The sequence below is a fragment of the Ascaphus truei genome, chromosome 1 (genome assembly GCF_040206685.1).
Source record: "Ascaphus truei isolate aAscTru1 chromosome 1, aAscTru1.hap1, whole genome shotgun sequence".
Classification (NCBI taxonomy): Eukaryota; Metazoa; Chordata; class Amphibia; order Anura; family Ascaphidae; genus Ascaphus; species Ascaphus truei.
This window is the reverse complement of record NC_134483.1, coordinates 309,696,791-309,840,969: the sequence shown is the minus strand read 5'-3', so window position 1 is coordinate 309,840,969 and position 144,179 is coordinate 309,696,791. Positions and strand designations below refer to the sequence as shown.

General features: G+C 43.2%; 2 protein-coding genes across 5 annotated transcripts; one reads left to right on the top strand and one right to left on the bottom strand.

Moving 5' to 3' along the window:
- Positions 1-30,239: 30,239 nt before the first annotated feature.
- LOC142497322 (uncharacterized) lies at positions 30,240-96,276 on the bottom strand. Of its 3 annotated transcripts, none has more exons than XM_075604988.1 (5): positions 51,234-51,555; positions 47,262-47,833; positions 46,776-46,889; positions 41,579-41,859; positions 30,240-32,248 (listed from the first exon to the last, which is right to left on the bottom strand). In XM_075604988.1, the coding sequence occupies exons 2-5, from the start codon at positions 47,678-47,680 to the stop codon at positions 32,244-32,246; spliced, it is 819 nt and encodes a 272-aa protein (XP_075461103.1). In that variant the 5' UTR covers positions 47,681-47,833; positions 51,234-51,555; the 3' UTR covers positions 30,240-32,243. The 3 variants fall into 3 exon arrangements, with proteins under 3 accessions (XP_075461103.1, XP_075461094.1, XP_075461085.1); XM_075604979.1 differs by lacking the exon at positions 51,234-51,555 and adding an exon at positions 95,377-96,276 and having other exon boundaries at positions 30,243-32,248; positions 41,579-41,871; XM_075604970.1 differs by having other exon boundaries at positions 30,243-32,248; positions 41,579-41,871; positions 51,234-51,550.
- A 439-nt stretch (positions 96,277-96,715) lies between these two features.
- On the top strand, positions 96,716-124,693 carry POFUT3 (protein O-fucosyltransferase 3). Of its 2 annotated transcripts, XM_075604946.1 has the most exons (5): positions 96,716-97,139; positions 100,688-100,872; positions 103,276-103,558; positions 119,943-120,778; positions 122,880-124,692. In XM_075604946.1, exons 2-5 carry the CDS (start codon positions 100,795-100,797, stop codon positions 123,102-123,104), a joined length of 1,422 nt encoding a protein of 473 aa, XP_075461061.1. In that variant the 5' UTR covers positions 96,716-97,139; positions 100,688-100,794; the 3' UTR covers positions 123,105-124,692. The 2 variants fall into 2 exon arrangements, with proteins under 2 accessions (XP_075461061.1, XP_075461071.1); XM_075604956.1 differs by lacking the exon at positions 100,688-100,872 and having other exon boundaries at positions 122,880-124,693.
- The last annotated feature ends 19,486 nt before the right edge of the window (positions 124,694-144,179 follow it).

The following is a 144,179-nucleotide window of genomic DNA, read 5'->3' as shown; positions in this document are numbered from 1 at the left end:
TCCCTCCTCTCCGTCCTCTCTCCCCCCTTTTCTCCTCTCTCCCCTTCCCTCCTCTCCCCCCCGCTCTCTCCCCCCTTCCTTCCTCTCTCCCCGCCACTCTCTCCCCCCTTCCCTCCACTCTCCCTACCGCTCTCTCCCCCCTTTCCCTTCCCCCGCTCTCTCCCCCCTTCTCTCCTCTCCCCTCCCCTTCCCTCCTCTTTGCCCCCTTCCCTCCTCTCCCCCTGCTCTCTCCCCCCTTTCCTCCTCTCCCCCCCCATTCCTCCTCTCTCTCCCCCCTTCCCTCAACTCTCTCCCCCTTTCCTCCTCTCTCTTCCCCTTCCCTCCTCTCTCCCCCCCACTCTCTCTCCCCCACTCTCTCCCCCCTTCCCTCCTCTGTCTCCCCCGCTCTCTCCCCCCTTCCCTTCTCTCTCCCCCGCGCTCTCCCCACATTGACTCCTCTCTCCCCGCCGCTCTCTCCCTCCTTCCCTCCTCTCTCCCCCTCGCTCTCTCACCCCTTCCCTCCTCTCTCTCCCCCATTTGCTCTCTCTTTCCCCTCCTTCTCCCCTTCCCTCCTCTCTCCCCCCTTCGCTCTCTCCCCCCACTTTCTCACCCCCTTCCCACCTCTCCCCTCTTTCACTCCTCTCTCCCCCCTGCTCTCTCTCTCCCCCTTCCCTCCTCTCCCCCCTTCGCTTTCTCACCCCCTTCCCACCTCTATCTCCCCCCTTCGCTCTCTCTCTTCCCCATCGCTCTCTCTCCCCCCCTTCGCTCTCTCTCTCCCCCTCTTTGCTCTCTCTCTCTCCCCATTGCTCTCTCTCCCCCTATTGCTCTCTCCACCCATTGCTCTCACTCCCCCCATTGCTCTCTCCCCCTTTGTTCTCCCTCTCCCCCCATTGCTCTCTCTCTCCCCCATTGCTCTATCTCTCCCCCTCATTGCTCTCTCCCTCCATTGCTCTCTCTCCCCCATTGCTCTCTATCTCTCCCCCATTGCTCTCTCTCTCCCCCCCATTGCTCTCTCTCCTGCCCCCCCTCCACACTCACTCCGATTGCCCCCTCACTCTGTTTGCCCCCCTCACTCTGTTTGCCCCCCTCAGTCCATTTGCCCCCCCTCTCAGTCTGTTTGCCCCCCTCTCAGTCCGTTTGCCCGCCCCCCCAGTCTGTTTGCCCCCCATCAGTCTGTTTCCCCCCCCTCAGTCTGTTTGCCCCCCCTCTCAGTCCATTTTCTCCCCCCTCAGTCCGTTTGCCCCCCCTCAGTCCGTTTGCCCCCCCTCTCAGGCCGTTTGCCCCCACTTTCTCAGTCCGTTTGCCCCCCCTTCTCAGTTCGTTTGCCCCACTCAGTCCATTTCCCCCCTCTCAGTCTGTTTGCCCCCCCTCTCAGTCTGTTTGCCCCCCCTCTCAGTCCATTTGCCCCCCCCTCTCAGTTAGTTTGCCCCCCCTCCCAGTCCATTTGCCCCCCCTCCCAATCCGTTTGTCCCCCTCCCAGTCCGTTTGCCCCCCCCTCTCAGTTCATTTGCCCCCCCTCTCATTCCGTTTGCGCCCCCTCTCACTCCGTTTGTCCCCCAGTCCGTTTGCCCCCTCTCAGTTCGTTTGCCCCCTCTCAGTCCGTTTGCCCCCTCTCAGTCCGTTTGCCCCCTCTCAGTCCGTTTACCACCCCTCTTAGTTGATTTCCCCCCTCACTCAGTCTGTTTGCCCCCCCCTCCCAGTCCGTTTGCCCCCCAACCCCTCAGTCCATTTGACACCCCCTCTCAGTCCATTTGCCACCCGCCCTTTCCACTTCTCTCTGCTAAATTCAGTGTTTGTGTTTGGTATATAGTGACAGGACACTAGAACACACCCTCTCTTCACATTGGTCAGAGCAGGGTCATGTGACCCTGCTCACCGCCCGAAAGTATATCTCCCTTGTCTCCCAAAGCACAACGCTTGTGATAGCGTGTGTGCACATTACATAAGGTAACCGAGCCAAGCGCAAAGTGCGGACCTCTCCTATAGAGACTCAGCCTTACTCCAAATCTCCTAGAACTCAAATCGGCATAAAATCCAAGCCACATCCGCTGCGATCGTTTCTGAGAACTTGGGCGCTAAAGTCGGGACTTAAACTCTGGCAGGTAGGCTTTTATGGCTTGAAATTGGAGTCGGTTGCTCTGCTATTCGCGCAGTAGCAGCTTTGAAAAGCCCGCCCGCGCTCTTACTACGGAGGACTACAATCTGGCTCACAGATTCTCACAGATTCTTATAGTATTCTGAGTTTCATTCACAAAACTCAGCAGCCAATCAACACGTGGGAAAATTCCAAAGCAACCAATCAGATCCAAGCCAGCTAGAAAAGCCGGGTCAACGGGAAATCTGAAATAGCCAAGGGACATGCGCAAGGTTGCCATCTTTCTCCCTGGCTAACTCAATGCCACCCGCTGGGACAGGCTCCACCAGGTCTGGCAGAGAAAGTGCAGCCTGGAGGACTGCCATTGATCTCCAGACCTGGTACTCCGCCTTTCCCCGCTGGCCAAATGCTATTCTCACCTGTAACATCCTCTGACTGCTTTGAACTCCAATGTCCAGCAGACTTACCGGCGCTTATGTGTTAGCTCGGGCAGACTGTTTGGATATTGGTTCCTAATGTAAAAACACATTACATTTGAATAAAGTATATTTTCACTATACTCTTGAGTCTTGGGGAACATGGGACAGAAAGGGAAATTTGTTGTAGTTTTATTTCTATCTGCCTTATTTCCCACACACTATCTTTTGGACTCAGTCTGGACTCTCAGAGTGCCCCCTCAACCTCATATATGGTTGGGTTACCCACAAACCCTATACTGGTTGTGGGTCACCTGGGCACTACCTGGGGTACCCCCCTTAACCTGGGGATTCCCTCAGCTACAGGAATAGATGTTTTTATCCCTGTGCCCCATTCACCTTTTTGGGCTGTGCTGAAGCAGGGTACCCTAGTGGTGAGTCGCACTTGCGTTTTCAGGGGAGATATTGCCGGGACAATGTGCCTACGTGTATCTGAGAATCAGACATGATTCCCGGGTACAATTATGGGGGAAACGGCAACTCACCCCAACCTCCTAGGTACATTCTGTCAACGGTTCCTCCGCAAAACCCCCCTTGAAACTCATACCCTGCTTGATAGCATACACTGGCGACACACTTTATTCGAGCTCGGCTAGTCCCACGAATTCGGGTATACTCGGGTGTATTGAGGTTTGTGACTGTTTTCTGCCCGAGTGCATTGCGTTATTTTCCAGGCAGGGATTGAAGCATTTTATTCCCGCTGGCTGCAATACTGCACAGTATATATATATATATATATATATATATATATATATATACTGCATTACAATTCATGAATTTATGCCATCTGGTAGACACGCGAAGCATTGCAGCCTATTAAATCCTAATCATTATCATTTAACAGATCAGCCGCCCGTCAGCCAGGCATGAACCATGGCTGGGAAGGCAAACGCAACGGGGCTTGTCTGAGGTGAGGAGCGGCGCATTCCAGGTATCTGCCAGGTACATACTGGGTATTTGCTCGAATAAAGTGTGGCGCAGCAGTACCCGGAAAGGGAAAAATACAAAAAATACTTTTATTGCATACAGTACAACAGAATGGTACAAGATTACTGAGTCAAAGAGCTAACTCTCTTGGACTCTTATACATGGATCAGTGGTAACCAAAATAGGCTTAACCCTTATTTGAGAGCGTGGTTACACCCCACCGTCACAATAACATGCTTATGTTTGGTTTTGAGATGATAGTTTATGCTAAGCCAAATCGCTAGCATCTAGAAGCTCATTAGAAAATGTAATAACCAAGTTACTTATCAAATATAAATGAATTTACCCTTTGTTGACAGACACCTAATGTTGGCATCCTGCAGCAATTTGATGTAACACTCCCAAGAAAAAATAATTAAATGTTTTATGTTAAATCGGTTCTGCTGAAACATATTTCTATACAAAGCAGCATCGCTGCTAAGCCAAGGACACCTAGCGCTGGTAAAACCTAAAGACAAAATAAAGATACGTGTAGATAAATAATAAAACTTTGGTCTTTTAGTTTCACTCTGCCGTATTAGGAGAGGATCAGACAGAAAGATACAAAGCACAAAAATATCGTGTCTGATTCTGGTTTGTTTTCATATAACACTGTACTGTATGCGCTATTAAATTGAGACAGCACTTAAACTAAGACATAACTCAAACCACAATCAGTGCATTTTGTGTTATGTCATTATAATAGGTATTTTGACTTGAAAAAAAAAAGCGAATTTTAATAGCATGTGGCTTCCAAATGAATCAATATTCTTGTTTTACAAGAGCAGGCTATGTCCCCACTAGCAACATGCAGCTGAAGTAGAATGCAGTAAATTGTTCATGGCTCCTCTACGTTAATCCTCTGTGGATCAATTGTTCTCAATTCATATTGGGATGTTGACAACTTTCTACAATGAGATGAACTGGATACGATTAACATTAGTAAAATGTATGTGCCTGTTAGGTAGCACTCCATGTCAGTGATAAATAAACAAGTAAAGTGAATTGGTGCATGGAAGCAGGGTGAAAATCTATCACCCCAAGGTGAATAAAGATATATACATAGGCCAGAGCACGCAACAATAGAAGCAATAGACAATAGTCAATTGGAATAAGTCAAAAGTGTATTTGAAAAATTATCTGAACAGCTATACATTGAACCCAATAGCAGGGGGCCCTCTATTAATGTATTACCCTCATCCATTACTGTATTGTACGTATATATTGTTTTCTCCCCTTCTGTGTTTTTTATTCTTTTCCCCTTGTCTTCCCCCTCCACCCCTCTCTCTCCTTATTGTGGTTGTCTCTACAGGAGAGGTTGGCTCCATACCCTGCTATTGGGTTCAATGTATAGCTGCTTAAATATTTTTCAAATACCAGTACACTTTTGACTTACTCTAATTGACTATTGTCTATTGTTGCGTGCTAGGGCCATATGTATAAATCAATACACTTGTAATATAAAAATAACTCACAACTGAGTAACTTGATAACAAGCACGGCTCTAATGTTCAACGAGACAATCTCAGCATTAATGCATAGAAAAATAAAAACATAGCACAGAACTGCTAATAACTAAAATGTAATAAAACACATGTAAAAACAAACAACTGGAATGCCACTCACAAACTCCTCGTCCTTTAAACGCCTTCCAACCCATTAAGCCTGGTTGTGGGGGCCCTTAAAGGTCTCCTCCTGCTGGATCTGTTTAGATCGCCGCTCTCACCTGCTGCGTGTGTTTCTCTTGCTCGGTCTCTCAGCCTCCACACTCGTGATCCTTCCAGGTGTTAATTCCCGGTCCTCCTCGACTACTACAATGACGTCACACGTTCTATCACGTGATGACATGACGACGTGATGACACAGCAGTACGACTCGTTCCGTGACTACGTCTTACATCCTCTAAGCTCCTATGTCTCACCGGTACTATGTCCTCCACTAAGACCAACTGGAGCTCCCATATGAAAATTGACATTGAAGGCAGGATATTCGTAGAGTGTAAGAAGTGGCTGACCTCACCCTACGCGTTTCGTGAGAATGTCTCACTTCATCAGGGGCATATTGACAACAAGAGGGAGCAAACCCCCTTATCTAGTCACTTCAATCCAATTCATCACAAACAATGAAGATACATTAACCCAGGGGCGAGCAAACATTTTATGACAAGACCCCTTTTTTATCCATAAAATTTCTCAGGCCCCCCCTGCCTGATGTAATCAAAATCACATGACTTCAGCGCACGTGAGCTGGTTCAGCCAATAAAGGCGAACCAGCTTTGTGATGTATCCGCCACGTGTCTACAATCTCCTGCAGCCAAGTTCACAAATCGCTTGGGCTGCGGGCGTGCTCGAAGGAAGTATACTAGTATTGGATCACTGTTTATTTTGTTGTTTGCTGGCATCTGGCAATATTTTTGTTCTGGTGCACAAAGGCAATCCATTTGAGGGGGCATTCATATACCTCTTTGCTACCTCCCTTCCCCCCTTTTTTTCCCAGTACCCCTACCTCTTTTCCTTCTCCCATTTGCTTTCCCCAGTGTCATCCACTCCTCCCTACCAGTTTTATGTATTATTTATTTATTCCCGTTTTAAATGTTGCCCAGGGATCCCTATAACCAAACTCAAAGGGGTACTGATGAATCTCCCCTGTTGATCAATACTCACAAGTGACCCCCCTTACCCAAAGAATAACCATCAGCCCCCCAAAACTCATCCTCCTCCCAAGTCACTCAATTCTGCCATCTCTGCCTGACCTTCATCCCTCCGTTTAGCTGGGGGGGTGGGGGGAGCGCTCAGTTGATCTCTTCCTGGTTCTGCTGGAGCTCCCTAGCGATTGGCGATCATGAGGCGGGGGCATGCTCCGGCTCCTCCAGGTGCTGGAAGGCCCTGCTACTAGTGGGTGTGCAGCTCATTGGTCTGAAAAGGGAACCACACACTCTAACACTCTCTCTCACCATTGTGTCTTTCTCTCTCACCTTCCCCCTGTGTCTCTCTCTCACTTTCCCCCAGTGTCTCTCTCACCTTCCCCAGTGTCTCTCTAACCTTCCCCCAGTGTCTCTCTCACCTTCCCCCCAGTGTCTCTCTGTTAACTTCCCCCCAGTGCCTCTCTCTCACCTTCCCCAGTGTCTCCCTCACCTTCCCCAGTGTCTCCCTCTCACCTTCCCCCAGTGTCTCTCTCTCACCTTCCTCCAGTGTCTCTTTCTCACCTTCCCCCAGTGTCTCTCTCTCACCTTCCCCCAGTGTCTCTTTCTCACCTTCCCCCAGTGTCTCTTTCTCAACTTCCCCCAGTGTCTCTCTCTCACCTTCCCCCAGTGTCACTCTCTCTCACCTTCCCCCAGTGTCTCTCTCTCACCTTCCCACAGTGTCTCTCTCTCACCTTCCCACAGTGTCTCTCTAACCTTCCCCAGTGTCTCTCTAACCTTCTCCCAGTGTCTCTCTCTCACCTTCCCCCCAGTATCTCTCACCTTCCTCCAGTGTCTCTCTCACCTTCCCCCCAGTGTCTTTCTCTCACCTTCCCCCCAGTGTCTCTCTCTCACCTTCCCCCAGTGTCTCTCTCACCTTCCCCAGTGTCTCTCTCGCCTTCCCCCAGTGTCTCTTTCTCACCTTCCCCCAGTGTCTCTCTCACCTTCCCCCAGTGTCTCTCTCTTTCTCTCTCTCACCTTCCCCCAGTGTCTCTCCCTCTCACCTACCCCCACTGTCTCTCTGTCTCACCTTCCCCAGTGTCTCTCTCCCCCTCCCCCAATATGTCTCCCACCTCTCCATATCTCTCTCTCCCCTCCCCCCAATATGTCTCCCACCTCTCCATGTCTCTATCCCCTCTCCCCCCAATATGTCTCCCACCTCTCCTTGTCTCTCTCCCCTCCTCCCCCTAATATGTCTCTCACCTCTGAGAATTCAAAGTAGTGTATTGCAACACAAAAAACAATGTTTCAGTTCCAATTTGGTTCAAAGTTCAATTGGCACAATTGTGGTCTCCCTGATGAGGAGACTCAGCTGACAGATGAACTGCTGCTGTCCCTCCTGAGCACGATTTGGCCAATCATCTCTCTGCTCTGCTCCCCAACACCGGCATCTGCTACTGCTATGCCAATCAGTTGCTCTTCTCCCCACCGGCATCCCCTGCTCTGTGAGACCCGGGACACTCAGCAAAAAACGGGACATTTCTGGGTATGTCAACCCGCCGGGACACATCACAAAAAAAACAGTACTGTCCCGGCTAAACCAGGACATCTGGTCACCCCATCTCGTCTTTAAATGAGGACAGTTTCTACTGGATTCGTTCCTGCTGGATTGAACTTTGAACCAAATTTGAACCGAAACATTGGTTTTTGTGTTGCAATACACTACTTTGAATTCTCATTCTGTGTGTGCTGTCTCTCCTTACTGGACCATCAGCTGGAAGTTTCATCTGATCATCCGATGATTGAGGAACTGAAAAATTACTCCTTTTCATCCCTACATTTGGGACTTCCAGGACAATCACTCATTTGGACTTTCAAGACGCCGGTATCTCTTTTGTTTTCATGTCCTATTCTGATTGTACTATCAGGTTCCACCAGGCAGCCTAGTACCCCATTAGTGGGTTTATCCTAATAGAGGGCACACTATTCACTTGTTCTTTTTAGCGCTATTTATACATCACCTTTTTTCTTTTCTCACCTCTCCATGTCTCTCTCGCTCCCTCCCCCCAATATGTCTCCCACCTTTCCATGACTCTGTGCCCAGGACATACTTGAAAACGAGAGGTAACTCTCAATGTATTACTTCCTGGTAAAATATTTTATAAATAAATAAATAAATAAATAAATAAATGTCTCTCCCCCTTCCCCCAATATGTCTCACACCTTTCCATGTCTCTTTCTCCCACCTCTCCATGTCTTTCATTGTCACACACACTCACACTCACACACACACTCTCACACACTCTCACACACTCTCTCACACACTCACCTCATCACGCGACATTCAGTAAGTCAAAGCCGGTGCTGCATGAGCTGTGCAGCACAGCGTCACCTAATAGCTGCAGGAGAAATTGCAACTACAGACTGCCTTTCTCTCTGCTTCTCTGCAAAATCGCCCCCGCTGCCTGCCCCCCTAAACAATCTTGCGCCCCCCCAGTAGGGGGCGCCCCCCTGTTTGCGCATCTCTTCTCTAAGGTATGCTGGCAATTTGGAGACATATTTATGTAGAAAATTATCAATGTACTGTGAGAGATTTGAAGTCAAGGACTTTAATCCCTGAGACTATGGGCCTGCCTGGGAGGTGAGTTACACTTTTGTGCACCCTGGGTATAAAATAAAACACAGGAATAATTTGATCCTTAGAATCCAGAAATCCATATTCTTTATCAGTAACTGTTTTATTATCAAGCCCCCCCCCCCCCCCTTCAATAGTTCTCTCAATTCTATCAAGAAATCTATTGTCGGATTTTTTCTCAATTTACGGTAAGTAGTTTTATCACCTAATGGTCTTGCAGCTTCAACTATATAGTAGGACCGATCCATTACAACGATCCCACCGCCCTTGTCTGCTGATTTAATTATGATGTCGTTATTAGACTCTAATTTCCTAATGCACTCTTTCTTGTTTTGAAAGATTATTGTTTTTGCTTGAAAAATTGGCAGCAGTAGATTCTAGATCCTCAATAACCATGTTTGAAAAGGTTTCTATGAAATTCCCTCTACAAAAACTGGGGTAGAAAGTTGAGGGTGTTCTGAATGGTGAGTGTGATGTTTGTACATTATGTTCATTCTGCTCATTATCTATCACAGTTATAGTTACAGGCGCTGTGGCTGAACTCCCTATGTCCAATACTGCTCTGCTTACCGAATCTTTCATGAAAAAAGTTTTTAAAGTAAGCTTCCTGACAAATTTATGAACATCAATATATTGATTGAATGAGTTGGGCCCTTTTGATGGAGCAAAAGAAAGACCTTTATTTAACACTCCCTATTCAGCCCCCGTTAATGTATATTTGCTAATATTAAAAATATTATTATTAGCTACACTTTGTGATGGTTCTCTAATGCTTGTTTTTTCCTTTCTTTCCCCACCTCTTTTTCCTCTGAGTCGTCTTTTCTTTTTCTTCTTGCTGTTGCACCCATATTCTCTGTTTTTCTTTAAATCCCTGTTGGCCTCTAATTTTCTGTCTTTTCTGCTGTCCACCCCCTCCTTCTCCCCTAAAAAAGGTGAATACCTTCTTCTAATAACGGGTTCTGGTGATCGATATCTATCCCTCCTCTATTGATTGGACGATTGATATCTATAATATTCTGGGGTGCAATATCTCTCTCTAATTTGTTCTCTTTCCCAAGGTCTATGATTCTCCTGGGTTTTGGTATTCTTCTCATAATGTACCCGAAATCTATCAACAGGACCTTTTTTATGGTAACGATCATCTCTCTGTTTCTTAAAATCTTGATTCATATGTTTTTTAGCACCCTTTTTGTGTCATTTGATATTTACCCTTTGCTGTCCCTACCAACAGTTCACACGGAGCCTATTTACTCCCTCCTTAATCGGTCCATCACTCTACCTATGATTACCATTCACTGCTGTTTCATTACACTGCCAGGACCACGCTATACCCACACTCAATGTTGCTGAGTTGCCTAATGGAGAAAAAGAATGGTGCAAATAGAGCTACAACTAAACAATATATATATATATATATATATATATATATATATATATATATATATATATATGGTGAAAACTAGTAATAAACACTCAAATGTACCCAGCACTTTCTGGGCAAGGCTGCCAGGGATAATTGACCCAAAACTAAGTCAAACAAGAATACAACAAAAACAATACAAACCGGCGCCTAAACAATTGTGTCCCAAATCAGTCTGATTAAAGTCCAAGTGAAGGAAAAACTTCAAAGATACGCTTGAACTTCTGTGTTTCCAAACTTGGATGAGTCCATTGCCAATTGACTCGTGATATGTGGAATAAAGAAAGAAATAATAGTGTAATACCGTAGATCAAACAGACATGTAACACAAACACAGGACAAACACCACTTACAACAATAGATGTGGATAAAGAAGTTATCCTATCAGGTGCATCAGAATGATAAAAGCAATCGCTGCAGATTGAATATCACAAGCATATGAATTGTAAGCATCAGATGGCAACTGGCCCAGCTCTAGGCACCAGTAGTTGCAAAAAACTCACGGTTAAGGAGAGCGGCAATGCCGTGTTGAATCCTCAGTAGTAGTGATGTAGTGTTGCACCGCCAACCCTATCGTGACTGTGACGTCACGTGGGGCGGTCAAGTGACCGGAGGTGATCTCCTCCGGTGTCGATGGGGTAGGGAAATACCCGGTGCCGTGCCTCAGGTAGGCAGCTTGAAATGATGTGGCACCGCTAACTCCAGCGTGATAGCAGCATCGCATGGGGCTGTCACCTGACCGGCGGTGTTCTCCTCCGTGTCTCCTCCGTGTGCAGCGGCTACTCGGTGTGCATATCAGCAGTATGTAATAGTGGAATTCCTCCAGCAGCAGCGGGAAGATAGCGAAGCACAGCCGTAAGAAAAACCAGTGTCTAACATAGGTGGTGACTAAAAAAGAATTTATTGCACAAACATGTGTAGCTGGTGGATCCTTTTTTAGTCACCACCTATGTTAGACCCTGGTTTTTCTTACGGCTGTGCTTCGCTATCTTCCCGCTGCTGCTGGAGGAATTCCACTTACAACAATAGACAATAAAAAGCAAGGCTGAAAAGGAAGAGCTAATTTAATACAAAATAAAACACATAATTGACAAATAAAAACAATAAGCAGGCAACTGGTCCAGTTGGTGTAAAGCTGGAATCCTACTCACAAGAAGCTGTGAGAAAAATCACAGTGAATTGCAGTCTTAGGAACAGCTTGTCCTCCGGTGGTGTCTGGCTGCTTTCTCAAACACTCCCAAGCTCTCCTGGATCCTAAAGTCCTTTACTGGAGGTGTGCCGGGGTCCTTGCTCCTACTGCTGCCAAACACTGCGCACTACTGCATCGCCTGCGACTGTTGTGGATAACAAACTCTTACACTCTGACCCTACACGTTTCGTGCGCATGCACACTTCATCAGGAATACGCCCAGGGGAACCCCAGGGGAATTCATCAGCAGCCCCCCCAGGCCATTCCATGTCAGCATCCCCCCCCCAAGTCAGCATCACCCCCCAAGTAATTTCAGCATCCCCCCAGCCCATTTCATTTCAGCAGCCCCCCAGCCCATTTCATTTCAGCAGCCCCCCAGCTCATCCCATGTGAGCAGCCCCCCCCCCAAGTCAGCATCACCCCCCCAGGTCAGCACCCCCCCAAGTCAGCACCCCCCCCAAGTCAGCATTCCCCCCCCCCAAGTCAGCATCCCCCTCCCAAGTCATTTCAGCAGCCCCCCCAGCCCATTCCATGTCAGCAGCCCCCCCAACCAAGTCAGCATCCCCCCCAAGTCATTTCAGCAGCCCCCCCAGCCCATTTCATTTCAGAAGCCCCCCCCCCATATATACGAATATACAGCCATAAAAATATATATTAAAAAATTTAATCATTTAAAGTGTATTTCCACAACAATAAACATGCAATATTAAGTGTACACCTTTGCAATAAAATATGTGGGTGTACAACATTAAAAACCTCATAATTAGAGAACAGCAAGAAAAATCAAAAATAGAAAAATAAGGCATCAATTTAACAATATTACATAATATACAAAACTTAATAACACAATCAATATATGTCCCAAGTGTAGTCTAACATGGCTAAACAATGCTAGACCACCATGGGGAGATACTAGTAGCTAATCTACGCTTTCTAATTTATTGCACAGCAAATTGTGTGTAAATCATTTCTAATTTATGGAGAGAGGGAGAAATAGAAACAAGGAATTATAATCAAACATGGTATGATATATTAATATCCATAGATTAAAGTGCTCACCACCACCAGTGTTGGTAGTCTATATATATTACATATTTATTGGTTAATGGTGGTTATTCGATAGAGACATTATCCAAATTAGTATATAGAATTATTTTCTCTAATTGCTGACATTTTTATGTATATGTCCTACTTAGACCTTGATTATTAAATCCTGGAGTGTAACGGATTTTCCACGTTGTGAATTTTTATATATGTTATATTACATCAGACCCTGTCCCATAAGTATCAAAACCCAGAGACTACCAATCTTTTTTAATAATAGATCTCTTGCGGTTAATAATTTCACTATTGTTGAATCTTAAAAAATACACATACTGTATAATGAATCCAATTATATCCGTAAAGGAGTCTAGAAATATAAAACAGGAATTTATAGCTTATAGCTATAGATGAAGGACAACATTAATATATAAGACAATTGGTCAATCTTATTATAGAACATCTACTTAAAGTGATATATGTAAGGGCGCCGCGTCTCCTACCTGCCCCAGCGTCCCGTCCCTCGGCTCCGACGCCCGCCTCCTCTACTGCCGGGGCGCGCAGGATCCGGCCCCGCGTCACCTCCTCCCTCTGCCCGTCACCTGCTGGATGTGCGCGCCGCCGGGGCAGACCCCCGTGCGCCGACGTCTCCCAACTGCCTTCGCGGCGTTGTCCCGCTCCCCCTTCCTCCACGGGTGTCGCGCGCGCGCGCACGCTCGCATGTATGTTCACCTCCATTGCTTCTTATGATTTTGATCCTCCCACACCTGCCCTACATCCAGCCACAGCCTACAAGCGCTCTACCTACGTCTGACCTTACTGCTGGTAGTTTCCTATTGGCTCCTCTCTGTATATAGAGCAACCAGCCCTCAGCTGGTTGCTGGGCATAGTCAGTCTTTGGTTGTGCTTGCTACAAGCCACTTCGCAGTCTGTTCCTGTCTCCTTGTTATAGATCCTGCTCTGTATCCGGACTCCTTGAACCCTGGCTCGCTTATCAAACTTCTACCTTCTCCTCTCCTCGTCCTCTGGCATTGGACTTTGACTACTCTTGACCTCTCAAACCCTGATTTCGGCAAATACCTCTACGATCCGACACTCTCCTACCCTGACCCAGGCTATCCACAACTTCTCTGCTTACCGGACCCGCCCTCGTGGCTGTAGGGCGGTGGCTTACCTGTATCCCCACCTCGGCCCCACGGTACAGTCTGGTTTGTGGTGAGCACCTGTGACATTCCTGTGACATTCCTGTGACAATATACTGGTGACATATTAAAACAGAAACAAGAGAAAGGGGGAGAGACCACAAAGGGTCTTAAAGAAGACTACGCTATTTGAACCAAAGACCTCTGGCGTTATGACAGAAATACCCCCAGCTTTAAACAAGTTATTAGGTGGCATGGGTGACCATCTAGTCACTCTTTTGTGTGTTTTTATACATCTGGTTAACATAAGGCGAAAAATTATGAGCCATAATGTTGCAAAACATTTTTCGATGTTTCATCAAGCCGACCCTAGTGGGTTAAAATTTACGGCTATGGAACATGTGATGCCCCACTGTAGAGGTGGTGACAGGGAGAATGACCTGACTAGGCGCAAATCTTTTTGGATCCACCAGATCAAAGCTTTAGTCCCAAATGGACACAATGTGGAACAAGTGCGCCGAGACGTGCGAAACAGCTATCGCGTAGAGTGACGTCAGTCCTCCTGACTGTCACGGTGACGAGTGGAGTGCTGTGAATGTAGTAGAGTATGGATACTTAGCACACAGATTACTTTTCTGAAACAGCACACTAGAAACACACCACGGTCTGCAGTGACTCTACATGTCAGGTTGTATTGCTCTATACTATTTGTGGCAGCAACTTATGAGGATCCCATTTATTCCTTTGTGATGTGTTTTCAATCTGCTATTGTGGCATTGAATGCAGTAACGGATCATTAGTGATTTCCCCTATGACAACTGAGTCTGGCAGCACTATGCTTCATACCTATAGTTGAGTACTTAACTATGACTTAAAGGGCAGTATCACTACTTGTTGGGATTGTGTGTGTGTTCAATCTGTTGCTGCATGGACATCTGTTCAATCTGTTGTGAGCATGGACATTGTTCTGTTTCTCCAGTGAATATCTACTTGGGGTATATATAGTTCTATCAGACCCTATATCAACAGGACCTGTTTAAGTGTGGTTACTATACCTTTCAACTATACTTCTCACTGGACCTGTAGCCCTTACATTTATTCACTAGCTGCTCTGTCTCATCCGTGGGGTGTTTTAACTACACTGTATATATTTTGTCATGTATTTTCGTCGTGTTTTACAGTTTGTTAAAGTTTATTATTTTGCGTTTTGTGTTCAATGGTGTTGCGATACCATTGGTGGTCTGTTCCCATTTTTTGGTAGTAGATTATTAAACTACTACTTGTAGTATACCTTGTTCACTACTTTCACATCATGAGTGCAATTATTAGGTGACATGGGTGACCATCTAGTCACTCTTTTGTGTTTTTCTGTATCCATTTCCCCTATACACCAGATATTTCATTGTCTGTTTGGTGAGTGTAGTGTCTCTGTGTGTCTGTGTTACCCAGATGTAGTAGGACTCTAACTTTTACAGGCCTACTTGTCTTGCCCACATATTGGAGGCCGCAAGGGCACTCCAGGAGATATACGACAAAGTCTGTATTACAATTTATGTATCTTTCAATATTGTAACTCTTTTTGGTGACAGAAGAGTAGTGAATTTAAATTTGTCTTCCTTTCTATACTTACATGCCTTGCATGATGCACAACAAAAAAAGCCTTTGACCTTAGCTAACCAGTTATTACTTGGTTCTTTGAATGTTTGTAACGCGCTTGGAGCTAGTCTTCTTTCAAGGTTATTCACCTTCCTAAAAATTACACTTGGTCTATCCGGAACTACATCTCTAAGTATAGGGTCATTCTTTACCACATGCCAGTACTTGTTAAGGATTCTCCTTATTTTGTCAGCATCCTTATTGTAGTTGGTCATAAAGGACATATTAAACCATATCCCCCTCCAGGTATTTGATTCTTCTCCTTCGTTTTTATTAATTCTTTTCTATCAAGGTTACGTACTTTCTCCAGTTCTTCTTCTACCTTGGTGGATTGATAGTCTCTTACCAAGAATCTATTTATTAGGAACTTAGATTGTTCTTCAAATTCTTGATTTCCAGTAAGTTACGTTTAACTTGCCTGAATTGACCGTACGGTACATTATTTATCCACATTGGGTGGTGACCGCTATTTTGTAAGTTGAAATTGTTGCTGTCTATTGGTTTGAAGTATGTTCTTGTTTAACTAGATTATCCTGAATGTATACAGTATGGTTAACAGGAAATTATTTTTTTCCTTACTGTACAGTACATCCACTAATCAATAACATTAACTTAGATGTCTAAAAAAAAAACAATCATCCACAATAGTTGCTATGTCTCCGTACTGCTCTCCAACAAAATGTCTTAATTAATATAAAACATAACATAAATATGGTGATAAAATGCAAATGGGATCTTAATGTCACATTGCTGTAGATCAGGAGTACGCACATTTTTCAGTCTGTGACCCCCTGCTCATGACCCCTTCCTTACCTTGTCTCAAGTGTCAAATGACACTGCGGGTCACATGACGTCATGTTACTATGGTGATGCATCGCCGAAGACAAGGTAAGGGAAGTTGCAGAGGCCTCACTCAATCCCCCAGCATTTCATTTATATGCCTTGAGGGACAACGCGGGGCCTCTGTAATCGCTGCGCCCACCCTGGTAAATCTTGCGCTCCCCAGTTTGTGCACCCCTGCTGTAGATAGTTCTATTAAATTGTATTTTTAGGAATAGTTTGAATTATAACCAAGGTCATATTTTAGTTGTATTTTATATGTAAAATAAATTAAGATACATATATCATGCAAATGGAACAGTGCATTCTTGTATTGTTGCCTTTTAATATAAATATATAATATAAATACCAAGAATAGCACCAACCTGCAGTTCAGCTATTTAACATACATGAAATGTGCCTGCTGCTTCTCTTTACTACTGAATATATAAAAGTAATGGATTAAATATTATTAAGTATACTATCATTAGCACAAGAAAAATTGCCGCAAAAGTCCATTTGTGCAAAACATTTTTGGTGAATAAGGCATACATTTTAAAATATACAACTGAATGATAACACAAGCTAAGGCAGTAAATCGAGCCTTTATTGTATTATACAGTATACAGTATTATAATGGTTGCAAGAAAGAAAGAAAACTAAGGTTCCAAGTAACTCATCATCTCATTGAGTAACTATTAATTGGTTTGGACTAAAGAAATCCCTGCATGCCTTCTTTATCAGCCTGTCCTTCTTTGCTAAGTACAGTAACTGGATTGTTAAGCAATCATCACACAACAGGAGTGATATAACAGTGCCAGAAATATCTTTGTGACCAATTATTGTGAAAACGCACAGTAAATTCCATCTGAATAGAGAAAGCCTTCCCTAGTGTTACAGCACCAGCTCGTGGTGAGTTGGGGAAGGTTTGTTAAACTATATGGTGCTGTTGATTTCACAGGCAATGAATAACACTTGCCTAAGCAAGTGGAAAAGACCCCTATGTGACTAGCACTCAAAGACGGGATAGTATAGTCAGATTAAAATGTAACCTTTATTGATATATGCAACAATGAGTGAACAACACTCTGTAATAAACACACAACACTAATAATTAATTAGTTAAAAAATGTATTAAATAAATTGAATAAAATAAACCACCTCCAATATGATACCAGGCTAATGGGGGTGGTAAATAGAGGGACTATAAGGCACTGGCACCATGCAATGAATGGTTCTAATACAGGTGGTGCCTCAGGGTGGTAGGTATGTATGAATCTCGGTCCAGGGTGGGAAGGGAGCGATATTCACAGGAACACACCGGAAAAAATAGAAAAACAATAATAGGGTAGTATATCAACACACTAAATGGTCAGGTGAAGTCTTGGCTCTCTAGAAGTGCCTACTTACAACAGATCAGAATAAAAACCGCAGTGGTCTATTAAGCCAATAGAAGGCGGACTGGATCCCCAGCAAAAATGAGTATTCAAAACGGGAGATGCAGCAGGAGAAAACTTCTCAGCCAGGTGTGGTGCAGAAGAGATATCAGGATCACTCCAATTCGTAATGAGACCATGAAAGACAGAGGCGGACTATAGTGTAGATCGTCATATAAAATTTATAAAAGAAGCAAGGTAAGAAATGTACTTACAGTAAGTACACCACGCATGTACACATAATGTTATCTTGAGACAGTAGAGTGCCGGGCCCGTGTGGAACAGCTTGCTGTGCCATCTCTGACTCCCGTCGTGCTGCCGAAGGATGGCGTCTGACGTCACGTCCGGTGAGGGAGTGAAAATGTCAGTTCGGGAACCAGGTAGGCAAACAGCGAGGAAAAAACCACAGCAGACTCTACCGTCTTCACTTCTGGAGCAGCTGCAGCAAACCAACGGATAGCTCTATGCGTTTCGCTGTATCAAGACAGCTTCCTCAGGAGCAAGTGACCACCCCTAATGGGTGCATGGTATATATAGGCTGTCTGATTGATAACAATTATTCAATCAATGAAACAGTGAATACAATTACACACAGGTTCTCCTATTCAAGGTATAAAACTCTGTGGTCAAATATACGACGCATTTATAAAACACAATTATACTAACAATCAATCTAACTTTAATATATATGATCTAATTTAAAACAATGTTTTTAAAACGAACTAATATTGATTTGTAAAATACATAAGAACTCACAGTCATAGTGGGGGAGAGAGAGAGATAGTCCGCCTCTGTCTTTCATGATCTCATTACGAATTGGAGTGATCCTGATATCTCTTCTGCACCACACCTGGCTGAGAAGTTTTCTCCTGCTGCATCTCCCGTTTTGAATACCCATTTCTGCTGGGGATCCAGTCCGCCTTCTATTGGCTTAATAGACCACTGCTGTTTTTATTCTGATCTGTTGTAAGTAGGCACTTCTACAGAGCCAAGACTTCACCTGACAATTTAGTGTGTTGATATACTACCCTATTATTGCTTTTCTATTTTTTCCGGTGTGTTCCTGTGAATATCGCTCCCTTCCCACCCTGGACCGAGATACTGCTGTAAGGAACCTTACAAATTCCTTGGAAGGTTGAGAATCTTTTCGGGTTCACTATCTAATACATTTTGTTTTTTGTTTTTTGCTTTTATTCACTTGTATTCACATTATATGCACAACTATCACATTGTGGTGTTTTAGCGCCGTTTCAAATCACTTTGGTTTACAGGTATGTATGAATAAAATTATCCACGGAAGGTGTGGTGTGTGAAGATATGGTAGGTATATACAGTCCTCACACCTCCCAACTGCCCCTGATAAAAATGGTCACTCAAAGGTGTATAAACCAGGCTGCAAAGATCAACAGCAAGGGAAAAGGTTGGAAATGCCCTTTGCTGATAGGTAATGATGTAAAAACCATAAGTAAAGCAAATATGCTGATTCTAGCCTGATAAAGTGGATACTATGAGCTAATACTAGCTAGGCTCACAGTAATTCCACTAAATAGGGAGTGACACAGGCCAAATGATCCTGGTAAGCAACGAAAGTAAAATACAGATAGTTTACAAAAACTAGACTACTATGTAGCTGGATGAAGTAACTGGTGATTGGGGACCCTGGATACATTATATAAATTTATCACAAACCAGAGTGTCCAGTCAAACAGAGTGACAATGGTACTGCACCGACACACTTTATTCGAGCAAATGCCCAGTTTGTACCTGGCAGATACCTGGAATGCGCCGCTCCTCACCTCTGACAAACCCCGTTGCGTTTGCCTTCCCAGCCTGGGTTCATGCCTGGCTGATGGGCGGCTGATCTGTTAAATGATAATGATTAGAATTTAATAGGCTGCAATGCTTCGCGTGTCTACCAGATGGCATAAATTCATGAATTGTAATGCAGTATATATATATATACTGTGCAGTATTGCAGCCAGCGGGAATAAAATGCTACAATCCCTGCCTGGAAAATACCTCAATGCACTCGGGCAGAAAACAGTCACAAACCTCAATACACCCGGGTATACCCGAATTCGTGGGACTAGCCGAGCTCGAATAAAATGTGTCGCCAGTGTATACGTTAGTATCTAAATACCAGAGTCAAATGAGCGCAGTGTGTAATACAAGGCACTGCTGCTCGGTTACTCTGTAGAGGCAGCGGTAACATAGTAATGGTAACTATTTCGTTATTGTATAGTATATAAGATCAATGTACACTAAATATAATACAAACGAAAAACGTGTGCAGGTTTACAAACTTATGTTAATATTGTGTAGTTGGTAGCTGGTCTGTTATAGGGCTAAAAATCGTATGCAGCAGTTATATCTTGTAACAGAGGTCTGTGATGTAGCCTGCATAAATAGCTGCTGCAAAGTATAAACAGATAATGGCTCCGATATACACTACAGACCCCCACCCGGCGTGGTGTATTCATGAACACCACAGACCGTGAACTGCCGGATGGGGTAGACTAACCAGATGCTAAACATATGAGAACGGCAGTTCTCCTCACTGAAAGGACTGAGGGAGACTGCCGAGATCGTGTCTGCACACCGCCACGCTGACAGGTGACGTCACAGAGTAGCGCCCACCACCACCAAACTATATGGTGCTGTTGATTTCACAGGCAATAAACAATACAGTAGGTATCTGTACAAAGGAATTCTGAAGATGCACATACAGATGTGTGAAAAATTCGCCCAAGTAAAGGCAACATTTTTCCTTTGTCATCCATGTAAAAATCTTGATCGTGTCAGAGTTTGCAAGCAATGTGCCTAGTTTTTGTAATCCAGACCCTCAAATAAAGTAAGACTTTTGCTGTTGAGGTGAGATACCTATGAATGCAGCTAATATGAGTATGCAAATTAGCTGGTTTCAATATGCAACATGCATCGCTGCATATCTCTCTCTCTCGCCTTATTTCAGGGTCTGTCCTTCTCTGAAAATTTTGGGTTTTTGGCAACATTTTTGCGAAATTGAAAGCGACATCACTGGCTATTTGCTACACCAAGATATCTAACTTTGCCGGTTTACTATAAACCTTATACATCTAACTTTTATTCCAATTGTCACCACATTTTAAATGTCCAGCTCTATTTAATATTGTCTTATCTTTCCTTATAAAAATAATTATTCTAGATTTGCAGGACGTTGTAAGTGCAGAATGATAAAATGATACAGAAGGTAATGCATGTAATTGCAACTCCAGCACCGTACTGTATGTCTCACTGAGCTTTATGATATTTTAAAAATGTTGTATTGTGTACAGGCATACCCCGGTTTTAGGACACTCACTTTAAGTACACTCGCGAGTAAGGACATATCGCCCAATAGGCAAACAGCAGCTCACGCATGCGCCTGTCAGCACGTCCTGAACAGCAATACCGGCTCCCTACCTGTACCGAAGCTGTGCGCAAGCGGGGAGACTATAGATCCTGTTACACATGTGTTATTTACATCAGTTATGCACGTATAGGATGATTGCAGTACAGTACATGCATCGATAAGTGGGGAAAAGGTAGTGCTTCACTTTAAGTACATTTTCGCTTTACATACATGCTCCGGTCCCTTTGCGTACGTTAGTGCGGGGTATGCCTGTACTGTATTTCCACAGCTAACTCTGAGAGAAAGCTACTCTGTTATTCTTTCTACATAATACTCAGAATTCAGCATCTTTTAAAAGGCCTTAAAATCACAGCACTGAATATTCAATATTTGACATACAGAACGTTATTGATAAATTAATGGATTGATTAATCATTAAAACAGAGTTGCCAGTCAAATGTAAGTAACACAATAACCGAGTAGAGTATGGCCAAATTTATGTCAATTGAGTTTGACCTTTGTTAATTTCTCATTGGGAAAGATGCTCATACCATATTTTATGTTGAATCCATGAATCCATAGGAAGGCAAATAAAACAAACCATTGAATTATTTCTCATAGGGAAATGTTTATGGCTGAGTCCAGATTTCTCACTGAATCAATGCTTTTCATAAATATTTACGTATATCCCCATGCAATGTTTAAATGTCCCGCATCACTTGACTGACATTTAAACGCATAGGAGATACCGACACCCCATACCGGGGCCTGTATCTCGGGAAGCAAGGGATCCCCAGACTTGAAATCAATGCAGTTCTGCGTCAGAGAACCCCTGCTCCCATACACTAGTATTCAAATTTGACTAAAAACTGCGTTCGCCTGCAAGAGCTGTGCAGGAAGAGGTGGCTCTCTCTGCAGATCATACGGGGGAGAACTTAGAAAAAGCTGAGGTGAATTTTCTGCTATGCCGAGCAGTTTTGGCATTTTATTACCTCATGGTTTGAGGGTTTCAGATGGTTTCTGAATACCGTGATAACACAAATGACAACCTGTTTGGCGAGAACATGCTGAACCTTGCGATGTAGCAGCAAAGTTATCGAAGCTACTAGAATAGGTCCCCATGTCTTTTGAAACATAATGATGCATGAATTAGACAAACAATGAGTAATTAAGAGTCAGGGTATGTGTAAAAGTAAGTGAAACCATGGTTTTATTAGCTAAATTAAAGGGGATAATTAGAATCAGGTGTTTAAATAATTAAGTAGATCTTCAGGTGCGAGTTTGGGAGGCCCCACCCTATATAAAGATCAGAAACTTTGTGAGTTTGGTCTTCACCATATAGGTAGGTGTGTGGAAACACGTCATGCCATGTTAAAAAAGAAATCTCTTAGGAACTCAGAAAAGCGGTTATTGATGCTCGTCAGTCTAGAAAGGGTTACAAAACCATGTCTAAGAATGTGGGTCTCCACCAATCCACAGTCTACAAATGGAGAAAGTTCAAGACCACAGTCACTCTACCCATGAGAGTCATCCTACCAAAATCTCTCTAAGAACAAACAAGCAAATCATGAGGAAGACACAAAGAACTCCAGATGTTAGGATGGAAGGGTTCATGTGAGGGTTCATGACTCAACTATCAGAAAATAGAAAAAGCACCAAAGAGCACATAAACGATTCGCAAGACTTCTGGAACACTGTTCTTTGGACAGACGGGCCAAAGATAGAACTTTTTGGCCTCAATGAGAAACAATTATGTTTGGCGAAAATCAAACACTTAATTTGAACAGAAGAACCTCATCCCAACCGTCAAGGATGGTGGTGAGAGTGCAATGGGTTGAGGCTGCTTTGCTGCCTCGGGACCTTGATGGCTTGCCATCATTGACACAACCATACATTCTGCATTGTATCAGAAGATTCTAGAAGAGAATGTCAGGCCATCTGTCTGTGAGTGGAAGCTGAAGCGAAAGTGGGTCATGCAGCAAGACAATGATCCTAAACATACAACCTGATCTACAAAAGAATGGCTGCAGAAGAAGAAATTCCATGTTTTCGAATGGCCTAGTCAAATGTTGTGTCCATGCAAAGAAGCCCTCAAATGTCACTGAATTGAAGCAGTTCTGTAAGGAGGAATGTAGAAGGCAAAGAAGAGAGAAAAAACGGAGCACTAATCCACACCTGGCAATGCCAGAAGAAGTTCAAGGATGCGTTCCCGTCAATAAAAGCTTACTTTAATGGATCATATACCAGAAAAAACCACACCAACGCTTTTCAGACTATCTCTAGTCCTTCTTCAGGGCTCTTCTTCAGGGCACGAAACGCGTTAGGCAGTTTGAGAGAGAGTTTGCAGTGAGCAGAGCAGATTAATACAAGAGCGCTACGGAATACAGGAATAGGAGAAGGGAGTTCCGGTGACTTGTCCCGCCCTCAGTGACGTGTTTCCGGTCACAGAGCAACAGACGGCATCAGGAGAACGAGCCCACGGTGACGCACAGTATGATGCAGAACTAAGGAAGTGTTTGCAGTCTCCCCCGATCGCCACGTGTCTATCAGCAGCCGCCGCCGGATTACACACACTGTTTATCCCTGCCTGTACCTTTTGGACGTCTTTTAAGTAGGATTCCGGTTTTACACACCGGATCCGACATCTGCTCTAGGCATATTCATTGCATTTTATTGTGTTCTATTAAATACTCCTTAACTATTTGTCAGCCTATCTGTCATTGTCATATGCCTGTCTTGTCTTATGTGTTAAATGTTTAGTCCATACTTTGTTGCACTATGATTTTTCCTCTTGTCTCCCTTGCATTGCATATGATTTTTGTTGCTGTGGAGCCTGCTGTCTAAAGATTGGATCATCTTCCATTGGACACTGTCGCTATTCTTTGGACTATACCATTGTTCCCCCAATCGGACTTTGAGGTGCCGGTCTGTATTGTTCATTTGTTTTTCTTTTCCAATTTACCCACAGTTTGTCATGGACTTTCATAGTGTTTTCCATTTTAAAAGTTGCTTATACTACTGGTCACCGGAAGGTGTATTGCTATAATTATATCCTTACTGCTTTGCCTTGTGGGATTATAGTGTATCAGTTTGCAGCTCTTGGAAACATCACACACATGTCTTTATTTGGTTAATTCCACTCTACAGGACTTTATTCATACCCAACACTGTTGTTTTATTTAGAGCATCATACAACACTTTTTTCTTCTCTAAGGAGGAATGGGCTAAAATTCCTCAAAACAGATGTGAGAGCCTGCAGGAAACGCTGCTCAAGGGGGTGCCACCAGGTACTGAATCTAAGGATTCAAATACTTTTTCACACATGGATATTGAATGTTGAATCATTTGTAGATAAATAAATATGGAAAAAGTATAATGTTTTGCTGTAATTTTTTGATCGGGTTATCTTTATCTATTGTTAGGACTTAGATTACAATCTAATAACATTTTAGATTTGAAATATGTGAAAATCGTCGTCTCCAGCCGGACAGTTTGGATTAAAAAATAATGGTTGAAGAAGGGGGGGAGACCATGTCAGCCCTACCTTAATGGTCGATTTATCCCAATAGAACATGGAGTGATGCGTAAAAAGGAACATCGCAGGCCTCCCTGGGGTGTACAGATTTGGGATCTAAAGTAAGTTAGCAAGAGGAAGTTGGCGTTTAGGGTCGGTAGTTGTATGCCAGTGACTGAGGGTGGTGATCTGAGCCTCTACTAGACATAGTGTAAAGTTGGGAAGGATTAGGCCTCCCCTGCTTGTAGGCCTTTGCAAAATAGATGTGGCTGTTCTAGTTTTGTTACCGAGCCAAATTAAATTATTTATTTTTGACTGAAGGATGTTCAGATCCCTTTGGGGAATTGTAATCGGAGGGGCCTGGAACATATATAGCAACCTTGATAGTATATTCATTTTAACTGTAGAAATTCTGCCCAACCAAGATATCTCTGATCTATCCAAAAAGTTTAAATCTCTTGCAAGTGTTTTAAACAAAGGGGGTAGTTTTCCTGAAAAGGTCAGATGGGTCCTTAGTAATATGGATACCCAGATATTTTATGGAATGTTTATCCAGTGGAAGGAAAATTAAGAATCCAATGCCTCCACCAATTTTTGCTGCACCCCAATTGAAAAGGCCTCACACTTATTTTCATTAATTTTATAATCTGAGATTTTGCTAAAGTTAGGGAATACTTTTTGTAAAATTGGTAGAGAAATAATTGGTTCTTTAATGTTAATAAAATCTAATCTGCATATAAACTCAGTTTATATTAATTGTGGCCTAAGGTGTATCCTGAGGTGTCTGGGCTATTCCTTATACTAATAGCTAAAGGCTTAATAGCCAATGCAACAATCATTGAGGAGAGAGGGCACCCCTGGCATGCACCTCGCAGATTGGGATCCATAGAGAGCCGAAATAGCTCCCAAAAAGCTCCCATCAATACCAAATACCCTTAATATTTTGAACATGTACTACCAATTTAACCAGTTGAAGGCCTTCTCTGCATCCAAATAAAGAAGAACTAAGGGAATTTTCTTAGACTGCACATAATGTATAAGATCTAGATTTCTTCTAGTATTGTCTGTGGATTGGGATGTACAGTATCAGAGGAGGGGGAACTGTTCCCAATCGATTTGCAAGAATGTTAGCGTATAGTTTTGTTTCAGTATTAAGTAAAGATATGTGTCAATAGTTTGAGCAAATATTAGGAGCTTTACCTTCCTTAGGGATAGTGACTATGGTCACCTACAGCATCTCAGAGAGAAGCTTACAAATAGAAATACATTTATTAAACACACTTGCAAGCTGAGAGGATAATATATCTACAAAAGTCTTATAATATTTATTGGAGAAATCGTCGGGACTTAGAGATTTTGAGATTTTAAGATCATTAATGGCAGACTTGAGTTCTTCCTGCACTATAGAAGAATATAATGTTGCCAATTTTATGCCTGTTTATTTGCCATTAATTCATTCTCAAAAGGTAGGGGAGCGCAGATATCAGTGTTGTATAGGAAAAATAATGATAAAGAGAAACATAGTGCAAATAAAGTTTGTAAATCAAGTAAAATGTGCTGGAAGAAGCTCTCTCAAATGGAGAATCACATCAGAAATAAAAAGGCATCTCCAAAACTGTGGCAAATGCAGGACTCCGTGTAAATGGATGCAGTTCTCCACTTGAATGCGATTCTAGTTTGGCGTAGTCTCACTCAGATGGCAACATCAGTGGCAGTATTGGTATAGGTAAACAAGAAAGCCAACAATAGTGTAATACAGTAAGATATAAAACAACCTTTTAAATGAGTAAAATCAACACATAGTGTCATGATTTATAGGGCGCATAAAACTTTGGTGTGCGTTCAGCTCAGGTACTCTCCGCTGCCTCCGTCTCTGACCTCTCGATCGCGTCGTGTCACTTCCAGTCTGTGACACGTATCGGACTCCGGGTATTCCTGGATGTAGGAGGGTCTCAGCTGAAAGCTCTGCTCAGATGGGGCAGATAGGAGTCCTCTGGGTACGTCACGATAACGACTCGGTGTTTCGCTTGTAAAAAGCTTTGTCAGGAGCCTGTCTGCTTTATTCCCTTTAGTATAGAATTTTTGCTTTGTCCACTTTAGTGATTTTACCACTCTCTCCAGAAGAAGAGAAGTTTAGTTTAAGAGAACCTTATAGAGGTTATTGAATTTACTAATATCCTTGCAGCAGTACACGTATTTAATGATGCTAGTCTGGTAAACTCCTTTTGTAAATTGCAGATTTCTGCCTCCCATTTTGTCTTAAGAAAAGAGGCAAGGCAAATTATATGTCCACACATAACAGATTTATGTGCAAACCAAAGGGAAGATGCGCTAATCTCTTCAAAAAGTCTCAGGGTGCCTGACTGAAGTACGTAAGGGCTTGTTACCACTCTGCGGGGACTTTCACCTAATATTGAAGCCATCCCTAGACAAATCTAGCAACCTATCCAAAAATGGCAATAAATTAGACAAATCTACAATATATCAAAAGATTTCGAGAATATCATTTAAAAACTTGTCTGTAATAGATGCCTGGAGGTACCTAAATTCCAACTTGAAAGATTACACTTTCTATTCTGCCCCCACTTGTCCTATTCTAGGATTGAGCACATTTTTAGTGACATTAGGTTAATTCATTCTATAATATCCTCTAAAATTGGTATAATCTCATGGTCGGACCATGCCCCATATAATTTACCTTACAAGATCCTGTTAACAGACTTCTTTGGAAATTAAACGACTCCATTCTAGACTTTCCTGGCAATGTAAAACATTTGAAAAAATGTTCAGGAGACTCATTAAGTGAGGTCTCTTTTTAAGAGCATTGAGGTTCCTTTCCTTGGACTCGAAATAGTGCATCCGCACCATTGCATCCCTTGGTGTCTCCCAAGGGGCGCTGTGACAAGACCTTAACCTGTGTCTGAAAGGGCTTCAATAGAAAGCCTGTATTGGTCTTTTGCAATGCTGCAGGAAATTGGTTAATTGCAGCTACAGACAATTAACCTGTCCCCACCTGGCTCATCAGAAAGGTAGAAAGCCGTCTGCATTAACTGCAGGTGATTTCTTGAGCACAGAGGGACTGTGGTGCCAGAAAGAAACTCACAGGAACCATTGTCTTGAGCACAGAAGAACTGCGCTGCCAGCATAGATTGCTGTCAAAGGTTGGCAAGAGGCCTATCCTCCCAGGCCTGCGATTAGGGACTGGGAAAGTGAGTTAGTCCTCACAAAAATGATAGACTGTTTATTTGTATGCTTCCTTAAACTGTATTGCTTAAAGATACAGGTTGAAAAAAAGCCATGGTTTATTTTCCCCAAATATGGTGGCACTCTGCACATGTCTCCTATAGGTGGTTCTGGGTTTAGGAAGGTGATGAGCCCGGTCTATCCGAAATTATTCTTCAGTCATATCAAGAAGCAAGAGTAAGAAAAAATTGGAGAGATAGATTTTCACGACAATATATGTCTTCTGGAACAAGTTTAATTTGCATTTATTGCGACAGGACCTGTTTTTGAGGTATTTTTTTTTTTAACCTTGTAGTGATTCGTATGAGGCCTCCAGGTGAAGTTCTTTCTGTTCCAGATCTGTGTGAGCAGTAGCAAGGTCATCAGTTCTATGTTCCAGAATCTCCGTCCGTTCTAGCTGTAATATCCTGCCTCAGTTCTGCACTACTTTATTTAGCTCTGCTTGGAAAGTAAGTGTGAATTCTTTAAATAGAGATTTTAACTCTTTAATGGATGCTGATACTGGGAGCTCTGGTTTAGGTTCAGATTAAGTGGATCCTTCTTTAATGGGGCCAGCAGCAGCTTGTCGTGAGCTGCCACGCAGTGGATTTCCCCTTCTAGCAAACAATTGGGAGACCGGCATAGAGTCGTTACTTTTTTGCTTTGTTTTCATTCTTATGATTTAGTGTGCTTTTGAGTTGCTGGTACAGTAGGTAGGGAAAAGGTGAGAAATGATGATGTTCATGTGTTAGTCCTATTAGATATGCTTTGTCGTGGAATAAAACGTTAAATATTAAATAGTCATTCTGCTCCGTCTTGTGTGTTTCCCTTTCATTTATATTTTAATTTGCATTGTTAGGTCATTCAGGAATAAGGGTCTACAGGAATGCACATTCCACATCTGGGAAAGACATAGAGTGATAGAGATAAAACATGGGAGAGGAGATGAGAGAGTTCAGGGGAGAGGGGTGAGAGAGAAGGGGGGGGAGAGAGCAGGGGTGAGAGAGAGCGGGGTTGAGACGGCTGTGAGAGAGCAGGGGAGGGGTGAGAGGGGAGGGGTGATAGCAGGGAGGTGAGCAAGAGCGGGGGTGAGAGAGAGCAGGGAGAAAGAGAAAGTAGGGGGGAATGATAGAGCGAGCAGGAGAGTAGAGAGGAAGGGAGAGAGAGCTAGAGGAAGGGAAATGTGGTGATGGGAACAAGAGGGGATGACTGAGATCACCAGCCACATTTTTCCTGCTCCCTCAGTGCAGGGACTTGAACGTCAGAAGGCCACATGCACAGCACTAGTCCCTGCAATGCCATGGAGCAATCCTCCCTGTCTCTCAGTCCCACTCCGAGTCTGCCAAACAAGGGTTTGCTGCCTCCCTCTCGAGTACACTCACACAGCCCCTCTGCAGCTATGACCTCTACAACATTAAGACTTAAACTTGACCACGATCTTGGTGTAAAAAAGGCTGGGAGAGTGGAGGTCCAGGAGGCCATGACCACACGATCAGCCCAGAGTTCATCTGCACTACTGGAGCAGGAACCCACGACAGCCGCCATACTTGCTGATCCTCCGTCTGCAGCTCCAACAGTCACTACACTTCGCTGGGACCACTCGATCCAGAATATCTCCTTACCACAGGGCAGGACCATCTGTCTCACCCACAACGCAAGCCGACACATCCATAGATGGCTCACTTACGCTACATCGCCCATCGGTTAAGGGTCTACAGGAATGCACAAACCTGTATAAATTTTGTAGGCAGAAGGGGAGGGTGACGGCCCAAGGCTCAAATATCCAACATGGCCTGTGTGCCGAATTCATCCAAGATGATCCTAAGTCTAGGCCTCAGATCTTTAAACTACTACAGATTTATTAAATATTGTTTTTTTTCCAAAATGTGGTATTGGTGTTTTGCTTATATAATATATTTTTTACAGCGTTTTGTTGCAAAATAATGTGGATGGCACTAGATTAAGAGATACTGTATACCTGGTGGAGCACTAGCTTTGCGCGGCCATCTTGTAGAGCTCCTACTGCTATTGGCTTTTCCTATTTTTTAACTAGTTTGGCACATTCCTGTATACAGTACAGTACCATTCTTGTATACGTTTCCTTTCTAAAAAAGATGTTTTACCTTTTCTTAAAGATATCTACTATCTTCCATCACAGTCTCCATGGGTAGATTATCATTTTTATTACTCTTGTTAGAAAGCCAAATTTCCTTTCCTGCTTGTAATATCCTCTTTCATTTCCTTATCTCAATGGATGACCCCTTGAGATTAAAGATCTCTTAAAATATCCCGTCTCGGAGACCTCTGTTCCTCATAAATCTGACCTTCCATCTTCTTTGTCAAGTTGGTGGCTCTTCTCTGAACTTTTCATAATGTCTTCATTATGGTAAGGTGCCAAAAACTGTACCCACATGCAAAGTGTAGTTAAAAAAACTAAAATGTACATTAGGCTGTTTAGTGCATTTATACAACGTGTTCCAGTATGCATGATAATATCCTGGCAGCCTTTGCAGCTACTGACTGACATTGGCCACTATCTTCTGTCTAAATAAACTCCTGAATTCAGCCTTCTGCCTAAATAAACTCCTGAATTCTAAAACCTACATCAAGGAGTTTTGCCCCATTTAGTTTGTAAGGAGTAATACTGCTGCTTCCCAAATGCATAAATTACATTTATTTATATTGAGTTTATCTGCCTAAACTCCAAGTTTATCCAAGTACTTCTGCAGAGAAATTACAACATGCACTGATTTGACTATGTTACATAATTAAGTTCAATCAGCAAAGATTGAAACTTTGATCTCTATGCCTACCTCTAGATCATTAATAAACAAGTTAAAAAGCAGTGGCCCTAATACTGATCGTTAGGGCACACAACTCTGAACATATTCAATGTATGATAGCTTTCTGCTGTCTATTCTTTAACCAGTTTTCAATCCAGGTGAAAATATTTGTGTGGCACCATATCAAAAGTCTTTGCAAAATCTATGTACCCCATATCAACTGCATTGTCTTTGACTACATTCTTACTTACCTCCTCAAAGAAATTAAAAAGCTTTGTTTGGCATAAACTATGCCTCATAAATCCACTCTGATTATTCCGAATTATTTTGTTATCCAAAAGGTATTTTTGAATGTTATCACTTATAAACTTATAAATAAACCTTCAAGTAGCTTACGCACTATTGGCTTCAGGCTTGCAGGTTTAAAATTCCCTGATTGTGAATTAGCTACACTTTTAAATAAAGACACCACATCTGTTTATGCCAACCTTGTGGTGCTTATCCTGTGAAAATGGAGTCCTTCAATATTACATATAATAGTCTGGTTTATACTAAATTTAGCTCTGTTAGAACCCTGCGGTATATACCATGGCGCCAGATGCCACCATTGCACTTCTTCATGTGGTATCGTAAGATTGAGAATTCTTTTGTGGCAATATTTTTTTCAATGGGCTCCTCTTTAATATAGACAGAGGCAAAACATGTTATTAATTCTTCTGCCTTCTCCTAATCACCAATAATTTGCTTCCCCACTGCACAGTGAAAAAGTCCTAAATCCTACAGTATGATGGATGTTTTCTATTACCCAAGGCTATACACTGACAAGTGTACTAATCTATCAATGATTTAAAAACTGTCCTGTCCTTCTATCTTCTCTATATATTGTATTTTCTTTAAAAAATCACCCAAATGTAAAATTTGCCTTGGTTGACTCAAATCTTTGTTGTCCCCATATAGTCCTAATTTGAATAGTCTTTCCTCACAAGTCAGACCTTCCATTCCCTTTATTAATTTAATGGCTCTTCTCTGTAGTTTTTTCATTTACATAATTGTTACGCTTATGCTCCTACACACAAGCCGAGAGAGGGGAAAGGACCCAATAGCGAGGTAGGGAAGCCGCAGGAGACACGATATACAGTAGGAAAAGTTGCCGCGCAGCTGGGGATCGGCGCACGTAGCCACGTGAGCACGCCGCACACACAGAGTATTTTCATCAAAGTCTCCCAACTGCAAAATGAGAAAAATTTGTGGGAAAAAAGATTTATCAATGAAAAATATTTCAATTAAAAGCAATGACATTTATTGCTTTGATAAATCTGATGCCATTTTTTACACTGGTTATGCTTATGTTTTGCAGCTTGGAGACTTAATACAAATACATACTGCAAACCTCCATATTTCTTCTAAAATTTTCTCCATCTTTCTTTCTCTTCGCACTACTGTACTTACCCTTTGTTCTTGATTTACTAGACACATAAAAAGAGGATAACCATTAGTGATGAACAAAAACGGATGATCAAAAAAGGATACCCATCTGTTTTGTATGTAGCAACTGCTGCAAAAGTCATTTACTGTATAGGAAAATGAATCCCAGTCCCACTACATATCATGAGATAATGGAACCCAATTATTAGAATGAAATTTCACAGTAGCTTCAGGGTGGGATATAAGAAACTAGAATAGTATAGTACATTATATATAGTACGTTATATCTGTAGCTTTGAAGAGTCAGCTTTTGGCTTTATTTTTAGGTTTGTCAACTTTAGCTTCCATTTCAATTTTCCTTATCAGAATGTCAATTCTTCAGAACTTTTCATTTTTTTGTAGACTATCTTCACCGTATTAGTCACTAGGGCCATTCAACACACTCCAGTCAAGGATTATTCTGCAAAGCAGAGAATAGAAAGGATTATTTAGCATTATTTTTATACACACCTCAGTGCCTTCAGTGTTAGCACAAATAACCTGCAACTCAGGGAATTAATAAAAGCTATAAAGTGCTGTTTACATTTTTTTTTTAAACAAATTTAAGTAGCAGTATTAACAATTTCAATTTAGTTACAAATTCCCCCAACTGCAAAATGAATAAGAACTTAAATAATAGGTGATTTCATAGTTTGTGTTGACAGAGAGATACAGTATAGGATTTTATTCTCTCGTTTTCTGAACATACAGTACTTGTGAACAAGAGAGAAGACAGAGCATCTTCAAACAACAAACGATCAAAATAAAGAACACGGCAGTGTCAGGTGAGTATTCTAACTTAATGGGGACACTGCAAGAATGGATTTTTCAAGCAGTAAAGTGTGATATTGCTCAGTAAAACATTTTGTTGTATTCATTAACCTCTTCTCACATGTCTTGGATGTGTGTTAGGTAGGTTGCTATTTAATAATATAGTAGGTAGAACCGGAGCACAGCCAGCAATGGAGGAAAAAATGAAAAATCCTGGGCAACTCCAAAATAGAGATGAATTTATTGTAAAGTCACAAAGAATGACAGATGGAATGCACCTACACGTTTCGTGCACAAACACTTTATCAAGGTGTAAGGTATAGTGGTATAGCACACATTTAAATACATACCATTTTGCGCCATTCATTGCCGGGTATGACGTCATCAGTCCGCGACTCAAAATAGAGTCGCACTGATGCAACGTCTATCCCCATTGGCCATGAATGTCAGCTGACTGAATACACAAGAAACTTTACTCAGCTCCAAAAAGGATAATCACAATCTGATATCAGTAATAACATACAAAACAACAACAAAAATGTATTACAAATATATGCAAATCCCTGCCAGATGCCTTAGTGAATTCCATAAAGTATATCCACTGTGAATGAATCCATATAAGATATTTTAAATGCATGTGGCTAATATCATATGAATTTGGCCAAATGCATTGTGACAGGGTGAATGAACGTCACCAGCCATATACCTGGAAAACCTATGTTTAGGCTTGCAGTGCAGCAGTGACGAGGTTAAGTTGAGAAGGGCTGCTTAATTAGTCTGATCCTAGCTGCATAATCAAGGTGTTAAAACCCCAGGCTGTACACTCATGCAAGAGAGCTGGTCAGGAGAGAAGTTTTGAAAGTACTGAGGAGATTGCTGCTATAAGGTCTGTTTGCAAAGTACATGTTTTATGAACTATTGTGTCCTGCATGCTGAAGAGAAGCTGCTTTGTTTGCCATGCTCAAGAGAAGCTGCTGTAGTTGCTATGCTGAAGAGAAGCTATTTTGTTTTGTCTGCTGAAGAGAAGCTATTTTGTTTTGTGTGCTATATGTTTTTTTAAGGCTAAATAAATAAGCCTTGTCAAGAGACCCCACGTGTGTAGTTGTATGTACCCTGCAACATATGGTGTCAGAAGTGCTGGGATTTTGAAAGGCCCCTGCAGTAAAAGGGCCACACACAAGAATGAGAAAAATGGAAGAATTCTTAAAAGAGTTTCTGTGCCAGCAGGCCCAACTACAAGCAGAGAGAGATGAAAGACTATTGCAGCAGTAGACAGCACAGGATGAGCGAATGGCCAGGCTGCTGACCCAATTCCAGGGGTGTGCCAGTCCAGAACCTGCAAACAAACCCCCGGTTCTCATGAGGAAAATGGCTCCGAACGAGGATCCAGAGGCTTTTCTACTGACATTTGAAAGGGTTGCCGAAACACAGGGCTGGGCTGCAGATCGCTGGGCAACTGCTTTGGCCCCACTCCTCATAGGAGAAGCCCAGGCCTCATATCAGGGCCTCCCAGCAGATCAGGCAATGGACTACCGACAAGTAAAAGCCGCCATACTGGATCGCTTAGGTCTGACCCCAGAGACCTACCGGCAGCAGTTCCGAAGTACACCGGTAAGATGAGACCCCGGGTCCTCGCTCAGCGGTTATTGGACTTGTGCACTCGCTGGATACAATCCGAGGAGCGCACTAAGGAGGAAATTCTGGAGCAAGTTTTTTTGGAACAATTCCTACAGGTAATACCCCCTTCCGCACTCTCTTGGGTAAAACGCCATGCTGCTGAAACCCTAGCTTTGGCTGTCCGACTCTTTGAGGACTTCCTTGGGGCTGAGGAGCAGGCGAGTGTCCTTGACCCGACGGATCTGACTCCACCAGCACTTGCGGACGCCAAAAGAGGGAGGTCGGATCAACGGGGAACCTATGGCCCATCCATACGCAACCGCCAAGTCCAACGGAAGGAGCAGTCGTTCCAGCAAGGGCGGAGATCAAATGCTGGTCCCCGCAGAAGACCCTCATCTACTTTCTGATGTCGGCTCGTCGCCAAATGAGAGGAACTTCCGAGGACCCACCAGATGCCTGGTCTCCAGTATCCGGTCCAGCGGAGTGCTATCCACGGCCCCCTCCATCGAAGGAACCCTCTCCATGTTCTGCCTGCGGAGAACAAGGCCATCGGCATGTGAACTGTCCACAGATGGATTGTTCATTCAGAAGGACCGTTGCCTCCGCCTTCACTGGAGAAAATTACAAGCCCTGGCTATTTCAAGCCCAGGTTGGGGGAAAAGCCATCCAGGCCCTTGTAGATTCGGGCTCTGGGAAAACTCTGGTCTTCCAAGAACTGTTACCGCATAACATGTGTTCTTTTGACTCTCCTTGAAGTATAGAATGTATACATGGCGATTTAAAACGGTGTCCGAAGGCCAAAATCCGGCTACAGGTAAAAGGTCAGGAGGCCTACCTCGAAGTAGGAGTCGCTCCTTGGCTCCTGCCCCCGTTGTGCTCGGCCGGGACTGGCCTTTCTTTTCTGACCTAATGGCTCCAGTCTCTCACGAGGAGCCTTATTCTATGGCTCAGGAGAACCCTGGCAAACTGTTCCCCTTCTCGACAGACCTTTTTCCAAGTAGAAACCGGGTTCCAAAGACTCGGAAGCAAAGACGCTCTGACAAACAAGACTGGTTGCAAAAATCTGGGTCTCAAGGTGACCATTCTAGTAGCGAGAGGTCACAAGTGATGGCTGGGGATGGCCAGAGGGAGGGGGATATGGGCCCTGGAGATTTACCAGACCTATTCCTCCCTGATTTTCGTCAGAGGAAAAGGGAAGACCCAGTCCTTGCTAGACAGTATGATAAGGCGGTAAAAATTGATGAGCAGATATTGAATGCACAGGGGGTGATAGTATTCCACCATTTTGAATGATCAAATGATATCCTGTATAGGGTGAATAGGCAGACACAAACAGGGGAGGTCACCAGACAGATATTGGTTCCCAAGGTGTTTGTTAAATCTGTGTTCACTCTAGCCCATACTGTCCCTTGGGGTGGTCACTTTGGCAGAGATAAAACATTGGACCGTATTTCGTCCCGATTCTATTGGCCAGGGATGCATCGTGATATTGCTAAGTTATGTGTGGCATGTCCTGAGTGTCAGCTAACTAGTCCGAAGGGACAAAAACCAGCCCCTTTGGCTCCTCTACCCTTGGTGTCAGTTCCCTTTGAGAGGATTTGGGTAGACTTGGTAGGACCTCTAGAACCTTCTGCGAAAGGACACAGGTTAATTCTTGTAATAGTTGACTATGCAACAAGATATCCCGAGGCGTTCCCCCTGAGAACAGCAACGGCGAAGCAAGTAGCCAACAAATTGTTAGAGCTGTTCTCACGGGTTGGACTTCCCCAGGTTATGTTGACAGACCAAGGTACAAATTTTATGGCTAAACTGATGCAGGATGTCTTAAAATTACTAGAGGTCAAGTCTGTTCGGACATCGGTCTACCATCCACAGACTGACGGATTGGTGGAAAGATTTAACCGAACTCTAAAAGGGATGCTGAGGAAATTTGTAGATTCTGAGAAGAGAGCCTGGGATGAACTTCTCCCTTTTCTGCTGTTTGCAGTGCGGGAAGTTCCCCAGGCCTCCATGGGATTCTCTCCATTTGAACTGCTGTATGGCCGCCAACCCCGGGGTATCCTAGACCTCCTAAAGGAGTCCTGGGAGGAACAGCGGTCCCTTTCTAAGAATACCCTGCAATATGTATTGGACCTTAGGAAGCGCCTTGATGTGGTCGGGCATTTTGCTAGGGAGAATCTTATATCAGGCCAGGACTCCACCACCCCCCTGAAGAAGCGTGGTGTACACGTGAAACGATCGTCGGGCAATGCGATACGTCACTAGTGACGTCATCTGAAGTGGCGACATCTCCGATACTGTACAATAGATGGATGCTCAGTCAGGCTTGTATCCACTGCTGTATTTGCTGCGGCACAATAGACCCGCTGTGGTCAAGGTTAATTACTTACCCTACGATGGTTATGCCTTGCCTTTCGGTGTATGAGCACTGACTCTGAATAGCAATGTTGTTTAATAAACCCTTACTGTTATATGTGCTCATAGGTGTTTATTATCACCCACAGCTATTCCATATCAAGATACGATTGCAGGAACATTTATACTGGCTATATTATACATCCTGACTTTTGAGCATTACGTGTTTATCTTTGGTTATCAATTGAATGATATGTATATTTATATACTATGATATACATCTAAAGTGACCAACCAGTTATTATTTCGCCGGGACCACACTATAGATCCGATTACAATGATGTTTAAATTGGAGTAGATGTTTATGGATAGTAGCCACCTATCTAGCCACTTCTATACGGGGTCATTTTAATGTATGAATGTATTTATGTGTTTTTAACACATATTTGAATGAATAAAACTTTATTATTTTCTGGTCTTCCCGGGTACTATGGGTCTAAAGACCCACACAGTAATTATCTGTTGGATCAATGTTATCCGTCTACTTAAACCCAGCATTGAGTGCTATATATAGAGGAAACCTTTTTGATCCCCTTTGGATCAACCCTGTCATTATTATTCTCTTTTTCCTCTGAGCACCTGCTCATAATCACCTTAATATACACATATGGGATGAGCGGTTTCATCTCCTATATTTTTTGATCAGGCCAGGACAATCAGGAGAGACATTACAATCAAAATGCTCGTATGAGAGTGTTTCACCCGGGAGATCAGGTGATGTTGTTGTTACCCAGTTGTGAGAGCAAACTCCTAGCCAAATGGCAGGGCCCATTCGAAGTACTCCGTCGCACGGGTGATGTGGATTACGAGATCGCTCAACCAGGGTCCAGGAGGGGTAAACAAATTTACCATGTGAACTTGCTGAAACCCTGGAAGATGCAGCGGTCTCTATTCATCCACCCGGTGGAGTAGGAAATGGATTTGGGTCCTCAACCCCCACAGGAGAACATCGTGGGTGACGATAAAATCCCAATGGGTAGACAGTTGTCCTCTGAACAAAAAGGGGACTTGTTAGAAATAATTACACAATTCCATGATTTTTTTCTGATTTGCCAGGGAAAACTAATTTAATTTCACATGTGATCGAGACAGCACCTGGGGTAAAAGTACGTTCCCATCCTTATAGGTTGCCTGAGAGTCGTAGGGCCCTGGTAGAGAAGGAGGTACAAGAAATGTTACACTTAGGAGTGATTGAGGAATCATGCAGTGAGTGGTGTAGTCCACTAGTTATGGTCCCTAAACCCGATGGGAAGGTAAGATTTTGTGTGGACCTCCGAAAGGTCAATGCGGTATCCAAGTTTGATGCATATCCGATGCCAAGGGTAGACGAGTTAATTGATGCCCTTGGTAATGCGGAATATATATCCACACTGGACTTAACAAAAGTATACTGGCAAATACCTTTAGAGGAAAAGTCCAAGTGCAAAACAGCCTTTGCCACTCCCATGGGTTTATACAAGTTTGTGACAATGCCATTTGGACTGCATGGAGCCCCAGCCACATTTCAGAGACTCATGGATAAAGTGCTGAGACCCCATATGCCTTATGCCGCAGCCTACCTTGATGACATTGTCATTTAAAGTAAACACTGGCGGGCCCATCTAAATAGTCTGAAAGCAGCCCTCAAATCTCTAAGGCTGAGTCCATAGAAGGCACGTCCGTGCTGAGCCGTGCGGACGCTCCGCGCTGAGCCCCTGCATCCTCCATGAGGATGTCTTTAGAGGGGGCTCACACGAGCGTCCGCCGGCATGCTAAGGCGCTGGATTTTTCAGCCGACAGCCAAACTGTTTTTCAGAGCGCTGTCGGCTGAAAACATCCAATCAGCGCGGAGCAGCGTCAACGTCACGGCGCCGTGACATCGGCGCTGTGACGTTGACGTCAGCGCGTCACGGGCGATTGGCTCAGCGACGTCACTGCCCCGTCTCCCTCAGTCTCCCCCCGCCTCACGATCGCGCCCGCTGGCTCGCCTGCATGGGTATGAAATCGCGCAGATTTCAGCAGGCGAGCCTCAGCGTCAGCGCGCCTTAGCCTTGCTACCCCCTCTATGGCCCCAGCCTTAGAGAGGCAGGGCACACAGCCAACCCTAAGAAATGTGCTTTAGGTAAGGCGGAAACCAAATACTTAGGGTATGCAGTGAGAGGTGGAAAAGTAAGGCCACTAGCCGACAAGGTAGTTGCCCTGAAAGAAGTTCTGACCCCCCCAAACAAAAATGCAGGTACGCTCTCTGCTGGGTTTAGCAGGGTACTATAGGCGGTTCATCCCCAACTACTTGGAAGTTGCAGCCCCATTAAAGGACCTCACAAAAAAGTGTGCCCCTACACAAGTGGTATGGTCAAGGGAGTGTAAGAGAGCCTTTGAGGACATAAAAAGGTGTCTATCAGAGGGTCCCGTCCTTAGAAGCCCAGACATCAACAGGCCTTTTGTAGTGCAAACCGATGCATCAGAGATAGGGCTAGGGGCAGTGTTGTCACAACAGTTTGAGGGAGTGGAACATCCAATCCTTTTTCTGAGTAGGAAATTGTTCCCGAGGGAAATAAACTACTCAGTGATTGAGAAGGAGTGACTCGCAGTAAAGTGGGCAATCGAGGCTTTGAGGCATTACCTGGCAGGAGTCCATTTTACTCTGGTGACGGACCATGCTAAAGTGGTTAAATAGTATGAAGGACTCCAATGCTAGATTGACCAGTTGGTATATGGCTCTCCAACCCTTCTCATTTGAGATTCAGCACAGGCCTGGAAAAGAAAATGCTAATGCTGACTTCTTTTCTAGAGAAGGGGTGGATGATCGGGCTTCAGCCGTGCGTGGCCCCCGCCACACACTAACAGGGGAGGAATGTGACAGGGTGAATGAACGTCACCAGCCATATACCTGGAAAACCTATGTTTAGGCTTGCAGTGCAGCAGTGGTGAGGTTAAGTTGAGAAGGGCTGCTTAATTAGTCTGATCCCAGCTGCATTATCAAGGTGTTAAAACCCCAGGCTGTACACACATGCAAGAGAGCTGGTCAGAAGACAGGTTTTGAAAGTACTGAGGAGATTGCTGCTATAAGGTCTGTTTGCAAAGTACATGTTTTATGAACTGTTGTGTCCTGCATGCTGAAGAGAAGCTGCTTTGTTTGCCATGCTGAAGAGAAACTGCTTTGGTTGCTATGCTGAAGAGAAGCTATTTTATTTTGTCTGCTGAAGAGAAGCTATTTTGTGTGCTGTAGGTTTTTTTTTAAGGCTAAACAAATAAGCCTTGTCAAGAGTCCCCGCGTGTGTAGTTGCATGTACCCTGCAACATGCATAAATGAACATTCAGTACTCTTTCACCAGATGTATGAAAATAGTCATAACAATCTGGCCGGGAAAAAATGAACCTTAATTGCATCTGTAATGGATATCAGTATAAAGGCCAAGAAGTCCAATACATATGGAACAAATATAGCAATATGGAAAATTTGTAGCAGTATAGAAAAAGTTATATCAACACCTGATAATTATATTGTATTGTATTGTATGTCTTTATTTATATAGCGCCATTAATGTACATAGCGCTTCACAGTAGTAATACATGTGGTAATCAAATAAATAACAGAGCATGGGAATAAGTGCTTTAGACATAAAAGTAACATTAAGGAAGAGGAGTCCCTGCCCCGAGGAGCTTACAGTCTAATTGGTAGGAAGAGAGAACGTACAGAGACAGTAGGAGGGAGTTCTGGTAAGTGCGTCTGCAGGGGGCCAAGCTTTATGTATCATGTGTTCAGAATATCCACAGTGCTATTCATATGCTTCTTTAAGCAAGTGTGTCTTAAGGTGGGTCTTAAAGGTGGATAGAGAGGGTGCAAGTCGGGTACTGAGGGGAAGGGCATTCCAGAGGTATGGGGCAGTCAGTTAAAAGGGTTTAAGTCGGGGGAGGGCTTTAGATACAAAAGTGGTAGAAAGAAGACATCCTTGAGAAGAACGCAAGAGTCTGGATGGTGCATAACGAGAAATTAGGACTGAGATGTAAGGAGGGGCAGAAGAGTGTAAAGCTTTAAAAGTGAGGAGAAGAATGGAGTGTGAGATGCGGGATTTGATCGGAAGCCGGGAGAGGGATTTCATGAGGGGAGATATATATATAGTGACCATATACTGATATAAAATAAAATAAGAATGGACAAGATCATTAGCTACAAAAATGCAATGGCGAAATAAATGCATGTTGGCCTGTCGGCATGTCAGTCACAAATATATGAATATATATCACACAAGTATATTGTAGACCATATTTAATAATGGATTGTTAGTCCCGTGAAAATGTAATATGTGAATTAGCAAAATTATGTATTCACAGGCTATATAATAATAAATTGCAAAAACAGAATTGACAGCTAAATTAATGCAATTTTTTTTCTCGGATACATCAGGCTGGCGAGATTGATAACTGTAAATATCATTAATATATTTAAATATTTTTATGCGCACAAGTGTACTATCGCACATCAGGAAACTGGTTGTTGACAAGAAAAATCAGAAAAAGTAAGAAATGGAAAGGATTCGAGTTGGGTGCTAGAAAAGTCCAATGTATACTTTAAGGCATCAACATATGGCAGCCCTACTTTTGATATCTTACATGTTGCATAGGTAATTGGATACGTTATCACACCATTTTTCTAAATGCTGCATATTTTATCTGAGGAAAAGATCTAACAAAACGCCATTGATTAAATCTCATTCAGTAGTTATTTTACTTACAACATGATGATAACTAAATGTGCTCACTGTACACTGGCAAGACTCAAAAAAAAATCTTAGAAACAATTCAAACAACTCCAATGCAGTGTATCGCACAAGGCTCAGCTTTAACTGCCATTGACTTGAATGGTAGTTACTGCTGGATTGTGTACGATACTCCACGTTGGAACTTAATGAATTTGACACTTAATTGCATATGACAAAATAAAGAATTATATGATTGACATACATACCTACAGTACTTTTTTCATCATTGTTCACTTGTGGGCCTTCAGGTGTTTCGCATATTGGACTTTCGGATGTCTTTGACTTTGGACTTTCAGGTCTCTTTGACTTTGGACTTTCAGGTCTCTTTGACGTTGAACTTTCAGATTTTTTTGACTTTGGACTTTCAGGTCTCTTTGAATTTGGACTTTCAGGTCTCTTTGGCCTTTGAGTTACATATCTCTTTATCTTGGGACTTTTAAGCCTCTTAGTGTCAGAATCCGCTGCCTTCATTTGCTCCTCACTCTCACTAAAACGAACACTTCCACACATTCGTGGAAAAAAGTAGATATTTTATATGTCCCCTTTGTTGGACTGACATTGACAATAATCAAAGGCACATATCAGTATTGTAAGAAACAATTTATACATACAGTGTAATGGTTGTAAAAAAACTTGAAACAAACCCAAGATTATTCAAAATAAAGAAAAACTGAGCTAATGTTTAGTCTAATAATGTTTTATAGTAAGTACAGTATGCAGAAAGGACTATGGAGTGAAAATATCCCTTCTATGACCTGCTTTTCTATAGTACAATAGTATTAATGTATTTAGGAGTAAGACTATATAAGGTGTGTAGCCAATATCACTTATTTACGCTCACCTTAGTGAATCTATTTGTAATTATCTCTGTCAAGACATACATTAGTTTTCCCTTATTTTAAATGTCACACATTGTATGAGGGTACAGTATCTGATAAATATACTGATAATAGACACCTGTTTAGAGTAGGAAGTCGCTTTGTTTAATTGCATGTAAACTGTTACAGTGATTTGCTAAATATTGCTATGTTAATAATGCCACCATAAGAAAGATCTGCAGAAAATTGCTCTGCTCATCAAAAATGATTTTATTATTATATTCCAGAGCAGGGGAGCGCAAACTGGGAGGCGCAACATTTTCTGGGGGGAGGGGCGCACAGAGTGGCCCGCTCACTTCCTCACAACATTTAAATAAAATGCCGAGGGGACGCCCAAGGCCTCTGTATGTCTCTTACCTTCTCTCCGACTGCTTCTGGCAACGCATCGCCATGACAACGCAGAGTCAAATGATGCCGCAAGGTCAAATGACGCCACCAATGCCGGAGAAAAGGTGGCGGGGGGAGGGGTGGGGAGAGGGGTTGGGAAAGGAAGGGGGGTCACGAGCAGGGGGGTAGAGCAGGCAGGGGAACACAAAGAAAAAAGTTTGCGCACCCCTGTTCTAGAGCACATTATTTTAATTGGAACACATCAGTACAGTTTAAAGTGCTGTTACATATGATATGCTATTAAATGCTGTTGAGTTTATTTAATCCTCTTTAAGGCTCTGTTAGAGTGTTGTTGCTACATACTGGTGCAATAGTGATAATGCCAACAAGCCCTTGCAGAAACATTAAATTGAAAATACACTATAGAAAAATACTGGATTTCTCTCTGTTAGCAGAACAAGAAATCATAGTTAGCTATACACAAAAAGAGATCATAAAGGCAGCCATATTTTCCTGGGGTGTATTATTTATTGGAATGATCTTCACAGTTTTGTCCTTTTCTACCCCCAAAACGTGTTTCCCTAAGCTATTATTAGTGAAAGCATAACTATTGATATATAATGTAGAGGAATCTGATGAGTGTATAGCAAACAACATATATTGGAAACTACATAGTGAAAAGACATCAAGTATCACTGGTGTTTACTTATGTCTTGGAACTTGAACTTTAAACATACACTAACTCTAATTTCATACAAAAAAGCTTAAAGTATTACATTTACAACACCAGACATCACAATTTAAATGCAAAAGGCTACTAATACATAGTCGTTTCTGATACTGTAAATATGTGATCGTGCTAGAAATTGGATTTAAGTGTAATGTAACAAAACAAATGTAGTTGAAGGCATTGATATACTGTATCATACGGATTTTTTTGGGTTGAGGCAGAATTTCTCTAGTTTAATCCTGAACCTTGAACTAGCAAAGGCTCTTACCTGGTTTAGGTTTAGTCTAGAATTTACAACGTTATGTACATGTAAACATTTTCCATTTTAGAGCATTTTCCTACAGCATTTCTCCATTTACATTTACAGCATCTTATCCTATGCATTAGTTGTTCTCAGTCATTTAGTTGTTCTCCAACTTTTTCACAACTGGCACAATGGCCAGGAGTTACTCTTCTCAGGGTTTATCAATGATCTAACTACAGCTTGTAAGGGAGCTTCAATACACATGTATGCAGATTATACAATCATATATGCACACAACCATAGCCACTCTGACCTTGAACACATACTTCAATTTGACTTTTTGAGACTTGAAAATTGGATTTCACAAAACAAACTGTTTTTAAACACTGACAAGACTGTAACAATGGTATTTATGACCAAGGCTAAATTTGTAAAGCTTCCAATGACTGAGCTCCAGATCAGAACCAACGCTAACACCACTCTAACTCCTGTTACTAGTTTTAAATACTTGGGCATATGGTTTGACTCCCATTTAACATTCGGGATGCACATTGATACCTTGACATCCAAAACCTATGCTGAACATGGGGTACTTTACAGGAACATATCCTCCCTAAGTCTGCTGGTCAGAAAGCATATCGCACAGCAGATGCTAATGTCAATTATCGACTATGGGGACATAGTATACGGCTCGGCACCCCAAACCCACCTTAGCAAACTTGATACCCTCTACAATTCAATATGCCATTTTGTTCTCCAATGCAACTACAACACACATCACTGCATAATGCTCAAAGAACTAGATTGGTCATCACTTGAGTCTAGGTGCAAGGTTCATCTTTCCTGTCTTGCCTTCAAATTCTTTCTGGGCAAGCTACCCATGTATCTGAACAAGCTCCTCACCCCTACCACATGCAGCACTTATCATCAGAGATCTGACTCCAAATGACTGTTCATGGTCCCAAAGTTCAGCAAATTATCTGGACGCTCCTCCTTCTCTTACCGTGCTCCCCAAAACTGGAACAACCTACTGGAGACTCTCACAGCCACCACCAGGCTAAGTTCTATCAAAACTAGAGCTGTTTCACATTTTAATCTGGTCTGTAACTGTTACATACACCTATATTATATATTATCTCAAACTGTGCATGCTATGTCTTGTATATCATGTATATCGTGTTCACTTACTTAACTGTAATTGTAACCATGTACTATTTGTCATCTTAACTCTATGCCAGGACATACTTGAAAACGAGAAGTAACTCTCAATGTATTACTTTCTAGTAAAATATTTTATAAATAAATAAATTATCGAAGCGTGATCCACGCTATCATGCCGGATACGGTGAAGTCTGAAATTAACGTCAATGGCAGATTTCGCCGATTAGGGCGCAATAGTGTGGATTGCACTTTGATGACTCCTGGCCATTGTACATTCAGGATAGTTTTGAATTCACACATTGGGGCCGATTCACTAAGCTCTGTTAAGAGCGCAAAGTACCCTTTAAGCCCGATAAGGCTGCAGTGAGATTCACTAACCAATAATAACTGCGCTTTATCGGTCTTAAAAGGTATTTTTATTGCCCTGTATACATACAGGTATAATAAAAACTTGTTGGCTTGCCCTGTTTGGATGTTTTTTGGAATGACAATTTGCTGCTTTGTGTTAAAATGTGTTTATAATGTACATGTCATTTTTGCAAATGTTTAGTTAAAGGCTGATTGCTATAGATTAGTTTATTGGCTTATTTTTGGAAGATAGATTTATTTTGATGGTTACTTTGACATAGATTATTTTTCACAATGGTTTGTTTGTTGGATTTGAAGTGTGTAATTGATTTGTATTGTAATTGATTGGTGATTGGATTAATTGATGGTAAATTAATTGTGTTGATGCTTTGTTTTTCTTTAATGATTGTATTTGTATCTTGTTTGGATTAGTGTATTTGATTTGGAGCATTGTTTGACATAGTATATATGATGAAAAGATTAATTGTATCATGTACACATTGTCAAATGTATTAGAATATATATAGATATATTAGAATATATATATATATATATATATATATATATATATATATATATATATTCTAATATATCTATATATATATATATAGATATATTATAATATATATATATATATTATAATATATACATATATATATATATATATATATATATATATATATATATATATATACATGATGAAGCCACTGTACAAATAAATGGGTGAAGGGTGGGTATCAGGTCAGGGTGGGCTAACCCCTTAATGACTGTAGCGGTTAATAACCGCTAAGGTCATTAAGGGGTTAGGGGACATTAGTTTGGCACTTTTTCTTTTTGTGTATATTTTTCAGCACCACAGTGTATGGACGGGGAGGAAGATGCGGGTGGCCTTCATCGTGGGTGCCAGACAAGGGTAAGTACAAAATGTATTTATTGTGATTAATGTATATTTAATGGGCAAATGCATTATTATCCATATGTGGATAATAGTAATTTTGCCCATTAATGTATAGTATGTTTTAGGGGGGGGGGGATGTGTGTAATATATTGCTATGTTTATTGGGGGCAATTGTCCCCAATAAACATGCTATTATGCCTTAAACCCTTCATTGCCTTAGCGGATAGCAGCTAAGGTAATGAAGCTGCTTTAATGTATTTTTATTAATAGTGTGCTGTAGCACACACTATTATTAAAATGTACATTAATGCAGCTTCATTACCATAGAGGATAGCCGCTATGGTAATGAATTATTATTTATTGTTATCTGTTATTTAATACTAGTGTAGATGTGCAGGGGGTCTCCTGAGCTGAACCCCATTGGTCTCAAGTCTGAGGTCCCCCTACTTCAGGAGTTACAGGCCCCTGCTCATGTACACTACTATTAAAAATCATATTTGGCCAGCACGATCGCCTGTAAGAGCCGTGCATTGAGACGCAGCGCTGCTTTGTTTATAATAGTTATCGTGCTAAATAACCTTTAGCACGATAACAGGGGGGAAAAAAGGTGATCGTGCGCTATGGCCCTTTTGGCCAAGGCCGGCCGTAAACGCGCCAAACAGCCTTAGTGAATAGCGCTTATGGCTTCAGCCTTTTGCGGCCGAGCGATATAACACATTTTAGCGCTAGTGAACATAGCTTAGTGAATCGGCCCCATTGTGTTTTGTGCTGCTTTTTCCCACTACTCACATAACTTCACGAAACTCCTCCAGCTTACCTTTTTGGGGCAGTACTAGCTTGTTTCTTGTCGAAAACTGTTTTTTTACTTTTGTTCTTTGTTTCGTCCTTGTCAGTCCAAACCAGTGATTGTGCACTGTGGTATACCGGTAATCTATCAGCCATAAGAACATTAAGCCAGTATTAACTGCTATTTTCAATCTACAAAACATCTGGGAAAAATTCATTTTAGTCTTTAAAAGTGCACACCAGAAAAGCTACTGTTATTAGACAAGAGTGAGAATATGTGGCCTTTTAACAGGGATTACATTTTCATAATAAATAAATACCATATAGTTCAGAATTGAGCCTCTCCAGAAAGGGCAGTAGATGAGTGTATCAATAAAAATGCCATAGATGCAATTTGTGTGGTGTCACTGAATGAAAACTAAGGCTAAACATTAATGGAAAACCTATCTTAAAAAACACTGAACCCTGATAACTGACAAACATTAAAAAAAGAATTACGTTAAATAGGTATAATTACTTGTCAAAGCGTGCGCGCAAACTAAACGAGCGCATATACCACTTATTTCTAGTGGTGGTATTATTCAGTGACTTGGATGTCCCAGGGACATTTTCAGCTTTACTATCTGCTTCTGTTGCCATCTTCTCCTTAGCCTTTTTCTCCCTTTCTTCTTTTTTCTCCCTTTTCTCTTTTTCTTTCTCCTCTTTTTCTTTGGTCTTCTGAGCCTCTTTCGCCTTTTTCTCCCTCTCTTTTGCCTCTTTTTCTCTTGCTTTTTTTACCTCCTTCTCTTGTTTTAATTTTTCCTTGCTTCCTGTTACCTTCATTTCAGCAGCATGAGATGTGGAATCTTCATTCATTGGTGGATCACTTATTGGGTCACTCATTGGTTGATCATTTATTGGGTCAGTCATTGGTGAATCACTTATTGGGGAAGACATTTTTTACGTTTTAGCAGAGATTCCCCTTTTTTGCGTCTTTCCTTTTTATGAACAGTTTGTCAGTTACAATTAAATTCCTCTCAAAGGATCTGGAATAACAGGCTGTAAGATGTTGCTGTGGTAAAGGAGTGCCATTGAATTGGCTTAATGTCCCTACAAAAATGAATAATTTTGTTTATAAGAAAATACTATTGTTATAGTTATGATATCATTCTAAGATACATTGAAAATAATTCATAAACAGAAAACATTCCCAAAATAAAGTTTTTTTTAAATGAAAATCATACGCAGAAAGTTCCAAAATAACACAATAGATACGTTGAAAAAAACATTCTGTATGTCCATCCAGTTCAACCATTGTTATATTCTAACTGAAATAAATACTCATCCTATATTTATAGCTACATTGATCCAGAGGAGGCAAAGAAAAAGCCCCAGGGAACCATTTGTACATATGTTTTGGGAACAAAATCCTTCATAACTCCAGTAATAGCAAATTAGAGAAATGTACTACTTCTCAGATGTGGCAGACTTTTCTGACACTAGCATATGGATAACAGTGACAGACCTACAGTAGATACAGAAATGGATACAGTATGTGCATCACATACAGTATATAATATAATATACTGTACTATAATATTGTATAATATAAAATATATTATAATAAATATGTATAATATTATACAATCTGGTATAATATAATACTATAAAATACAGTTAGATATGTGTGTACGTTTTCCTTAACGCTTTACAGTGACACACATTTCAAGCTGATGCTTGATGGGATTCTAAAGCAGTCAAGTGCGAGAGAAAGTACTGTACATAAGGAGCGATCACATAGCCGCGACGTGCTGAAGGGGCTGTGGCACCAGAGAGTTAAGGGTTAAAAATAAGAGTTATTGGAAAATTATTAATATTATGTTTTCTGCAGTTTAAGAGATAATATGGGGGGGGGGGAATCTTGACTTCCTTCTTCTCTGTGACGTTTTAATCTTTAATCCAATGTTCCTTATGAAATTATGAAAATATCTCAGTACATGATACAGTATTTGCATCATTCAGAAGAGCTGTAGTTCTTCTCAGTCTGACTTGTAAACTAATCCCTCCACTAGACCCCTACATCCTCTAGACTCAAATAAAAGGTCCTACTGTACTCGTCACCTTCTCTTTGAAAATTTCCTTCCAGATCTCAACTAGGGGTGTGTCTTCTCCAAAAATATTAGAGACAATGATGAAAAGTGTGAGGCACACACACACTCAACACACACACGCTTTTCTCTCCTCTACAAGCGGTTTACGCCTGCCCTTGGTCCCACCCCCAGGCTCCTGACACCACCTCCTGATTGACTGATGCTGGATAATGCAGCCAATCAGGATGTAGGAAGCTGCCCAGCCCCCTAGCAACAGCCCTGCTCTCTCCCTGCTCAGGGAAATCCCACGGCCGGTTAGGTCACTACATCCAGAGAGGTAATACCGGACACATACATGTCTAGTATTACATCTATTTTTTTACTGGACAGTGTCCAAATACAGAACAGTCCGGTTCAATACTGGACACCAGGCAACCCTAATCTCAACCCAAAGATTACTTTCTCTGCTCTGACCAAGATGTACAACTCTGCAATCCCTACACTACCCACACACACATTAGTATACTATTTTGATACAAAAGACGTCACTCTTCTTTCACTTTCTCTGAAGGTTCACATGCTCTACGTGCTTCAACTCAAGTTTTCTTTCAATGTCACTAAAGTTCTTTGTGTGGCAACTTTGCTATCTCTGGTATCCAAATGAATACCATTTCTGAGGCCGCCTGGCTCAATGGTTAAAAGCCTATCAGTAGCAACATTGAAAGCATAGGTAGAATACTGCTGCTATGCCCTTGTACTGGCCATAGATTAATGCTGTAATAATATATTTGAAGAAATGCTGATGTTTTGTAAATCATGCACTTAAAAATATTTATAATTAAGGCATACTTGATGGTGCATTCTATAATTTCACAATTAAATTACAGATAAATTAAATTACACCAAAATATTTTGAAGACTATGTACCGTATAAATATGTGTATATATATATATATACACAAAATACACAAAATATACACAAATACAAATATACACAATATATACACAAAATAAAAAATATATACACAAAATACAGCATGCTGCTACTGATTTTAGAAGAGATAATAATCTTTTAAAGCAATACACTCTTTCAATTAATAATATATATATATATATATATATATATATATATATATATTTTATTAATTGAAAGAGTGTATTGCTTTAAAAGATTATTATCTCTTCTAAAATCAGTAGCAGCATGCTGTATTTTGTTTTATCATTATTCATGTTCGGAGACTTGGAGCACATTTCTTATTCTTTATATGGTGTCCATCATGGTCATACATATGAATAGAAATCAGCAAACTTTTCGTGGAGATTTGAATCTGCTGCAAATTTGCAAGTTCCTTTCTCCATTGGATTTTCGCAGATCAGTCTCAAAAAAAAATAAATGTAAACATCAAAATTGACAAACGTATTTCAATGTATAAAAATCCCACCCTGAAGGTCCCCACCTGCCTACCCACACACTAACCCAGCCACCAGCCCTGTACCACACACACTCTCTTTTCCCTCACAATCACAAAAGGAACAACAACAGTAAGGAAGAGGGGTGCTTAGCGTCTGCACACTGATTCAAATGTTGTAAAATCCGTGATCGGATTTAATATAATATCCGATTGTCAATTTTACAAATGTCCATGCCGAAGAGAACCGATGGTAGATTGAGGAGCATTCGCCTGGATTTGCTACTGCCCAATCCACCTATGGATATCCACACGCAGATCGGATTTTGATTAAAAATTCATGGAAAATCTGTAGATCAGATTTTTACTAATTCGCCCCTCTCTGCATGTGAATGAATGCATTAAAAATGGTTTGCATCTACTTGCATTTATATTATACACCAAGAAAAACTTGACTGTCAATTCTGACACACTTATGGCTGCAGAGGTGTGGCATGCTTGTAATTTATTATTCATATAATTTGCACCTGTACGTGCGTCATTTTTTTCTTTGTGAAAAAAAAGTTTATACACATTTATTAATACACAGTGTATTAAAGTGAATACGTTAAAAAAAAATTGGTTGTTTCCTTTGGCATACAAATGCTATTCATCTTTGCATTAGTTTTTTTTTTTTTTACAAAATGACACTTTATATATACAGTAGGCCCTTTCAAGTATAACACATAAGTTGAAGTAAAATAAATGCAGATCTTTTCTGTTCACTTTTATTCCAAGTACACACAGTTCATACATACCCCTCAAGTGAAATTGTCTAATATAACCATATTCTTTCCATACTTCTTTCCATACAAGAAGGAAAGCATGGTCAGAAAAGTTTTGGTTTGTTAAAAAGACCTTTAAAAAAAAAAAAAAGGATTCAATATAAAACCTGTCCCCTTTCTTACTGTATGCTCATTCATATACAAGTATACTGTAGCAAGTTACAAAAGCAGTGTTCATAATAGTCACCTGATATGCAGTTGGATATCTAGTGCCTCTGGTTCTGATTTTATTCACTCTTCCCTTGTTCTTTTCTTGATTGTTATGTTAAAACATTATATTTAGCTTTTACACTAATGTCTGTATCTTACCAGGTCAACATTAATTATGTAGCAACCAAAATTCCCTAGTGACAAATTGCTGAAGTCATCTGTTACATCACAATAAACTGTGATGCAGTGAGAGTTGCAGCAGCATCAGCAGCTTTTTTCATAAAGCTGTAAAAAAACACAACGTTTTGTTGACTTTCAACAAAATGTATGAATATATTTTAAGGTAATTCCTTATAGTCAATTTCTGAGAGCCAAACGGATTATCAGTACCCCAGGCATTGTCACTGACGGGCTTGATGATGTGCAGAAGAGGTTCACTGACAGGGATTATCCACGCCCATTATTACACGAGCAGAGAGAGAAAGCGAATTCTACCATAAAATCCACATTACTACATAAGGGACCACGTCTAGCCAATACCACAAGGGCATTCTCTGTTCCCTTTGTGTCCACATTTAGCACCTGGAGTGGACACATTAAAAATATCATCCTTAGGCATTGGCATATACTTTGCTCTGACGAACTGAGATCAATCTTTAATTTTAAACCTCTTTTCTCCTATAAAAGAGGAAACAATCTTAAAGATCACCTCATTAGAGCTGACATAGGTGGCAAGAGTCAATCTCAGACTTTTCTAGGGGTCCCCAGATTAGGGCGTTTTCGTTGCTATAGCTGCAGTCAATCTGCAAGTATGCAGGAAAGGAATTTGTTTTTCCATCCCCTATCATTGAAGAGATTTTTTATAAAAAAAAAATGCTACACATGCCTTTCTAAGAACTTGATCTATCTCATATATGAATTTATTTTACATATCTAGAAGGTTTCATCTGTAGAACAAGAGGTTGTGTCAGTAGAATACTATAGTAGTTGTTTCCCTTCTATAAGCAATCAGAACACAGATAACGCTTTCTCCTATTTTAATCTCTGGAGCAAAGGGCATTTTACAGTATTGAGGATAAGGTGTTTTTTTTAATTAATTCATATTTTTGGATTGCTATTGATAATTAAGGCGACAATTCTGTATACTTTTTTTTTTTTTTTTATAACTCCTATTTTATTGAAATAATTGTGCATGAAATACAATAAGACATACATTGCATAGTTGTTTTGTGCATCACAATAAATTAAATACAATCATTAGGACATATTGTATTGTATAAATCGGGGGTCTCACGACTTTTCGCGCCCTACCGAGCCGTGTAGATCGGGGTAAAACCGGGATTGGGGATAACGGGGGGGGAAAAAAAGGGGGGGGGGATGGGGTAGCGGAAGGAGGATTAGGGGTTGGGAAAGGGGATGGGGTGGGATGGTATCTATTAATAAATTTTGGTACCACTGAGTCAAAGTAGATTATTCCAACTGTCGGCAGCAATACGTGGGCACGAGCTCATGACAGATGTGAGAGATGGAATATTTTGGGATCTTTGTAGTCACCCACTCCTAGGGGAGAATTCATCTATCGCTATCATTGCCAAATTGTGTTACGCTCAACCCCGGGTATGTGTGTCTGTACCAACCATGGCAACCAGACTTTTAGATAATTGTCACCAGTGTCGTTAACTAGACTCGTTAACTTTTCCATCTGGCAAATAAACCATATGCTATTCTGAATCTTTGGGATGTTTGGTATGTCGGGGCGTTTCCATAATGCTGCGATCTCACACCTCGTTGCAATTGCAAAATGAGCAATTAATTTATTATGTGATTTTGATAGATCTTTTAGAGGTCTGTTCAGAAGGAACAGCCATGGATCTGGGGGAATAGTAAGGTCAAATATCCTCTGTATCCAATTCCTGATCTCATCCCATATTTGGGCTATTCGTGGGCAAGACCACAGCATATGTAACAAGTCGGCCGTTCCCCCGCATTGCTTGGGGCACAATGGGGAGGAACCAGGCACGAACTTAGATAATTTGAGTGGGGTGAGGTACCATCTCATAAGAACCTTATATGCGTTCTCCTTTAGTGTGGTGCATATAGAGCTTTTTGCCGTAGCTAAGAATATGGTGTTCCATTCTTCATCCTCTAGGGTCTCTCCTAGGTCTATCTCCCATTGGTTTCTAAATGCTGGGGTGTGTTGGTGTGCGACTAAAGAATAGACTACCTCTCCGTATATCGTTGATATAAGTCCCTTAGTGTCGGTTTCTGCCCGACAGAGCTTTTCAAATTTCATCAAAGGGGGGTACGGGGTGAATTTGTTATAGAATGTTCTTATCTGGAGGTATCTAAAGACTTCTGCATGGGGTATATTTTGTTCTGATCTGATATGATCGAATGTTTTAATTTTTAGATTATAACCCTCCAGGTCTTTGATCCTATTGTATCCTTTAGACTCAGTCTATTGGCCAGAAGTTTAGCATATAGTTTGATATCAGTATTAATTAAGGATATAGGCCTGTAACATTTACAATTCAGCGGATTCTTACCAGGCTTATGTATTAGTGATATTGACGCTCGCAGCATGTCTCCAGGGATTGGAGCTCCCGCTAAAATCACGTTGAACATGTGGAGCAGCCTTGGGGCAAGTAATTTCGAGAATTTCTTATAGTAAAGCCCCAAGAAACCATCCGGACCAGGTGCCTTTGATGATTTGAGTTCTTTGATAGCTTGTGACACTTCTTCTAAAGTGAAGTCAGTGTCAATCTTTTCTCTATCGCTCTCTGTTAATCTCTCTAGCTTTGAGCTGGCTAAGAAATCTCTTAGAGCCTTGCTCGTTTTGCTGTTATGTGCCACTTTCTTCCCATCATATAAGGAACCATAAAAAGAACCAAATTCTTCTACTATCTTTTGGGGGTTGGCTGTGTGGATGCCAGATTTTAAGCGTAAAGCTTGGATATTAAACTTAGATTGTCTCTCTTTTAGAGCTCGGACTAGCATCATATCCGGCCTGTTCGCTTTTTCATAAAACTTTCTCTTTGACCAACTTAATGAGTTATCGGCCCTGGAAGTTAATAACATATTCAATTCAATTTTGGTATCTTTTAATGCCTGAAAAGTTTGTTTGTCCGGGCGAGTTTTGTGAGATATTAGGAGAGAGTGGAGTTTGTCTGTGAGAATAATAATTTTAGCATCTCTCCCCTGTTTTCTTTTAGCGGTGATGCTGATTAATAGGCCCCTTAGTGTTGCTTTGTGAGCTTCCCATAGAGTAATATGAGATTCCACAGAGCCAGCGTTTAGTTTAAAGAATTGTTCAATATCTTGACCTATAGCATCGTAAATTTCGGGTATCTTTAAGATTGACTCGTTGAGTTTCCAGTTCGCCCCCGGTCTAAAAGCCTGAATTTTGTTGCACCATAGCTCCATTGGTGCATGGTCGGACCATGTAATATCGTGGATCTCGGAGCGAGCGACCATAGGAACCAATTGACCCGAAACGAAGAAGTAATCGATTCTGCTATATGATGTGTGTGGGTGGGAGTACAAAGTATAATCTTTACTCGTCGGGTGTGTCTCTCTCCATATATCCACTAATTGGTTATCCTTTATGTTTTTGAGGAGGGAAGAATGTGCTTTTTTGTTGTCTGGGTCTTTTCCTCCCGATCTATCTAGAGATGCTTGCATTACGATATTGAAATCACCTGCAAGGATGATGCTACCTTGAGATACTGAGCTTAGGGTTCGGAAGAATTTATTAAAGAACGCGGCGTCCTGTATACAAGGGGCGTATAGGGATGCTAAATTGATATATTGTTCATGTATAGTGTCTACAAGTATGAGAAATCGACCTTTCGTACCCTTTTTAATTGTATGGACTACAAATGGGATTTTGTTACTGAAGAGTATGGCTACTCCGCTCTTTTTGGTAGACGCTGAAGCTGTGTAAAACTGGGAGAAGCCCTTGTCTAAGAATTGGGGTGTGTTGTTTTTATTAAAGTGAGTCTCTTGGAGGAGTAACACCTCAGCTTGTTTTCTCCTATAGTCGGAAAAGGCTAGCCTTCTTTTTATTGGGCTATTAAAGCCCTTAACGTTGTGTGATATTAAGGTTAATGCCATCTTTTATTAAAGAGGAGGTGCGATGTGTTACAAGGTAAATACTCACTGCTGGTGTTGAATCTTATATTTCCCGTTGGAATTCTTTCTTTACCTTTTTATGCTTGAATCCGTGGGACGACTCTTGGTACCCAGTATCCTGATGGTATGGGTGGGGGGGGGGGGGTGGTGGGGAGGGATTGGACGGACTGGGAAAGCTACATGAAGGGTAAAATAAAATAAATGAATTAATATACAAAATAAGAAAAATGAAAACGAGGATGGAGAAAAAAGAAAAACAAGAGCTCGCCTCGGGGGCCCCCGAGGACGGCTCCTGCGCCCAGAGGGAGGGTCTTCTGGCATCATCACTTGGATGAGCCAGCCTCCAAAATTGGAGTCAGACCTCCCTGGGTCTTGGGACTGGTCCCTTGTTTTTGGGGACCACACTGGAGAACACATATGCTACGCCGAGGCTGGGCCCGTCGGCATTCTTCTGATAATTAAACTAAACTGCGACAGACAGATTAAACATATTAAACAACTTAAACTTTAAATAATGAAGTATAATGCTTTCTACTAGAAAGCGTAAAACCCTCTATGGAACAGACCAATACCCGCTAGTGTTATTTAACGTTAACTCTGCATAACAACAATTTATATAATTTGGGAATATTATCAAACTATATGTAATAATCTATTAAGGTTCCAACCAACCGTATACTATGTGTATGATTCGGCTATCCTGTACCGCAAATGCTTACAACGATGCATACAGATATATATAAAAGCGAACATAGGGGGATATCTGCAAACATTAAGTAGTGTTATCTACTATATGTGAATAAAGCCTATTTAACAATAATCTCTATGGAAGGTAAATCATTTACTTTTTAAGTTTTGGGTTGAGACTTGGAGTTATAAATATTGAAACCCTTGAAAATATGGTAAACTCTTGATAATAAACAATTACAAACTATGGAACAGACAGATAATTAGTGGGCCCCCCCGCCCTTCCCCCTGCGAGGCAAAAGCTGAATGCCCCATTCTTATATTGGAGCCAGATCAGAGTCAGAGTCAATATAGAGATTCAGCAAACCACAGTTCGAGCTAAATAAAGAGATGTTAGCGAGCATGTTGTAGAGATATACTGGCTATTCTTAAAGTACTTTAATGGGTGGTATTGTTTAGTGTTGCCATGTGTTAATAGCCCATAGATATAGGAGATCTCCCTACACCAAATTCCATTAGGACCAGCACAAATGGAGAGTGACCGAGTTTGTTTCTTTTCATTCAAGCCTTGGAGATAATACGGCTGTGTGTCAGTGGTACGGGACCACAATGGCATTCTATGTCTGTAGACGTGTTGGTGAGTGTTAGGATGGCAGCAGGTGTTACAGGATGCTGTAAACCGACATAGACAGGACATATACGGAATACATACCCACACATAAATTATATGTATATATAGTGGATACAGACAGATACAATGTGTGAGTATTGTATGATTAATACATCAATGGGGTTAAGATGATAGCCATATTTAGGCCCCCCAGGTAGTAGACTAAGTATAAACATAGGATACAGTATGAATAAATAAATCATACTTAGATAGGAAAAAGATAGTTAGTAAAATAATACGTAATAAAGTGACATGTAACCATGTAATTAAGCCAATGATTTAAAAATAAGAATTTAGTTAATTTAAAGGCTTTAATTTAACTCCTCTCTGCATATATAACTTATATAACTCTTACATATATTCTCTCTATATACTTCTATATACTTCCCACTGTGTATCGTAGTATCTATATATATTCCGTACATACCCCATCGTATACAACACTATAGTGTACTATGTCACCCCACACCATACCATCCATGCCTATATACATGTAAATGTACAACACGTGTACAACCCATGTATATATATATATATATATATATATATATATATATATATATACATGGGTATATATATGTGCACAAAGTACTGCATCATGTTATACAATATATCACACTCTATCATTCTATGCATATATTATATGACATATACCCCAGCATATACATACACACATACTTTCACACATACAGGTATATACAGGTATACACAGGCACGTACATGTAGATACACACATACACTACCGACACGTTTAATTCGAGCACGGCTAGCACCGCAAGCCGGGGGATGCCCCGGCGTGCTAGCCGCACTCCCTCAGCGTGCCGCGCATCACCGATGCGCGGTCACGCGTCATCGGGTGCCTGCGCCCCCTGCACGCGCGTCCAGGGCTCCCGAGGGAGGGAGGGAGGGAGAGCGCCCCGATCGGAGCCAGGTTACTGCTGCGGCCGAGAACGAGCAAATGCTCGAATAAACTCGGCCGCAGCAGTATATACATACATACATATGTATCCATTCGAACCTGTGAATTGTGTTAGTTTATTAGTTTATTAGTGTGTGTAGTGTAGTGCATTAGTGGGGTGGTTACTGGGGAGAATGTCACTGTGTTTTGGCTCTCTGTTGTGGTGTGTCACGGAGGGCTGGTGTGCCTCCGGTCAGCTCCTCCGACTTCGACTTCCTCCTTCCATCTCGGGCTCTTCCTGCATCCGGGACTTTGACGACGTCATCGGTGGCCATCTTGGTGGTGGCGCCGGTTAGCTAGGATCGAGAGAGGGGGAAGTGTTATGACGACGTCATATCCAGATCCGCATCATTGCAGCTCCCACTCTGCTCCAGGAAGGGTCGAGGTAAGATGGCTGCCGTTCTGAGGTGGTGTGCGGATCAGCTCCAGGCAGGGATCTGGATTCTGAGGTCAGGGTAAGTCCAGATACTAGCGGGGATTGGTATGTGAGTAGGGATACGTTGCAGCTCCTTCTGAGCTTAGGGAAAGCTCAGATACATGAGGACCGGGTTCATTCAGAGCCTGATGTCTCAAGCGCCGTGTTGTTTTTTGCTTTGTTGGCTCCCACTTTGTTCCACGAGGGGCCAGGGGTGCTGTTAGAGGCAGACGGTTGGCTTGTTGGTGGGGAACCTGGCATGCTTCGGGTGGCTCCGGTGATACCCAGTTTAGTCAGGAAGCCCTCACCGTCTTCAGGTTTCCTTAGTGTATGAGCAACTCCATTTTTGATGGAGAGAAGGGCACACGGGAACAGTCAACGATATTTAATGTTATTGTCTCGGAGCACTCATGTGGTAGGGGCCAGGGCTCTCCTTTTCATAAGGGTGGCCGGGGCCAGGTCTTGGAATACTTGGAGCTTAATCCCTTCAAACTCCAATGACCTGGCTTCCCAGGCAATTCTGCATACTTCTTCCTTGGTGCGGAACTGATGGAATCTGGAGACAATGTCCCTCGGGGGGTCCCCAGTCTGTGGTTTCCCCCGGAGTGCTCTATGGCACCGGTCCAACCTTATCTCTGCCTCCGGTTTGTCCGGAAGGAGGTGCTCCAACCATCTGAGAGTGAAATCCTGTAAGGAATCCGCTCCACGGTTTACTGGTTGCCTCACCTTGCAGAACTGTGCAGTCCTGGAACATTTCTCCTGTTATTTACTGCAGCCTGGATTCTCTCACCAAAGCAATACTGTCACACACTCCCTCTGATATTTACTGCAGCCTGGATTCACTCACCAAAGCTATACTGCCACACACTCCCTCTGGTATCTACTACAGCTGTGCAGTCTATCACTGCAACCTAGATTTGCATTTACTCATTGGAGCAGTACCTTCACACCCCCCGCCAGGGATTGGCCCGCTGGCCTTTAAGTACTGTGTTCCCACAATGCTCCCTGCCGAGCATAGTCCTTACCGAATGTCACTACCTGTTCTGCCACAAGATCTCGCTTGTTCTCCTGTGCTGAAGCGGAGGTTTCGCCCTGCATTCTTCAGCTCCTGTTCTCCTGTGCTGAAGCGGAGGTTTCGCCCTGCGTTCTTCAGCTTTCTGTCCTCCTGTGCTGAAGCGGAGGTTTCGCCCTGCGTTCTTCAGCTTCCTGTTCTCCGGTGCTGAAGCGGAGGTTTCGCTCTGCGTTCATCAGCTTCCTGCTTCCCTGTACTGAAGCAAAGGTATCCCCTACGTCTTCAGCTTCCTGCTTTCCTGCACTGAAGCAAAGGTTTCCCCTGCATCTTCAGCTTCCTGGTTCCTGGGGCCTACTCTTTCCCTAATCTAGAGAGGCCGTGTCCTGGTTCCTGCGCTGAAACAGAGGATTCCCCAGCCCGCTCAGGAATCTTGCGCTGTGCACTGGTTTACCCGTGCAGCCAGGCGGTGTGCTACTCTGGTCTGCCTACCACCTCCTGAGACCAGTACCATGGGCCATGGTCGCCGCACGCGCAGAGGCCAACCCCGCGCTCCTAAGCTGAAGCGGGGTCTTCCTGACTATCTGTTGCCGAACTCTTGCTTGAACAATGTTTATCCTGATGTCTCCTGTCCTGACCCTGGCTTGTACAACGACGATGCTGTCTTCTCCTATCTTGATCCTGCTACGTATGACTACGAACTGCGCAATCCGGATCAGCCTGCGCGGTCTAAGGTCGGTGCTTTTACAACCCTACCTCAGCCACGCGGTCCGACCCAGGTTTGTGGCGAGCACAACCGTGACAGTATGCTCGGCCCCACAAACTCGGACCGCCCTGTGGTGAGGGTTGGTAAGTTTCTGTCTGAAAGCCTGTCCCGGCCTGAAAACCAGTCCCAGTTTGAATACCAGTTTCTATGTGAGATACTACCCCTGATTGAAGATCTGATTGTGTTTGAAGGTTTAACCCCTTTGCAAAGTAAATGCCGTAATGATCTCATGATGAAGGTTTACTGCCTCCGGGACTTAAAACAGTCGCTGGCCGCTTGTATTTGCTTTCCTGGTTACCCTTTAACCTGGGAAAACGTGTACCCTTTGGAACTGGACGACGCCCAAAAGGAACTCTCTTCCCTGGCCTTGTCTTTAGACATTTATATAGCACAAGAGGACCCTCTCCTCATGTTGTCTCACGCCCAAAACACACTCCATGTCCTTTCCATGACATTGGACATTTGCATAAAGGAACAGGATCCTCCCCTCGCCAGCTTCGCTGCCGCTTGGCTGTATCCCTGGTCTACCACGGATCCTTGCCCTGATTGTATGGCCGGGTTCCCTGACACTAATGATATGTCTACGTTAACCCCTGCCGATCAGTCCTGTGAGGTCCCCCTGGAGGATACATATGTTTCTCTACCCAACACTAAGGTTCTAGTATCAGAGAATAAGTTCCTTAGTTCCCCTATTTCTAACTCTGAATCTCTCACTCCAGGTCCTGAGGGTTTTCCAGCTTTAAACCCTGCTAGGCAGTTCTGTGTGCTTTCCCCGTCAGAGAAAGAATCCCTAAGTTCTGTTCCCAGGGTCATTTCTGTATTAACCCCTGTGGGGCAGCTCTCTGAGTCTCCTTTGATAATTCCCTGTTCTCTGCCAGCCATGGTCACGCCCCTAGCTCCAGAGGAGAGATTCCTTGTCTCTCCTAATACAGAGAGAAGATTACTTATGTTCTACTCTCAGGCACTGTCTGCATTAACCCCTGTAAAGTCTTGCTGCCTCCAAGTTAATGCCTTCGTTTTAGCCTCAGAGAATGAGTCCCCAAGTCAGACAGCAGAGGTTGCATTGAAGGATTCCCCTAACCTTACGGAGTCCTTAGAAATTCTTTGCTATAAATCCCTTGCTTCAGCTCAAGTTTCCGCAGTCTCACCTCCGGAGACTTCGGCTAAAGTTCTGGTTCCTGTAAAATGTATTCAGGAATCAGGTTTTCCCCTAAGCTTGCTCACAGAGTTCCTTCTCCCGGGTATTTCACTGAACCAGCCTGTCGCCCAGAGAGCGGTGATCCCTGCTTCAGCGCATAGTCCCCACATTGTGGAATCTGTAGTCATTTCTGGTTTCCCAGACAGTCCTTACCAAATACCTACTTCAGAGACCAGTACAGTTATGTTTAACCCCTGTGTACTGTCTGTGTTCTCCACTTCTCTAAGCTTAGGGTTAAAAACATACAGTAGTCTGTATGTTTCTCCTGGGGTTCATGTTATGTTCCCAGGAATGTTTGCTGACACACGACTTTCTCTCAAAAGTGACGCTTTCACACATATACCAGTAAGAAGCCTGCACACAGTTTCTCCTCTCACTGTATTGTGTCTTACTGGTCCTGAGTCCCTGAGAGGTGATAACCCTCCTTCGGTTTCTGAATCCTTTCCTACAATAGTTATCCTGGCTGGGGGTTCCCCTGTTTTCTCTGCCCGGGCCAATCCTCCAGGGATCAGCATATCTATGGTTACTTCATTAGTTCTGACTATGACTATTCTGCCTATATTACAAGTCCTGGGGTTTAAATCTGAGCTATTTAGTTTTCCTGCCCTTGCTAAAACTCAGTCCCTCAGTTCTGCGTCTAAATATGCTACAGCAACCATTGGGTTACTCTGGGTAGAAATTAAAGCTCCTGTCGTAAAGGGTATTTTTTCACACATGTCCAACAAATCTAGAACCTCAGTAATTGATTCTAAGTCATCTGTCAATACATCTGAGTTTTTCACTAGCCAAACCCAGACACCCTCACTACTGGCTAGGAGTCCTGCTTTCAGAATTTGTGCACCAGAAAACATGCCTATTCAGGTTTTTGTCAGGTTAAGTACCCCTGTGGTTAGGGCTCTTGCAGTTTCAGTTAAGGCTCCCTGTGCTCCTAAGGTGCCTGTCACTAAGAGTTTCCAGGGTTCCCACTTGCCGTTTGTTGTTTCTCAGGTCCCTGTCACTGAGGTACAGACTTCAGCTTCTGATGTTAGCTTCCCTCCCACCACTACCCTGGCTCTGCCTTTTTCTCAAGCTCCTGATAGGAAAATCCCAAGGCCTATTCCTGATTCCCTGACAATACTATCTCCCACTGAGGATTTCCCAGTATTTGAGAGCTCCACTATGGTTTGCTCCTCTGCCTCTGCTAAACCATGGTTTTTTCCCTCGGAACCTTCGGCTGTCCCTGTTATTTCCTCTCAGTTGGAAATACTCTGTATGTATCCCAAGATTTCGGTCTCGATGCCTGGTTTACTGCTTGCCTTGTTACCTTCCATACCAATACCGGGAGATGCTTGCACCCAGCCTATTTCTTCACTAACCATTACCTGGGAGACTTCTGGAGGGAGAGTCCCGCGCAAATTCCAACATGCAGTAGTCAGCCAAGACTTTTTCTGTCCCGAGATTCCTCCTGGGGTTTTCGATCAACTATCAAGGCCGCTTATCCTAGATTCTGGCTCCTTTACTAAAGTCTGGGTTTCCATTGGGGGTTCTTCTGCCGTTTCTGCTCTGGAACCCTCTGGTTCTTCACAGCCCTGGATTTCCAAGTCATTTTGTGGGGCGAGCCATGTACCAAGGATGTTTCTTCCACCACTCTCATATCCTAGAACTGTACTCGCCAAAGAACTGCTCGTTTACGGATCCCCTTTTCACCTAAAGAACTTTAGGAACAACTCGATGTCCCCGAGACCCATGGATGGTTCTGTCTGGCCGCAGTTCTCACCGGGGGGGTGGGGGTACACTAAGGACTAACCACGAGTCTCTGGACCACGACTCTACCCCCAATCCTAGACGGTTCAGCAACAATTCCCGGTCCTCCAACTCTATGAGTGCTCATGTTCGCCCGGAGGTCTCGCGTGAAGGGGGGGGGGTACTGTAAGGAATCCGCTCCGCGGTTTACTGGTTGCCTCACCTTGCAGCTTGTGCAGTCCTGGAACATTTCTCCTGTTATTTACTGCAGCCTGGATTCTCTCACCAAAGCAATACTGTCACACACTCCCTCTGATATTTACTGCAGCCTGGATTCACTCACCAAAGCTATACTGCCACACACTCCCTCTGGTATCTACTAGAGCTGTGCAGTCTATCACTGCAACCTAGATTTGCATTTACTCATTGGAGCAGTACCTTCACACCCCCCGCCAGGGATTGGCCCGCTGGCCTTTAAGTACTGTGTTCCCACAATGCTCCCTGCCGAGCATAGTCCTTACCGAATGTCACTACCTGTTCTGCCACAAGATCTCGCTTGTTCTCCTGTGCTGAAGCGGAGGTTTCGCCCTGCATTCTTCAGCTTCCTGTTCTCCTGTGCTGAAGCGGAGGTTTCGCCCTGCATTCTTCAGCTTTCTGTCCTCCTGTGCTGAAGCAGAGGTTTCGCTCTGCGTTCATCAGCTTCCTGCTTCCCTGTACTGAAGCAAAGGTATCCCCTACGTCTTCAGCTTCCTGCTTTCCTGCACTGAAGCAAAGGTTTCCCCTGCATCTTCAGCTTCCTGGTTCCTGGGGCCTACTCTTTCCCTAATCTAGAGAGGCCGTGTCCTGGTTCCTGCGCTGAAACAGAGGATTCCCCAGCCCGCTCAGGAATCTTGCGCTGTGCACTGGTTTACCCGTGCAGCCAGGCGGTGTGCTACTCTGGTCTGCCTACCACCTCCTGAGACCAGTACCATGGGCCATGGTCGCCACACGCGCAGAGGCCAACCCCGCGCTCCTAAGCTGAAGCGGGGTCTTCCTGACTATCTGTTGCCGAACTCTTGCTTGAACAATGTTTATCCTGATGTCTCCTGTCCTGACCCTGGCTTGTACAACGACGATGCTGTCTTCTCCTATCTTGATCCTGCTACGTATGACTACGAACTGCGCAATCCGGATCAGCCTGCGCGGTCTAAGGTCGGTGCTTTTACAACCCTACCTCAGCCACGCGGTCCGACCCAGGTTTGTGGCGAGCACAACCGTGACAGTATGCTCGGCCCCACAAACTCGGACCGCCCTGTGGTGAGGGTTGGTAAGTTTCTGTCTGAAAGCCTGTCCCGGCCTGAAAACCAGTCCCAGTTTGAATACCAGTTTCTATGTGAGATACTACCCCTGATTGAAGATCTGATTGTGTTTGAAGGTTTAACCCCTTTGCAAAGTAAATGCCGTAATGATCTCATGATGAAGGTTTACTGCCTCCGGGACTTAAAACAGTCGCTGGCCGCTTGTATTTGCTTTCCTGGTTACCCTTTAACCTGGGAAAACGTGTACCCTTTGGAACTGGACGACGCCCAAAAGGAACTCTCTTCCCTGGCCTTGTCTTTAGACATTTATATAGCACAAGAGGACCCTCTCCTCATGTTGTCTCACGCCCAAAACACACTCCATGTCCTTTCCATGACATTGGACATTTGCATAAAGGAACAGGATCCTCCCCTCGCCAGCTTCGCTGCCGCTTGGCTGTATCCCTGGTCTACCACGGATCCTTGCCCTGATTGTATGGCCGGGTTCCCTGACACTAATGATATGTCTACGTTAACCCCTGCCGATCAGTCCTGTGAGGTCCCCCTGGAGGATACATATGTTTCTCTACCCAACACTAAGGTTCTAGTATCAGAGAATAAGTTCCTTAGTTCCCCTATTTCTAACTCTGAATCTCTCACTCCAGGTCCTGAGGGTTTTCCAGCTTTAAACCCTGCTAGGCAGTTCTGTGTGCTTTCCCCGTCAGAGAAAGAATCCCTAAGTTCTGTTCCCAGGGTCATTTCTGTATTAACCCCTGTGGGGCAGCTCTCTGAGTCTCCTTTGATAATTCCCTGTTCTCTGCCAGCCATGGTCACGCCCCTAGCTCCAGAGGAGAGATTCCTTGTCTCTCCTAATACAGAGAGAAGATTACTTATGTTCTACTCTCAGGCACTGTCTGCATTAACCCCTGTAAAGTCTTGCTGCCTCCAAGTTAATGCCTTCGTTTTAGCCTCAGAGAATGAGTCCCCAAGTCAGACAGCAGAGGTTGCATTGAAGGATTCCCCTAACCTTACGGAGTCCTTAGAAATTCTTTGCTATAAATCCCTTGCTTCAGCTCAAGTTTCCGCAGTCTCGCCTCCGGAGACTTCGGCTAAAGTTCTGGTTCCTGTAAAATGTATTCAGGAATCAGGTTTTCCCCTAAGCTTGCTCACAGAGTTCCTTCTCCCGGGTATTTCACTGAACCAGCCTGTCGCCCAGAGAGCGGTGATCCCTGCTTCAGCGCATAGTCCCCACATTGTGGAATCTGTAGTCATTTCTGGTTTCCCAGACAGTCCTTACCAAATACCTACTTCAGAGACCAGTACAGTTATGTTTAACCCCTGTGTACTGTCTGTGTTCTCCACTTCTCTAAGCTTAGGGTTAAAAACATACAGTAGTCTGTATGTTTCTCCTGGGGTTCATGTTATGTTCCCAGGAATGTTTGCTGACACACGACTTTCTCTCAAAAGTGACGCTTTCACACATATACTAGTAAGAAGCCTGCACACAGTTTCTCCTCTCACTGTATTGTGTCTTACTGGTCCTGAGTCCCTGAGAGGTGATAACCCTCCTTCGGTTTCTGAATCCTTTCCTACAATAGTTATCCTGGCTGGGGGTTCCCCTGTTTTCTCTGCCCGGGCCAATCCTCCAGGGATCAGCATATCTATGGTTACTTCATTAGTTCTGACTATGACTATTCTGCCTATATTACAAGTCCTGGGGTTTAAATCTGAGCTATTTAGTTTTCCTGCCCTTGCTAAAACTCAGTCCCTCAGTTCTGCGTCTAAATATGCTACAGCAACCATTGGGTTACTCTGGGTAGAAATTAAAGCTCCTGTCGTAAAGGGTATTTTTTCACACATGTCCAACAAATCTAGAACCTCAGTAATTGATTCTAAGTCATCTGTCAATACATCTGAGTTTTTCACTAGCCAAACCCAGACACCCTCACTACTGGCTAGGAGTCCTGCTTTCAGAATTTGTGCACCAGAAAACATGCCTATTCAGGTTTTTGTCAGGTTAAGTACCCCTGTGGTTAGGGCTCTTGCAGTTTCAGTTAAGGCTCCCTGTGCTCCTAAGGTGCCTGTCACTAAGAGTTTCCAGGGTTCCCACTTGCCGTTTGTTGTCTCTCAGGTCCCTGTCACTGAGGTACAGACTTCAGCTTCTGATGTTAGCTTCCCTCCCACCACTACCCTGGCTCTGCCTTTTTCTCAAGCTCCTGATAGGAAAATCCCAAGGCCTATTCCTGATTCCCTGACAATACTATCTCCCACTGAGGATTTCCCAGTATTTGAGAGCTCCACTATGGTTTGCTCCTCTGCCTCTGCTAAACCATGGTTTTTTCCCTCGGAACCTTCGGCTGTCCCTGTTATTTCCTCTCAGTTGGAAATACTCTGTATGTATCCCAAGATTTCGGTCTCGATGCCTGGTTTACTGCTTGCCTTGTTACCTTCCATACCAATACCGGGAGATGCTTGCACCCAGCCTATTTCTTCACTAACCATTACCTGGGAGACTTCTGGAGGGAGAGTCCCGCGCAAATTCCAACATGCAGTAGTCAGCCAAGACTTTTTCTGTCCCGAGATTCCTCCTGGGGTTTTCGATCAACTATCAAGGCCGCTTATCCTAGATTCTGGCTCCTTTACTAAAGTCTGGGTTTCCATTGGGGGTTCTTCTGCCGTTTCTGCTCTGGAACCCTCTGGTTCTTCACAGCCCTGGATTTCCAAGTCATTTTGCGGGGCGAGCCATGTACCAAGGATGTTTCTTCCACCACTCTCATATCCTAGAACTGTACTCACCAAAGAACTGCTCGTTTACGGATCCCCTTTTCACCTAAAGAACTTTAGGAACAACTCGATGTCCCCGAGACCCATGGATGGTTCTGTCTGGCCGCAGTTCTCACCGGGGGGGTGGGGGTACACTAAGGACTAACCACGAGTCTCTGGACCACGACTCTACCCCCAATCCTAGACGGTTCAGCAACAATTCCCGGTCCTCCAACTCTATGAGTGCTCATGTTCGCCCGGAGGTCTCGCGTGAAGGGGGGGGGGGTACTGTAAGGAATCCGCTCCGCGGTTTACTGGTTGCCTCACCTTGCAGACTTGTGCAGTCCTGGAACATTTCTCCTGTTATTTACTGCAGCCTGGATTCTCTCACCAAAGCAATACTGTCACACACTCCCTCTGATATTTACTGCAGCCTGGATTCACTCACCAAAGCTATACTGCCACACACTCCCTCTGGTATCTACTACAGCTGTGCAGTCTATCACTGCAACCTAGATTTGCATTTACTCATTGGAGCAGTACCTTCACACCCCCCGCCAGGGATTGGCCCGCTGGCCTTTAAGTACTGTGTTCCCACAATGCTCCCTGCCGAGCATAGTCCTTACCGAATGTCACTACCTGTTCTGCCACAAGATCTCGCTTGTTCTCCTGTGCTGAAGCGGAGGTTTCGCCCTGCATTCTTCAGCTTCCTGTTCTCCTGTGCTGAAGCGGAGGTTTCGCCCTGCGTTCTTCAGCTTTCTGTCCTCCTGTGCTGAAGCAGAGGTTTCGCCCTGCGTTCTTCAGCTTCCTGTTCTCCGGTGCTGAAGCGGAGGTTTCGCTCTGCGTTCATCAGCTTCCTGCTTCCCTGTACTGAAGCAAAGGTATCCCCTACGTCTTCAGCTTCCTGCTTTCCTGCACTGAAGCAAAGGTTTCCCCTGCATCTTCAGCTTCCTGGTTCCTGGGGCCTACTCTTTCCCTAATCTAGAGAGGCCGTGTCCTGGTTCCTGCGCTGAAACAGAGGATTCCCCAGCCCGCTCAGGAATCTTGCGCTGTGCACTGGTTTACCCGTGCAGCCAGGCGGTGTGCTACTCTGGTCTGCCTACCACCTCCTGAGACCAGTACCATGGGCCATGGTCGCCACACGCGCAGAGGCCAACCCGCGCTCCTAAGCTGAAGCGGGGTCTTCCTGACTATCTGTTGCCGAACTCTTGCTTGAACAATGTTTATCCTGATGTCTCCTGTCCTGACCCTGGCTTGTACAACGACGATGCTGTCTTCTCCTATCTTGATCCTGCTACGTATGACTACGAACTGCGCAATCCGGATCAGCCTGCGCGGTCTAAGGTCGGTGCTTTTACAACCCTACCTCAGCCACGCGGTCCGACCCAGGTTTGTGGCGAGCACAACCGTGACAGTATGCTCGGCCCCACAAACTCGGACCGCCCTGTGGTGAGGGTTGGTAAGTTTCTGTCTGAAAGCCTGTCCCGGCCTGAAAACCAGTCCCAGTTTGAATACCAGTTTCTATGTGAGATACTACCCCTGATTGAAGATCTGATTGTGTTTGAAGGTTTAACCCCTTTGCAAAGTAAATGCCGTAATGATCTCATGATGAAGGTTTACTGCCTCCGGGACTTAAAACAGTCGCTGGCCGCTTGTATTTGCTTTCCTGGTTACCCTTTAACCTGGGAAAACGTGTACCCTTTGGAACTGGACGACGCCCAAAAGGAACTCTCTTCCCTGGCCTTGTCTTTAGACATTTATATAGCACAAGAGGACCCTCTCCTCATGTTGGCTCACGCCCAAAACACACTCCATGTCCTTTCCATGACATTGGACATTTGCATAAAGGAACAGGATCCTCCCCTCGCCAGCTTCGCTGCCGCTTGGCTGTATCCCTGGTCTACCACGGATCCTTGCCCTGATTGTATGGCCGGGTTCCCTGACACTAATGATATGTCTACGTTAACCCCTGCCGATCAGTCCTGTGAGGTCCCCCTGGAGGATACATATGTTTCTCTACCCAACACTAAGGTTCTAGTATCAGAGAATAAGTTCCTTAGTTCCCCTATTTCTAACTCTGAATCTCTCACTCCAGGTCCTGAGGGTTTTCCAGCTTTAAACCCTGCTAGGCAGTTCTGTGTGCTTTCCCCGTCAGAGAAAGAATCCCTAAGTTCTGTTCCCAGGGTCATTTCTGTATTAACCCCTGTGGGGCAGCTCTCTGAGTCTCCTTTGATAATTCCCTGTTCTCTGCCAGCCATGGTCATGCCCCTAGCTCCAGAGGAGAGATTCCTTGTCTCTCCTAATACAGAGAGAAGATTACTTATGTTCTACTCTCAGGCACTGTCTGCATTAACCCCTGTAAAGTCTTGCTGCCTCCAAGTTAATGCCTTCGTTTTAGCCTCAGAGAATGAGTCCCCAAGTCAGACAGCAGAGGTTGCATTGAAGGATTCCCCTAACCTTACGGAGTCCTTAGAAATTCTTTGCTATAAATCCCTTGCTTCAGCTCAAGTTTCCGCAGTCTCGCCTCCGGAGACTTCGGCTAAAGTTCTGGTTCCTGTAAAATGTATTCAGGAATCAGGTTTTCCCCTAAGCTTGCTCACAGAGTTCCTTCTCCCGGGTATTTCACTGAACCAGCCTGTCGCCCAGAGAGCGGTGATCCCTGCTTCAGCGCATAGTCCCCACATTGTGGAATCTGTAGTCATTTCTGGTTTCCCAGACAGTCCTTACCAAATACCTACTTCAGAGACCAGTACAGTTATGTTTAACCCCTGTGTACTGTCTGTGTTCTCCACTTCTCTAAGCTTAGGGTTAAAAACATACAGTAGTCTGTATGTTTCTCCTGGGGTTCATGTTATGTTCCCAGGAATGTTTGCTGACACACGACTTTCTCTCAAAAGTGACGCTTTCACACATATACCAGTAAGAAGCCTGCACACAGTTTCTCCTCTCACTGTATTGTGTCTTACTGGTCCTGAGTCCCTGAGAGGTGATAACCCTCCTTCGGTTTCTGAATCCTTTCCTACAATAGTTATCCTGGCTGGGGGTTCCCCTGTTTTCTCTGCCCGGGCCAATCCTCCAGGGATCAGCATATCTATGGTTACTTCATTAGTTCTGACTATGACTATTCTGCCTATATTACAAGTCCTGGGGTTTAAATCTGAGCTATTTAGTTTTCCTGCCCTTGCTAAAACTCAGTCCCTCAGTTCTGCGTCTAAATATGCTACAGCAACCATTGGGTTACTCTGGGTAGAAATTAAAGCTCCTGTCGTAAAGGGTATTTTTTCACACATGTCCAACAAATCTAGAACCTCAGTAATTGATTCTAAGTCATCTGTCAATACATCTGAGTTTTTCACTAGCCAAACCCAGACACCCTCACTACTGGCTAGGAGTCCTGCTTTCAGAATTTGTGCACCAGAAAACATGCCTATTCAGGTTTTTGTCAGGTTAAGTACCCCTGTGGTTAGGGCTCTTGCAGTTTCAGTTAAGGCTCCCTGTGCTCCTAAGGTGCCTGTCACTAAGAGTTTCCAGGGTTCCCACTTGCCGTTTGTTGTCTCTCAGGTCCCTGTCACTGAGGTACAGACTTCAGCTTCTGATGTTAGCTTCCCTCCCACCACTACCCTGGCTCTGCCTTTTTCTCAAGCTCCTGATAGGAAAATCCCAAGGCCTATTCCTGATTCCCTGACAATACTATCTCCCACTGAGGATTTCCCAGTATTTGAGAGCTCCACTATGGTTTGCTCCTCTGCCTCTGCTAAACCATGGTTTTTTCCCTCGGAACCTTCGGCTGTCCCTGTTATTTCCTCTCAGTTGGAAATACTCTGTATGTATCCCAAGATTTCGGTCTCGATGCCTGGTTTACTGCTTGCCTTGTTACCTTCCATACCAATACCGGGAGATGCTTGCACCCAGCCTATTTCTTCACTAACCATTACCTGGGAGACTTCTGGAGGGAGAGTCCCGCGCAAATTCCAACATGCAGTAGTCAGCCAAGACTTTTTCTGTCCCGAGATTCCTCCTGGGGTTTTCGATCAACTATCAAGGCCGCTTATCCTAGATTCTGGCTCCTTTACTAAAGTCTGGGTTTCCATTGGGGGTTCTTCTGCCGTTTCTGCTCTGGAACCCTCTGGTTCTTCACAGCCCTGGATTTCCAAGTCATTTTGCGGGGCGAGCCATGTACCAAGGATGTTTCTTCCACCACTCTCATATCCTAGAACTGTACTCACCAAAGAACTGCTCGTTTACGGATCCCCTTTTCACCTAAAGAACTTTAGGAACAACTCGATGTCCCCGAGACCCATGGATGGTTCTGTCTGGCCGCAGTTCTCACCGGGGGGGTGGGGGTACACTAAGGACTAACCACGAGTCTCTGGACCACGACTCTACCCCCAATCCTAGACGGTTCAGCAACAATTCCCGGTCCTCCAACTCTATGAGTGCTCATGTTCGCCCGGAGGTCTCGCGTGAAGGGGGGGGGGGTACTGTAAGGAATCCGCTCCGCGGTTTACTGGTTGCCTCACCTTGCAGAACTGTGCAGTCCTGGAACATTTCTCCTGTTATTTACTGCAGCCTGGATTCTCTCACCAAAGCAATACTGTCACACACTCCCTCTGATATTTACTGCAGCCTGGATTCACTCACCAAAGCTATACTGCCACACACTCCCTCTGGTATCTACTACAGCTGTGCAGTCTATCACTGCAACCTAGATTTGCATTTACTCATTGGAGCAGTACCTTCACACCCCCCGCCAGGGATTGGCCCGCTGGCCTTTAAGTACTGTGTTCCCACAATGCTCCCTGCCGAGCATAGTCCTTACCGAATGTCACTACCTGTTCTGCCACAAGATCTCGCTTGTTCTCCTGTGCTGAAGCGGAGGTTTCGCCCTGCATTCTTCAGCTTCCTGTTCTCCTGTGCTGAAGCGGAGGTTTCGCCCTGCGTTCTTCAGCTTTCTGTCCTCCTGTGCTGAAGCAGAGGTTTCGCCCTGCGTTCTTCAGCTTCCTGTTCTCCGGTGCTGAAGCGGAGGTTTCGCTCTGCGTTCATCAGCTTCCTGCTTCCCTGTACTGAAGCAAAGGTATCCCCTACGTCTTCAGCTTCCTGCTTTCCTGCACTGAAGCAAAGGTTTCCCCTGCATCTTCAGCTTCCTGGTTCCTGGGGCCTACTCTTTCCCTAATCTAGAGAGGCCGTGTCCTGGTTCCTGCGCTGAAACAGAGGATTCCCCAGCCCGCTCAGGAATCTTGCGCTGTGCACTGGTTTACCCGTGCAGCCAGGCGGTGTGCTACTCTGGTCTGCCTACCACCTCCTGAGACCAGTACCATGGGCCATGGTCGCCACACGCGCAGAGGCCAACCCCGCGCTCCTAAGCTGAAGCGGGGTCTTCCTGACTATCTGTTGCCGAACTCTTGCTTGAACAATGTTTATCCTGATGTCTCCTGTCCTGACCCTGGCTTGTACAACGACGATGCTGTCTTCTCCTATCTTGATCCTGCTACGTATGACTACGAACTGCGCAATCCGGATCAGCCTGCGCGGTCTAAGGTCGGTGCTTTTACAACCCTACCTCAGCCACGCGGTCCGACCCAGGTTTGTGGCGAGCACAACCGTGACAGTATGCTCGGCCCCACAAACTCGGACCGCCCTGTGGTGAGGGTTGGTAAGTTTCTGTCTGAAAGCCTGTCCCGGCCTGAAAACCAGTCCCAGTTTGAATACCAGTTTCTATGTGAGATACTACCCCTGATTGAAGATCTGATTGTGTTTGAAGGTTTAACCCCTTTGCAAAGTAAATGCCGTAATGATCTCATGATGAAGGTTTACTGCCTCCGGGACTTAAAACAGTCGCTGGCCGCTTGTATTTGCTTTCCTGGTTACCCTTTAACCTGGGAAAACGTGTACCCTTTGGAACTGGACGACGCCCAAAAGGAACTCTCTTCCCTGGCCTTGTCTTTAGACATTTATATAGCACAAGAGGACCCTCTCCTCATGTTGGCTCACGCCCAAAACACACTCCATGTCCTTTCCATGACATTGGACATTTGCATAAAGGAACAGGATCCTCCCCTCGCCAGCTTCGCTGCCGCTTGGCTGTATCCCTGGTCTACCACGGATCCTTGCCCTGATTGTATGGCCGGGTTCCCTGACACTAATGATATGTCTACGTTAACCCCTGCCGATCAGTCCTGTGAGGTCCCCCTGGAGGATACATATGTTTCTCTACCCAACACTAAGGTTCTAGTATCAGAGAATAAGTTCCTTAGTTCCCCTATTTCTAACTCTGAATCTCTCACTCCAGGTCCTGAGGGTTTTCCAGCTTTAAACCCTGCTAGGCAGTTCTGTGTGCTTTCCCCGTCAGAGAAAGAATCCCTAAGTTCTGTTCCCAGGGTCATTTCTGTATTAACCCCTGTGGGGCAGCTCTCTGAGTCTCCTTTGATAATTCCCTGTTCTCTGCCAGCCATGGTCATGCCCCTAGCTCCAGAGGAGAGATTCCTTGTCTCTCCTAATACAGAGAGAAGATTACTTATGTTCTACTCTCAGGCACTGTCTGCATTAACCCCTGTAAAGTCTTGCTGCCTCCAAGTTAATGCCTTCGTTTTAGCCTCAGAGAATGAGTCCCCAAGTCAGACAGCAGAGGTTGCATTGAAGGATTCCCCTAACCTTACGGAGTCCTTAGAAATTCTTTGCTATAAATCCCTTGCTTCAGCTCAAGTTTCCGCAGTCTCGCCTCCGGAGACTTCGGCTAAAGTTCTGGTTCCTGTAAAATGTATTCAGGAATCAGGTTTTCCCCTAAGCTTGCTCACAGAGTTCCTTCTCCCGGGTATTTCACTGAACCAGCCTGTCGCCCAGAGAGCGGTGATCCCTGCTTCAGCGCATAGTCCCCACATTGTGGAATCTGTAGTCATTTCTGGTTTCCCAGACAGTCCTTACCAAATACCTACTTCAGAGACCAGTACAGTTATGTTTAACCCCTGTGTACTGTCTGTGTTCTCCACTTCTCTAAGCTTAGGGTTAAAAACATACAGTAGTCTGTATGTTTCTCCTGGGGTTCATGTTATGTTCCCAGGAATGTTTGCTGACACACGACTTTCTCTCAAAAGTGACGCTTTCACACATATACTAGTAAGAAGCCTGCACACAGTTTCTCCTCTCACTGTATTGTGTCTTACTGGTCCTGAGTCCCTGAGAGGTGATAACCCTCCTTCGGTTTCTGAATCCTTTCCTACAATAGTTATCCTGGCTGGGGGTTCCCCTGTTTTCTCTGCCCGGGCCAATCCTCCAGGGATCAGCATATCTATGGTTACTTCATTAGTTCTGACTATGACTATTCTGCCTATATTACAAGTCCTGGGGTTTAAATCTGAGCTATTTAGTTTTCCTGCCCTTGCTAAAACTCAGTCCCTCAGTTCTGCGTCTAAATATGCTAAAGCAACCATTGGGTTACTCTGGGTAGAAATTAAAGCTCCTGTCGTAAAGGGTATTTTTTCACACATGTCCAACAAATCTAGAACCTCAGTAATTGATTCTAAGTCATCTGTCAATACATCTGAGTTTTTCACTAGCCAAACCCAGACACCCTCACTACTGGCTAGGAGTCCTGCTTTCAGAATTTGTGCACCAGAAAACATGCCTATTCAGGTTTTTGTCAGGTTAAGTACCCCTGTGGTTAGGGCTCTTGCAGTTTCAGTTAAGGCTCCCTGTGCTCCTAAGGTGCCTGTCACTAAGAGTTTCCAGGGTTCCCACTTGCCGTTTGTTGTCTCTCAGGTCCCTGTCACTGAGGTACAGACTTCAGCTTCTGATGTTAGCTTCCCTCCCACCACTACCCTGGCTCTGCCTTTTTCTCAAGCTCCTGATAGGAAAATCCCAAGGCCTATTCCTGATTCCCTGACAATACTATCTCCCACTGAGGATTTCCCAGTATTTGAGAGCTCCACTATGGTTTGCTCCTCTGCCTCTGCTAAACCATGGTTTTTTCCCTCGGAACCTTCGGCTGTCCCTGTTATTTCCTCTCAGTTGGAAATACTCTGTATGTATCCCAAGATTTCGGTCTCGATGCCTGGTTTACTGCTTGCCTTGTTACCTTCCATACCAATACCGGGAGATGCTTGCACCCAGCCTATTTCTTCACTAACCATTACCTGGGAGACTTCTGGAGGGAGAGTCCCGCGCAAATTCCAACATGCAGTAGTCAGCCAAGACTTTTTCTGTCCCGAGATTCCTCCTGGGGTTTTCGATCAACTATCAAGGCCGCTTATCCTAGATTCTGGCTCCTTTACTAAAGTCTGGGTTTCCATTGGGGGTTCTTCTGCCGTTTCTGCTCTGGAACCCTCTGGTTCTTCACAGCCCTGGATTTCCAAGTCATTTTGCGGGGCGAGCCATGTACCAAGGATGTTTCTTCCACCACTCTCATATCCTAGAACTGTACTCACCAAAGAACTGCTCGTTTACGGATCCCCTTTTCACCTAAAGAACTTTAGGAACAACTCGATGTCCCCGAGACCCATGGATGGTTCTGTCTGGCCGCAGTTCTCACCGGGGGGGTGGGGGTACACTAAGGACTAACCACGAGTCTCTGGACCACGACTCTACCCCCAATCCTAGACGGTTCAGCAACAATTCCCGGTCCTCCAACTCTATGAGTGCTCATGTTCGCCCGGAGGTCTCGCGTGAAGGGGGGGGGGGGTACTGTAAGGAATCCGCTCCGCGGTTTACTGGTAGCCTCACCTTGCAGACTTGTGCAGTCCTGGAACATTTCTCCTGTTATTTACTGCAGCCTGGATTCTCTCACCAAAGCAATACTGTCACACACTCCCTCTGATATTTACTGCAGCCTGGATTCACTCACCAAAGCTATACTGCCACACACTCCCTCTGGTATCTACTACAGCTGTGCAGCCTATCACTGCAACCTAGATTTGCATTTACTCATTGGAGGAGCAGTACCTTCACACCCCCCGCCGGGGATTGGCCCGCTGGCCTTTAAGTACTGTGTTCCCACAATGCTCCCTGCCGAGCATAGTCCTTAACGGATGTCACTACCTGTTCTGCCACAAGCTCTCGTTTGTTCTCCTGTGCTGAAGCGGAGGTTTCGCCCTGCGTTCTTCAGCTTCCTGTTCTCCTGTGCTGAAGCGGAGGTTTCGCCCTGCGTTCTTCAGCTTCCTGTCCTCCTGTGCTGAAGTGGAGGTTTCGCCCTGCGTTCTTCAGCTTCCTGTTCTCCGGTGCTGAAGCGGAGGTTTCGTCCTGCGTTCATCAGTTTCCTGCTTTCCTGCACTGAAGCAAAGGTATCCCCTACGTCTTCAGCTTCCTGCTTTCCTGCACTGAAGCAAAGGTTTCCCCTGCATCTTCAGCTTCCTGGTTCCTGGGGCCTACTCTTTCCCTAATCTAGAGAGGCCGTGTCCTGGTTCCTGCGCTGCAACGGAGGATTCCCCTGCATCTTCAGACTCCTGGTTTCCTGCTCTGAAGCGGAACTTTCCCTGTGTATCTTCAGCTTCTTGGTTCCTGGGGCCTACTCTTTCCCTAATCTAGAGAGGCCGTGACCTGGTTCCTGCGCTGAAACAGAGGATTCCCCAGCCCGCTCAGGACTCTTGCACTGTGCACTGGTTTACCTGTGCAGCTAGGCAGTGTGCTACTCGGGTCTGCCTACCACCTCCTGAGACCAGTACCATGGGCCATGGTCGCCGCACGAGCAGAGGCCAACCCCAGGCTCCTAAGCTGAAGCGGGGTCTTCCTGACTATCTGTTGCCGAACTCTTGCTTGAACAATGTTTATCCTGATGTCTCCTGTCCTGACCCTGGCTTGTACAACGACGATGCTGTCTTCTCCTATCCTGATCCTGCTACGTATGACTACGAACTGCGCAATCCGGATCAGCCTGCGCGGTCTAAGGTCGGTGCTTTTACAACCCTACCTCAGCCACGCGGTTCAACCCAGGTTTGTGGCGAGCACAACCGTGACAAATCCTCTGTGTCAGTGATACTCTCGGGGACACCACACAGTCTAATGTTGCATCTCCGGTCGCGGTTCTCTGCGTTTTCTGCTTTGTCCTCAAGGAACCTGACCCTGTCTGTTAGAGTGGAGATTTGATCTTGTATGTGGGTGATGGCAGCCATTGATTCATCTGCTTTTGTTTCAAGAGTGTCAGTTCTCTCTCCCAGGGCATCTACTGTCGCGGCCGAGTTTATTCTTACCTTTGCCTGGTCTCGGCCGCGACAGAAACCGGGCGCGCGCCGGGGTGTCCCATGCGCGCGCCGAAGCCTCGGAGGAGCGGTCCTCCGATCAGGGCTTCCCCCTCCCGTCTCTGGGTCCGCCGGGTCCCCCGGAACCCCCCACCGCCGTCCCCCACATCGCGGGACACCAGGGCTCCCTCGGGGAGCCCTGGGGACGCATGCATGGGGCGCAGGCACGCCGAGGGGATTTGGCTAGCAAGCCGGGACATCTCCCGGCTTGCGGAACTAGCCAATGAAGAATTAAACGTGTCGCCAGTGTAAGTCTTTTCTGAGGGCCCATAGCTCAGACTTAAAAAAAATCTTCATTTGTGAGCAGAAGTCTTTCAAGTCCTTTCTGCGCACCACTTCTTCATCTCCTTCGTCCTCTGTTAAAAGATCCGTTTCAGGGTCTTTGCTGGCTGGCTGAGCGGGAGACTACATCTTGTCCTGCTTATCAGATGGGGGCACCGCTCTCCTTCTAAAATAAGTAGAAACCGGCTGGCTCTTTGTGCGGGCAGCTTTGCCTGAAGCCATCTCTGCTGGTTTAGGAAGGTTGTGCAGTATAATAAGCCGGGGAGCGTTTGAATCTGCCGCTTATATTTAGCTTATGAATGCTGACGGGTGAGGAGCACTTGAATCAGGGCTCGATTCACATCAGCGTCGCGCATGTGCCTCCCTGTATACTTTTTAAGTCTGCTTTAATGTTTTTGTTTTTTAAATGTTGAGGAATTCTGCTTTTATGTCTTTAGTTAACTTCATTGTGACTAATTTTCTTATACTGTGTATGTATATATATATATACATATATATATATGTAACGGGTATTCCCCCACCCAATCGCAAATAGGGTCTCCTAGGGGAAATGCTACTCTGGTTACAAGGCATAATAGTGTGGCGCACCTGCTGGCTTACAGGACTCCTGAGTCTCCCGCTTGATGGTATTATGGGGAAGGTCAGGACAGGCTTCTGGGGACATACCCAGTACGTACACACGGTGACAGTGCCTCCATCTATTGCAGGCCCCAGGATATGGGGTGGAATCCCTGGAATAGAACGTCCCACTCAGGGATGAGAGATTCCAGTCTCACAACCGCTTCTTTATAATCAGAAACACTTTATTTCCTCTGCAGCATACTGTACAGCATACACAGTCACAGCAGTACTTCTCAGGAGTTCTCCCTCAGAATGACCCTGGCTTTTCACTCCCACTCAGGGCCCTGGAAGCAGGCCTAGCTCTTCCACTACCCCCTATCAGAGTAGTGGGAACAGTCTACCAGCCTCTCCCAGAGGGAGGGCCTCAAGCCTGCCAGGTCCCTGACAGCTCGGTTAGGTAAGACTCAGCTCCTCTCAGAGTAGGAGCAACTCACTCAATACAGGAAATGCAGATCATTAAGACAGATACAACAAGAGCCCGCCCCTGTCCCTTATTGGCCACAGGCCTGACTGCACTGCTTTCTCTGCCTCACTGATCTGCAGTGAGTGGGGAGAAACCATCTTAACTCCTGGCAAACCTGCCCTTACCAGGGATTATTGCACAGAAGGAGGACAGAATAATAGCCCAAACCTACCAGGGCTATTCCCTCTGGTGGAATCCAATGGTCCCCACTTGGACCTAAATTTGCGGGTCCATCCTACAGGTGAACAACCTATACAAAACAAAATAACATGACATATTATTCACCATAATACAGTGTTATTACATTTGCAGGTTATACACCCTCCTTAGATGGCGACACAAAAGAACTAAGATTACTCCCAACGTGGAGAATCCGCTACTAACAGTAATGCCTGGGGTCAGGTTCCTTTACTACCCTACCCTCAGGATATGTATTCACTTATACTAGCTATACCCTTTTTGGGTGGCCTGTGCACAGCATGGTCCACTGAGTTTGGAGCAGAAGTACCATAACACTCTGGGTGGCATACTGGACACCTACAATCATCCCATAATTTAGACATGGGTGCTATTGGTCGGATAGGATCATGCCCGTACACTTTCTCAAGGCATCTCCTGAAGATGTAAGGCACCCTTTCTTCATTGTAGCAATTGTCTAGGGAGCTATTAGAATCCCAATTTTCTTCGTCTGATCTTTCCTCATCATCAGAACTATATCCCCTGTCCTCATCAGTGGAACCCATTTCAAACTCAATCCCCCCCTCTACTGAGGGGTGAAAATAAAGTAATGACTTTTGGTGATTTCTGACAACTCTGTCAGACACTGGAGGCACATAGGGTTTTACCCGAGCAACAGGCACAATATGAACAACATCATTACCCAAATCCCCAGAGTCCTGAACCAAACCCACCCAGTCCTTGTAATCAGTGTATGGCTTGGGGACCCCCTGTTCACCCAGTGACCCATGGTGACTGTATCTGGAATCTGAACCAGATGAGACAGGGACAGGGGAAATGGCAGGGGTAATGGGGCCAGAGACTGGGGCATAGGAAGCAACAGTGTCCGGGGAAAAGTCCTTGGCTTCAGCTAGACCACGGCCTACCACAGGGGACGTTGGCTGCTTGGACGCAGCCTCGACAGGCCAGCGTTTCCCTTGGTCTACCACCCTGTAAATGTAGTGGTCCATTTCTCGCCTGGAGAGGGCACTACTCACCGGAGCGGTCGCAGCACAGTCCCAGTCCACTCCGGAGGTCGCCTTGTAAGTGACGTCATCCTCTCGCGAGGCCGCGTCATCTTGTGTCAGGTCCCACACAGCAAGTACGTCATCCGCAGGACGGGGTACTGGGAGCTCGACGCTGTCCTTCATGCGGAAGTAGGTGCTGGGATGGGCCTCGTCTCCGGACTCCTCCGACACACTGGGAGTCACCACAGCTGTGGGACTGCTACGCAGCTCAGGCCGCACCAGCGCCTGCTGTTGGGAGACATCTGGGCTCACCCGCTCCACATCACAGGTAAGTGGCTCTCTTCTTGCAGCACCGCTTTAGGGGTCCGTCGGTAGGCGCATCACCCCCGCTGAACTGCTATTACGCTTGTCGTCCGACGAGGCAGGTAGGGACATCTCCACAGGGGAATGACATTGGGGCCCCTCGCAGTCACTGGCGGCAATCGGCACGAAGTGGTCCCGCTTCTGCGCCACAAGCGATCCCCATCCTCCTTCGGCAGTCACTGTCTCTTCCTTGGGTTCCACCATCGTGAGTTCCGCTTCTGGAACCGGAGTGCACGGACCCCCTGAAACGTTTGTTGGGGCGCACGGGCCCTCCGCATGGGTAGCATCGACATGTCCCACATCGCATAGCACAACCGCTGGGTCATCAGGCTTTGCTGACACCAGAGGACCGTCTCTGGCCTCATCAGGTTCGATTACCTCACCCAGTAGCATTTGGGTTGCGGTCTCTGGAACCGGCTCGGGCCTTGTCTCAATCGTTGGGGCTTGGTACACCCCAATGGGCTAGACACAAGATGGCTTGCCCCATTCACAAAGAAAATAGCCCCCCAAACAAGGTCTTCTCCCAGGCATGCACAGTCAGGGCCCAAACACCGCAAGCTGGTGATCCCATCAGTGAGTACATCCAGGAAACCTTCTGGCAGCGAGTAATAGGCAAAGTCCATATCGTCTGCTCTTACTTTATGTATACACGGGTACAAAAGAAAGGGTAACTCACTCCTCTGGCCCTCCATGTTCCATCAGTCTGAGGTTGCGGCAGCTCGCATCCAGCTCCTCCTTCAGTTTGGGTAAAGCTCTGGGATTGTCTCTCATTGTGCCCCCTCCCTCTGGTGGAGATTAGAGGAGGGGCATTCGGTAGTAAGGTAGAAGGAGAAAGGCTTCCAGCGGTTCACTGCTCACCGTGGGGTAACAATAAAGGAAATCCAAACACAATCAGAAGTGCAGGCTGTTTATTCGGTGCATGTCAAAAAACCTTCTGCCACAAGGCAACTCTGACGCATTTCGTCCACCAATAGGACTTTGTCAAAGAGTAACTGGTCTAGCCTGTCAGTGTAACTTATATAGTGATGTCATAAATCTATTTGGAGGTATGCAAATGAACACACACCTGCTAAATAAATCACTCATCTCCTCCCTAAAAGGTATATTACCATGTTGTCCCTATATAGGGAAGCACACAATAAGGAACACAGAGGGCTATATACAAAATCCATTGTACAGAACAAGATTAAAAACATATAGACAAAATATTAGCATATTAAAAACAAATACAAGTATGTTACCCATCTACATAAATGGTAAACATCTCATATAGAAAACCAGTAGCAAAATAGCAAAAGGAGCAACAAAAACACATAAATTCATTAATAATTACATATGACTAAATATAAAGAAAAAAGAACATATATATATAGAACCATAATATATACAAAGAATAATAAAAACCTAAATAGTCAAATAATCAACTCCCAAAAGACATAGCTATAAGAAATATATAGAATTCATAATGAAATCTAAAACACATATTCATTATTTAATTATATAAAATATAAAGTATAAATATTAATAAATACTATCCAAAAGATTTAAATTTAAATTAAACATACGAGTCACCCAAATGTAATGATCCCCACAAATATTTAATAATATATAATATGTAAAAAATCAAAAAGTAATAGTTAGTAAAACAAAAATTAGTGATACAAAGATTATTAATTCTTAAACTACATATATCAAAAAATGGGTAATGAATAATGATAAACACCATATATATCTCACGTCAAAAAGTGTTTCAATTCCCACTCAACATTGATACCAGCCAGGCTCAAGGTATTCATAGTATAGATCCAAAACATTTCTCTCATGTTTAATTTATGCAATCTGTCACCTCCTCTAGGGTCAATCCAATATGTTCTAATCCTGAAAAAGTGAAACTAGCAATATTTCCATAGGGACATGATGAAAAATGACATGACACTGGATGTGAAACATCTTTTTTATTAATCAATCTTATAAGTTCTTGACTTCTAATCCTTAGTGGTCTAGTCGTTCGACCAATATAGGACATATTGCACCCGCATTGTAAATGATAAATTACATGACTGGTGTGACAATTAATAAAACTACCAATACGATATTTGTTATTACCACTTGAAACATATTTAATAGGTTTAGCATATTTACAAGTGGAACATCTCCCACAAGAAAAGAAACCTTTTGGAATATTACGTATAGAAGATCCACGAGGAATTGAAGTGAATAAACTGGGTGAGAGATGAGACCCTAAAGTTTTAGCTCTTTTATAAATGAACTTTGGACCTCCCTGTATAACAGAGGCAATATCTTTATCCAAACTTAATATACCCCAATGTTTTAGGAGAATGTTTCTTATTAAATGCGATTGTCTATTGTAGGTTGAAATAAACGACGGACAAGCAGATTTAACATCAGATTTAAATGTGAATCTCTTCTTTTTAGGATTTTTATATTTAATCATATCTGCTCTATCTAGAGATTTTGCATGATTCAAAGCAACAGAAATATCTTGTTCATTATAACCTTGCATACGAAAATTTTCAGCCATAGCATTAGATTGTACCATAAATTTTTCATCGTCTGAACACAATCGCTTCAATCTAATAAATTGTGCCTTGGGGATACTCTTAATGAGGGAACGAGGATGACAACTACTAGCACAAAGGAGAGAGTTCTTGGAATGAGCCTTCCTATAAATTTCAGTTTGAATCCTTTTTTCACTATCAATAAACAATGTGATATCAAGATAATCAATATGGTGAATATTATGTGTATAAGTGAAATGTAAATTCAAATTATTAATATGTAGAGTGTCAATGAAAGTGATAAGAGAATGTGCATCCCCATCCCACACCAAAATAAGATCATCTATAAAGCGTCTATAAAAAACTATGTGCTTACGAAATAAATTAGAACAATGAAAAATGTGTTGTGACTCCCAAAGACCCATAAATAAATTAGCATAAGACGGCGCAAAAGAAGAACCCATAGCAGTGCCCGATTTTTAAAAAATAATTGTGAGTTAATAAAAAAGTGATAGATTCAATTAAAAAAGTGCATAAAGTGGCAGAAAAATCTGATAAATTAAGAAAGTGTTGTATAGCAATAATACCCTGTTTATGTGCAATAATAGAATACAGGGAGGTCACATCCAGCGTGACCCACCTGTATTCACGTTTCCAATTCAAATCTTTTATAGAATTAATTAAATCCGATGTATCTTTAATGAAAGAAGGCAGTTGGCATACCAATAATTGCAAAAAGCTGTCCACATACCGAGAGAGACCATCTCCCAAAGATCCAATACTCGCCACTACGGGTCGACCAGGAGGGTCGACTAACGATTTATGGATCTTAGGGAGATGGTGAAAACTAGGTACCACAGGATGTGGACAGCTCAAGAACTCAAACTCCCTGTGATTGATTACCTCAAATATTTTACCCACATCCAGAAGTTCCATAAGTTGTCCTAAAAAAACCTAAGTAGGATCATTTTTAAGTATTTGATAAAGAGAAACATCATTTAATTGTCTATAAGCTTCTCTTTTATATTGATCTGCTGGCAGGACCACTAGGGCCCCTCATTTATCACCATTCTTAAAGATCAATCTATTATCCTTTTTAAGGATTTCAAGTTGTTGAACTTCTGAAATTGTAAGGTTATTAGATTTAACACATGAAAAGGAAAAACCATTCCCCAATAAACGAATGTCCCGCTCAACCAATTTTTCAAAAGTAGTGATATATGGGCCCCTGCTAGAACTGGGGCAAAAAAATCGATTTTTTTCTTAAACCTGAATCATGATTACCAAAAAACGGTTGAGATGACATATTGAGAGGTTCCCCCTGTTGTATAAGAATGTCCTCCATATCTGACACTAGGCACTGTTCCTGAAAATTGAATCTTGCAATATTCTCAATTGATGCATTGTCCGCTGATGTAGGTTCAATTTGTACATTATTTGTTGATGCCATCGATTTAGATGAAAAGAATTTCTTTAGTGATAATTTGCGAGTGAATTTCTGCAAGTCAATAATAGTTTGGAACAATTGAAAATTTTGTGTTGGTGCAAATCCCAAACCCCGGTTTAACAGGGATAATTGATCAATAGATAATTCAAATCCCGAAAGATTAATTACATTGTCCAATGACTCATCCAGGTGTATTTCTTCCTTTTTGTTCTTCCCCGTGCTTCCCCGTTTCCTCTTTGATCTTCGTGTTCTTTTATGTTTTTTGAATTAGTGTTGCAAATGCATTTGTATGGGTTTTAAGCGGTTTAGAAAAAAGGAGAACTGTTGATGTAGAAGGTCTGGGATCTGTTCTAGAAGTGTTAATATATTCCCTCCCATAATCATCTGAACGTTCAAAGGAAACTGAATGGGCCCTAGCCTCATTCTCTGATTGCTCAGAGTCAAAACTTGAAGTTTCAGTCCTCCTTGATTTTAATATGGACTTATTAGGTGTACGATGATCCCACCCCTTGGTATTATAATTTCGTGACATCCTATTTTGTGAGGTATCCTTCTGAGACGGTCTCTGCCAACAATAAATGTGACCTTTAGTGTAATCCGCCTTATCCCTCTCGAATTTCAGTTGTTTTTTATTACTAATACCTTCCTCAATAGCTTCAATATTTTCCAACAAAGTGACATCATTTTTAATGAATTGTTCCCTTTCTTCAAACGGTTTTAATTTACTCGGAAAAGCTGTAATTTCAGTATTGAGAACAACTTTATCATGGATTTTCTGTTGGATTATTAGCTCCATGAGCTTAATAGAGCATTGATCTAATATTGCAATCCAATCCTGCTCAAACTGTTTATTGGCAAAACCGAATGTGGGAACTTTCTTAATCCGCAGACCTCTGGGAATTCTGTTAGTATTAATATAATTCTCAAGAGTGGTAATGTCCCACCAGAGTCTGATGTCTTGAACTAATAGTTTTTCCAGTCTAACAAAATGGTTAGTTACATCAGACGGTTCATCACAGGTGATTTCCAGTGGTTCACCAAAAACATGTGAAGCTCTTTTAGCTCGTTTGCTGTTGTTAACTGACCCATATGTATAAATCCTATGCGCAGTCTCATGGGAAACATTATCTTCATCCTCTATCGTGATGATATGTATTACAGAAATATATAACCAAAAAACTCAAAAACTTGTATATATACAGCTAAACCCCGTTATAACGTGCCTCGTTATACCGCGATTCGGTTATAACGCGGTTTTCCCGTGGCTCCCGTTTTTAAAAAAAAAAAATAAAAAAATTTTTTACATTTTTTTTTTTTGCACACTGCACACACTCACTGCACACACACTGCTCATTGCTCACACTGCCACACTGCACACACACTGCACACTGCACACACACTGCTCATTGCTCACACTGACACACTGCACACACACTGACACACTGCACACACTCACGCACACTCACACACACTCACACACACTTACGCACACTTACGCACACTCACGCACACTCACACACACACACACACACACACACACTTAGACACTCACAGACACTCACAGACACTCACAGACACTCACAGACACTTACACACACACTCAGACACTTACACACACTCACAGACACTTACACACACTCACACACACTTAGACACACTTAGACACTCACAGACACTCACACACACTTACACACACACTCAGACACTTACACACACTCACAGACACTTACACACACTCACACACACTTAGACACACTTAGACACACTTAGACACTCACAGACACTCACACACACTTACACACACACTCAGACACTCACAGACACTCACAGACACTCACACACACTTACAGACACTCACAGACACTCACACACACTTACACACACACTCAGACACTTACACACACTCACAGACACTTACACACACTCACACACACTTAGACACACTTAGACACTCACAGACACTCACACACACTTACACACACACTCAGACACTTACACACACTCACAGACACTTACACACACTCACACACACTTAGACACACTTAGACACACTTAGACACTCACAGACACTCACAGACACTCACAGACACTTACACACACACTCAGACACTTACACACACTCACATACACTTACACACACTCACACACACTTAGACACACTTAGACACTCACAGACACTCACACACACTTACACACACACTCAGACACTTACACACACTCACAGACACTTACACACACTCACACACACTTAGACACACTTAGACACACTTAGACACTCACACACACTTACACACACACTCAGACACTCACAGACACTCACAGACACTCACACACACTTACATACACTCACAGACACTCACACACACTTACACACACACTCAGACACTTACACACACTCACAGAAACTTACACACACTCACACACACTTAGACACACTTAGACACTCACAGACACTCACACACACTTACACACACACTCAGACACTTACACACACTCACAGACACTTACACACACTCACACACACTTAGACACACTTAGACACACTTAGACACTCACAGACACTCACAGACACTCACAGACACTCACAGACACTTACACACACACTCAGACACTTACACACACTCACAGACACTTACACACACTCACACACACTTAGACACACTTAGACACTCACAGACACTCACACACACTTACACACACACTCAGACACTTACACACACTCACAGACACTTACACACACTCACACACACTTAGACACACTTAGACACACTTAGACACTCACAGACACTCACACACACTTACACACACACTCAGACACTCACAGACACTCACAGACACTCACACACACTTACAGACACTCACAGACACTCACACACACTTACACACACACTCAGACACTTACACACACTCACAGACACTTACACACACTCACACACACTTAGACACACTTAGACACTCACAGACACTCACACACACTTACACACACACTCAGACACTTACACACACTCACAGACACTTACACACACTCACACACACTTAGACACACTTAGACACACTTAGACACTCACAGACACTCACACACACTTACACACACACTCAGACACTCACAGACACTCACAGACACTCACACACACTTACAGACACTCACAGACACTCACACACACTTACACACACACTCAGACACTTACACACACTCACAGACACTTACACACACTCACACACCCATATACACACACACACACACACACACACTTTCTCTCCCATATATACATACACACACACTCTCTCACTCTACACAGACGGGGGGTGGGGTCGGAGCAGAGGAAAGGCCGCGACCAGCACCACCACCCGCTCCCTCCCCTCCTCCCGCGCAGGCAGCGGGAGCACCGGGGACAGCGGTGGAGAGAAGAAACCCCCCGCTACAACCTCCATGCAGGCAGCATGGTTCTGAGGTAAGCGGCGACCTGAGGGACATCCCCACTCCCATCTCCTGCCCCGCGGGCTGTCCCGCGGTGACAGGGTGAAGTGGGGACAGGAGAGACATCCCCGCTCCCATCTCCTGCCCCGCGGCCTGTCCAGCGGTGACAGGGTGAAGCGGGGACAGGAGAGACATCCCCGCTCCCATCTCCTGCCCCGCGGCCTGTCCCGCGGTGACAGGGGGAAGCGGGGACAGGAGGGACATCCCCGCTCCCATCTCCTGCCCCGCGGCCTGTCCCGCGGTGACAGGGGGAAGCGGGGACAGGAGGGACATCCCCGCTCCCATCTCCTGCCCCGCGGCCTGTCCCGCGGTGACAGGGGGAAGCGGGGAGCGGAGGGACATGCCCGCTCCCATCTCCTGTCCCGCGGGATGAATATGCGCTAAAGCGCGGCGGCCATTTTTTTTTCTCGCGACCCCGTTAGTAACGCGGTGGTCTCGGGGTGGACCCCGAGACCCGCGTTATAACGGGGTTTAGCTGTATATATATATATATATATATATATATATATATATATATATATATATGTAAAATAGATCCTCAAAAAAAATAAAAAAATAAAAAATAAAAATTGTTGCTTTAAACACGCACCATAAATTAGCAATTAGAGAGAATATAACAGCCAGATTGTGTTTTGTACCCCACGTGGATCTTAAAATCTCATTAGATAATTCCAAATACTTGATTGTAGAGCTACACACCAATGAGTAAATTAAAACCGTTTGAAGAAAGGGAACAATTCATTAAAAATGATGTCACTTTGTTGGAAAATATTGAAGCTATTGAGGAAGGTATTAGTAATAAAAAACAACTATAAAAAAACAGAATGGTGGGTAAAAAAAGTGACAAAAACCCTCCACAGTAAAGCATAAAGCAACTGTAGATATTACTGTATGTTCATATTGCTTGTGTAATACGAGCTTGAGACAAAAGGTGGCACTGAGTGCTCATTTGCATGTCATTTCCCAGAATCCCTTGCTGCAGTGGAAGCGCTGTATGCTGGGCAATAATGGGGAAAGACAGGGTTGCAGACATGTCTAAGACATGCAAATGAACATACAGTAATATTTACAGTTGCTTTACTGTGGAGGGTTTTTGTCACTTTTTTTTACCCACCATAACCTTAATAATTGTGGTGATTACCTAGTCTATAGTCTCAAACCAGCTTAGCCATTACAACCAACCTCACACTGATGATACCCATCAAGGTTTAAACATGTCTGTGAGTGGGTTTAATGGCATTCCATCTCATCCCAGCCTCTGTCTAAAAGCTGTGTTTAAAACAGCATGCATTGGCTTGAGGATTTGCTTGTGTAATACGAGCTTGAGACAAAAGGTGGCACTGAATGCTCATTTGCATGTCATTTCCCAGAATCCCTTGCTGCAGTGGAAGTGCTGTATGCTGGGCAATAATGGGGAAAGACAGGGTTGCAGACCTGTCTAAGACATGCAAATGAACATAAAGTAATATTTACAGTTGCTTTATGCTTTACTGTGGAGGGTTTTTGTCACTTTTTTTACCCACCACTATATATATATTATATATATATATATATATATATATATATATATATATATTTAATGTTTTTTGAGGCAAAAAATGACACTGTGTGCTCATTTGCATGTCATTTCCCAGAATCCCTTGCTGCAGTGGAAGTGCTGTATGCTGGGTGATAATGGGGAAAGGCGGGGTTGCAGACCTGCCTAAGACATGCAGATGAACATAAAGTAATATTTACAGTTGCTTTATGCTTTACTGTGGAGGGTTTTTGTCACTTTTTTTACCCACCACAATATATATATATATATATATATATATATATATATATATATATATATATATATATATTTAATGTTTTTTGAGGCAAAAAGTGACACTGTGTGCTCATTTGCATGTCATTTCCCAGAATCCCTTACTGCAGTGGAAGTGCTGTATGCTGGGTGATAATGGGGAAAGGCGGGGTTGCAGACCTGCCTAAGACATGCCGATGAGCATACAGTGGTATTTGCATATTTGCTTTCCTGTGGAGGGTTTTTGTCACTTTTTTTACTCACCATAACTTAACTCAGTATTATGGTATATATATATATATATATATATATATATATATATATATATATATATATATATATATATATATATATATATATATATATATATATATATATATATATATATATATATATCTTTGAATTGTCTCATGAACTTAGAATTTACAGTATCACAAATAGAGACCTTTGCTATGTCATTCATGTTACTTTTGTAACAAAGGAATCAAGAAAAGATAAAGCAGAGTGCACAAAACATATGCAAAAATGTTTAGTACATGGCAGATCTGAGGGTAACATGTCTGTGTTTTAGTAGATACACTACACTATATTGCCCTCAGATTTTTTGCATATTGCTTGCAGTTATTCTGTGTATACCCCTGCTTTTTTCTGTCTGGGATTTTGTTATGCTAGTTGTTTTCAGGAGGTGGGTTCAGACCAAAAAGGACAAAATGCAACATATTTTTATACAGTATGTGAGTTGAAGTACTATTGATTGGTGTGCTGAAATAAGTGCCCCTTTTCTCTAAGTCTGTGTAAAGTAACATTTAATGTAATGTTATATGCATGGTTTACTTATTCTTCACTGCTTGCGCCTAATGCCTGCTAGAGTACTCTGTGCAAAGCTCTACTCCATGTGCAAGTGCACAGTTACCTGTACAGTAAGCTTTACTTTCCATGTGAATTTTACTGTCACTTGATGAGGTTGTTGAAGGCACTTTGTGATGAACCACTCATGATAGATTAAAACACCTATCAAACAAGCTGTGTACAACCTTTCATTTGCATCCTTCCTGCAGTCATAATCATGCAATAACAATTTCTGCTGAAATGGAGTAAGCCTTTTTTCAATTATTGAAGAAGACTATTTAGACATGCTTTTCATACCTATGGTTTCTTCATTTTGCGATATATATATTTTTGGAGTTCGTGAAGTTTAAAACATTAAGGTCCATATTTACTAAAGTGACACGGTGCCATAAGATACCTTCCAGTGAATGGATCAGGTGTTTTATTGAATAGCATTACTTTGTAAATATGGCAATAAATGTTGCTTTTTAGTGAAAACATCAAAAGTTATTTGTTGACTCTAACATTCATTTTCCATTAAAGGAAGTTATCTGTGTTTCCTTCCCAATGAACCTTCCCTACTAACTTGACAGGCTCAAGCAAAGCTATCTAGAAGGCCAGGTAAGAATAAGCAAGAAGATGTAGATGTACTGTAGACGACAAAGTGTCCAGTAAGTAGGAGCATAATACTATTTACTAACCCGTAGTAGAGCCAACAGTATGTTCTGCCACATAGCCTGTGGCGAAGTGCTAAATGGAGGAAGGAAATTCTCTTTCTCACCTTCCAAGTTGTAACTTCGGCACCTAACAACGAACAGTTAAGAGGGTAGACAATAAAGGAAGATGAACAGGCGCTGTTGTAGTCTTTGATCTTGTATCGGTAGCTAGTATACAACTGCACCAATTCCAGCTCCTGCACCTCCTGCTCCAGTTCCAGCACCAACTCCTGCACCACCTGCACTTCCTGCAACTCCTGTAGGCCAATGTTCAATAGAGGAATATGATGAGGCTGTTCTGAGTTATCAGCACTAGTTGCTGAGAAATCAACATTCTACCTATCGTGCCCGTAATACCAATTTTAAGCAGCTGATAACTCACAATAGTCACCATCATAGAATTCTGATGCAGATAATGCTTCAAAACGTATGCCCTTGGCTTCAGAACCTCTTATAAGAGAGCCTGGAATCTTAGAGATCATTTGCAGTGGCACTTCTCCCTGCACTAGTCCTCCACTCTGGATGTTGCTGCTTCACCAGATAGCCGGACTCAACATGTTTCGCTGTATATCGCTTCCTCAGGAGTCAACATTTTGAGTGTGAGTCAACTAGTGTTGAGCACCATAATTCTTTCCACACAATTTAACAACATTATTGGGTATTGTACCCAGCTCCTCCCTCTGAGTCCCTCGAAGAGCACCAAGCTAACTGTAATTGATTGAATAGGTATACACATCCTTATACAGCAGGGCCCCGGGTATACGGCGGGTTCCGTTCCAGGGCCCTGCTGTAAAGTGAAAATCGCCGGAAAGCAGATACGGAGATTTTCAGTTCTCTGCATGCACAGAACGGCGTGCCTTTCTGCGCATGTGCGTCCTATTGTCTGCGCGCACAAACTACGGTATGCGCGCGCAGACAGGGGTCTGCGCATGCATGCCGGGCGCACCCGCCCATTCTGCGCTTGCGCGACTGCGGTTGAAAGATGGCGGCACCCTTCTCGGCGCCGCCGGATAAGCGGAACGCCGGATAACGAAGCGCCGAGAAGCGGGGCCTTCCTGTACATGTTAGTACCTAAGCCCTTACTTTTTATCAAACTTGCAACACAGTTTACTATATATTTTAAACTTTTTAGGGCAATATTGATAGGGTAAAGGGCGCCAATTAATAGGACTTGGCACTTCCTGAAAATGCATTTGCAGGAGCCAAATACTTATGGATAGAAAACAGTATCTTCCTCCAGTTCCTGCATGTTGTCACCATTACAGCCAACTGCTATTCTGATATTCTGAAAAGTCATTACAATATATATTTTTATGTTACTTGTACAGGAACTCATTCTGTTGGCTGCCTTTAAAAGCTTTTGGATGCCTCCTGCAAGCCTCTGAAATCTTAAAATGACTGTATTCAATTCCATTACCAAAAGCAATCCAATCTCTCAATCTGATCTCCTCTTCCTCTGTCAAGATATATTGGAGAAGCAATCAAGTGGAAACCTGGAAACATTCAACCATCTAACTCTTCCTCCACAATTTTAATGATTTCATTTAGTTTTAATATATTTTTTATTAAGCTTGCTCATTAAGCCCCAAACGTTTAACCACAAAAAGTACCTAATATTATGGAAACTGCAATATGTGCTGCTTTTGTTTTAAAATAGAGTATATAAACAGGATGACAAAATTTAATGTAATTGTACATGCATATAAATAAACATACACATTTTTATTATGTTACTTACCAGCCAATTAACAATCAATCAGCTATTTTTGTTTAGAAAATTACAGCATTCATATGGTTCTAATTATTTTATCTTTACTTCTTTGATAAGCATTACATATCCTTTAACAGCACCTACTCAGCAGGTTTATAAATTATTGTACTTAATGAAGACAAGCTTATTGTATCAATTATGCGAGAGAGGGAGGACAGACAATTCCATTGCCTGTCTCCTGCGCACTCATTTATTGAAGTTTGGAACCTTCAACTAATTAGAGCAGCTGGTCACATGGGAGAAAGAGGGGGCTTTCAATTAAGTAGTTTGTCCAGTTGTATATATATATCCACAAACCTCTCTTCAAATTAATTAGGTAGAGATTCCTGTGCTGGATAAATGAGTATACCTAAGGTACTCTGGAAGATATGCTAATGACATTTAAATTACATTTAAATGAGTCCCATCCAACATTTCCTAAAAGGTTTTCCATGTATTGAGTTGATAATCCTAAAGCATTTAGTGACTGGAATGGTGTCAGACCCAACACGCATAGAACTCACAACTACTACTTTTCTAGACAGCAGCTCTAGCAGTGTGAGAAAACCAGCTGATGGCTAGCACTGCACTGCAACCATCTACTGTCACGGTAACTTATGACAAGATATAATAAACACCAAATAACTGGGTTGAACTGAACGAGGCTTAGATATAATAAAGTATATTTATTCCTTAAATAGGTGAACACAGCAATATAGTACAGTAACAGGCAAGAAGTAACACTTACTTGGGGGATGGGGGATGAGAAGTATCAGATAGCAATTCTCCAGCAATCAGGTAACAATCAAGATGGTATTTGAAGACAATGGATATAGGGTTGACCACAGTTTATATATCTTTGTAACCCTATTCTTAACATTGAGTACAGGCTATTGGATAGCAATTACCTGTATCCAATCTTTAACATGGGAACACATTTTAACCCATGCCCCCCACATAGTTAGCCCATGCGCACTAGGACCCTGAGGGTCTCATTTCTGTAGCCCCAGATTTACATCAGGGACGCCGGCCAGTCTGCCAAAAGGAATATCTGTCAGGATGCCCCTTGTTTGTAGGTGTAAAATATGACACTCACAGACCACTCTAGTTTGAGGCATCTCCGCTTTCAGGTAAACAGTGAAGGTGGCAAAACCATATGAACAGTACTTAGTCTCTAGACAATGCGTTGCCTCTCTGACCATCTGCTTCCCTTTGTGCAAAGGAATTTCCTCTGGTTTTTATCCCTGCCTTGGGATACAGTATTTAAGGTACAATACAAACATATTAAAATATCCGGTTCCGTTTGGTCCAGCGGGTCCAAACTACCCATATCTCAATGCCGGAACTGGGACACCATATGGTCCAAGTTTCAGCCGGCTACGACCTTCAGAACTGGAGATACACAAATACTACTTAAACCGTTTCCTATTTTAATACAAAATTCTCCGCTGTAAATTAAATCACGTTTTTTCACTAAATCCCCATTGAAAACAACGGGCTCCGCCGCCATAGACTTTCAATGGCAAACCACCGCCGTTGGCGGTTATGGGAATCCGCCGCCATAGACTTTCAACGGGGCATCGCCGCCGTTGAAGCCTATGAGGTTTCTCCGCCATAGCCCGTCAATGGGAACCGGCCGCCGTTGAAGTATATGGGAAAACTCCCAAACCTTTAAGGTGGTCCATACTCCATCGGGTTGGTCTGAGAGGGTCAAGGATGGTTCTGCAGCCATGCCGGAGCAGTGACTACAGGTACCCCAAACCTTGGCCCTCTGGACCCTCCAGAACCAGAGATATTGGCTTATGGTTTGTAGCATTTCTGACTTAGTCGTTTTCTTGGGCTGCTTCTGCCGCCGCCATTGGAACCTATGGCGCGACCCGCTCTGGGGGTCCTGGATTTGGGGACCCGGTGGTGGTCGAGTGGGGGGAGGTCTAGGGACTAGGGCCAAAAATAATTTTATTTCTGGGTGCCCTAGAACCGAAGATTCCCACGCCACTTAACGTTGAACTTGACTAATCAGTGATCAAAGCTCTTTTTCAGATAAAGTATCCGCTTTGCGGTTTTGCGGTTTGGACGGCAGCCAACTCGTTCCTGGAAAGCGCAGTCGAGGAATCTCCATTGAAGTCAATGAGCCCATTGACTTGCCGAGCACTCCAGTGACTGGGCCTGCCAAGGAGCTTCACAAAGGATCCGAAGGCGGACGAATACAGGAACTACCGTCCGGGGCGATCCTACCCGGATGGCTGCTGCAGCGGCAGCGGAGGTCTGAGCCCAAACCTCTGGATGGACGTGCAGAGTCCGCTGTGTCCCTAACTGACTCTGGGTAGTAAGGGGCAGGGTCCCTAACCTGGGGCCTGTCCCTACAACACTCAATGCTACTAATGACTCAGGGCTATCTGGGGCCTAGGGGGCTGCTGGCCTAGTGCAGGGAGTCACTGACTCCTGCACCCTACCTCCTTTCCCTAGCTGCTCCTGACGCCGACTAACGTGCTCCAAACCCCGCGAAAAGTATCTATTCTCCTCTGCAGGGAGATGCTGTAGCCCTATTGGCTCCCTGGGGTCACGTGGGGCGCTCCTGAGGCTCATGGGAGATGTAGTCCCTTCTGTGAGCCCTCTCCTGATTGGCCATGCCGTTCGCGCGATCACTGCGCATGCGTGAGCTGTCTATGGGCCTCCCAGCGCTTGGCTCTCACTGTGCATGCACAACGCAACTGGCAATGGCGGCGCCCTGCACCGAGAGGCGCCGGGAGCTCCGCAACGTGACCGCGGCCCTAGCAACACACACACACACACACACACACACACACACACACACACACACACACACACACACATATATATTATACCTTAGTAATAAATATTTGTACATATTAGGTAGAGCATTGAGTCATTCTATATTTTCCAATACATATACATACCTGGTAGTGAACAGGCACTGGAAGCAGGGGGAACAGGCACTGGAAGCAGGGGGAACAGGCACTGGAAGCAGGGGGAACAGGCACTGGAAGCAGGGGGAACAGGCACTGGAAGCAGGGGGAACAGGCAGGGGAACAGCAGCCAGCAGGATGAGGAAGACAGCCAGAGAGGACGGAGTAAGGACTGAGTGAGCAAACAGCGTGGCAACGCAGTGGAGGACAGGACCAGGTGAGTGATTTGTACCGGGTTGCACTAAAGCTGAAGGCAAAAAAAGTCAAGAAGGTCTTGACTTCCGAGTTGGGGGGTACTTCTTGGGAGCGCTCGTGTACGCGCGCACACAGCACGCTCCACCACATCTGTGGTGATTGGTCCACAGCCGTCCAATTCTCTGCCGCCCGACTCCTGCTTCACTGACTTGAGCTCCCAACTGCTCACTGCCGTCCAGACCACCCGCCCACCCGGAGATTTCAGGGGCAAACCCGTAGCCCGGAGAAGGGGATGCCAAACCCGAAGTCTCCGGGTGAAACCCGGAGAGGTGGAAACCCTGCCGGCACACAACCCTCCCTCCCGACACACTGTTTCAGCTGATCAAAAAAAACATAGATTGTATCACATTCACATTTGTACTTGCACTGTCTGCTTGCAAGTTGCACTTTGTGGCCAATGCATTGGGTCCCACTGGTCTCTCTGCTTCCCTACTCCCGCTGGTCTCTCTCCTGTTCAACTGAATAATCATGTTAATCATAAAGCATGTTCTTGTTACAAGAATCCGTGTGTGCAAAAATGTATTGAATTGTATTCTCTCTCCCCGTGTGTCTCACTCTCTCCCCATCTCTCTCTCCCCTGCGTCTCTCCCTCCGTGTTTGCCTCTCTCTCCCCGTGTGTGTCTCTCTCTCCCCCCTCCTGGTGAGAGAGAACCTGTTGCTAAAAATTGGGAATCCCACCACTGTTCGGCCCTTCCTGAATACTGCAAGGGCAACACGCCAAAATCATGCCGATATTGAACCCCTGCCGAGAGTGCTTTTTCGGTGCTTACTGCATCGAGCCCTTAATTTGTTTCATATATCACTGATTGAATTGCGCTCCCCTTCTGTCTGCAAACGTCTTACAAAGGGGGAACACTGCGGACCGTTCCTTAAAGGGTTTTTTTGAGCTGCATTTATATATATTTTTGGCACTGATTATTGTCACTTTCACATTTTTTGTACACGATATTTCACTTTATATTATCATCACTTTCACCGGTATCATGTCCTCTGTGGAGCGCTGTTTAAGTGTTTTCTTTCATTGCTATTACTGTGCAGGATGTCCCTACAGCCCTTTTATATTAATATATTTCAGCGATTACAGCACGAACAACCACAGCTTGCAGCAAAAGCTGATGTGTGAATCCTTTCAATGGGAACTAGAAAAGAAGACATTTGCAAAGGGCGGATATAAAACTTCCTGGAATCTGGAGCCTAGCATTAACAGGGGAGCTGCTGGTTCTGCATACAGGCGTGAGCCAGTCCATGTTTCCCCCTCCTATTGTCCCAGACACATTCCTCTCTCCCCTTCCTCACTCTAAGATCTGAGCTGGATCACAAATGTGCCTGACCCGGGGCTCAGCTTGCAATGATAGTGCAACTCCCTGGAAAGAGATGAAGATCCACCCACATTTTATTGGAAGCAGAGGTTGCACATAGTGAAAGTAAACACACTGCTGTGTCTGCTATAGGAGGAGACCCTCAAACAGACCAGGAGGGAGTGTGCGAGCCCAGGCTGGGTGAGTAAAAAATTCAATGAAGCATCGTGTGATTTTATTGTTGTGATTTGTTAAATCATGTTCTTCTCTGCCATCCCGATTGGCTACTTTCACAGAAACCGATGAGTCTCAACTGAAGCTATGAGGAGGATACCCATTAATGGTAAACACCATCTGCGGTGTATTACAATACGCGAATCCCCAGCATGCAGTAGTAATAGCCTTGCAGCTGTTGTAGTATTCTTTTTTGTGTGTGCTGTGGATCAGTGTTTTACAGACTGAAAACAGCACTCCACATGTCATATACTGTACTGTTCTTACTCTAAAGGTGAAACCCATGACACTCAATTTTTTTTTTTATAATAACATGTTCTTGTATAGCGCTGTTAGTTGTATGCAGCGCTTCACAGAGACATTTTGCAGGCACAGGTCCCTGCCCCTTGGAGCATACAATCTATGGGGTTTTTTTTGGTGCCTGCAGCTAGTGACTTGCCCAGGAATTGAACCAGGCTCCCCTGCTTCAAACTCAGTGCCAGTCAGTGTTGTTACTCACTGAGCCACTTACATTAATACTATTTCTAGAAAACTCTAGATTAATTGCTACAACTTAATTCAACTTTAGTTTACAATCCCATAACTAGCTAATAAACCAAGCTGTATTGGATTTTGTGTTTTGAGTTTTTAGGAATAATGTTGTATGTATGTATGTATGTTCTGTATGTGCTAGACAAGATGTTAAATACAAGAGCACTTTCACTTAATTGCAAATCAAACATACAGTGCTATTTATGGCTGTTACTTTAAAGTAGCAAGACACTGTACATAGACCAATGCACATGTAATATTATACAATTAATATAATCCAGAATATCAATATTGCAGTGTGTGTGTGTGTGTGTGTGTGTGTGTGTGTGTGTGTGTGTGTGTGTGTGTGTGTGTGTGTGTGTGTGTGTGTGTGTGTGTGTGTCCACTGCTTCTATAGGGGGATTGGGGTCTAATATCTATTTGAGATAAGGAGAATGCAGCAACAATTTCAAATGTGCAGTTCACAGAGCTAACTAATTTTAGCAGTTACTAGAAAATTAGTTGTACAAATCAATATTTCTACACACCAAAAATCTATTAGATTTCAGAATGATTTGTGAGCACATGACGTATAACATATTACATGTTATGTTAATCATTATAAATATTTCAGACACTTTAAACCTAAATAAATATATTTAAACAATCACTTTGCACTATGGTTAAAGTGTTTAAAAGTTAGTTGGGCAAGTTAGACACACTTTTTTTTCTGTACAAAAATCAGACACTGAGAAGTGTTTTTTTTTTTTTATTATTATTATTTTTTTTTTATATAAATACTTTATTTTTTTTAAAACATGAAGTTTTATTAGTGGTTTATTATTATACAGCAGAACTGTCTGAACACTATATCAGCACCTGTCACAGGCTGAGAGACGCCCACTAACCCCCACATCCCTGTGTTTAACTGTTACCCGTTTATTTTGTAATCATTATACCCCAACCCCAGTTTATGTACTGTATAATCATTATACCCTACCCCCTATTCATGCTTTGGCAATACTGAAATGTTCTTTCGTCATGCCAATAAAGCTTATTTGATTAATTTGCATAATGGTGATAAGCGGTACAGAAAATAAAGGGGGGAGGCGGAGAAGTGTACACTTAACATACTCAGAAGTTTATACAGTCATCTTAAGGATTTTATATGTGAGCCATAAAAAGTAGAGAGTACCAATCGTTATCCCACTGCCTTTGTTTCGGCTGTTTTTTTTTTTGCATTATGCATGCATATTTAGTATATCGGGCCAGGATTGCCCAGTAGGGCAGAGTGGGTTAGTAGAAAATTACACCTCACTTATTGGGTTTGCTAGTTGTTTATAACAAATCCATGGTTCCCATGTATTCTGAAATTTCTGGCCAGTTTACCTCAGCATGTTAGTCAGGCTTTCCATTATCCTCACATTCCATATTTAGTTTTTTAACCTGTTTTTAATGAAGGGGCTTCTTCGAGTTTTCAGGCTTGTGCAATGGTACACTTAGTTACCGATTTAGTATATGAGATTAACCTTTGTGTGATTTTAAGTTGCCTAGGGCAGTGGTTTCCAACTTTTTTTGTTTAGGAACCCTATTGTATGTGAAATTCTGAGGAACCCAATCCCTTCTAACAGCGAGTTTTAGATCAGATGCATTGTAAAGTATTCTGTATTTGGTACAGTTTTTTTTTTTTTTTTTTAAAGTACAGGGAACTTTTAGGGAAGCCCGGGGAACCCAAGGGTTCCTAGGAACCCTGGTTGAAAAACACTGACCTAGGGGCTTCAATAGTAGAAACACCTATGGGTCCCAGGGTAAGCCACAGTCTGTTTATAGCTTTTTAATATTTTTCTAGAGTTTGGTTATCTTTGTGTACCACAATCCAATATGGAGATAAGATCCCCTCTGGCCACATACTGTACAGTCCAACAATTGGTAGAGCGTGATGTTGAGAAATTGTGCAGTCTAGATGGTGTATCATGCCATCTTTAGAGAACCTTATTGTTTACCTCCCTAATAATCCCAGTCTAACTTTGAACCTATGTCCCTCTCCCATTGCGTCATACATTTTGGTTTGGTCTCTCCAGTGTATTTGGAGCGGAACCTATAATATAAAGCTGCTGTTTTTTTTTTATTTTTTATTATTGTTTTCTGAATTGCAATAAAGGTTTTCAAATGCTTTGAATGGCTTGGTTTTTTGTTTCACTGTGGTGTGCGTTTGTGTATATACTGTACAAAGTGTCTCAGCTGTACTAGTAAAATAATTTATGAGGAATCCCTGATGAATAGTGGATATCTTGGAAAGTTCTTATGACATTTTCTTTATAAAGTTCCCTGCTTTGAGTTGTCACGACAGTCTGCCACAGTGAACAGGATCCCACCTGAGTGCCTAGTTCAAATTCTGGGTTCCCAAGAAGTGGGGTTAACTCAGAGGGGATCGAGGAGAGACTTGTATATCTAGAGCCAGTATCCCATAATGCCATGGAGTGTGATAGTGTTGGGAGACATACTGTATTCCCACACTGCTTCCTGTTTTTCCATATCTACCAATATCTTTTTGCCTTTTAGCATTGACCAATAGTTTTAGATGGCATAGTCTCATTCCTTTACAGTATGCCTTTTCTTCCTGCTCGGGGGTGCTTTGGCCTCAGTTGCTTTTGGCTCAGTCTTTTCTAATTCCGCTGCGGTCCAGAGCCCGTTTATCTTCTGGCCAAGCTGTTGGGTGATGTGCATGTGCCCCCCTTAAAATACATTTTTTTAATGTTATTTGAAAAAATTGGAAGCTTAAACACAGGAGGGTTTTTGTTTCCTCTGGCTACTCCCTTTTGTATAACATCACTATGTGCTAAACAGGAATTTGCACAGGCAAAGCCCTCATTTCTTCCATCCTTATGATTTTTGTATATGGAATGATTTCCAACAAAAGTTGTCCTCAAAATGTTGATCATGGCTTTTTTTTTATGTCTTGCACTAACTGTTCTGAATTGTTTTTGTTTTTGACTCTGCATCAGGTTTCTTTACTCCATAAAATGCAGACCCATATGTCGTCAATTGGACCGATTCACAAAACCCTCCATGAAGATTCCTTGTTTGACATCAATGTCAGTGAAAATGCAAAATGATTAGGATATGGGGGGCAAAGTTTTGGGTGTCCTGTCTCCTTGTAGCATTTTTTTTTCTTTTGGTTACACTTCAGGTATGGTTTACTGTTTTTTGTTGTTGCTTTTTTAGAAAGTGGGACAATTCTTTGCCATGTAAGAATATTGTTTTAAAGCAACAGTTCCCACTTACTGAATCACTTGCAAGCACCTGACAAACCATCTCCACACTGCCCAAATACAAGTAGTACAGTAGTGTTGTATCAAAGCCAAGTGGGATGTGCCTTTACTTGATCATCAGAAAGTCAATGAGTAGATAACAATGCTTCTTTTAATTGACTTAACCCCTTCTTTGCCAGAAGGGCCTACAAACTAATAGGTGGCATAGTTCAACATTGCTAAACCAATCCTGGGGGCTTTATTTCTTGTAGCATCTGGACCCTCACATCAACTATATTTCAGAACCTAGTTCAGTTTGTTGTGCCATATGCTTGAGAAACAAAGTTGCAGATTTTAAAGGTGATGTACACCACAAACAATACACTTGATAACGCAAAAAAACGCACTGTGAATCAAATATCTTCTTGAAACATTGGGAGACATAAACATGGTGGAAAAGTTAAAAATTCTATTATTATTATTATAATTAAGCTATGTTATCATAAAATGCAAGGTACTCAGGAACCCCTCTGCACATTTTGCCATTGCTCCTCGGGGAGGTTTTAAGCATTTTCATGTCTCCTGGTCTTTCATGAGCTTTTTGGTCCAAAGTTCCTTTTATTGCTTATTAAATGTCCCAAAATACAAAACTCAGGTGCTCTTCTGGTCCTCAGGCAATCAAAGTAAGATATGTAACAAAAAAAGAAACTTGTTTATTTGCACTAGATTTCTGTGTAATATACAGTACACTGTCAAACACATAACTAAACTGTTTTTCTCTACTTTTGACATCACAACTCACTTCTTGTTAAACATTTCCCACATCAAAACTGGCCCTGGGTTTTTCAGTGCTCCTAAAAATGGGGGTACAGGCATACCCCGGTTTAAGGACACTCACTTTAAGTACACTCTCGAGTAAGTACATATCGCTCAATAGGCAAACGGCAGCTCACGCATGCGCCTGTCAAGCACGTCCTGAACAGCAATACCGGCTCCCTACCTGTACTGAAGCTGTGCGCAAGCGGGGAGACTATAAGCCTGTTACACATGCGTTTATTACATCAGTTATGCACGTATATGATGATTGCAGTACAGTACATGCATCGATAAGTGGGAAAAAGGTAGTGCTTCACTTAAGTACATTTTCGCTTTACATACATGCTCCGGTCCCATTGCGTACGTTAATGCGGGGTATGCCTGTATACATGATTTATTCACAACCTTCTTAAAAAGTGCTCTATACCCACAATGAGCATACAGTATTTAAATTGTAAATTACTAAAATGTTTTCTGCAATCTCTACATCTGCAGGTCTCAAAAAGCGGATCACTAGATACAATGCAGTGCACTCAGGAGAACCTTTTGTTCTTACACACAAACACTTCATGGGTTCTTTGTTAATGTATAAAGAAGATACATGACCAGTTCGACCTACTCTTTTACTGCTTTCTAGATTGTATTTAGAATACTTATGTACTTGTAGCAGGCTTACTTTAACATCTAATTACAAACAAAAGATGGTCATTCTTCTAAAGCTGTGTGTGTCATCATGTATTATCCTGGACATTAAATTACAGCCGTGGAAAAAATTGTTACAATAGGCAGAACAACACATGGCTGTTGTGGTTTCTTTATAACATGAAAATGCTAAAGTTAGTACAGTAACTTTAGTCACCTGTTGTGCAAAAAGAATTTAGCCAAATATTGCAATGTGATTTTTACCCCCCCCATTGAATCCGTTTTGAAGCATCTCAAAGTGATTTGCTTTTTATTATTTTGGGAATTTCTAAAATTGTTATTGTACTGTAATTGAATTTCCACTAGCTACAACAAGTTGTGATGTGGACTGTGCTTTTCAGATCTTTACACAAGGATAGCCAGGAGAGAATGTTACTGTATTATTTTACAGTATTTTAATGTGTTAAATTGTTTTAAAATATACTCCTAACTTGCTTACATAAGCAAATGATGTGTACATTAAAACCACTAATGTAAATGCTCTACAGCATAACACCGACATGAGGTTTAAGGGATGTCAGAGTAGTTTTTGTACTATGTTTTGCTATTTAAAAGTAGTTCTTCAACGTCAGTCAATTTTTGTTTGTATCAAGATGCTTAGTTTTACCATCTCTACATTTCAAATTAAATAAACTGACCGGCTTTAAGAAAGTTTATTGTTTATATATGTCGAAGTTTCTTGTATCATTTACACTAGGAAAATTGTAATGGACAAAAATAAAACAAACAAATACAGGATCGGGTTAGAGTTACAGTACAACCATACAGTACAGGACAGTATCTTGTAATCCTTGTTGACTCTTTGATTTCCATTCATCCAATAGGTGGTTGTTGAACTTGGTAGATTTGAAAAGCAGAAAATTAAAAGCTCCATGTTAGAAGATGCTAAACGGCAGAAACAATCCTATTCATTACTCAAGCGATTACAGGACCACAGCATCCAGAGGAGGTTAGAACATGCGAGGGGCAAGTATCCCATCATGCTTTGGTGGTCCCCACTGACAGGAGAGAATGGAAGGCTGGGGCAGTGTGGAAGAGACAGCTGTTTCTTTACCATTAACAGAACGTACCAGCATCATCCAATGACAAAAGCCATCCTCTTCTATGGTAATTTTTTTTTTTTTTTTAATAGCATATCCACAAAAGTAATATGCATATGTTGTGTTAACTTCAAATGACCTGACGTTAAACATGTCTTACCTGAAAGTAATCCTGTATTTTAGGGTCTGGATGGGGGTAACACCACCTAATAGGTATGACCTGTAAATATTTCCAGGAGAACAGAGTCAGTTCATTTGATTCTTGGAGCCAGATTGAGCCGATCTCCGACGGTCACGGCAACCAGAGGGAAGGAGATCCTCTATCTGGCTCCAAGAATCAAATGAACGGACTGTTTGTGAGTTGTTATCCCTGTGTTTTATCTATGAAGAAGTATGTACCTTTATCAAGAGGCTGCATTACTCCTCCACCTTGCATGGAGAAACGCCAGACAAGGAAAAAGATACCATGTAGTGCCTGTGATCAAGCACTGACATGTAAGTGCATATTTTGGCAAAAATGCTAACGAGCTCCGTTTTTGTACGTACTTCACAATTTCTCTCATTTTTTTCTTTTATCTTGAGGTGCGCTGATTTCGCCTGGAAATATCTACAGGTATTTTGGAATTGGGAACAGTTATTTTTTCATGCACCAATCATTTATATAGTTTAGAACACTTCATCTCTGGGTAGCGCTTCCATTTGTATATTTTAAAATGACCTGTAAATAACCTAAATGTTCCCTCTGTTACCCGGAACTGCCTTTAAAGGAAAAGCGATGTTAGAGGGCATTTACATATCATTGGCTCGAACTAACGTCAAAAAATAACCATATGCTATTTCAGGGAGTAGTACTGGGTTAACGTTAGATTAGTTAAGAGAATAACCTAACATTAATTTAGGATAGAGTTAAGGTGAATAGCCTGACGGAGCTTAGTGCATCTGGGCCCGAAAACATATTTGTAAATGCTTTTATCCCATATTAATTACTTGCACAACATAAAGCACATTTAGTCATCCATATATTGATGTTAAAAGATGCAACATGAAAAGTTAACTTTTATTAGAATCAGCTGTAAGGCAAATACATTTTTGTGACATTTAATGCACAACCTTTAACACTTCATACACTAAACCCCTATAAACCACATTGTGAAATGGTTTTGGGGGAAATAACCTTTGCTAGTAATTAAGGCCCCTATTGTTTTATGATCACGCTTTTTGGGTCCGGAGTAAGTAGACCCAGACCGGAGTGGGGGCTGCCTACTGGAAGGAAAATTATTGAGGTGAGAGCGAGAGCAAACACAGAGAAGAGGACAAAAAAGTAAAAATTGTGAACGATAGCTTCCCTTGCAGTGCAGTCCTGCCCCAACTAAAACGGCGGTACAGTGGCAGACTATACTAACAACTACCATCATCCGCAATACACTCCGAGGCAGAGCTTCAAATTGATTTATAAAAATAATAATGTGACTGGGGAGGACGTGGATCTCTCCCCCTTCCCTTCCCATTGAGCGGCTGACATACCTGCCTGTGGAGGAGACAGATGGTCCGGGAGGCGAGCCGCAGCGGACTGACTGACTGCAACAGCTTCCTTTTAAAGCCTAGAAGTTGGGTCCTGCGTTTAACTGGGGGAGCTAGACAGAGTCGATGCCTGAGGGTGGGCAGGGGAGCGAGAGGCTGTCCGTCTTGAGTCCTGGAGCTGTAGTGACGGCCACCGGTGGATTTGCAGGCAGAATTGCGGAGACCTACAGAGAGGAGCAGTGGCCATTTTTGTTCTGGCACGCGGTGGTGGCGTGGGGGCGATTTACCCCCTGCTCCTTGGGCCATTGATCAGAGCCTTCCTCGGGCTGGTGGGACCCTGCGGCGACAGTGTGTGTGAGAGCTCTCGCTGGTGGGCGGTGAAGGTGTGGGACGGCGGGGTGTGCCCCTCTTGCCCAAGATGGCGGCTATGGGCCCATGAGATGGTGCGGAGCAGTGGTGTGCGGCCCGGCTGGTGGGAGCTGTTGCGGAGACTGCAGGAGGTCGCCCAACTTGTGCTCTAACTGTAAGTGTGCTGCTGCCAATTAAAGAGACAGACCAGATCAGACCATTCAACCTTTGCGCCAGCAGTAAGTGAACTGTTACCAGTTAGAGACAGGACATGCAAGATCAGACCACCCAGCTGGGGCTCCTGTGGTAAGGGAGCTGCTGATAGTTAAAAAACTGGGCAGGCAAGAGCATAAACACAACACACTCAACTAACACGACACACTCAACTGGGAGATTAACATCCAGACTCCCTTCATAAAAACCCAACAAACAACCTGGCTGCTCAGAATCTGGGGACATAGAGTGGATCTAAAGTAGAACACAGATTATTTAGCTTATCTCAATCAGAGGGAGACCAGAGTAGAGGGGGCCCAGAGGGGCAGATAAAACAAAAAGTTCCTTCATCAAGAGAAGATGACTCCCTTCACTTCGTTAAATATAACACTCCAAATAAAATTGACTCTATCAGATTTTGCAAGCCACCAAGCTCTCCAAGCACAATTAAAATTACAACGGGGAAGCACACACAGTACTGAGCAGCATGGCTGCCTAACTGACATGCACCGCTAACAACCGGGCCTCCAATCTAAAAAATCTACATTCAAAGATTTAAAAGGGGGGAAAAAAAGAGGTGGAGGAGGTCTGCTAAAGCCTGGGATGTCTTCAAGATCGTTATGGGGAACTACGCTCCCAGAGGTGGCGGAGATCTTTCGTACAAAAAAAGCCAAGGCGGCCCAGGCAGATGACTCCCCCCAGCACAAGATATCAGAAATGTAGCCTCTCAACGAGAACTCCACAAAAAAGAATATCTTCGAGATCTTCAGAAACATAAAATCCTTCTTTCAAGTGGAACTAGTGGAGACCAGACAAGAAAGAGGTTGCTGAGCTAGGCTCAAGAATGGACGCATTGGGAAAAAAACTGACAAAATAATAAAAGATCAAGATACGGCCGCGAGAGACCTAGAGAATCTAAAAGTTCAATTAGCAGAGGGTCTGGGAAAGACAAGAAGACTCTGCGAATAGGAGTCGGCGGAATAGTCTCAGGATCAGAGGGATCCAGAGTCCATAACGAATCCAGAGGCCTTCATCCTCAGATGGTTTCAAATACTTCCAGATAATTTAGAGGATTCCCTTGAAATTGACCATTGTCACAGGGCCCTAAGACCAAGGTCACCAAGACAAGCGGTACTTTGTGTGCACCACTTTAAAACAAAAACTCTGGCAGAAACTGAGAAACCCCCAGTATCTGACCCACAAGAATTCTCGCTTTCAGGTATTCCCAGACCTAGCTCCGGCCACACTCCTCCACAGAAGATATCTTAACCCTGTTACTGATGCCCTAATGGCAAAAGACATCAGATACAGATGGGGTTTCCCTTTCAAACTGATTGTATTTCGAGAGGGTAAATCTTACTCAACAAAAAACCCTCACAACGCTCCCAAATTTCTCAATAGCTTGGGCATTCCCCAAGATGACCTAGGACAAGGCTCACCCCACAGGCTCAAGACGGATTGGCAGACACAGGGCGCCTCAAAGAAACAGAGGAATTACACGATCCTTATGGCAGGACCTTCTCACTAGAACGCGGACTAACCATTGTTATAGTACTTTTGTTTAGATCTCTGCTGGTTGGCCTGAATCGTGTCCTCCTCGCCCTGGCCCGGGGGAGCTCCAGATTGCACCAAGGGGTCTTTAAGGAAGGCACGTAAGTTAAGGTATAACATCTCCTTTATGTGGACTGGGAGGCAGCCCTAACTGCCCCCCACCCCCACCCCGGGCCTGCGGGTGACTGCTGACTGGGTCCCCCAGCCAGAATTTATTGCTTAAGGGTTTTGTTACAGACGTTATTGTTCTAAAATAGAGTTTTTATTGGTCAATGCTTGGGCCCCGCATCTACATTTTAAAACAGGCCTAGAAGGGACAGGTGTGCAGGTCACACCAGAAAAGGGTTAAACATTGACTAAATTAATCATAAGCTTATAAACCTTCACATAGCATGGTTGCAGAGCTGTTAGTAATGCCGCAAGGCTGTTTCCTGGAAAACGAGTCCTCAATCTCCCCCCCCCCCCCCCACATAAATTCCCTTATAGAGGACGACATGACCACGAGTGCCTCACCATGTGTGTGTGTGTTTTTTTTTTTTTTGCCCATGCTTTCCCCTCCTATTACAGAATATTTTTCGGCAAACGGAGGAAAATAGCAGAGGTTCACTTGAACCAACACATAGGCGAATGAGAATTAAGTCCACAAAGAGTCAGTTGACTTCGCATAATGTTAAGGGCCTGAATATGCCTAAAAAAAGGTATCTGGCTATGAAAGACTACAAAAAAAGCGATATAATCTTGCTTCAAGAAACGCTTTTTAGTTCGTTCTCTTATCCTACATTTTTTGACAAATTTCCCCACTATACTATTTGCCTCAGTCAAGAAAAGAGGCGTAGCGATTCTTATCCACAAGCATATCCCATTTCTAATAGATAAAACTACCAGCGATTAAAGATGGTCGCTATTTAATAATTCCAGGTTCCCTGTATGGGCTAGACCTCACTGTAGCTAATGTCTATGCACCAAATGAAAGTAGTTCTCAATTCTTTGGGGACTTTTTTGCTGTCTTGGGCAGCTCCAGGAAAGGCAAAGTGATCCAAGGAGGTGACTTCAATTTGACCATCAATACATCAATGGATAGATTTTCAGGTAAGCCTACACTGAGACAAAACCATAGAAAAATGGATAATGAGACATTGGTAAGAAGGCTGCGGAATCTAAACCTAGTGGACACTTGGAGGGAGCTCCATTCTCAAACTAGAGACCGCACATTCTATTCGGCTCCCCACGACTCTTACACCCGTATTGATATGCTTTTCATGGAGGCGTCCCTGGTCCCCAAACTAATCAAGGCTAGTATTAACAACATTTCTTGATCTGATCATGCCTCAGTAGTTCTCATATTGGAAAATTTGCACACTTATAATAAACATTAATCATAGTGACTGATTTGAGTCTCTACTCAAATCCCTGAGATTTTGCCACAGGTTGAGTCAGAAGTTACACGTTTCTTCCAGGTTAACCAAGACCGCATCCCCTCTTTAACCACAATCTGGGAAGCCCATAAAGCAGTTTTAAGAGGGAAACTTATTAGCATAGCAGCCTTTCGAAAAAAGAACCGATTTGAAACAATTGATAACCTTAAAAAAATTAATAACGCATACGGAGTAAGAGCACAAACAGACTCTTAAGCTGGCCCGGCTGAGGAAACTAAAACATCTAAGAGGAGACTTGAACCTGTGTCATATTTCAGAGGCAGAGAAATCTTTATCCTGAACTAAAAGAACTTACTTTAAGAAAGCAAATAAAGCGGATTCTGTACTTGCGGCAAGACTCCACAATAGACAACCACATCAAAACTCTCAGGCTAGAAAACGGCTCCCTCACCTCGAACCCAGACTGAATAACAGAAGAATTCCAAGGGTACTACTCACAATTATACGATGGTCAAAAAACAATCAATTAATCCCAAACGCTCTATCAACCTACCTGGCATCTCTGGGTCTACCTAAAGTCCCAAGAGGGTGATTTATTGTCTTTAAATAAGCTAATCTCCAGTGAAGAAATTGAAAGGACAATTCACTAAACATTTCTAAAGCACCAGGACCAGATGTTTTTTCAAATATCTATTACAAAAAACTATCCAGACTACTAATCCCACATCTCCAAAAGCTTTATAACTCCATTCTCCAGGGAGCTCAGTTTCCCATAAATATGCTCCCAGGCTTCAATATCCGTGATACACAAAGAGGGTAAAGACCCTACATGTTGCGCTAGCTATAGACCCATCTCACTTATTAACATGAACATAATTTTTCTTTAAAATACTAGCCACGAAATTAAATTCATATCTCCCGTCCCTCATTCATAATGACCAGGTAGGCTTCATACTGAAACAAAGCTGAGGCGCTCCCTACCTTGTGTGACATGTGGAAGTGTAACACCGGTTGGCTAGTGTAGAAACCAAAGAAGTATGTATATACTAGCCCTTGTCGTAGTTCTGCAGCTTGACCAAGAAGAAGATGGAACCCAGAATCTTCTTATAACGGCAATGAATACAAGGTGGCGGTCAGCGCAAGATGTTAATCTCAAAAAGTAAAGAGACAGTAATATACACAGATGATTAGTGCATGTATTGATTGACACAATATGTACTCTTGGGGATAAATACAGAGGGGGAGGGGAAGATGGGGGAATGGGGTGGGATGAAAGTGACTAGTGATGAATACAACAATATATATATATATATCTCAATGACTCACACGGCCTAGTGTGAGACCCTTCCCTCAGGCGGGTGATGAAATGGACAGCTGAATATGAATGGATGAATATTGCAGCAATGGGATGTATAAATAAATATATAAGAACAACTCACACGGCCTTGTGTGAGCCCCTTCCCTCAGTGTGAAAGTTTAGTGCTGTCAGTCTGATGGTAATCAGTCACGTCTCCTCCTTATTACCCCACAGTGGATATAAAGTGCGGATGCCCAAATTCAGGAAATGGGCAGAGCCTGTATTAGCAATAGTAAAGGATTTATTACAAAAATGACAATTAAAAGCTTGGAGCACTCTCACATAATAAAAGCCCAATGCCAGCCGCAGGTCAATCCGGTAGACACGCTCCTTCCCGGTAGACTCCCGCGGGCGCGTCCGACTGTGGGACCGGTGTCAGGGGATCTTGCCGGAAGTCCGGTGGCTGCCTGGGTCCTACACACAACGAGCACCGGCAGGGAACTACGCGTTTCGCAAATAATGCTTCGTCATACTGAACAGACGGGCAGCAGACAATACGACAAGAGCTATAGATGTCATAGCTTTTAAAAAAAAACCATAATATTTCCATGATGGTGTTGGCCCTGGACGCCGAAAAAGCGTTTGACAGAATTGACCGGGCATACTTAAGAACCACTAGACGCATTTGGGTTAAGAGGCCCCTTTCTCATGCTATTATCACTTTACACATCCCCAGCGGCTAGAGTGAGGTATTTGGGTACGATATAAAATTCAATAGAGATCTGAGGGGGCGAGGCAGGGTTGCCCACTTCCCCCTTGTTGTTTGCATTGTCGGTGGAGCCTCTAGCGGCAACTATTAGAGCCAACATGGATATTTTGGGTATTAATATAGGGAACCCTGAATACAACTTTTTTTTTAATTTTATTTGCTCATTTATAATTTTTTAACACTCTCTAGACCGTTAACCTCCCTCCCTGACCATAGAACTGGATCACTTTAGCTCTCTTTCAGGGTTTAAGATAAACAATAATAAATCTGAGGCACTAAGCATTAATTTCCACCCACAATTACACTAATTGAACATAATTTTAATTATAAGTGGAGAAAACATAATATCCATTACCTGGGAATAAATATAACCCAATCATGAGTTCCTATATAGTGCAATCTACAGTACCCTGAAATTATTCAAGCAATAAATCAAGATCCCTCCATGTGGGCGAAGTTTAGAATATCTTGGGAAGGAAGAATCCAATCAATCAAAATGAACGTACTCCCACGTTTGCTGTACCTATTCCAGACTCTGCCTGTCCCCCTAATAGTTAATGACTAACAAACTCCAAAGAAATATCACTAATTTAATTTGGTCAGAAAAAAGACCAAGAGTAAGCAAAAAGGTTATGTCACTGCCGTCAGGAAAGGGGGAATTGGCTCAGCCATGTCTGTACTCCTATTATGAAGCAGCGCCAACTAGCCACCTGGTCAGTTGGCATGAGAAGGGATCCCTGAGGAGATGGGTACAGCTTGAATCTGACCCAGCCCAGTAGACTCCAAATCTATAGTATGGCTGCCAGGGCCTAGGAGAAAGATGCATGGGATCCTTCCCACTATATCGCATGACCTGGGTAGCTGGAGGTCTTATGCCGCCAGGAAGAGTTACAGATTCTAACTCCCCACTAACATCCCTCTACGACAATCCTGCATTCACACCAAGGCACTAGGCACTCGAGACTAGATTTTCGCCACTGGCAGAAGGTGGGAGTGATCCGCCTGAGTGGTAGAGAAGATACTAAACACCTTGAGGACTTCTTTCCGGATATACCAAGCCAGAGAAGGGAGGCATTTCGCTTCTTACAGTTTAGAGGGTTCTGTAGGAAACAACATTTTGAGAAATTATGCCTAGGGGCAGCAAGCACGAAGGGTTTGATCTCGTCCCTTTACGATACATCAGTGGGCCCCTCCTCCAGTAGAAACCCCAAGTTCATCAAAGAGTGGGAACGAGATATAGGGGCGGGTTTGGAGGTTGAGAAATCTTGAGGACATCTTCAAGACGGTGGCAAAAAGCTCTATTTGTACTGCGCTGAAGGAAAATTCATATAAATTTTATACAGATGGTATTACACACCCGCTAGATTATCGAGGATCCTCCCCGTGTACGTCCCCTCTAGGCCCTAAGTTGTGTGGTAACAGGGGAACCTATATCCATATGTTGTGGGACGGTCCCAAAATCCAGAAGATTCCATCTGGGGTGACGATGTGAATCCAGAGAATAACCTCTCAACTGTGTGATCTGGACCCATGGATTCTCCTGCTTTGCAGACCATCGGTAAAATTCAGCAGAGAAGAAAATAAACTAATTGCGCAGATTGCCACGGCCACTAGATGTGTAATAGCCGCCCACTGGTCAATGCAATCGGTACCATCCATGTCCCAGATCAGGAATAAAATAGGTTGCTCATCTGGCATGCATACCATAACGAGTTTGGTAAATGACAACTACATCACATATTCTCTGATTTGGAAACCTTGGCTTGAATTCTGTAGGGACACAAGGAGGCCCCCTTCGAACTTTTAATGTCCCAAAATAAAGGGAGGAAAGGAGAGAAAAAAAGGACTACAGACCCACTTTGTTTGGTCATTACAGATAGGGACATGCTCCAACATATTTACCAACTGTGTGAACCTGCGAGATGACATGTTCTCTAACTTATGTGTGATTGATGTAATCTATTTTCTCTGACTACTATACCTTTTCACTTTTATTATTCTGTAACCCCCTTCCCCATTTTGTTTTCTGTACCCCCCATGCATATGTTCAAAATCAATAAAATGAGCTATAAAAAAACAACAAAAAAAGGAAAACAAGACTGTTCTGAGGGTAAGAAGGAGTGTACTATTGAGTGATAGTCCCGTAGAAATCAACACTCCTGAACAAAAACAAGCACTGAACCCACAAGCACATTTTGTTACCTGTAGTTTTTTGGGGATCACAGATCAGTTAACTTTGGAGGTTCTGGTCAATTCGGTAGCCTCAGGAAACTTTATGGATCTTCATTACGTCAAGATAAACTTCATACCCATGGTTTTTAAAGAATAATCCGAGGCCCATCAGATCAGTAGTGTAAGCATTGTTGACGTCTTGGGCCATCACGTACGAAACCATTAGGTTAAGTATGAAGACTATGGATCACTTAGAGTACATTTCTTTCAATATAATTAAATGCACCACATGTCAAAGGGATCCTGGGCATGCCATGACTAACTACGCATAATCCGGCCATTGATTTGCAAAATTTGAAGATATTCTTTCCATCACACCTTTTTGTCAAGAAAAATGCCTTCAAGGATCTTTCAGTTTCATGTCTAACGGGATACTTGAGTACACCTTCAGAACAGTTCGTGGCTAAATCTAACCAGGAACTGCACAAAGAATATCAGCACTTCAAGGATGTTTTCAATCCATTTGATGCTGAAGTTTTGCCCCTGCATTGGTCCTATAATTGTCCCATCATCATGATCCCGGGAAAAGACAGACCTCATGGAAAAATCTATTGCTTGCCCCCTAATGAAAACCTGGTTCTGAAAGAATACATCTATGAAAACCTACAGAAAGGTTTTATACTGCATTATGCATCAATGAAAGGGGCACTGCTGTTTTTTGTAAAGAATAAAATGGGGTATCAACGCTCCTTTATTGACTATCATGAACTTAACGACATCACCATTAAAAACCCTCTCTCTCTATTCCCGGATCTTATCGATCATGTTCAGGATGCAACCTCATTCTCCAAACAGGACATACAATTGGCATGCAATCTGGTGAGGATCCGCATAGAGGACAAGTGGAAAACCACGTTTTACTAAATATGGACATTTCGAATATTGTGTGATGCCATTTGGACTCTGCAATGCTCCTGCAGCCTTTCTCCAGGCATTTGTGTCGGATGCGATAGTCCAGAATGTGCCTCACCTGGTACTCTCAAGTACCCTCCGGTAATCACGGTGTATCTTCTTAGGATGATGAGCCGGACTAACTTTTTTCAGCAAAGAGACATGGAACTCAGGATGCACCTTCCAGTGATGGGGTAATCCAAACTCTAATGCCATGGGATTGATAATTCGAAATGGGCCCAAGAATCTTGATTTAAAATTTGGGGGGATAACTCAAGAGGCAGACCCAATCTTGCACCACGTACTTAGACGTCGGTCTCCTTCCGATGGGCACTAAGCAGACCTACCAGTGATTTGCCAAACAGCCTTCGGCCCACTTTCTTATGGACCTGGATTAAGTTGTGGGCCTAGTCCCATGCTGCAGGTAAATTCTTGATCATGTCTAAAGCAGGCAATGCAACAGGAAGCATCTTGGGGTGCTTACCAGTGGTACAGAATATGGGGAGACACCGGTGGAGGAGTGCACATGATTATTATTGTAGTATCTTGTGAATTGGACAGGTTACGGCCCTTAGAACCACTCATGAGAACCAGCCATGGATGTGCATGTGCCCAGGTTCTGCTAATTTAATCTACGTCAACCGATCAAGCTTGCAACACTTTCAGGGGAGGAGATACTGTCATGTCCCAATTACTGCCTCAGAACATCCTGCCTGGCTTCTCGATGTAACTTCTTGGCAATTCCTGTTCTCCTGGTATTAGTGCGGACCATCTTGCTCAGTAATACACTGACCTGCTCTACTTTTTCAGGCTTTTTCTGTTGCTCTGCAAAGCACTTCCTGGTTTGGGACTATAAAGGCTCAGGAAGTCTTCTCCTACGCAGGTGCAACCCTGTTTGTTCTTGTGCCTTCCTTGCTATCCTTATTATTGTTGAACTTGGCGCCTTCCCCTCTGCTGGATTTCCAATGGAGTAGCCTTTGCCTGTCTGGCTGCAGTCAGCCTGCAATTGTACCCTTATGGAGCCCTCTTCTTCTCTGGACCCCTCCTTGCTCTTGGATCTCTTTTTGCCGTGTACAGTTTTCTTACCAAGATTCCACAGTGACCTCTGGGGTACGGCTCGCTACCCCTTTGCGTGCTATCAGAGAGTGGGGGGGGTTTCTCCTGGTTAGCTGCGATGGGCGTCCGGCTGCTCTAGTTTGTCCTGCTGCCCGTGTTCTTTCAGTATTAGCAGCTATGTGCATTCGAGGGGGATTTGTAAGGGGAATAATTGATACATTTCACATTGTTCATGTGCAACTTTTGATTTTAAAGCGTATTTATGCGCTAAAGATCCTAATGTTAATCCTATTCTAATGAGATATTTATTTATAAAATGTTTTACCAGGAAGTAATACATCGAGTTCTCGTTTTCAAGTATGTCCTGGGCATAGAGTTATGATGACAAATACATAGTTACAAATACATAGTTACATTAAGTGAACAAGGTTATACATTATATACAAGGAATTGCATGCACTGTTAAAGATAATATAGTAACAGTTTCAGACCAAATTAAAATGTGAGACAGCTGTAGTTTTGAAAGAACTTAATTGTGAAAAAAGGGGGGTGTTATCCAATAGCGCTTAAATCTAAACAATCCTATAAGTGAGAATTTGAAACATAACTTCAGGTGAATACTGTGTTGAACGTGATTTAAATAGATTTAAATAAATCTAGTGATACTTTTGTGCTATAGACAAACAAAGTGAATATGTGCAAAACTAAAATAAAATTTATACAAACAACTTGGTCAGATGCTGCTCGACCCTAGATCAGGATTACTTTCTTTAATCCAGGTGATTTCAAAGTCCAAAAGAATCAGTGTGCGCAAAGACCATGAAAGATAAGAAACATATACCACATAGTGCAATATGTCAGAAACTAAGGTTGAAACATCCAAACTTCATTCATCCAATGGATCTTATACTCACAGACTGATCTGTGTTAAAATGTATGTAAAAGTATCTTTATGCTGCAATGGACTACCAAATAGAAACTACCTGCCATATGTCTTAGGGTATCTTCACCGCTTGCATAAATTCAAAAAATAACAGACATAGTGTAGACTGCACCCATAACATGTATATGCAGTAGGAAATTCTCTCACATGGTTTCCAAATAATATTAGCAATTGGATCATAAGATCTGCGCCCACAGTGGAGGTCCCTGAGCCGTCTCTCAGCTCGATACACGGAGCGATCGTGTCTCCCCACTGCCGCACTTCCAGGTTGGTTTCTCGGGCGGGAAACTCTTGGGGCTGACAGCTGTTTTGTGTGTGTGGAGCCTCCCTCTTCGATCCGGCTGAATATTCAATCTGCTGCAAACACTCTACGCGTTTCTCCTCATCCGAGGTTTCATCAGGAGTGTTGAATAGATAGAATAGGATGGTATAAGTACTACTCCTGTCTATGCTATTGCTTGAAAGTAAACCAGTCAGAGGCATCTAATTAACATGAAAGATTGGTGTCATGGTGATATTTTATGGGTGCAGCCTACACTATGTCTGTTCTTTTTTTTTTTTTAATTTATGCAAGCGGTGAAGATACCATAAGACATATGCGGAGTCAGCTTCTATATGGGAGTCCATTGCAGCATAAAGATACCTTTACATACATTTTAACACAGATCAGTCTGTGAGTATAAGATTCATTGGATGAATGAAGTTTGGATGTTTCAACCTTAGTTTCGGACATATTGCACTATGTTGTATATGTTTCTTATCTTTCATGGTCTTTGCGCTCCCTGATTCTTTTGGACTTTGGAAGAACTTAAGACTGGTGGTGGGTGTGAGAGTCTCCAGTAGATTGTTCCAGTTTTGGGGTGGACGGTAAGAGGAGGTGCGGCCTGATACTTTGTTGAACCTTGGGACCATGAACAGTCTTTTGGAGTCAATCTCAGATAAGTGCTGCATGTGGTAGGGGTGAGGAGCTTGTTCAGGTAGACGGGCAGCTTGCCCAGAAAGTATTTGAAGGTATAATGGATAAGAAACTTACAATGGCTGTTGAAATCGCATATAATTAGCTTTATGGATAGACATTAACCTCCTGGAATAATAACATCTGCTACTATTTTAGGTAACATCTGATTATGAACCCTGATTTAACAGAGCTTTGTGGATCTGGCAATTAGTGGTTTATAAAGGGGTAAAGGAGAGAGAGCTTGATGAAGACAAACCAGAAACCAATGATGCTGATAGCCTATTCAATCTGAATACTGCCACAGCAGTTTGGAACATAATAGAAAGCTGCTGTATCAAAATGCTGAGCTTGCATTTTGTACAAAAGAAGCAGGATTAGCAGACAAATGATGATGAACCGGAAAATAAGTACTAGAAGATAAATGAAATACAAATTCACGTGACATTTTAAGTACAGTAGCACTATAAATGTTATGTCAGTTAAAGTATGCAGCTAATGTTAATAGAATATATGCACTACAGTTAAGGATGTTTGTTTAGCAATTAATAAGAACAATATGAAACTCTCATCATAGATTAGACATGAAAGAAACTATTCTGCAATGCTCTTCAATTCTACTGTGTGGAGTGTTGGGGGGTCTGCTATTTTAGCTTCCAAGTCAAATGGGGTGGGTGGGGGTAGTATTGTGACATCATGGTCATTCACAATGGGTTTCCCATTAAGTATTCCCAGTAATATTTCCATGTTGTCTGGAGAGCGGATCTAGGGCATTCCCATGACATTAAAGGACATCCACAGTACTCCTTGATGATGTAGATGCCCACATATGGTAACATAGCCTACCCCTCAGGATGTAGTTTCCCATTTAAGGGCATCTGCATCATCAAGGGGGAAATAACTACAGCCCTGCGTACCTTCAGTGAGCGGGGAGAAAGACGGGCAGAGACAGCAGACCGGGACCTACGCAGGTGATCTTAAATGTGAGTATCCTTTTTCTCTCCCTGCAGATGGCCCATGAGGATTAATGCTGCAGGGGTACGATTCAGAAGCGTGGAATACCGCAGAGTTAATCCTCCTGGCAAACCTACTGTTGGGGCCCCAGAGCTGTGTCCGCACCACAGACGCACCGGTGAAGTGCTAATCGCACTATGATGAAATACAAAAAGTAACATTTACTTAATCAATATAGACAGAGAATAATAAAACAAACAGATTAAGATCAGGTGGGGACCTGAAGCGAAACCTCCTACTATGCTGCAATTGGCACTAACCAGAGCTATTTAATACTAAGGGACAAATATAACCTTCTCAAAGAAATCACTTGCAAAACTACATAGTAGATAGAAATGTCTAGATAGTTACCAAACTGACAGTGGTATCAAAATTGTTCCCATTGAAAGTATAGACCGGCCGGTCCAATAGAGACACAAAAATGCAGAAAAATGTACACAGTACTAGATGGAACAGAACTGAAACCCAACAGAATGAATAAACAGGGTCAAACATCATGCATTGAATATTGATAGTACTATAGGAATCACTTGTTAGGTATCCATATCCTATTGATCGTGGGAACATTGAGTTCAGAATTGTTGCAAAAAGAAACATATGTATCAGTACAGGGTATACGTACTGAAAGATTATTGCAACAATAGTTGCCACTTGTAGTGAGAGAGTCCCGAACTGTATATAGCAGGCTCAATGCCGTATATACCATAATCCCTCATGGTATCAGCAAAGCAGATGATGTGCTGGTAATCATACTCTGAGTGCTAGTATGCACTTAGATTCTTATGAGAGCACTTGCACTTTAAGCAAAATTAAGCATCCATGGAGTCACGCAGCAGTCGGCTTTATAGAGAATTCTCAGCCACCCACAGGGCTCCTTGTGATATCATTATCTGAGACACAGCTACAAGTTAAGTTTGATAATAAAGTGAATGATATCACATCAATCCTATGATGTAGTAGGTAGAGAATCGCTAATAGTGTATAAAGGGTCATGGGTTCGATACCTGCATGGTATGCTAAAATTATTAGTGTAGGGGGGAGGTGTGTGTGTGTGTCAATTAGCAAAAAAGCATTGAATGTTATAATTTAAAAAAAAAAAAACACCTTTGAGATGTGCGCCCTGCACGTGGATGCAGGCTGATGAAGCAGGGAGAGAGGAGAGTGCTGCAGATGCCGAGTAAGTCCTTGTGCGGTGGCCATTTCGCAATCCTGGTTATAACGTGATCCCGGTCTCATTATGTGGACCCTGAGCACCACGTTATAACGGGATTCAGCTGTATGTGAAAATGTAAGAAGCGAGATTAGCAACATTCATATGTATTCCTGAGCCAAATTAACACATGATAATATTTGGAGCAAATTGCACCATGTAACACATACTGTTTTCCCGATTTGTATGTATTATTATATATCTTTATTTCACTAACCCAAGTGTTTTTAGACAAAGTTGTTGTGAAATAAACGTGTTAGGAGGTATGTTTCTATTTGCAATCTTATTATCAAGATTTGAGTAGGAATTCCTGTATGTTTTTGTTTTGAGAATCTAGTAAAGAAAAAATTATACTCCTCAAACCAATACAGTATGTTGTATGGTCACCTTAACTGGGAAGGTTGTATCTATTAGCACTATACAATGATTAGATGGCAGATTCTGGGCATACATACACGTGGTTGGTGTTATTGATGTCTTCCTTTATTCACATTCTAAAGGAAAAGTCAGAGAAAAGAAACTTGGTCAGAAAACAGAGTCTGCACTCAAATGTGTTATATAAAAATTAAATGTATTTCAATATCTTTGTACAATAATCACAATATCATAATGAAACAAAATTCAGATAATGCATACGCAAAAAAGGGTCGACACTTTTTTTAAGGGGTTTAAACAACCAGTAACTACCGGTGCTACGATTCCCAGTATGTTTCTTGGAAATCGGGGAGTTACCGGATCAAAACTGTACATTGTCCAACTTCACGGACCCCCTGCATCCCACCTCCGGTGTAAAAAAACAAACAAAAAAGGGAAGGCCTGGGTTTAGAAACTGCATTTTTTACTTTAGAGGGGAATACATCATTGATTAAAGCTAATTCAATGTCTATTTTTTCTAAAATCAAGGCACTTTGGTATGCTGGAAATGTATTGCTATAATCTGTACCTTTTTATACAGGCCAGCATGTTATAAGATCGCACGAAGTAAAATAAAAGCAATGTCAATTATGCTTTTAAATACACCAGTTATTCAATATGTTTTAAAAACAGATATCTGCTTGTTCTCCTTTTCTTTTAGGCACAGACTTAAACATTGACAGCTTACCTCTTCCACGGAAATTGTATCATGAATGGGCCATTTTCCATGAGGAGTCCCCAAAAAACAACTATAAACTTTTCCATCAGTCTAGCATAGCCTTGTTTAACCATACTGCTACCTTCAGTCGACATTCCCATTTGCCATTAACAAGTCAGTATTTAGAAGGCCTACAGGCCCTGAAATCTCTTGAATTCTTCATACCACTGCAAGATAAAAATGCCTTAAGAAGAAAACTTTCCCCACTTGTGTATGTGCAGTCTGACTGCGATCCCCCTTCAGACCGTGACAGTTATGTGCAGGAACTCATGAACTATATTGCAGTGGACTCCTATGGTGAATGTTTGCACAACCGAGACCTCCCACAACAGCTGAATAACCCATCCTCCATGGATGACAAGCAGTTCTACAGCATACTTGCTCAATACAAGTTTATTCTTGCATTTGAAAATGCAGTTTGTGAGGATTACATAACAGAAAAGTTGTGGAGGCCTCTCAAACTGGGAGCTGTCCCAGTGTACTATGGTGCCACCAATATTGACGAATGGCTCCCCAGCAACAAAAGTGCAATCATTGTGAACAGATTTGCTCATCCTAAAGATCTAGCAGAATACATAAAAGAGCTGGACAAAAATGATACACTCTACATGGAGTTTCTAGAATGGAAATTGCAAGGCCACATCAGAAATAAAAACCTAGTATCTACCATGAAAGCGCGAAAGTGGGGTGTGCAAGATGTGATGCAAGACAACTATATTGATGCCTTTGAGTGTATGGTGTGTAGCAAAGTGTGGGATAATATACGACTGCAACAAAAGGTACTTAAATGCTTTTTTACTGGGGAAAACAAATTCGGTATTCTATATGCGTACACACACACAAACCCAAGCATAACAAATTAATCTTAATAGAATCTTTCCTTGGCATAATTAAAAAGTTAGAAAAATAATCCATGCTATGGCAGTTTCAATATTAAATGCTCAAAACCGTATTCCAAATTCAAGAATGTTATATGTGTTAAATAATCCTGTTTTGAGTGATTACAATTAATGACTTGCTGTCAAGATAAAGCTGTTATTCCTACAGCAGGCTATATTGATTTTAAAAATCCTTCAGTGCCCCAATTTTTATTATTCCAAAATCCACTATTCTATCTACCCTTTCTGCTTCCCAAAGGTTTTTATTCTTTCATTGCACTACTGACATGTTGAGCTCCTTGGGTATATGGTTCTCGTCTGCTTGACTCTGGCCCCTCATCATTATGATGTGCAGCCTGTGCTGGGGAAGGGTTTTAACTTAGACTATTTAACAAGGTATTTGGACCTATTCTATATCCACCAAACCAGCAGATCGGGAAGGTTTTTTTGGCCTGAAATTCCCCATTGATTGATTTAGTACAAAAACGCCCTGAGTGGCTACTTCGGCGCACATAAAATAAGCCGCTGAACCTCTGCACATCTTTAGTAATCCTATATCAATAACGAACAAATTGGGAGACGAGTAGCTTGGTGATAATGTCACTACCTTTTTTGAAACCGATGAATTCCAGTGTCCGCTTTCCCTGTGACCTTGGGCATGCCACTCAATCTCAATCTCTTGGGCATGCCACTCAATCTCGCACTACCCCAGGCACCAAAATAATATTACAACAAGCGACAGAGAAGCCCAATGCTACATCCAATATGACAAAAATACACAGTAAAATACTTATATATTCTCTTGAAAAAGGGTAATTTAGTTTAAACCATTGCCCAAAGCATCGTAAGCCTGCAAGCCATGTCAGGGCAGACTCAGTTTGCAGGTCCTAACTCTACCAGATAAAATACATATATATCTCTATTAGAATTACAATTCTCATGTACCTCTATTAGAACGGAGGAAGAGCAACATTGGATCTATATCCAGTAGAATGATAAAGACCTGCTGAGTTGGGGTGGGGAGGGGCGAGCTTAAACCTTGGGAAGGAGGAGCCACTAACCTCCAACAACTGAGACCAGCTGAAAATAAGTTAACAAACAACACACAGAACCCCAGCAAGCTAATTTTAGTAACCCCTGAGCCCCCACAAAATATATATGTATATATATGTCAAAAAGGAGATCTACTGAGCGTGGCAAATGTATACAACATGCGACAGAAGCCCAATGCTACATCCAATATGACAAAAATACACAGTAAAATACTTATATATTCTCTTGAAAAAGGGTCATTTAGTTTAACCCTTTGGCCAAAGCATCGTAAGCCTGCAAGCCACGTCAAGGCAGACCCAGTTTGCAGGTCCTAACACTCCCTAAAACTAGAGTATGGTAAAAGTAATGTAGTCCTTGCTAACTACTGTTTCTAACTTCGTTTGCTGGAGCAGATTAGTGTCCCCAGATGTACGGGGGCTCTCCGGTTGTCGCGATATTTGTACTTTTTTTGTGCCATTGTTTGATACAAATCAGTGGTTCGTAAACTTTTTTTTTTTTTAACATTGTGCTCCTCCTGCAAGAAAATATTTGTTCTGTGAACACTTTGTGACTGATCACAGGCAGTATAGTGTCATGAGTTCGTGGGGTGGGGGTAAACCCATTCTTAAGGCCACAAACGCGTGTGCAGACAGCATGGGCGGTATAGCTGTCAATTACAGCCAGATCTTCCAAAGTCACGCCTTGCTTTGGATGCAGAACATTATGGGGAGTGACTTTGGAAGCTCCTCGGTAATTGACAGCTGTTCCACCCATGCAATGGTGCAATGTTGGGCCTTACTATGTGCTCATTACCCACACAGGCTCAGTAACTCACTATATTGCCTGGGATCTGTCATTACACTTTTTTTGGGCGAGACCCTTTACAAACCCCTAGGGTTTCCCGAACCCCTGTTGATAACGACTGACCCAAGTTGAATTTGTAGCCACTAATTGTCTATTCGTTTTGCAGGGTCTAGGAACCAAGCGGTGGAATGCAGATTCAAGACACTTGAGCTGTCCATCACCTGAAACCTTTTCTTTTTCAAAAGAAAGTGCTTATAAATCCACTATGCGACAAATGTGGAAACCTAGCTTTGAACAGTCCAAGAAAGAGGCAAAAGCGTTTAGACTACTAGTGGACAGAAACAGAAATTTTACATCTCAGGAGTTTTGGAATCTTGTTTTCAAAAATTAGTATTTCTGAAGTGTTGATGGTAATTCACATGGTGAGATTAAAAATTGTGCTTGCTATTGCTGTGTGTTGCTTTGTACAGTGAGTGGTGAGTATACAGATCAAACTGTTAATACAGTATACTGTAGATCATACGTAACAAATGAGGTAATTTTCAATATTTCAAAGTATGAGCGAGTTAAGCTGAGAAGCTGAATATAAAATTCTGTAGAGGGCAGACTTCAGTTATACATTTTTTTTTTAAAGTTACAGCATCAGAGTCTAAATTGGATTCTTACTGAGTTGCTTTAAATATGAATCATTTGGGTATGTAAATCTGTCTCAAGTTATGATCACTCTTGTGTTCTGCTTATGTTTTCTCCCTTTGTCATGTGAACCCTTAACTGACATGGATGGATTATAGTGGTACCCCTCATAACATTGTGTAAATAATGTATCTTATATCACTTTGTTGCAGTGAAACGTTAGCAGTCAACCTGCTCTGATCCTACAGCAATTATAAACAATATTAAACAAATTGTATCTTCTCAACCTCCGCAACTGCATATGTTACTGTGAATCTCCTCACTTACATATAGCACCCAGAATGTGACACTTTGAATACATTGTTTAAATCTAGTATTTTCATTGTATTGATTAATGTGCTATTGTATTGCGAGATTAGTAGTGCAATGGTGTATAATGCATTCCAGGCACCTCTTGTACTAGCAGTGGGAAAGAGGACATCCATTTCAATTTCCTGAACAGCTCTGCTTTAAACACTAACCGACAATATATCTACTGTAGGTTTTGCTACAGAAAGCCAGACTTATCGACAAACATACAGTATTACATTATTTTGCTCAAAACAAGTGTATTCGTGCATTGAAAATACAGCAGTAGTATTGATGCATTTTCCTTTTGTGGATTTTCAAAGTGTCCAAGCAAATACATATGCTTGTCCAAGCAAATACATTGCTGTAAAATATTGTGTAGGCAGAGCTCTGCTAAATAACAGAGGCTATAGGTATAATGTTAATTGGTAGCGGCTGACCAGGGAATTTGAAAAATAACATTTTTGTTATACAGTAACATGTTTGCGATTTTTCAGGAGTTGTTTTTGTGGAACATAATAATTACAGCATCATATTTGCTTACTTTTGCCACTAATTTATGGGCCGCAATGATCTCTTTTCAAACTGGAGGTCTGGAGCTAAGCTTTAAGAAGCAATCATAAATTGTACACTTGCAATGTACTTGAATTTGGAAATGCATGTGAATTTATATCATGCAATGAGTATTTTATTGTGTCCCATGCAGTTTTTTTTTATATATATATATATATATATATATATATATATTACAGCTGCCTAAATTGCATCATAAAAGAATATGTCCAATGCAAACTGATTAGCTACTGATATCAGAATGTAAACATTGGAACTAATAAATGTTATCATTTTACCTAACAATTTTTAGCTTTTTTTATTTTCAACTATGAATAGGGATACACACCTACTCTAAAATAGAAACGTGAAACTGGGTAGGGAGGTACATTTGCTCCTTATATCTATTGTATATAGAGATATTGCACATTAAAAAGCAGTAGATGTTACAAACCAAACAACTGTTATTTCTTTCTTAAGGAGAGAGAGCTTTTATAATATTGTCTAATTTTCTAAATGCCGAATGTTTGAATAGTCTCTAATTTTTACATTTTCAAGTACAGATTTAGAATTTTGAAGAACAAAAATTTGTTGCAACTTTTTTCTAGATCCAACAAATTTGTGAATATATGAAAATATAATGAAAATTCTGTTTTTGCAGCAAATTGGCAAATATTTAATCAAAATTTGAATCTTTTCTTACACTGCTCCATCAAAGCTGTTTTTTTTTTTTTTTTGGAGTTAGGAGATTATATTACCTGAACTGAGGGAGGGGGGCCAAAATATGCCCACATGAATCAGCCTTGCTCCAGAGTCAAACGCAAGTATAAAAATTTGCACCTTTAAAGTGTCATATCCTTTTTTTTTTTGTAACTTAGATTTCATTGCGTTTTTTCAGACAAGTGATACAAAATACGGTATAAATTACATGCGTTCTTGGTGTTAATCTCCGTTATACACAGTACTGTATATCAATTCGTGAGACGTATCCTGGCCTTCCGGGCCCTACTTAACTGGGTTGTTCTGGGTGGACTAGTAACAAAAATAACAACAGAAATCAAATAGACAAAAAGGAAAAAAAAAAGCGGGAGGGGTAGGGAGGGATGGGGAGGGGGGTAGGGAGGGATGGGGAGGGGGGAGAGGGGGTAGGGAGGGAGGGGGGGTAGGGAGGGATGGGGACGGGGGTGTAGGGAGGGATGGGGAGGGGGGCGTAGGGAGGGATGGGGGGTAGGGAGGAATCGGTGCGGTAGGGACAAGAGAGGGGCTTCAGCCCGTGCTGGGTCTCCCAACTGCTCCTGATGTATCTCTTTTTGATTTGCATCCTCTCGGGTTTACGCCCCTGTGTGCTTTCTGTCTGTGTGTCTGTGTAAGCGTCTTGAGTTGGATTTCGGCTCCTAAAAGAGAACGCATCTGCATCTATCATAGCCAGATTGTGTTCCTCTCGACCCCGGGAATATCCGTCTGCGCCAACCAAGGCGTCCACACTTTGAGATATTTGGTGCCAGTGTCGTTAACTAGACTCGTCAACTTTTTCATCTGACAGATAAATCACATTCGATTTCAAATCTTTGGGATACTTGAAATTTCGGTGCGTTTCCATAGTGCTGCGATCTCACTCCACATAGCTATTGCAAAATGTGCTATTAATTTATTGTTTGCTTTGGACAGACCCGTTAATGGTCTATTCAAGAGGAATAGCCATGGGTCTGGGGGAATAGTGAGGTCAGAGATCCTCTGTATCCAATTTTTGATTTATTCCCACAGTGGGGATATCCGTGGGCAGGACCACAGCATATGTAACAGATCGGCCGATCCTCCGCACTGCCTGGGGCACAGCGAGGAGGATCCAGGCACGAACTTGGCTAATTTCATTGGGGTGAGGTACCACCGCATTAGGACCTTATATGCGTTCTCCTTTAGTGTGGTGCAAATGGAGCTTTTTGCCGTGGCCAGGTTTATAGCGTTCCACTCTTCGTCTTCTAATGTCTCTCCCAGATCCCTTTCCCATTGGGTTCTAAATGACGGTGGCTGTTGTCTAGAGCTCGCAGAATCAACTACTTCTCTGTACAGCTGTGATGTGAGTCCCTTTGTGTCGGTCTTTGCCAGACAGAGATTTTCGAATGTCGTCAGGGGGGCGGGGGGGGTTTATGGGGCAAATTTGTTATAAAATGCTCGGAGCTGGAGGTATCTTAAAAAATTCTGAACGGGGGATATCTTTTTCTAATCTAATGTGGTCAAAAGATTTAATCTTTCTATTGTAACCCTCCAGATCTTTGATCCTAGTATAGCCTTTTTGTTTCCAAATTGACGCATCTCCCCCTAGTAGGCCTGGAGTGAACTTGGGATTGTTCCAAATTGGGGACATTGAAGAATTACCCGTTGTGAGGGAGTATTTAGTCTTATTAGCCTCCCAGATAGACAATGAGTTGGTCATTGAGGAAAGCGGCGTGTCAGCAAATTGTCGCGCTGTTTTAGATTGCCAAATCAAGTTGCTTAGTTTTAAGGGAGCGCAGGCAGCACTCTCTAGTTCCACCCACCGTTTTAGTTGCAGGTTGGATTGCCATTGAACAATTGGCTTAATTGAGCCGCTTTGTAGTATGAGAGCAGGCAGGGTACCGCTAGGCCCCCCGTTAGGACAGATCTTTTCATATTTATTTTGTTGACTCTTGGTTTTTTCCCTCCCCAGATAAATTTAGAGATTTCAAATTGAAGTTAGAGCAAATCCTTCAGTCTGAGTGGCACTGGTAACCTCTGGAATAGATATAGGATACAGGGGAGCAGATTCATTTTGACGCTACGTATCCTACCTATCCAGGAAATTCGTATGGAAGACCATTTATGTAGGTCAGCTATCAACATCCGAATTAGATTGGGATAATTTGTATTGTAAATGTCTTTGGTGTTTTTGGCTATGTGGACTCCTAGATATTTTATATATTTCTGTTGCCAATTGAAGTTAACATTTAGTTGTAACTTCTCTACATGTCTAGGGAGATTGATGTTGAGGGCTTCAGATTTAGCTTGATTTATTTTTAATCCCGAAATGTTTGAGAATCTGTCTAATAAATCCAACAGGTTTGGCAAGGAAGTGAGGGGCTTTGAGATAACTAGTAGGATGTCATCTGCGTATAGGGCCGCTTTATGTGATTGAGAATATGCGTTTAACCCTGAGATGTCCGTGTTGCCTCTAATTTGCACGCCAGTGGTTCTATACATAGAGCGAACAGAATAGGGGATAATGGGCATCCCTGTCTCGTGCCGCTCTTAAGTTGGAAAGGGAGTTAGGGAAAGCCCTGGTGTATAACCCTGGCGGTAGGTCCTGAGTACAGCGAGAGAATCGCTCTACTCACCTGATCCCCAAAGCCAAATGCCGCAAGCGTCTCCTTCAGGTAAGGCCAGTCTATCCTATCAAAAGCTTTTTCCGCATCCAGACTTAACAGCATACTTTGTGTGTTATTTGTATTAGCCAATTCTACCAGATCAATGAATCGTTGGGTATTGTCCGCTGCTTGTCTTCCTTTAATGAATCTGACCTGATCTGGGTGTATAAGTCTGGGTAGGATTAGACCTAATCTATTGGCCAATAGTTTAGCATATATTTTAATATCAGTGTTGATTAGGGATATGGGCCTATAACTTTTGCAATCCAGCGGATCCTTACCGGGTTTATGGATTACTATATAGACGCCTGTAACATTTCCCTGGGGATGGGGGCTCCTGCTAATATTGCATTGAACACGTGGAGCACCCTTGGGGCTAGTACTTTGGCAAATTTCTTATAATATAGCCCCGAAAAGCCATCTGGCCCTGGTGCTTTTGAGGGTTTGAGTTCCTTAATGGCTTGTGACACCTCCTCGGTAGAGAAATCAGCGTCCATGGCCTCCCTCTCTGCCTCTGTCAATCTCCCTAGTTTTGAGCTGGCTAAGAAATCTCTAGCCTCTCGCTCGTTTTAGCATTGTGTGCCACTTTCTCTCCATTATATAATGCTTCGTAGAACGAACCAAATTCTTCTACTATTTTCTGAGGATTGGCTGTAGGGGTGCCTGATTTTAAGCGTATAGCTTGGATATTAAACTTCACTTGTCTGTCTCTTAACGCCCGGGCCAGCATAGTATCTGGCCTGTTTGCTTTTTCATAAAATTTCCTCTTAGACAACTCAGCGAGTTATCTGCCCTGGAGGTCAACAACATGTTCAATTCAGTTTTGGTATCTTTCAATTCTTGTAGAGTTTGATTGTCTGGGTTACTCTTATTTTTTGATGTAAGGGAATGTAATCTCGATTGAAGCTTCATAATTTTAGAGTCCCTTTCCCGTTTTCTCCTAGCTGTGGTGCTGATTAGTATGCCCCTCAGCGTCGCTTTGTGAGCCTCCCATAATACAAACTGGGAATCTACAGAGCCTGTGTTTGTGTGGAAGAATTGATCTATTTCTCTATTTATAGTCTCACAAATCTCAGGGACTTTTAGGATTGATTCGTTGAGCTTCCAGTTCGCTCCTGGTCTGCATGTTCGGATGTGCTCGCACCTTAGCTCTATCGGTGCATGGTCAGACCGTGAAATATCATGGATCCTAGCTCGGGAGACCAGAGGGACCAATTGGCAAGAGACAATAAAGTAATCGATTCTGCTAAAGGAGCTATGAGGGTGGGAATAGAACGTATAGTTCCTAACCGTCGGGTGTAGTTCCCTCCATATGTCAGTTAGTTGGTTGTCTTTGAGGCCCTTGCGTAAAGAGGTCCCTGCTTTTTTATGTACCGTACCCATATTCCCTGATCTATCTAAATTCGGTTGCATGACCATGTTGATATCCCCTGCGAGTATGACACAGCCCCTAGCAATGGCGCGTAAAATCTGAAAAAAGTTGTCAAAGAAGGCTGCATCCTGCTCGCAGGGGGCATAGATTGTGGCCAGTGTGATACATTGCTCCCGTATCGTGCCCACTAGAATAACAAAGCATCCCTCTATATCTCTTTTAATGGTTTGGGCTACGAATGGGATTTTATTATGTAACAGGATGGCCACACCATGTTTTTTTACCGATGCGGAGAAAGGTAGAACTGGGCGTAGTCTTTGTCTAGGAATTTAGGTGCCTTAGTCTTACTAAAATGAGTCTCCTGTATCATTAGGATATCTGCGGGTTTTCTTTTGTAGTCTGTGAAGGCTATTTTTCTTTTGGTTGGGCTATTAAAGCCCCTAACGTTATGTGATAATAGGGTTAACGCCATCGTGTAATATGTGAGTAGTGTAGCAAGCTAGCGTTTGATGACTCACCCAGTCGTCCCTTCTCTTATCCAACTGGCTTTGCCTTTGGTATCGCCATCCCGCAGAGTTCCTGTTGCCCGTTCGGGTCGGCACTCTCCCCATCCGGATGTGGAAGGGGTAGGGAGGGGTGGGGAGGGAGAAGGAGATAATACACTGGCGACACACTTTATTCGAGCTTGGCTAGTCCCACGAATTCGGGTATACCCAGGTGTATTGAGGTTTGTGACTGTTTTCTGCCCGAGTACATTGAGTTATTTTTCAGGCAGGGATTGAAGCATTTTATTCCCGCTGGCTGCAATACTGAACAGTATATATATATACACTGCATTACAATTCATGAATTTATGCCATCTGGTAGACACCCGAAGCATTGCAGCCTATTAAATCCTAATCATCCTCATTTAACAGATCAGCCGCCCATCAGCCAGGCATGAACCCAGGCTGGGAAGGCAAATGCAACGGGGCTTGTCAGAGGTGAGGAGCGGCGCATTCCAGGTATCTGCCAGGTACATACCGGGTATTTGCTCGAATAAAGTGTGTCGGTGCAGTACAAGGGAAAACACATAGGGGGTAAAACAAAATTCCAAGCGTAAATTAAACAGCTTTGTAATAATGAAAAAAAATAAATGAAAAACCAGAGCACTACTCGGGGTCCCCCGAGTGTGACTCTGACGCCCAAAGGGCAGGTTGTTATGCCTGGCCTTACGAAACGGCCAGCTTACCCTTCCCGGGACTGACCCCCCTGGGACTTGTTTAAGGTGCTGACTCATCAGGGGCCTATGTGAGGAACGCATGTGCGACGCCGGGGGTGAATCCCACCGGCGCGTATCTGATATAAAACATAAACTTAAACTTCAGTGCAATTTTTAACTTCATAGCGAATTACAACATTAACTAAGTTATAATGAGTGCATACCCTATTTCATATATATCTGTATTATTTATATTGTACTATTTGTATGTGTGTGTGTCTAGAGGCCAACTAGATTGTTATCTACCTGGTCCTCTCTAAACATTGGCTACTATCACATCTTATTGCCTGTTTGTTACCCGTTACGTACTCTATTTTTCCTAACCTATATTCTAATATTTATCTAACGTTGTTTATTATCCATAGCTCAGCTTATGCTAAAGATGTGCGCTATATACCTAATCAGGTACATAATGTCCAATCCATCCCCTATATAGGTATATATATATATATATACATACACACACACACACACACACACACACACACACACACACACACACACACACACACACACACATACACAGTAGTTGTATAAACCCCATTATTTAATCCTATATTTCACATATTTAACATATTAACCATATATAACATATGCAACATATAATCTATACCATATAACATAAATAACATAATTGAAACTTTATTGTAAAGGGCTCGTCGTCAAATGTTGCCATCGAAGCTGAATCTTTGGAGTTTAAACTACATTGTAACTATGTAACTATGTAACCGTATGCATAATACACATATGCATGTATGTATGCTGTCTGAGCTCTGAATATAACCTGTACAGAACACACATACATATAACATAACATACATATACATATAACACACACATATGCTTTCTGAGCAGAGTCTCCCCGCCGCGTGTGCAGAGTCATATCGGTAGCGCCGTCTTCTCGCGAGAGAACGGCCCTGGGATCGTCGCTTTAGAGTGACGTCAGAGGTATAGCCCGCGAAAGTCAGAGCCGTTCCCGCCGAACATGGGGGAGGATCAAGACAAGATGGCTGCCCTCCAAAAGTCAGCGTCGGACCCGCTCGAGATCCGAAGCTCGGCCGAGGGATCTGGAGAGGAGCCGGGCCGCCGGAGGACGTGTGTTTTGTGCCTCTTCCTTCAGGGCAAAGGCAGGACGCGATCTGGATGGGGTGAGGGCTCAGTTGTGGGCCGACGCCGATCCCGTTGCTCCTTCAGCACATCGAGGGGCCCCCACTTTGCTCCATGTGGGCAAGGGTACATCCGCGTCATCCGCATCAGATCGTGGAGATGCCTGCGAGACCTCCGCCACTCCCAGCTTGCTGAGGAATCCCTCGCCGTCCTCCAGGCGCCTCAAGGTATGAGCTACCCCATTCTTCAGTACCATTAGCGCGCATGGGAATAGCCACCAGTACCTAATCCTCTGGTCCCTCAGGATCTTTGTAATGGGGGCTAGGGATCTTCTTTTGGCCAACGTGGCAGGGGACAGGTCCTGGAAGGTCTGGAATCGTATTTGTTCAAACTCCATATATTTAGCCTCCCGTGAGATTTTGCAGACTTCCTCTTTTGTGTGGTAGTGGTGGAACCTCATAACGATGTCCCTTGGGGGATCCCCTGTCTGGGGTCTCTCCCTCAGAGCACGGTGACATCTGTCTAGCAGGAGCTCACGGTCCATCCTGTCAGGGAAGAGATGTTCTAGCCACTTTGTCGCAAATTCCTCCGGGTCGGTGACAGACTCAGGAACCCCCCTTAGACGGACATTGCTTCTTCTGTCCCTGTTTTCGGAGTCCTCAATCTTTTCCTCTAGGAATCTGACCTGGTCCCCCAGCTTAGTCACTTGTTTCTGGGTTTGTGCCAGGGCAGTGACGGTTTCATCAGACTTAGTCTCTAGGGAGTTTGTCCGTTCACCTAGGGCATCGACATCTTTCCTGATAGCCCAGAGTTCTGTTTTAAAGAATTGCTTCATTTCAGAGCAGAATTCTTTCATGTCCTTTCGCCGCATCACCTCCAGATCTTCCGGTGTAGTAACTGCATTTTCTCTCTCGGGGTCTGCAATGGCGGGTTGTACAGGGGATTCCGGTCTGTCTCCCTGTACTGCTTGACCTTTTTTAAAATACGTGGAGACTGGCTGAGTTTTCCTGCGAAATGTTTTGGCAGATGCCATCCTTGTGTATTTAGGGGCACTTTACTGCTGGTTTTGCTGCTGTATTCGCGGTTTTGCTGGAGTTATAAAAATAACTAGTGCCGGTGGGGATGGAGCCTAGGAACTAAGCAGCCATTCACTTCACCGTCGCGCATGCGCCTCGTCATATCCTTTCTTAAAAATGTGAATATACAAATAAACATATTAAAATTATACATGTATTTTGAACAATAAAATAGAATAAATATTTGTTAGATGATCAATATACATTTTCTCTGGTAGACGTGCCACAAGACTGATCTTAGCCCAAGGTTATATAACACATTAGGGTATGGCTCCCAATCTAATTGGCTACATGCGCCAAGGGTGCCTTGGTGCTGAGAATATGTCCAACTACAGCCCCAGTGTACAATGGTATATAATCTCCACTGTGAAATGTTAAATGGACATCCTCCTACCAGAAAAAAATGTATTAATACATATCATAACACATAAAAGAATCATTCACAAAATATATAGCTGAATATATCTAGCTTTCATATGAATTAAAAACGGAACAATCTATACAACATATATGTGCTGTTGTCAGCTGTAATGTGAATGACCACTTCATGTGAATGAGTAGACCGCAATAGTGGCAACTATATTAAAAAAAAGCCTGAAATGTTAAATCTGATTTGCCTATCATACCACATTGCAAAGATCATTTACAGAATACAAAGCAAAATAGATCCAGCCTTCAATATGTAATAGAAATGGGACAATCTATGCACTACACACAGACTATTTTCAGCTTCAATGTAAATGACCACTACAAGTAAAAAGTACATACGATATCAATTGTAACAGTTATAAAAAATGACGTAAAATACTATATCTACAGTAAATAAAAAGAATACTATTCTAGCGAACAAATGACGATTGAGGAAATTATATCTAAAAACAACAACAATGCAATAATTACTACAAAGCATAAAAGAACATGAATGTCGAGGAACAGAAAAATGGTAGGAGAGATTCATGTGATCCCAAATGAATACAGACAGAAATTCAAGAAAGAAAAGCACCAACATCTCCACATTTAAACCCTGGGTGGCCAAAGTTTTCAGACGATATATCCAAAATGTTTCTCATTGTCATAACCTTGTCAATCTATCTCCTCCTCTCCAAATGGACTGTACAAATTTCAAAGCCCTATATGGCAGTCCAATAGGATTACCTCCATGGATCAATAATAATAATAGGATGTTCTTGTATAGCGCTGCTAGTTTTACATAGAGCAAGTAACCCATGATTGGAGAGGGGAGACTTCATTCAAAAAATGTAAAAAAAGAGAGTCCTTTTGGATCTTTACACTACAAACATTAGCCCCAAGGAGGCTAAATATAGATACAGTATGGAGATCGCAGCTTTTCTCTAAATTCCCACTATACCGTATGATCCCTTTTTTTTTATAATTGGAACCTTTTTGTGGATTTTATCTTATCTTAAAGATAGATTATTTGTATTTACTATTTAGTATGCCTTTTATGTCCCATGGTTGGATTTTTTGATCCAGCATCACGTTGTTGGTTCATTTGCTCCCAAATGTATGGCTTAAATAGGTACACTATAGAGCAGTATCCCCCATCTTAATATTGGACAAATTTAAAAAAATGTTTAACTTGCTATCTCAAATATATTTACATGTCTAATTATGTCTCTGATACTCTATAGTATGATCTTTTAAATATTACCCCTATACTTTATTGGTTAATTTGCTCTCAAATTTATGGCTGAATAGGTATACTATAGAGCAATATCCTTCGTCTTAATATTGAACTTTTTAACATGTATTTATTTTAATTCTCATATGTTTCTTTATGTCTCTGACATTTTATAGTATGATCTTTTAAATAATTATTCCATTATTTTAAGTTGTTGTATTGCTATATATAGATGTAACCCTGCTATGTGGCTATGTAGCAGCTATTATCCATACTAAGCACTTGGTTAATTCATCGCAATCGTTGAAATCATATGCCAAACAGCTGAATAAAGAATTGATCTAACAGCTGCAAGTGATCGAGACCGGACTAAGAACTATTATAAATATGCTGTATTACCCCTGACACATCACTGAGGAAGCCAAACGCGTTTGATGTTTTGGACATTCTGAGCCACCGTACCTGAAGAAGACAGTACTCTGCCCAATCAGCGCTACGAACCAACAAAGACACCCAGGCATGCGCAGACTGAGTCCTGAATGAGGGAAGAGACCAGGGAGACTACACCAGGCTGTGTACAAGCTTGGTGGAGCCTCTGCATAACGTGAGAGGAAGCTGGTAACTGGAAGCTGAAACGGCAACCACATAGATATCCCAGGAGAAGGGAACCACGTAGAGAGACTGTACCAGGGAGTGTACGCTGGGAAACCAATCCACAAAGCCTCTGTCGATGGCCGTTTGTGAGTGCACCTTTTTTCTCTATTTATTTTACTGTGAATAAAACGTTATTATGCTATGTCCCTCTCCTCTCTATTTTTTAAGACACCTTGGAAGGTAATTTAGAGGAGTACATCTAGTGGGACCTAAGCACAGGCAAGTGTCAAGTTCTCTAGCCTCAACTTTTTGTTCCATTTAAAGTGATACCTACCTATATTACACCACTTGTTTGTGGTATGTGTTTTTCCTTTTTCTTTTTTTTTTATGTATGCACACTGGAGATGAAGATATTAACTACACGCTGGAGGACTCTATTTTTTTCCCACTGTGAAAGTCATCAAGCATACCCCTACCCAATAGACTGTAGACTCAGGCATTCCTCCACTGCAGATGTAGGCTTTCTCAAGCCCACAGACTTCTGGATGGTGCCTAGGCCTCCTAGCAGAATTGAGGCCTCCCAAGCCTGCTTGATATTCTCTTCAGCCCCCCTAAGAGGGCTGAGGCACGTCTCACTCCCTTGAGGGAGAGACTTGGACTCCCTATAATTTGGAATGGCTTTCTCCCTATTGCAGAGGGGGAGGGCACAAGGTCTGCACCCAGATTGGCTGCACAAAGACCAAGTTCCACCTCCACCCCTGTCACTCAGAGAGGCTGCCTGAGGATAGGGAAAACCCAAGATGATAGCCTGCCACAGCCTGGAGCTACACAGACTTACATTAATTACATAGGGGTAGAAGTATAGCCAGAACCAGCCATGGCTACATATATAAATATACATTTTTTTTATAGTATCAGCAAATAGAACAGGCAAAAGAGACAAGACAAATTTGACAATGAGATAACAAAAAATGTACAAGACATGACGGCAGAGACTAAATGGCCCACTGAGAACAAAAGGTGTTTAATGCCAGACAAAGTATGCAGAAGAAGAATATCATTGTGTATGATTAGAGAGCACACTGTATATAGAGGAATCCTCCAAAAGCTTTAGCACAATAGCAGCAAATAAGCAAAAGCAGGGAGCATGATAGAGAACCTGTCCTTAGTAAAGGAGGAACCCAGTCAGTAGGGCAGTTCCAGGCACATAAACTGTTGATATCTTCTAGGTCAGTGGTTCCAAACTCCAATCCTCAAGATCCCCCAAAGAGTCAGGTTTTAAGGATATCACTACTTGAGCACACGTGGTTCAATCAGTGACTCAATCATTTTGACTCTAGGTTTAAGGGACTCAAATACTGTATGTATACAAGCACTGTTTAAAGGAGGGCATTCACAATGATCATATCTCAACAACATGATTGCATGGATGGAATACAGCTAAAACCACAAAGCATAAAGATATCAAAGAGAAAGTATGTTATCAGTGGGCAAGAAAAAAAATCAGTCTGTATGACTGCCAGCAGAAAAGAAAGACCGATGTGACTGCCGCTCCAAGTGAAAAAATGTTGGGAACTCACCAGCTGATTTAGAAGTTAAAATTCATTTATTCAGCTACATAAAAACAGACAAAGATAGGACATAACTCCTCCTCTCACGCGTTTCACGCCCACTGCGGCACTTTTTGAAGGAGTCACATCGATCTTTCTTTTCTGCTGAATCTACTCTGATCGACGGACGCCACGGGGGGTACAGGAAGGTGAGTTCTGACTCATTCAAACGTGCAGTGCGGAAGGAGAGGCGAGGAAGTGTTCCTTAGTGAGTCCGTGACTCTTCACCACAACCGGCCAGGAGAGACAGGGTAAGTGGACTATCATAGCATCTATAGGGGATCACCCGCTCTGTATAAGCACCCCGCTACATTTGCACTATCATTTCCCCCACCTTATGTTTCTCCATATCCTAGCATTGGATACATTACATCGACAACCCGGAACAAGCTCCAGCTTTATATATTTTTTATTGTGAATTCTTACTACATTCCTAGAGCTGATATTCTGTTTAATTTTCATTGTATGGCTGCCAGCAACTAATTAAAGGGAGAAATAAAAATAATGAAAGCAAAAAAATGGAAGGGAAAAAAAATGAATGGAATTGTACTCTGGGAGAGCCAGAAAGGTATAATAAGAGAGAACTACCAGACAAAGGGTTTACATGAACAGATATGGCAATGAGCTAAGACCCGCATATAAAAAAAACTGCAAAACCAAAAGGGTGGTAATTGGTATAAACAAAAATATATATTTTAGCGTTTATAAAAACAAAAACAAATAAAGAAGAGACTAGCATTCAGTGCTCTGTGAGGTAGTGTTGCGTATGTGGATACCATATACCTTTCGTCTCCCAAGCAGTAATGATTTATTGTTGCCACAGGGAAAGTTGGTAACCTGATCTATAGGCATGTAACATTGACTGGAAAGAAGGTATCCATTTAAAAAAAAAAAAAACAAGGCCTAGCCATGGGCTGCTCAAAGTCGCATCATGGAAAGCGGTCCTAATACTTAATCTGATACTTGATCTGCGTAGAGTCATTTTTTCGTTAACTTTTTCTAACAAAAAAGTCTATAAGGGCACTTGATAATATATACAGTACCACAAATATTAAGATGCATAGTAACAGTTTGTTTGTGCCTTTTATATCCATATGAATACATTTGCCTATACTATCTGCACCATCGTTTTACCTTATCTTTCCTCTGATATGAATTCCTGCTATAACGCTGGACATACAGATGGTCACAGAGAGGACTCAGGCTTGTTGTCTATGTTTCACAAAGACTGTTTTTATTGAGTATACCTTTTATTATTTTTGCTGTTCTAGTGATCTATTCTCTTGCTGAAGAGATTTTTACTTTGCATTTTTTCCATTGCACTGGGTTGTCATTTCATTTGTTTGTGCTCCCATTTTCTGTTTCACTTCGTTTAAATAATTAGTTAGATCTTCAGGGCTGAGTTTGAGAAGACCCACCTACAGTATATAAAGATCAGAAACTTTGTGAGTTTGGTCTTCACCATACAGGTGTGTGGAAACACGTCATGCCACGTTAAAAAAAGAAATCTTTGAGGACATCAGAAAAGCAGTTATTGATGCTCAGCAGTCTAGAAGGGGTTACAAAACTATTTGTAAGGATTTGGGGCTCTGACAATCCACTGTCAGACAAATTGAGAAAGTTCAAAACCACAGTCACTCTACCCAGGAGCGGTCATCCTACCAAAATCTCTCCAAGAACAAACTGGCAAATCATCCATGAAGTCACAAAGAACCCCAGAGTAATATCCAAGGATCTGCAGACCACTTTCGCTTTTTACTGTGAGTGTACATGACTCAACTATCAGAAAAAAGACTGAAAAGAATGGTTTTCATGGAAGGATTGCCATGAGGAAACCACTGCTCTCTGAAAAGGAAATTTCTGTTGTAGGAAGTTCGCCAAAGAGCACATAGATGACCCACAAGACTTCTGGAACAATATTCTTTTGACAGACGAGTCAAAGGTAAATCGTTTTGGCCTGAATGTGAAAACGTTATGTTTGACGAAAACTACAACTTCTTTCGAACAGAAGAACCTAAGCCCAACGGTCAAGCATGGGGGTAGGAGCATGAAGGTTTGGGGCTGCTTTGCTGCCTCAGACCTGGGTGGCTTGCCATCATTGACACAACCATGAATTCTGCATCGTATCAGAAGATTCTATAGGAGAATGTCAGGCCATCCATCTGTGAGCTGAAGCAAAAGTGGGTCATGCAGCAAGACAAAGATCCCAAACATACAAGCAGATCTACAAAAGAATGGCTGAAGAAGAAATTCCGCATTTTAGGATGGTCTAGTCCAGTGGTTCCCAAACCCAGTCCTCAAGGACCAGTAACAGTGCAGGTTTTAAGGATACCCCGACTTGAGCACAGGTGGTTCAGTCACAATGATTGGGCCACCTAATCTAATGAGAGGATTGCCTTAAAACCTGCACTGTTAGTGGTCCTTGAGGACTGGTGTTGGGAACCACTGGTCTAGTCAAAGTCCGGACCTATACCCCATCAAAATGTTGTGGCAAGGCCTGAAGTGAGCTGTCCATGCAAGGAAGCCCTCAAATTTCACTGAGTTGAAGCAGTTCAGTTAGGAGGCATGGGTCAAAATTCCACAAAATCGATGTGAGAGACTGACCAGCAGTTACAGGAAACACTTAGTTGAAGTTAATGCTGATCAAGTGTGTGCCACCAGGTACTGAATCTAAAGTTTCACTTACTTTTTCACACATGTTTATTGAATGTTTTATCATTTGTGGATAAATACATGTTGAAAAAGTATCTTGTTATTGTGACATTTGTTTGATCAGGTTATCTGTACATATTATTAGGACTTGGATTAAGACCTAATAACATTTTAGGTTTGAAATATGTGAAAATCCTAAGTGGTTCGCAAACTTTTTTTCGGCACTGTATATGGCCTGCTATAATGTTCAAAAAAGTAAGAGACATGTTTCAACATGTGTTTTTTGGCCTAGCAAATTTATACTAATGGGCTAACATTTACCCAAGATCATCATACAGATGCCATTCTACTGCTGCAGGACAGCCTGTTCCTGTGGCTGCAGAGCCTGTGGTCAGGGCCGCCAGCAGGAGGGGACAAAAGGTACAGGCGTCCCGGGCTCTGTGAACCATGGATGCCCGGCCACCGGGCCCCCTGCGCGTTATATTAAAATAAAATGGCGGCTATTCCCCATGCGCAGAGCCGAGGTCCCACAGGGCAAGCAAGAAGGAGGGCGGGGAAGCGCCAACCCAGCATCCCCCATGCGTGCGTCCTGCCCCAGACAGCAGCCGCAGGGGATGCTGCAGCCCCCCGCCAGTCTCGCGCTCAGCCCCCGAACCCACCTCCTGCGCACCAACCCAGCAGCAGCCATGGGGGATGCTGCAACTGCCCGCCAGTCTTGCGCCCCGCCCCCCGAGCCCATCTCCGCACGCCAACTCAGCAGCAGCCGCCGCGGGGGATACTGCAGCCGCCCGCCAGTCTTGCGCGCCCAGCAGCCCACCTCCCACGCGCCCCCCGAGCCCACCTCCCGTGTGCCCCTCGAGCCCACCTCCCGCCCGGGCAGCTGCCATGGGGATATCGAGGAAGGTGGGGAAGCGTCTGGCAGCAAGGAAGCAGGAAGCCGCACCCACCCGGTCAAGGTAAGTCTCCCAACCCACCCAGTCACTCAACCCACCCCACCCAGTCACTCAACCCAACCAGTCACTCAACCCACCCAGTCACTGTCACGCACCACCCAGTCACTGTCACCCACCACCCAGTCACTCTCACTCACCCAGTCACTAACCCACCCACCCAGTCACTAACCCACCCAGTCACTAATCCACCCACCCAGTCACTAGAAAAGTCACTAGAGGGTCACTAACCCAAACACCCACCCAGTCACTAACCCAAACACCCTCCCAGTCACTAACTCACTAACCCACCCACTAACCAACCCACCCACCCAGTCACTAACCCACCCACCTAGTCACTAAAGTCACTATAAGTCACTAATCCACCCAGTCACCCACCCACCCAGTCACTAACCCACCCACCCAGTCACTAACCCACCCAGTCACTAACCCACTCAGTCACCCACGCAGTCACCCACCCAGTCACTAACCCACTCAGTCACCTACCCAGTCACCCAGTCATTCAGTCACCCACCCAGTCAGTCACTCACCCACCAAGTCACTCACTCAACCAGTCACTCACCCACCCAGTCACTTGGAGGGGGGGCTGCTCCTTACCTTTGTCCTGGGCCCCATGATTTCTGTTGGCGGCCCTGCCTGATGTTGAGGAAGTGGAGGAGGCTGCTGTGACCCTCTACCACAGGGTCACAGAGGAGGGCACTGAAGATGCTGCAGCCCCACTAGCTGCTGCCCATCCTTTGCCCCAGTAGCTGCACATCATGCTGCTGTCCAGCCTGCACCCACTACTACCGCCCCTGCAGCACTGAGGACCCAGACCACCTTTTCAAGACACACAGATGGCACACCAATGTGAGTTGCTAGAAATGCAGTGCAATGTTTTTGGAGGCTGGATACACAGCTGCAAAGTCTCCAAGCCTCAGCACACTGCAGGGAGGTATCCGCCCAGTGCCTTGATCAGGTGACAGTGAAACCAACAGCTGCTGATCAACCCCCTGTGCCAGCACATTAGTGTTGTAATTAATATCCTGTGTCAGAAATTCACTTCTATCAATGGGCTGACCTGGGAAATCCATCAAGATGCATCAGGATGGAGAGTATCCTTGCCTCCTCAATGAGCACAACCCCCACTGCCTCAATGGAATCCCTGGCAACATCAGGGGGTTTCAATAATTGAGGAGTCTCCCCTTCCTCCTCCTCCAACATCCATGGACTTGCTCAGACAGTCAACCCCTGTGTTCACACCCTGAGGCATGGCAGAACTGGTCCCCTTGGGCCCAGTGAGCCAGGCAGCGCACCGGAAAAAAAGAGGTGCTGATTTGCCATTTGTGTATATGTTTCTTGTATATATTGTATATATTATTATACTGTAAAACATATATAAAAAAAACATTTTGACACATTTTATTTTACCAACTTCTGTCTCTGAAATTATTGCACTCATATGTAGAAACATTATTATATACTCATACAAAACACAATCAATATTGCATACAATATTATACAAATGTTACTACTAAATGAACTGTTGCTAGTGGCCAGAGATGTATATGGTTAGTGCTTCTCTGCACTAATGTGTAGTATGTGGCAGAGTAAAAGGGTATCCTAGTGTGTAAATACCAAACAAATACTCTAATTCAAGAGTTGCATTGGTGGCATTTGGACACTTATGGTCCCTATGCAGAATTTGCTTCTCTGCACTACTGTGAAATCTATTCCAACCAATAGTGGTATCCTAATGGTGGGGATGCCAAAAGAGTACTGGCCCTCTTTTGTTTCTACATATGTTGTTCAATGCTGCATATGGTGTTTCAGTGTATTATAACCAGGTGGCATAGAGCACATTTAGTCCCTGTATACATAGTAGTCGGTACAATATGAAGACAGGGTTTAGGTACTCAGATGAATGGGGTGAAGAGAAAGCCTTCATGTAATCCCTTTGAGGTCAATGTTGAAAGAGTTGGATACAGAGATAGAAAAGGATCCCCTTTGAATGTGGCACAAAAAACACCTAATTACTTATAAATCAATTTTATTATAATAAATTAAAATAAATGTGTGAGGGATTGTAGACAGACAAAACAAACAAGTAAACATGAAATAAAATAAATTCAGAGAGTAACTCCCACGGGTAGTCTAGGAGTAAATAACAAAACACTTGGTAGAACTGTGCAAATAAAGATTCTAACACAAAAATGTTGTTGTGTTTGTTTCAACTTCAATTGTCCTTGATGGGATAATAATCCCTGTATGCTGATAAATCAGTGTAATGATAGATGTTTATGTATGGTATACCTCCCATAAATGACCTTAGAGGGTAACCAGAAGCAATATAACCTTCCTGATGGAAATCTGTTCAACCTGAAAAATCCAAATGAGTGGGTGGGTATACTAGACCCTCCACCACTGAGCCAAATATAATAATTGGCTCAGTTGGGTAACACTAGGAGATACTTCTTACCCTAAGTTCTGTGGGAAGTGTATTAAGTCCAGTGTTTAGCTCTGTGGCTGATTAAAATCATGAACGAACATGTTACAGCTCCTGTATAATATATCTTGTGAACACCAGTGCTAAGATAGAAATTCTATAGGTCTATATTAGAACCTAAAAACCCCAATAAGTGGGTGGGTATAATTACCCCTCCACCACCGAGCAGAATATATTTAATTGCTCAGTTGGGTGGTACTAGGATATACACCTCTTCCAGGTATTAATCTGAGTTGTTAGATCCAGTACCCAGCTATATACAGTAGCTGTTTGAAAGCATAGATATAGGTGTTTCACTAGGTTACTCCTCCTAAATGAATGGGGGTGTACTATAGCAGATGTCAGAGCCTGTCTTCCTGTCCACGGCTACAGTATCCGAAACGCTCAGACTCGTGAAGGACTCCCTTGTCTCTCCGAATCAGCCGATGTTGCTGGTTAGCTGATGTCACACGTACCCGACATACGTTTCACCAATAGGCTTCATCGGGGGCGGTTTACTGAAGGATTTCCATAGTCTTATACCCCTTGTGATTGCAGACAATTGAGATGGCTAGACTTCTCATTGGTGTATTTCTAAGTCAATCAAAATGGCGTTACGTCATCAAAGCCTACCCACTTAGTCCCGATTGAGACAATGATTGACTCCCAAGGATCTGGTGGAGTATTGCCTGCCCACGTGTAGCAACAGGGTGTTTGAAGGAGATGTGTTGTCAGAGAAGCCCTCAACTCCTTGATCCCACTCACTAAGATCTGATTGGGTGGATCGCAGTGTATTTAAACAAACCAGACAAACTGCATAAAGACCGGCATCTACACCCTCCTTATCTCGTTAGAGCAAGGCTACACTATCGCCCTGACAGGCCTTTGTGTGTCAATGTTGAAAGAGTGTAAATCCAATGTGACTCTTTTTGTAGCAGGGTGTATTCCCAGTTTCCCCCTCTTCTTTCTGGTTGTGTACGGTCAATTTCTTGAAAACTGAGGGTATTGATATTTCGCTGATGTCTCTCACGTCTTGAGACTGGGATGTCTAAGCTGTTTGTAATGGACCCCACGTACTCTAAGATGCATCTCCGGAATTGACGTCCAGTTTTGCCAACATACTTTATACCACATGAACAGGTAATCGGATATATTACCCTAGATGTTTTGCAGTTGATAAAGCTGCGAATAGGGTATTTTGTGCCGTTCTCAAAATGTTTGCTTGCTTTTATAAATGTGCAGGCTTTACATGAGCCGCACTTAGGCCTTGGCCATGTTTAGCCCTTGCTGGCGGAAGCGTGCTGACGTGCGCTCCCACTCAGCACTGAGCCCCTACAGCCGCAATTAGAGCGGCTTTAGTAGGGGCTCACCTAGGGGAATTTTAAATTCCCCCGCTTGCCGGCGCGATAGGCCGGTCACGTGAGCGGTTCACCCAATGAGGGCGAACCAGCTCCGTGACGTCACTGCCCGCCCCCGGCCAGTGACGCGCCCGCCCCCGGCCCGCCCCCTGACTGCTGCTGACAGTGCGTGTGGTAAGCAAACGCAAAGCCAGGGAAAGCACCCGCTTTCCCTGCGCCTCAGCGTGCCTCAGCACGCCAGCAGGGAACATGGCCGAGGCCTTACAGGTTCCTGTTGTTTTTGAGGATCAGGAGGGGAAAGAGGAAAAAGAGTTCCAAGGAGGCAACACAGAGAGACGGGGGTTATCATATACACTATAAAGGATATAGAAGATTTATTGAAATGTTTCAGCTCCCGAATAGCACGCACGCCTTACTCCATTTTTATTTATTTTATCGTTCTCGTCGTTATAAAATATAGACCCACA

Coding starts and splice junctions, on each gene's coding strand:
- LOC142497322 (XM_075604979.1), bottom strand. CDS start 47,680: ATGTCTTCCCCAATAAGTGATTCACCAATGACTGACCCAATAAATGAT. Junction 46,890..47,261: donor TTGCGCGCACGCTTTGACAA/GTAATTATACCT, acceptor TATGGCTGATAG/ATTACCGGTATACCACAGTG. Junction 41,872..46,775: donor GCTAGTACTGCCCCAAAAAG/GTAAGCTGGAGG, acceptor AATGTGTGGAAG/TGTTCGTTTTAGTGAGAGTG.
- POFUT3 (XM_075604946.1), top strand. CDS start 100,795: ATGATTAGGATATGGGGGGCAAAGTTTTGGGTGTCCTGTCTCCTTGTA. Junction 100,873..103,275: donor TTCTTTTGGTTACACTTCAG/GTATGGTTTACT, acceptor TTCATCCAATAG/GTGGTTGTTGAACTTGGTAG. Junction 103,559..119,942: donor AAAAGCCATCCTCTTCTATG/GTAATTTTTTTT, acceptor CTTTTCTTTTAG/GCACAGACTTAAACATTGAC.